Source organism: Podarcis gaigeae (genome assembly GCF_964106915.1).
Source record: "Podarcis gaigeae genome assembly, chromosome: 15".
Classification (NCBI taxonomy): domain Eukaryota; kingdom Metazoa; phylum Chordata; class Lepidosauria; order Squamata; family Lacertidae; genus Podarcis; species Podarcis gaigeae.
The window spans coordinates 22,470,570-22,581,786 of NC_139692.1; the positions used below are offsets into that span (position 1 = coordinate 22,470,570).

Genomic DNA, 111,217 nt, shown 5'->3' on the forward strand with positions numbered 1-111,217 from the left:
TTGGAAATGTACATTCAGGGTTTTTTTTCTTTAAATTTTTTTTTGGGGGGGGGGCCAAGAGAGTGGGGCCCTAAGCTATAGCTTGTTTAGCTTATATGTAAATCCGGCACTGACAGTATGACAAATAATTGTCCAGTATCTTTTTATCACATCAAACAATAATGTCTGTTTTAGAGTCTGTTTTCCCTGTTTCCTTTATTATGTAAAACACAAAATTAAGTGGTTTTTTGTTTTTTTTGTTTAGTATTTAGAAACACTTCATAATCAGAGGCCCTAAGCTGTAGCCTACTTTCTTTGTGTGTTAATCTGCCACTGAACCTGCACCCAACTCAGAGATTTAACTGTGAGGGAAATGAAACAGTACACAGGGCTGAACCCTGGTGAAGGAAAACTGGAGCAACTTACCTTAACGGCATTTTAATACGGCAAAAACTGGGACAAAATGGGGACAGAGATTGAACAAAGCTGGGTACCAGAAAATAGGGACACTTGTATACTATGATACCAATGATAAATGCAAAATAATTAGTATAGATCCCACAAGCCTGAAGACTGCCCACTCCTGCACAGGTAGCAGGTAGCTTTCTGCAAGATTGAGGCCACATTCAAAGCAGTATTGTACTGCTTTCAATAGTTATGGCTTCCCTTAAAGGATTCTGGGGAATGCCGTTTGTTAAAGGTGCTGAGAGTTGCTAAGAGACCCCCTATTGCCCTCCCAGAGTGGTTTAACAATCAATCTCTCTTCCCAGGGAATTCTGGGAATTGTAGTTCTGAGGGGAATAAGGGTGTCCTAACTACTCTCAGCACTCTTAACAAACTACAGCTCCCATAATTCTTTGGAGGAAGCCAAGACTGTTGAAAATGGTGCCGTGGTTCTTTGCAAACCATAGTGCAATGGTGTGACTGTGACCTGAATGGCAAAAAAATGGCTACCTGCTGGAATCAAGGGTGCCATAAGTGGCTTAGCAGGGTGGGAAAGGGACAACATGCACTTAATATTAACAGGGCTAGTTGAGTTGGTAGAGTATGAGGCTCTTAATCTCAGAGTAGATGATCCCCACGGTCCTTTCCAACTCTACAGTTCCATGACTCCATGGCAGAATCTAGATACATATAAAAAACTTTGTGAAAAATATGTTTTGAAAAATACATTGGATTTGCCATAGCTCACCATCGCCATCTAGTGCCACATTTGTATCATGCACTTTACAACACACTTAAAAGTTTTATTTGCAGCTGTATAGCTGATTCTATGAACTGGCTTTAGTCCATGGATGGGATAACCCTGAGCACTGTGCTTAGCCCAGGAATATTTTTTTTCATCGGTAGCATACCCTCCAACATTTCTCTGATGAAAATAGGGACGTCCAATTCCATAATAATAATAATTAACAATTTTACTATTTATACCCTGCCCATCTGACTGGGTTGTCCCAGCCAGTCCAGGTGGTTTCCAACATATATAAAAACACAACAAAACATTTAAAAAACTTCCCTATACAGGGCTGCCTTTAGAAGGCTCAGGGGACGGATAACTCCATACCCTCCTACAGTTCTCTTATGAAAATAGGGACATCCTAAGGAAAAGCGGGACATTCTAGGCTCAAATCAGAAACTGGGACTACTTCTATAAATATGGGGTGGTCCCTGAAAATAGGGACACTTGGAGGGTCTGCGGTAGCAAACTGAGCTCACAGTTGTTCCGCACAAAAATAGGACTACACTAAGCCTGGGGAATTAGTTTTCAGTGACTAAGTTTGGGCTGGTGCTGGAAGCTGGAGACACAGAAGCTTGCCTTGCTCTGTCCTGGCTATGAGCTTGGAGCTTCTCTGGAAACCTAATGGGGAAGAAATATCTGTTGGGGTGTTAGTGTTGCGAACCCCTCTATCTGTTCAAAATTAGCCAGGTACCAGGCACATTTTGCACCTGGCTATTGGCCACGTGACGCGGGTGGCGCTGTGGGTTAAACCACAGAGCCTAGGACTTGCTGATCAGAAGGTCGGCGGTTTGAATCCCCACGACGGGGTGAGCTCCCGTTCCTCAGTCCCTGCTCCTGTCAACCTAGCAGTTTGAAAGCACGTCAAAATGCCAGTAGATAAATAGGCAGGAAGGTAAACGGCGTTTCCGTGCACTGTTCTGTGTTCGCCAGAAGTGGCTTAGTCATGCTGGCCACATGACCCGGAAGCTGTACGCCGGCCAGTAAAGCGAGATGAGCGCCACAACCCCAGAGTCAGTCACGACTGGACCTAATGGTCAGGGGTCCCTTTACCTTTTATTGGCCACGTGTGACCAAGTGAAGATGCCCGGGCACCAGGATGGCGCCTGACATCTCCACCATCTGGTTAGCAGGCACACAGCATCATCATCATTATTTTTGCTGCCATGCTATGGCACGAGTCAGATTTTAACTGGAGCTGACAATATACACAATTCATCTTCAGCTTTGTAACCTTGTAAAAGGGGGGGGGGGGGGAGGTGCCTAAACATTCTGTTAGTGCACCTGTAACCTAGATGAAGAGGCCATATGGCAAATAGCTTTTATATATCAGTTTCTAACACTGTCAATTTGTATACATGTGTAATAAAACCAAATCTCTTAAAGACATCACAGTCTCCACTGGCCTTCATTCCAAGGGAAATGAACCCTGCATAAGCACTGCAGCCCATGCAGTCCCCTGCCACTTGGAGGTTGGCATGCATGCAACAACATTTTAATGCACGTAACAGCACAGTGCTACTCTAGAGTTCAGTGGGGCTTACTCCTAAGCAAGTTATGGTAAGCAAACCTATAAAGCTGTGTACGCACTATAGCCATTAAAGTTATGGTAATAAAAGCCATAATAAGGTTGTGTACACACTATACCTTTGAAGCACATCTGAAAGACATTATTTCCCACCCTGCTCAAAGAATTCTGGGAACTGTAGTTTGCTAAGAGTTGCTGGGAATTCTAACTCTGCCAGAAGCAAACTACAGTTCTCAGAATTCTTTGAGGGAAATAATGTCCTTCAGATGTGCTTCAAAGGTGCCCCAAAGCCCACCTAATTCAGCACCCTGTTCTCCCAGTGGCAAGCTTGCAAACAGGACTGGAGTGCAAGAGCCCTCTCCCCTCCTGTGGTTTCCAGCAACTGGTATTCAGAAGTATTATTGCCTCCAGTCATGGCAGACAGTAGCCACTGACAGGCAAATACCTGGAGAATAAGTCTTGTCTGAAAGCCATCCAAGCTGGCGACCATCAATGTCTCCTGTGGGAGTGAGTTCCATAGTTTAACCATGCACTGTGCGAAGAAGTACAGTGGTACCTCAGGTTACATACGCTTCAGGTTACAGACTCCGCTAACCCAGAAATAGTACCTTGGGTTAAGAACTTTACTTCAGGATGAGAACAGAAATCGTGTGGTGGTGGCACAGCAGGAGGCCCCATTAGCTACAGTGGTACCTCAGCTTAAGAACAGTTTCAGGTTAAGAATGGATCTCCAGAACGAATTAAGTTCTTAACCCGAGGTACCACTGTACTTTGTCTGCCCTCAATCCTCCAATATGCAGCTTCACTGGATGTCAAGGAGTGACAGAACAGCACCCAAACTTAGCATCAGGCAAAACAAAAGAACTTGGGAGTGAAGGGTCTCCTGGGACGCAAGACTGCGTTTTGCACAGTTCACACCACCCATTTCAAGCATCTTCAACTACACATTTAAAGCACATGACTTCTCCCTACGAATCCTGGGAATTGCAGTTTTGTTAGGGCTCTGAGAAGGGAAACTATGGTTCTCGGGATTCCTTGGGGGGAAAGTCATGTGCTTCAAATGGATACATATTGCTGCTGCTCTGCCCGAATAAGTCGCCTTCTCGTGACAAGAGGAACGTCAGCGACGGCAGCGGAAGGGTCAAAGGAAGACCTGCTAGGTGTGGCCTCGAACGGACTCCTTTCCTTCTCTCTCACTCCTCCCCCACCCCCACCCTCCCGCCACGGACTGCGGAGGCGGCGCGCTGTGTTCGGCCGAAGAGCCGCGACGACGGAGATTCCAAAACGACGTGTGACGCGTCCCGGCGGAAGGATTCGAGTAATGGAGCGCCGGGAGAAGGAGGAGGAGGAGGAGACGAAGAGCGAGGCGGCTCCCTGAAGTGAAGCGCTGTGTGTGTGTTGGTGGAGGGAAGAATGCATTAAAGAAGTGGCGAGGGGAGGGGGGGAAGAGGAGGGGGAACAAAATAGTCCCGGAACCGCCGGAAGAGGCCGAACGGAGCCGAGTGGAGTCGAACCTGGGCCTGCCCCAGCGAAGCCGGCGGGGAACGTCGGCCTGAGGAGAATCTACCCCGAGCGAGCGAGCGCCGGCGGGAGCGGCGAAGCCGAGTCGGGCCCTCAGACGACGGCGGCGGCGGCGAGAGGAGGAGGAGGAGACGCGGCCTGTGGAAAGGAGCCCACATTTCTTCCCCTCCCGCTCCGCTTTCTCCCCCTCACATTCCGGACTCGGCGGCGGGAAGGAGCCTCTCCGAGAACTGCAGCTGCCTTCGCTGTTGTTTTAATCTTCTTCTTCTTCCACTCCTCGTCCCAGCCGTCGACGGGAGAGGCTCGGGTGGGTTGCCTCCACCGGCGAAGCCTCGGCGGCCAAGCGGGCCCCCAAACCGGACTCGAACCGGAGTCGAGCCGGTTCGACGCGGAGGGGCGAAAAGAAGTCGTCTCATCTCTCCTCACACCCCCCCCCCCACCCCGCGGCTGCTGCAACTGCTGCTACGACCACTTCGGGGCGTCCGACCTCCTCACCCCCACCCCCACCCCGGACCCATCGACGAACTTAGTCCTGTCAGGAAGAAGATGATGCTCTTCGGGGCCTAGAAGAAGAGAGAGAGAGAGGCGGAGATAGAGGAAAAGGGCGGGGGGCGCGTCGAGAGAGGACCCCCCCCCTGGCCTGGCTCGTGTGTGTTTTCATACTCCCAACCCCCACCAAAGTAGGGAATATTATGCACCCTTCCCTGAGGGGAGGCTCCGAGGTGCAACCTCAGTTCATGCAAGACTGATTTTCTTTCTCCCTTTAATCAGCCCCAGAGCCTAATTTGGGGCTGGGGTGCGTGTAGATCTCATTTCCCCACCCCTTCTTAGAGGAGGGGGGCTGGTTTACTCTGCTGGGGTTTTTTTGCCCTCCTAAAAGGCAGAGTTTCTCTTTACCCAAGGGAGAAAGAGGAGGTTCTGCCCAGTTCTCCATAGAAGGGCTTAAGGGGGTTTCCTGTTTTCCTAACATCCCCCCACCCCTCCTTGGTGGAAACAGCTCAAAAGTGGGACACCCCTACTAGCTTTTCTTGACAATCCTACAGAGAAAGGTCAGCAGGGCCATAAGGGCTAGTGCTGCAAAAGGGGTTTCCCCACCCCGCTCAGAAAGGAAAAAGAAAATCAAGTGCAGGAGAGAAGTGCCACCCCACACAGTCCCATAGAAGGTCATCAAAAGGTTCTTCAGTTTAGAAAGTGGTGGAGCCCAGAGAAGCAACTTTCAGCAGTGGGGAATTGACCCCAAAGTGTATTAGATGAGGTGTTCCTGCCCTCCCATGGGGTAGTAAGGGTGGGAGGAGGCTAGTTGCTTCCCCACAAGGTTCCCTCACCCCTTTCTTTGGACAGGGATTGCTACGCTATTTGACTTCTTGTTGGTTTGCTGTGGCCTAATGACTTGAGAAGAGTTCTGGAACTGTGATGCCTGGACACGAGGCTTGGGAATAACTTGAAGCAGATGTGTCTGTGTCTGACAGTTACCATCTTGAGGTAACGGCAGGATTTTCAGAGGATTGAATCATGACTTTGAAGGCCTTCTCCCATACTACTTGGAGGATTTGGGGCAGAAAAGGTGCTTTGTGGCTTTTCCTGAGCGTACTCTGATATGGATCTTTTGGGCAATCGTGAAGAACTGCATTGCTGTTGTTTTTAACTGACTTCACTAGTACTTCTCTGGAGCAAAGCTGGTGTGTGTATGGGAAATTGACAGTAATGTACTTAAATTATAACTAGTACAATGCAGATTGGCTAAAAAGTCGTCTCCTTGCCAAGGGCTCCAATGAGTGGCACACAGTCTGCAATCACGGACAGGTCAGTATGAATAGTGTTTCTGTGCACCTTCTGCATTGACTGCTTGGAGTTTGGTCGGATTTTAAGTTTTAATATTGCAACAGTGGGAAAGGTGCAAAGGTTGACAGCCTTGAGTAAATGAGGTTGGAATTTACTTTTTGAGTTGGCAAGCCCAGCATTGATCTGATGATGATCAAATCATCTGGGTTAGGTTCTAAATGGATTCAGATAATAGGGTTTTCAAGGCTGCTAATCACTTGGTCCAGATGTGCGTTCTGGTATACTGTCGTAATAGGGTTACTTCTTGAAAGTATTTCCTAACTTCAGTGAAGGGGCTGTATAGAAGATTGATTCATCTTGGGGGTGCAGATGTTTAGTGGGCAGGTCGTTCTGAGTGGAGCTGGAACACATTACGTAATAACCTAACCTATTTCCCAGTTGGCATGGTGGCATTCTTCAGTCTCATAGTTCCTGGCACCCACGGTATTTATTTGGAGCATTGTATTGTGTTTGGACTTACATTTTGTTCTTCAAAATGGGATGCTGAAGTGTCTGTCTTTACAGTAGATCTGCTGTAGTTGGCACATGGAAGCCTGTGCTCTCCCCTCTTCCTCTCCTCCTTCCCCTCTGACTCATGTTACTTTCCCTCGCTTCTCTTTGCATCCTATTAAACTGCAACCCCACCCCATTTCCTCCCAGGCAATTGGTACTTAATGATACTGACAGTTCTGGAACCTAGGATATGCCCTCTTCATCTGGAGGGAAGTCCTGGTTATCTGGGACATGCAATATGTTGAGTTTAGATAAGAGGTTTCATATTGTGCTTTTATTATTAAAGTCTGCTTCCTCCTCATTAAGTACTAAATTAAAAAACGAAACCTTGGAAACAGCCATCCCTTCGTATTTTGGAGTTTGGATGCATAATCATAAAGAAAAGGATGCGGGGAATGAACTTGACAGCTGCTTTTTCTTTCGCAAGTATCTGTTACTCTTCTGGATAGGAATAGTGTTAGTTTGTACTTCATCACCCAATAACATAGGCATTACAAGAAGTGAAGTTTGGTCCAAATGTTTGGCCTTGTGACTGCTGCAGCAGTCCTGAAGAGTTTATTTTGTAGATGAGTCATGGAGTCAACAGGCACATAATCCAGCTCAGTTGATTATCTCAGACAATTTTCTGGGTTCCAGAGCTGGCTACAGAACTGCTAAACATGCTGCTTATTTATGCTTCTAAAATGCTGAACCTTTTCTTTAAAAGCAGCAGCAGACTCAGTTTAAATGCATAATTGGATTTTGAATGCATTTTCTTGTTTCAATCATTCTTCCAGAAAAATGGGAAGAATGCTTTGGATTTTCTTATACAGAGCATGTGCTTCAAGCTCTAATTATCTTCCTACAAATCTTTTTCGAGCTTAAAAAATAAGTGTAAGTGTTTTGTTTCGGTAGCTTACTGGAGGTTCTGTTAGGCCATTCATTTATTTCATGTTATCAAACAGGTTTTAGTCAGCTAGTAACTGATCTGAATAGCAGAAAAATAGGCTGCAGGTGAGCAGTTATAGTGGAGATGGTTGGTTGCTGAAACAAGGTATTCTTTTTATCATTGTACAGTGGTACCTTGGGTTACATACACTTCAGGTTACATACGCTTCAGGTTACAGACTCCGCTAACCCAGAAATAGTACATTGGGTTAAGAACTGTGCTGCAGGATGAGAACAGAAATTGCGCTCTGGCGGCGTGGCAGCAGTGGGAGGCCCATTAGCTAAAGTGGTGCTTCAGGTTAAGAACAGTTTCAGCTTAAGAACAGACCTCCGGAATGAATTAAGTACTTAACCCAAGGTACTACTGTATTAAAATAACCATGATAAAAATTGACACATTGTCTTTTTATATTCCTTGTCTTTTTAATGTACACATTCAACTTACAGTATTAGCAACTACTTGCTAATGGTGGTGAAAGCTAGCTTTCTGTCTTCAGCCTAGGTGTGCTTGTATGACAGGAATCTTGGACTTTTTATGCCACCCTGCTTGACCTCTGTTGTTGAGCAACTTCTTTTCTAATGGTGATAAGGTAATTGTTTTCACGTTCCCACATTCACTTTCCTAAGCTTTAACTCTGAACATGATGCTGCATGAATATATGTCTGCTCAGTAGTTTCCTCTGCTCAGAAAACACCAGATAAATAATGACTTGGTGACTGTCCTATGCTTTATTTTGGTAGGAGACAGATAAATGATTCTCTCCCCCCCCCCCAGCTTTTTTATTATTATTTAAGAAAAAGAAATGAACAGTTCTGTTATTCCTTAAAGTCAGCTTCAAGCATACTGCTTCACAATGTTGTTTACTTGCAATGTATCCAACCTGGCCTTGGTTTGTCATGGACATCAGTCTTCACTCATAGGCTGATTTTTTACCAATTACTCTTGAAGTTCTAGAGATGAACTGGCGAGAAAGGGCTAATTCCCCCATGTCTTGCTTGTGGACCTCCTATAAGAACCTGGTTGGCCACTGTGGAAAAAGGATCCTGGAATAGATGGACTTTTGGCCTGAACTAGGAGGACTCATTCTCTTTGAAATTTATTTCTTACATAGTGCTAATTTCTTCACTCTGTGTTGAATTAAGCAGGATATAGCTTTTCTCTCTGCTTTTTTTTTTTTAAAAAAAAACAGAGGTTATGCTTGCAGGACAGGTTGCAGATCAAGGTCTAGATCTGTATGTCAACAGTAACTTATTTCCTATTGGCTTCAGATCTGATTACCAGTGTTAATGCTCTTGTGTCCAGAACTGAACCTGCCCATTCTTCTACTTGCAGCTTTTCTAGTTGGTGGTGATTTTTGCCTTATAATGATCATGCTTCCTATATGCTAAGATCATCCAAAGAGACTTTGCTTAGGTCAGTTTTTTTTGGTGTGTGTATGTGAAGCTGGGTAATCAGGACTTTCATTGAAGTAACACTTTTCAGAATTCTGGCTCTAGGACTAGTTTTGTCATTATCTTCTGGAAAGTAGTTAAGAGTAAGACATTTTTATTTCAGCAATATATTGGAAGGTGAAACCAATGCAATTTAGTCAAGTTGGAAATTAAACTACCCACAGGTTGTTTTTTTAATATATAGCTTTATGGCTCTTTTTAAAAAATGTATACCTTTACAGGTTCTGTTTTGATTAACTGAATTATTGTTCTTAAATCTTTGTGTTAATATTTATATAATTTAGCTGCCTCAAGGGCCTTCTTAACACTGCAGTATTCCTTCATTGCTGAGCAATTTGAAAACATTTAAGATGATCATGATGACTCGAATGCATTGTGTTGCAACAACATAGAAACGTCTGGATGTGCCTGCTTCCCTTTTTGGTCAATCTAATTAACTGCATTTATTTTCATAAATAATAAATAATGTTTGAAGCTACGAACATGAGTTTGACCAAGCTGCGGGAGGCAGTGGAAGACAGGAGTGCCTGGCGTGCTCTGGTCCATGGGGTCACGAAGAGTCGGACACGACTAAATGACTAAACAACAACAATTTTCATATAGCAATGCCAATCATTGCCTCACACATTGTGTGCATTTTTTGTGTGTCCTTAGAAGGTAGTGTGTCCCATGTTTAGCAATTGATATCTTTTCTTCCAGCATGTTTTTGTTAAAGTGAATTCTTATAATAGCATCTAAAATCCCTGCTACCATGAGTGAAATAAGTGTTTGTGGAGAATTTACACAATTACTTAAACAAGATTTCTTAATTGTTGTTTTCCTTCATCACTAGATGCTAAAATTGACTCTTTCTAATTTGCCTCGTATTTCAGCGTATGCCTGCATAATAATAGTGACATCTAAATGGGTGGAAAATAAGAATTGTTCTGCTAAGCACAACCATTTTCTATGAAATTCTTATCCTTTGTTGCAGTTGCTTAACTGAAAAGTTGTAGGTATATAAAAGTTGTGCATACTTCTCATTTTGCTAATTTGTAGTGCTCAGACATTTAAACTATATTTGTAGCAGTCTTTTTAGCCAAACATTTCCAGTCATCAGGTTATCTTTCTTTTTTAAAAAAACTTGTGTTGCCTATCACTGTAAAGTACCTATTCCCAGGTTATCTGGAAACACATTAAATGATGGTGTATACATCAGAATATAAAGAAAGATATTCTGTTTCAGTGTGCAGTGATAATTCAGACTGTTAGTGGCACTGATTTTCTCTGAGAAGAGACAAGCTATGCCTTTTTGTCCTCCCACCTAGAACATTCTTATGCTGCTTTTTTAAGCACCACAGCCCACTGTGTGAAACGGCAAGCTGGGTTTTTGATCCATTGTCAGAAAGGGGTCTAAATACTGACATTTCAAGAGGCAACCTCTCGCACTTCCCAGACAGAGGGTCTGGCCAGTTCTGTTCCAACATTTGTGTCAAACAGTACAGAATGTAAGTATTTCATTAATGAGATACTCCCTTTCCCTCAGCGGAAGCTGGAAGTGAAGCAACCAGTTGTTCCACCCATGAAATGATACAAATGATACAAACTGCACTAGCTGGTATGACCATATACTTAGTCTGAGCTTTCCTTTACTTATTATTTCCCCCCTTCAAGTTGGAAATTTTGATCATTGTTGTTGGTTAGAACTAGACAGTTTCTTCAGGCTTTTATTCTATCTCTAGCAAAAATTGGAGCTTGCTTTTCTGGTTTTGAAGAAAGCTGTGGGTGCCAAGGTAATTGCTTGGGTGGAGGCGGGATACTGCTGGCCAAATGCATGTAATCCTTTGGTTGCACTGAACTTACTATGACATAAATTAGTAATGCTGAAAGGTTCAAGGCGGTAATGGATACCAAGTTATTTTCATTCCATCCAGTACATCATATTTAAATCTTGCCAAAGTCTGAAAGAAGCCAATTAGGAGTACCTTATATTTCAAATTGGATAACAGTCGGAATGGGGATAAATGAGAACTTCACAATGACGGCCAATACACTGGAGGGACAAATATTTCTACCATTTCTTGTACGTTAGAGCTGCTTCATTTCATCAGAATTCAGTTAAAGCCTGTGGTGTTGCATGCAGGATTCTCTTAAGTGTGACTTGATTCATATTGATTTATACACCAACTAACAACCTTGCATAGACAGTCAAACTTAGTCAAACTTCAATTCCTTTCTATATTTTGATCATCAAAATTTGTTGTGGATCTGATGTTAAAACCAACTAGATGGGCAGTGGTGATTCCTTTGTTTAAACTGTGAGACACACTTTTTGTATAATCAAAACCTATAGCTGGTACTGCATGGGTATATATATGTGAATGCTGCACTAAAAAGTATTGATGCTTTATATGCGCCATATTTTAACAGTACAACCTGAAGCATATGTAACCCGAGGTACCACTGTACTAGAAGAACTCAATGAGATACCATTTTCTAATGCAACCAAGGTGCTGGTTTTAACCTTCAAAGCAGTGCAGTGGGGCAGCCAGTTGGTGCCTTCCAGATACAGTATTGTGGACTCCAGCTTCCATTATTCTTGGCGATTAACTGCATAGCCATAGACTAAGACTGATGGAAGTTGGAATCTACAGCATCTGCAGAGCACCACACAAAGGAAACATTCTCTCTTGCTTTGTGAGGAATTTCCCATCACCTCCTGGCAAATAGAAGGGGAAGAAATGGAGGCAGTGAGAGATTTTACTTTTTTGGGCTCCATGATAACTGCAGATGGAGGCAGCAGTCACGAAATTAAAAGACACCTGCTCCTTGGGAGAAAGGCGATGGCAAACCTAGACAGCATCTTAAAAAGCAGAGACATCACGTTGCCAACAAAGGTCCGTATAGTTAAAGCCATGCTTTTCCCAGTAGTGATGTATGGAAGTGAGAGCTGGACCATCAAGGCTGATCGCCAAAGAATTGATGCTTTTGAATTATGGTGCTGGAGGAGACTCTTGAGAGTCCCATGGATTGCAAGAAGATCAAACCTATCCATTCTTAAGGAAATCAGCCCTGAGTGCTCACTGGAAGGACAGATCGTGAAGTTGAGGCTCCAGTACTTTGGCCACCTCATGAGAAGAGAGAAGACTCCCTGGAAAAGACTTTGCTGTTGGGAAAGATGGAGGGCACAAGGAGAAGGGGACGGCAGAGGACGAGATGGACAGTGTTCTCGAAGTTACAAACATGAGCCTGACGAAACTGCGGGAGGCAGTGGAAGACAGGAGTGCCTGGCGTGCTCTGGTCCATGGGGTCACGAAGAGTCGGACACGACTAAACGACTAAACAACAACAACAAACAGACAAGCAATTACGCATTTGTCACTTGTTTTGGAATAATGAGCTCTGGTTAAGGAAGGTGGAGATGCAAAGTTAAAAACAAAGCCCCACAACAAAATCTTTAATATATTGCTTAATGTTATAAAAGAAGAAATGAAATTTATATGATGGCACCCTTTTTAGAATTCAACATTTACTTAGTGTATGTTATGAATCCAAAGGTATAACAAATGAAGATGGGAAATGGAAGTCTGTCTGATCTTAAGACATGCTTATTTTATTTTGCTTCCTTAGGGGGAACATCTAGTAAGTTTCTGGCACCATGTAAATAAATGAAATTTGTTCCAAAACATTTTAACTCTTGAGCCACATGCATCTACTCTTTACTTGGTGCCATTTTCAGAGACACTTCATTTATATATTGTTAGTGAACTCAGTTCTAGAGATGTGTGTGTGTTTTAATTAATTTGTAGCCTACCTGATCTCAGAGGTTCTGGGGGAAAAATGGTCCACTTTACAATCCTGATTTCTGGTCAGCAGAAACATGTATTGCATATGTTTAGAAATTAGAAAGGTAAGCAGCTACCATTTCTTGGCAAACACTTGCATATTTCCTATCCCAATGCTTGATTGGACTTTCCACTCCCCCAATCTGTAGCTTTGTGTTCTGTAGAGCAACAAGAACTTCTACAATTAACTCAAAGCAGTAAATAAGCATAGAAATGCTTCCCAATGGATGGAATAGTTGTGTAAACTATTCCCAATCTGTGCAGTTCATTCAAGTTCATACCTTGTTTCTGTGTATTTAATTTGCGTAAATCATCACCATGTTTGTCAGGTGCCCTTCAGCTACTGATGGCCAAAGTATTGCTGTCTCTGTTAGAAACACATTGTCCTCTTTAGGATTGCAACAGGATATACTTACTGACTCGGGAGATGCACTTTAAGCTTCTAAACTTGTTTAAACAGCTCAGTGAAATTATGGCTTCTCTGTTAATGATCTCATTGGGGGATGTAGCATGAAGTGCAAGGTGTGAATTAACCAGAAGGGCCTCTCAGTGTGGATAAAGAAATGGCATGCATAAACTGCCAAAGGGAGAACTGCCTATCTTTCTGCCTGTACTCACATGAATGAGGTGTGGCTTTACAAGGGCAGCACACTTGGAACAGTTTATTGCACTCCTGAACTAAATGTGTGATGCAAATAAATTTGACTTATTCAAGCAGTTTTTATTGTAGCGATGTGTCCTGGTCTGGCCAAATAGTTCCTGTTTGTGTAGGAAACTGATCTCAGACCCTCTCTATTCATAGTCTTGGTTTATCATGTCACATGGCATAGTGTTTGGATAGCTTCCAATGTTGAAAAATTAAAGCTGATGGTAATCTGTGAGCAGTCTAGGCATGTTTTTTGTGGAATTTCGAATGAGCCAGTATTCGAAGGTGCCTGGAGGAAGTGTTATTGGAATCTGGAGGCATGAAGAAGGGTCATTTGATTTTTGGCACCAGATGCAGGCAAAGGAGGGGGGATACAAGTTTGGAGAGACTATATATAAGAATTGAAAGAAATTGCAGGATTGCAAATTCATTCATGTTTGGCTGTCAAAATTAAAACAAGCAGTAGATCTTGGGAGCGTACAGTTTTCTTTATAATCTGGTTGTGGTGCTAGGGACCAATTTATGCTCCCTGCATGTAGAAAAATAATGCCAGAGAGAAGGATTTGACATATCTTTTTCACTGGTACATATTCATTTTCTGTACATGAGTATACAATATACAAGCGCTGAAGTGGTACTTTACCACTTGATGCTACTGATTCTATAAATTGCCACTCCATTTATTATAGCTATTATTCACATTTTATTCTATTCAAGACTCTTTGTATATGAGAGGGAGAGGAAGACTGAGGATGGGTATCATAAGCTTATTCCAAGTATTTATTTGCTGCTGTTTAGATATTTATCAACTCATTTACGCTCTGTTTTTGCAAGGTAGGATACTGATGCTACCAGAAATTGGAAAGGGTGATATTAGCCATTAACAATCCAACTGCATACAAGAAGTGATGAATAAGATACAGAAGGCAACAGAACTTGTAAATAGTCAGAAATAAGGATTATTATTATTATTGATTAAATTTGTATACTTTCCTATACCTGCAGAATGGCTTTAGCTGCAGAATTTTTATGGCTTTTCTGTCTGGGTAATGTTATTGATCACTACAGAACAGCTGAATAGGAACAGAATAGTAAATCTCAAGTTTGTATTACAGGACAGTGGGTGGAAGAGAGATGGAGTTATCTTCATATTGAAAATGCTATATAACATTTTGAGTCAGTTTGATTTGTCGCATAAAATGAACAATAATAGATCCATAAAACGAAGTGTAAAGGGAATTGATCTGCCTACTTCCTGGAAATAAGCATGAATTCTGGGATAGAGGACAAAGGAATCTCCTTGGATCTTATCACAGATAGCTGCACATTTCAAACTGGGAACCCACTGTAAGCTTCTGGGGGAAAAAAAGCTGTGGTTTGCCTTCTGCTGTGGTTTTTTGTGGTTTCAAAAGCGGAAGTGGCTCTTGTGGGTAATGATCTTATCGCATTTTGTACCACATGTTTTATTTCTGTTTCTATTGACTGGTTGAGTAACCATTACCCCAGGGTGGCTTTTATAGACTTGAGATGTTTTTCAGTCCATGTAGAATTGAGGCATTAAAGTATCCAGAGTTTTGTCAGTGAAGCTGAATTTGTTGCTGAAGTCATACACTCTACAATTAAATGTCACAGTCCTGAGTAGACATGAGAGTGCTTGGATGAGATACAGAAAGTTGTGTAGGGTTCTGGCATAAAAGGAAAATGTTTTATTGTTGCCTTGTTGTAACAGCAGCAAAGGGTAAGTTAACAAAATATTGAGATTGCAACCTTTACATCTTTACAATATAACATGGAGGTAAAAATGCCTCTGTATACACATAAAATTACTTTAGTGTGGAAGCCAATGCTCTAGTGTGAACACTGATTTTTAGGAACATATTATAAGAGCTGTTCTTGAAGCTACAAACATGAGCCGGACCAAACTGCGGGAGGCAGTGGAAGACAGGAGTGCCTGGCGTGCTCTAGTCCATGGGGTCACGAAGAGTCGGACACGACTAAACAACTAAACGACAAATAAGAGCTGTCCCCTCCCTCACCCCTACGTGGTGTAAGCCTTATTTGCCATAAGAAAATTTTGTCCTGGTTTACCTGTTTCAGGGGCTACCATATCCCTTGCAAGTTACTCTCCTGCACTCCATTCCCTGCTTTTATTGTTGGGAATAACAAGCATTTTATAGTGGTACCTCGGGTTAAGAACTTAATTCGTTCCGAGGTCCGTTCTTAACATGAAACTGTTCTTAACCTGAAGCACCACTTTAGCTAATGGGGCCTCCCGCTACCGCCGCGCCACCGGAGCACGATTTCTGTTCTCATCCTGAAGCAAAGTTCTTAACCCGAGGTACTATTTCTCGGTTAGTGGAGTCTGTAACCTGTAACCTGAGGTACCACTGTACTTGTAGCAAGATTTTATTCCCATGGAACTCTCAGAAAATATTGTGCAGTAGAGGAGTAATAACAGTTTTTGCCTGGCTTTGAAAATAAGTTCACAAAAGTTATTAGCCCATTTTAAATTTGTTTTTATTAGGTGGCCCATACTCTTTGTGACACTGAGTAGCCTGCTGTAAACATCAAGAAAAATATTTCCCAAGTTTTAGCTACAGATAATAAGTTCTAAGTATTTTCCTTTCTCTCATACTTGAGGGTTATCAGTTAATAAGGAAACATACCTACTTGATGATTTCACTGTATGGTCTTTCACATCCCCTGAAATTCTATGTGCTTTTTGGGAAAATCAGAAAATAATATCTCAACTTTTGGGGATAGGAAGCTGGCAAAATATAGAGGAGCTTCCAGCTGTGGTGACTCAGCTCTGCCATTGAGTGTGGAAAGCTTTTTGGAGCTCTTTGGCCTTTCTGCAGGCTGACATCCTTTAGCAGTTGTGCTTAGTGGGTAGGTGTTGAACAAAGGTGCAGAAATAGATATGATGTGAAAATGTCCTTCTAGAAGTGTTCCTTATTCACTAATAAAATAGTAGATGATTAAGCTTTGAGGATGAAAACTAACCTTGCAACAAGTTGCTGTGAGTCACAAGCAGTTTGATGTTCTCTGCTGTATTCTGGAATGCAGCCAGTTGACAAGAATCCCATTTTTTACATCAGTTGTTCCATAGCTGCTGGAAGTTCTTTGTTTATTTACTCCTTTGACAAGAACATCAGGATGACTGAGACATACTTCTAAAATCTTCCCTCTCCCTATCATTTGTTTGCATTGCAGGGAAATGGTTCCTTCTGATCTGCACTGTGTTTCCTGAGATACTGAAACAGTGCTTAGTCTCCAGGCCAGCTGCTGATTGAATTGTACTGGAAGTTCGTAGAAGCTTACATCAATGTAAAAACATGCCTTTTGCCTGCCTGTCCTGGCAGTGTAGAGCAGGCAGCTTTTGTAGAAACCCTTCTTGCTTCATCTTAGTATTGAGGATTTATTCTGAATTCCATTACTGAACGAGGTAGATTTCTTATTTAAATCACCACTTAGATCAGATTAATCAGAAATAAGCAAGCAAGAAAAACAGCAAAGCTAGCTGTTAGTGAGGTAAAATGACCGCAGAGATGACTGGGCTTCTGGTGTTTGTCGTCAAAGGAGGACTGTTCTTTTCAGGGATTTTCCTAGGTAGAAGTCTGCTCCCAATTTGTTGTAAAGGCCACTAATGGGACCAATAATGGGACCATTTTGCTGGGAGATGCATAGTGTCAGAATCTATGTATAGTAATACCATTGGGAGCTGGAATTTCCCAGAGTTGGTTGTATGTCTGTATCAATCCATATACAGTGGTGCCTCGCAAGACGAAATTAATTCGTTCTGCGAGTTGTTTCGTCTTGCGATTTTTTCGTCTTGCGGAGCGTGGATTCCCTGGGTATTAACGGCTTTAAGAAAAAGGAAGCAAACTCGCAAGACGTTTTCGTCTTGCGAAGCAAGCGCAACTCAAAAAACGAAAAACCCTTTCGTCTTGCGTGTTTTTCGTCTTACGAGGCATTCGTCTTGCGAGGTACCACTGTACTGGATTGTGTGTGCCTGAGTGCACATTGGGATGGTGGCGGTATTGTTGTAACTGTTAAGCAGATTGGTAGGGAAAGGTGGAGATAATGGTAATGTACAGTTTCTTTGTCTTGTTGAGCTCTCCCAGGGATGTTGCACTGACTTGGTCTTTTGAAGAGAATTGTGTTGCATTAGTAGTCTCCTTACATTTTTTTCTTTGCCAAACATTGATTGTGTGCAAAAAGCATAATAGACCAAAAGACCCCTCGGTTACCATCTCATGGGTGAAGAAAAGCTTTCATCAGTATGTGAACAATTATTTATGTTGAACTAAATTGGCACGTTAGTAATAATCATTCTTCTCTCCTTTTGAAATAATTTAATGTTTGGTATTTTTATTAAAATTAATTAAAAATTCAAATCTGTGCTGAACAGATCTTACCTACAAAATATTTCTCCAGATCTGAATTAACTGGTTCTGAATACTTACTGGTATGGATTTTGGTGACAGTTCATTTAAGATTAACAGTGTGGATTGCACTCACAATTAAAAAATGCTTTGGATTTTCCCCATTAATACTGGGTATTTTTTTAAAAAAAATTATATCTATATAGAGATATATATGTCTCCTGTTTTTCAAGATGCAAATCCTTCCAAGGTCCCTGAAATGGTAACCTCAAATAACACTTTTAGAAAACACAATAAACAGTATTAACAGTACTGTATAAAGTAATGAGAATCCTTCACACAGGACAGGTGGTGGTTGGAAGGCCCAGAGAGATAGTCCTGCTAGAGCAGGTTCTTAGGTGGTCTTGTCCTCCCTCTCCTGTAGAACAGTATATTCATATATTTATAACATACATACAGGTATGTTATAGGAAAGTGGAAATTTATAATTGATCAGTACATGTTCAAGATGAGAACACTGCAGAAATTGGGGATAGTGAGGAGATGACTGTGTAAATGACTATTTATTCAGGTACTCTTTGGTCTAAATCAGCAGTATGTCAGGCTGATTTGGTTATTGGTAGAAATTCATGACTTTTCTCCCCAGGTTCACATGGGAGTGACGTGGAAACTAAGCCAAGCGAGTTTCACTCCATTTTCTTTATGGAAGTGTTACACTGTGGAGGAGAGCTTCAACTATGGGAAAAATAAGAAGAGGGCGATGTGTTCTTTTTATCTTCCTCCCTTTTCTTTCTTTCTTCCTCTCCAGTAAGTGGAGGAAGGCAGACCCTGGTGGACCTTGCAAAACCTATTGCAGAGGTGGATTTAGGGCAGTGCGACTGGTTCCCCTGTACAGGGTGCCGAGCTGAGAGAGTACCTTCCTGCCTCCTTCCCAAAGTCTAGTAAGTGCTGGGCTTTGGGAAGGAGATGTGAGGACTCTGCATTGTCCTAGAATCTTCCTTACTCCTTCGTAAAGCTTAGTTAGCACTTGCCCAGCTTTTGGAAGGAGATGGGAGGGCTCTAGGACCCTGTCAGAGCCTCATGCCTCCTTCCCAAAGCCTGGTGCCTTGCTTAGCCAGCTTTGGGAAGGGGGTGTGTTGGCTGAGGGTGGGGAGCAAATGTTGGCCTAGCACAGGACACCATATTACCAATGTCGGTGCCTGGCAGTGGGTGCCAGGGCCTGTCTTCCTGTTGTGTTCCAGCTGTACTAGAAAAGGGTACAAGAGCACAGGGATTGATTCTCCCTATTTTCACAGCTTTTTGTCCTTGCTACTGTTGCCAGATGCCTTTTTTTAAGGGGTGGGAGGGGCTCTAGGCTGAACTAGAGAAGGACTAGAATAGTCCATAGATAGAATTTTAAAGAATATTTTTGATTTTCCTTTCTGTAAACTGCTTAGAGGTTGTTGTTTTAATTGAGTAAGTGTTATGCACAATGTGAAGTAGGGTACTGCAGATGCACAGCCCATCTTTGACTGCAACAGTATAATCTGTTTTAGAAATCTCCAGGAGAGGGGAAACATTCACAGATTCATAAACTGGTTGCTGATTTGAAGATCAACATGGTGGCTTAAAAAAAAGTTTCGCAATTTTTCTACACATGGCCTCATTTAGTAAGGTAAATGTTCACATGGTGATCTACGGTGTGTAGTTAACACTTTTCAGCTCTTCACATCAAAGGAATTCCAAGAATTAATTTTTAAATTATAACCAGCCGATCAGAGTTCAGTGGCAGAGAATTGCTGAATTTTCATTGTTTATCCTCTGGACTATGCAGGTTCTTAGTTCCATTATTAGGCAAGCAATCAGACAAAATTCAAGAGTCTCTGTGAAAACACATTTAAAAGAAAAAATGGAGTAATGACAAAAAGTTAACCACTATGATTGTTCAAACTCCCCCCCCCCCGCCCTTTTTCAAAGCATTGTTTTGAGTAGCAGTGCATGTTACTGTTAAACATAAATTTGGGAAGCGACACCAGAAGGCCTGGAAAAAAAGACTATTGATCATTTATTGGCTTGGAGGGGAAGGGAGTGAAATTATCAGTGTGGAAAAAAGTCAATAGCTTTATCAGTGACAAAAAAAAATGATTAATGTGTGACGAGTGGGAATCAGAAGGTCTGTTGTGAGCCTCATACATTTTCTGGGCTTAAATTTGCTCATTGGTCTCCAACATTGATATTTGAGCATCTGAAGCTGTTTTAGGCAATGGATCTCTGTGTTTTCAGAGGCTGGGAGAATGAAAATAGGTACTGTTGTTTTTTATTCTGTATCCATGCTATTGCTTTCTGATATTGGGTGTGTGCAGTTCTAGACTTATAAGTACCCAGGTGTATAGATTTCAAATAGATTTAGGCATGTTAGTCCATATAGTAGTGACCTGCAGTGTTCTGGGCTGGTGCTGAAGATAGCATGGGATTGCCTGTGGGACTTCTAAAATGTTTTTTGCCAGTGCAGATATCCCCTGCCAATTGTTCCAGAACTATTGGTAAGTACTGAATGAATAAATACTTTACAAGTACCTTGATCTAGGTAGGTGCAATAGATGATTTAATTCCTGCCATTATAATCATCTTGCAACTTGTTCTTTTGTTGTTGCCTTAATAGTTAGCTCTTTTGTTGTTGCCTTAATAGTTAGCTCTTTTTTTTGTAGTTTTTAAGTGGTACTCACAAAAAGCCTGTACTGGAGTTGCCTCTAGGATTCATCACGTTATTCGAGTTGCTGCCTTTTTTCTTTCTTTCTTTCTTATATCTACAGTTTCTCTCTATTAATACTATACAGAGATCATGAACAACATATGATGTGTACATTCTCAGGTGGTTTAATAAATGAAAAAGAAAACCATAGCACTGTATGATAGCTTAAAGTGAATGTTAGAATGCTTCAAGTAGCAAGCACAGCATGGTTTTATAATGTGCAACAGTCTAGACTGGATTAATATCACTTAGTTCAATATTCAAACTTGAAAATTGCTGAGAGTCTAAGTGGGCCGCTTAATAAACTTTCCCTCACTTTTACTAATCGAAGCATATACATCGTGTATATAATAATAGAAAAAAATTTGAACACTGGCTTCTTCCAGCACAACTGGTGTTTTAATTGTAAAATTAGTAGATTTTAATATGAAAATCAAAGGCTCTAAGCCAGGGCCTTAGCAGCCTGTTTGATACTTTGGCCTTGTGGCATTGTGTGGAAACAACTTGACATGAAGGACTGAAACAACTGTAGCACCATGCTTCTCAGCCCCGTTCTAACCTACTGATTCAGGAAGATACTATGGTCAATGGTATTGATTTCCCAAGCATATCTTGATGGTGTTCAGCAGGGTCACATTCATTTCATTACCAGACACAAACAGAAGGAAGTTTGGAATTGTTCTAAATCAGGGGTAGCTTACGTTGTACCTTCCAGATTTTTTGGACTACAACTCTACTGGCTTGGGTTGATGGAAATTATAGTCCAAAATATTTGGTAGCCATCCAGTTGGCTACCCCAGTTCTAAATAATCCGCTCCAAACATGAATACTAAGGTGATTCATGTTTATTGCTCTCATCAATGTCAAAAGACCCATAGATTCAAATTCTGAACTTTTTTTACATTGAGCATTATGGGTTTTGAAAGCTTGCATGAATTAAAAGAAACTGTTCAACTTTTTCACATGTTCATTTATTCTGTGACAGATGTTTCTTTTTTTTTAATGCAGAAGATGGAGGAATCTGAGGCTAGTGAGAAGCAAGAGAAGTTGGAGGCTGTGTTGTATAAAATAGCTTGCCATTGCTTGGTAGACACCTAGCTTGGCCAAAATATATCTTAAGATGCTCTGCATTCTACAACATTTGAAATTACTCTTCTCAAATGAAATGTGAGAGCTTCTAGTTTAGCAATCTAGACTGATGTAGTAGCAGTTCTCTTGTGAGTTTTGCAGATTCTCTCCCCTCCTCCAATTTTCTTTTAAAAAACTGGAGAAAATTGAGAGGCAGAGGAACCCCCCCCAACACACCCACCCCAAACACACACACACAGACGACCTTCTTGCCTCTACTCTTAAGATGCAGGAAGTGGCTGATATGAACATCTGTACCTTTTCCCTTCTTGCTAGCCCTTTCCACCTCAGTCTGTTGGACTGATTGCTGATGTTTAGACTCTTATTCTTAAACTTTTATTCAAGTGTTACTGCTGACATATTGTCTTGGTCTGATGTGTTGAGAGGCTGAACTTATCCAAGACCGCTTGACAGTCTGTGGCTGTGCATACTGTTGAACTGATACAAATCTTTCCAGAAGGGAAACCAGAGACTTTTTAGTATGACCCAGGACTGTAGTCACTGCACTTCATCTTCCATTGGTGATAAAGCTTCCGTTCCTCGGGGACTCCTCCATATCCGCTGTGTACAGCTCTGGGAAGCTGCTCATTTCCCATGCCTGGCTCCTTATTTGGGGTAAAGGTCTGTGAATTCTGCGTAAATATTTACCATATCTTGTTCTGAGCAGCAGGAGAGCTTCTTGTGTTTTTTTTCTTCCCAAAAAGCTCCAATTTGCTTGGTTTGTTCTTGCACGGAATCATGCCTCTAGTAATCTAAAACAGGAAGGAGTTCCTTTATTAGCAAACAGGGTGTGAAGAAAAGCAAAGGCCAAATTGAAAATGAAAAGACCTTATAACAGAAATAGCAGAAAGATAAGCAAGGTATAAGTATGATTTTTAATGATATTTCCCAAGATGAGAAGTTGATTTAACTTATGTCCCCTAAGACCAATGCTTTTAGTATAGTGGAACCTTTTCTTTGGAATGCATTCCCAATTCAGTGTTTGTCAGACAGACACCTACAGTATAGCACTTAAATACCTGTGTAGAACTAATCTTTTCACCCTTGCTTTCCCTGAGGGCATGATTCAGTTATGTTTTAACCTTATCTACTGATCAGGGACACGGGTTGCACTGTAGGTTAAACCACAGAGCCTAGGGCTTGCCAATCAGAAGGACGGCAGTTTGAATCCTTGCTCCCGTTCCTTGGTCCCTGCTCCTGCCAATCTAGCAGTTCGAAAGCACATAAAAGTGCAAGTAGATAAATAGGTACCGCTCCGGCGGAAAGGTAAATGGCATTTCCGTGCGCTGCTCTGGTTCGCCAGAAGCGGCTTAGTCATGCCGGCTCCCTTGGCCAATAAAGTGAGATGAGCGCCGCAACCCCAGAGTCATCTGCGGCTGGACCAAATGGTCAGGGGTCCCTTTACCTTTACCTTTACCTTTACTGATTAGTTATGTATTTTGTAGTAGTTTTATAAATGTAATTTTATTGTTTATTTTATCCTGTTTGCCATGATAATTATTTCTTAATGTTGGTGATATATAAATATTTGCTGAATAAATATTCCAGGAAAGCAGTCTTATTTTAAGGCAACTTATGCTGCATGAAAGAAGAGGCATTTAAAGAATTTAAGCCACTTACACACTTCTTTTGATCTGACAATCCATATGTAATCTATCTTTAACTTGCTAAATTGCAAATGTATACCAAATAAAATACAGCCTTTTCCATCTGAGTAAAGTATCATAAAACACAAAACAATGCTATCTTTGTCATGTATGTTTTCCCTGTCAGTATTTCCTCTTAATAGGCCTACCTTTCCTCTCTCTTAGCTTTGTGAACAATTTTTTTTTTGAATGATCATATATCTGCAGTGTTTCTCCTTACAGTGTGGTAAATTTCTTTGTTCTTTTACTTGTGCTGAAAATCACATTCTCACAATGCCTTACAGAGCTGTTGCAACCTTCATGTACCCCCCCCCCCCTCGGTGAAATGGCTGTATTCATTCATGCAGTTTTTTCTGTTTGTTCGGTTTTTAGTCACTGCGGCTATTATGTATGCTCATAAGTATTTATTATTCATAATGTATGGAGGTGCCAGGGATTGAGCATGGGGCCCTGTGAATGCAGCACATGTACTGTACCACTGAATTACAGCCCTTCTGATATATGTTGATAGCAGATATAGTAGGGTCAGCATTTCATAGGATCTGAAACTGCAGTAATGAATCTGTAAAATCTTTTAAAATAACTTGTCACTGGGATTGTTTATTCCCAGCTAATGATGATTTGATGGTTAAGTTAGTAAATGGGAGTGGTGTTTTGAGAGCTTTTCACTTTGCTGAAGGATATTTTTAAAAGCACTGCTTGCTTTACACCTTTCTGCATTATAACCTTGAACAAATCATGATAATTGGAACATTAACCTAAAATAACAATAATTGTAAAAAAAACCAACAACAACAAATCAGTTAATACCAATGGTTTAACAGAGAGCTTGATGATATATGAGTGTCTAGGTGGGCTTTTTATTTGATTTGTCCTTTAATGCTGACTTTGATGTTTTAATTACTTGCCATACTGCCTCTTTCTCTGGCTTTAAATTGTTTTAGTTGCTTGGTGGTGCATTTTTGAGGATGTTAGCTACCTTGGACATTATTAAGGCAAGATATCATTTATCTTAATACATAATAAATATGGATTTTTTTACATCCCCAAAAATCAAGACACACTAATACTGGCAAGAGTTCCATTTAATCCTCAGATTGAACAAAAGTAAGTAACATTATACCTGTTTACAGCTAAGGGTACTGGAGCGATCTAGTTACTCAGTACATGAGAGTAAAAGAATGAGGAACAGAATTGGTTTAATTTTTTGTTCCTCATCAAAGTATCTGTGTCATATATGGGAAAATGCATGAAGTATGGACAGTTGAAAGTTCTAGGAATGAGGAAGTTTCAACCTCCTGTCAGCCTTGTGCTGAGGATACCATTTAATGAAGTCCTCAAAGGCAGGCTGATAGAGGCTTAGTGAGAGAGGCTATCGCCCAGGGCATCTGGCTTCCAACTGAACTGTCATTTAAACCCAAGTTTCCTAGATCAGATTTCCAGCACTATATAAAAAAGTCATATTGGTTATAGAGAGAGATGTCTGCATTTTCAGTGTATCCAGGGCAGTGTTGGAGCAGCAGCTGAGCAAGTCAGTTGGACATTTAAGAGCCCGGTATAGAGCTTTTAATCCAGTAAGGGTCCAGAGGAGACAGAGACATATTAAGACTGTTAGCCTCTCCTCTTCCTGGTCATCTGCTTGGTGTTTGAGGCTGGTTCTTCTCTCTCCTCTGAAGTAAACCGTTTTTCCTGAGGAGTCCCCTGGTGACAGAGCATTTGAGGCCCAAGGGGCAAAAGGGGAGAATCAGGGATCAAGGCAGGGCTTGCGATGTTGCCATTGGTGTAGTGGGGGCAGTAGAGCCACCAATGAAGTGGGGGAGCTTCAGGCTGTCTTCTGACATCAGGTTCCTCTGTGTTCTCAGTTGCACTGTGGTTCTCTATGAGGTCTCAAGACAATCTCAGAAAAAAATATCCCCGGGGTCTGGGCAGTGTCAGGTCTTGACACCATGGTAACTGGACAAAATTTGGACTCTTTGGCTTAGCACCTACTTTTTTGACCAAATCCTAGGAGTCTGCATCAAACTCCTATGTAGCATAGTAAATGTTTCTAATTTTGCATGTGAGGGGTTTTTTTTTGGAGGAATTTTTGCTAAACTCTTCAGTCTTTTATCTTGGTTGGGACTCGTGTGTTGTCTGTAATGTGGAAATCAATGGCTTTGCTGTATTTCATCACAACAGTTGTTTTGTTTTTTTAAATCTTATATTGATCCAGACTGCAGATGATGTGATGCCTGTCTTGTAAGCTACAGGAAAAATGTAAAGAAATGCTACAGCTTCCTTTTTAGATTTGTTATTCCATGCAGTTCTCTGGTTTCCTACCCTGGTAATGTGAGAATGAAGTGATATCACAGACAGTAGATTATTTTAGGGGAAATTCTTGAGGATTCTCCCCTACTACTACCACCTTTGTGTTTTCTATCTGTTGTATTCAGCTGCATGGATGCTTGTTAACAGAGCTTCAGCCATCATGTTGCCTGAGGCATGGTTAGTGCCTTGGGAAGATTTACATTAATCAAACACAAACAGACAGTGTAGCGTGAAGAAATTTCTCTCCCGCCAGCACTGCTCACAATCCTAATTATGTTTATTGGGGCAGAAAAAGAAAACAGCCCTTCCATCCTTGCCCTCCTTCCCCTGGGCTGAATTGGTTATGTCTCCGGAAGAGCAGTGAGCTGACTGCTCTCTGCACTGACCTGCTGACCTCCATTCTCCCTTGTGGGAGGAAGGGATAGGATTCCTGAATGTTGGTGCTATTTTTATAGTTGCCAGGTGTAAACTTCTGGAAGTCCTTGCAGGATTAGAACTCTATTGAGCAAATGAATTCTGCATATAGAAGTGTTCTGGACTGGCACACCACATAAAAGTTGCCAACATATCTATATGAGAGAGAAGTGCCAAAGAAAGACAGGATTTAGAACTAATAAAACCATCTAGTTGAACACAAAGTAGATTTGGAAGTGTGGCCAAAATTGACCAGGCAGTAAAGGGCAGGGATTGGACAGTGAGCTGGACTGGTAGGCAAGCTGGGAGATTTATTGTTTTAGTTACGTGGGGCAGTCATAAAAAGAGTGGGCCAGAGGTCTTCTTGCAAACAGAATAAACCCCTTGATTGGTGGAAAATCTGCACATTTAGGGTTTTTTTGGGAAGGTATATCTTCTTGGAACCGAGGATGCGAATTCAAGGCATTTTTTCTCCCTTGCCCTCATTCCTCCAAGGTGCACTTCTCTGCTTAAAGCAGTGAGAGTCAAGATTGCCTTGGGTGGGGGATCTCTAGTACTTGGCTTTGTCTTCTAGTTGCTGTTCTTATTCCTACACAGTTACAAGCTCACCAGGCATCATTTTTAACTAGATGCACCCTTTTTTGAGCTCAACAGCTGCTGTATACATAAGATCTCAAATTCAATCCCCAGCATATCCAGCTATGGATGAAAATGCTCTGTCTGTAAATGTGGAGAGCCACTGCCAGTTAGTGTAGGTAAGAAGTACAAGCTAGCTCAGGGGTTGTCAACCTGGTCGCTACCGCCCACTAGTGGGCTTTTCAGGATTCTAGATGGGCGGTAGGGGGTTCTATGGCACAAGCTGAATCCTCCTTACATCAAGCACTGGTGGGCAGTAAGGAAATTTTACCTTCAAGAAACATGCATTAGTGGGTGGTAGGTATAAAAAGGTTGACTATCCCTGAGCTAGATGGACCAGTGGTCTGACTTTGCACAGGACAGCCTATGTGTTCCTATGTTTATATTGGGAAGCAAAGTAATTTGCTGGCAGACCTAAAGAAATGATGGCAGTTAGATATTAAATTGTAATATATAGATACAATTTATTCTATGAAGAGATTAGAATAAACCTATATATTGAGATGTGAACACCACAAAAAAGAACACTGACCCAATTTGTGGCTGTAGTATCAGTGATTTTTTTTACTCCCCTCACACTGCTATTGTAATTATATTTTTAAATATATATTTTTATGGTCTCTAAGATAGCTAAACACTCAGACCTAAGCTGTCCTTCCTCCTACTGGCTGAAGTCCTTTCCCGAAGATGTACGTAGATGCTGTTTTCTTCCTTTCCATTAGCAGTCTTCACTGAGATAATAGCTAGGAGGGAGGTATGAAGAAACTCCACCTCTTTTTGCCTATCCCAAGTGGACTGACCAAATGCATTTTCAAGAATATCAGATGAGCATTTTTAAGGAGCCACCAAAATCAGATGGGGTGGCTGGGTTTCTTAAGCAATTTGACCTTCATCAGAAATAGTATTGCTGGCTAATTTCTCTGGTCCCTTTCAATCCAGGTAATCTCTGTAAGTCTTTGTTTCCTTGTTCTGATGTGTGATGTGGGAAGAGGGATAGAAAACAGCTTTTCTTGGTGCAGAATAATAAAAGGTGAAACCTTCTTCTTTATGGAAAACAATGTTTTAACAGAGAAGAGAATGTTGTACACAACTGTGTTGTGTTTTGTGGTCTAGCTCCTACTTTTAAAAAAGCATATTTCAAAAAATCTGAGCTCAGCCTCGGTTTGAGAACAAAGGTTTGACAGCCAGGAAAAATGTCTCACACAGAAGAGGCAGACAGCAACACTGTCTCCGCTATGCAGAATCCTCAGCTGAATCCTTATGCTACTTTGCTGGAACCACTCAACCTGCTTTTGTGATTTACCTATAGGTTAATCTGTTTCATATTCATTTAGTAGTTACTGTTAGGTGTATGCTAGATCATCTCTTATCTCTGTAGTAGTCCTGAATATAGCATATCTCATTCTTATTCTTACCAGAAAAAAGCAAAAAGACTGCTTTTTAACCAAGGGATGTAAATTGACAGGAGTAAATGCTAAGGAGCTGTATTTATTTCCCCTCAATTTTTATGGTCTATGGTTCATTTAATAAATTTGACATATGCTTCTAAAGCAGACCAATAGATTTTTGTCATAAGACACTCAAAAGCACAACTGCTGACAGGATCTCTGTGCTGAATTACTATTGCTTTTTAAAAAATAGGATGAGGGAGTTAAATTGGTAGTTTGTTTTCTGCAGAACATTGCTGAATAACAAACAGAAAGCATTCTGGCGATTCGGTTGTATTATCAGCAATACGCCATGTGTGGTGAAGCGGCTGTGTGGGTTTCTGACAGCACGGAGAGTGTTATGGTATCCATCATGCCTATTAATGCATGGATGTTAGATTAGATGTGATGGGTGGAGGATGTTGTGAAACCATTTCCTTGAGGGGAAACTGCTTCAAAGGAAGCAGCATTTTTTCATAGGAGGCAGTGTTCCAGTTACTCCTGTTCTAGGGCACAGCTGTGTAAAAAGGGATGTGCTTGACTAGACAAGGCATTGTGAGCTTTCACCTTTCTCTGAACTTAGTGAGAATTGACAACTCTTTGTGCTGAATAGAATTGGACATTTTAGTTTTCAGAGCTGGTTTTGTCAGCGACGGTTCAGCAGAAATATATGGAAGGGAAGGCTTTTGATTACAGTATTTGCATATCTTTCGTCTAACCCTTGTGATCTCTCTGTCTCTCAGTCTCAGTCTCTTCTTTAAATGGGCAAGTTTTGTGAAGATGATCCAGGACAGATGGAGAAGGGTTGAAACCTAGTGGTAGGGCACATGTTTTCCATGCAGTTCAGTCCTTGGCATCTTGAGGTAGGAGTGGGTGCGACTCTTGACTGAAAATCTGAATAGCCATTGCCACTTAGTGTAGACAACACTGAGATTTGATGTTTTGCATGTTCCTAGATAATATGCAAATGTAGAATAGTGTTCCTGTTCATACTGTACTTCTATTAAATATCTTGCAGTATCGTTCTGCTTTTATTTTTGAAACAGGTGTGCCTCATCTATTCTCTATAAAAAAATCTTCCTTTTAAATATTATTTGCGTACACAATAGCCAATTCAATATATGTGATAAAATATAACAGTAAAGTGAGAGGATAACAGGATAAATCCATTTACATACAACTTACTTCCCAGGCAGTTTGCAAGGCTATCTTTTTTTAAAAAAAGTTATTGTTTGGGGTAGCCAAAGCAACATTTTAATCAAATGGGATTCAACTTCCCCTTAAATTGTCACTTTTGATGATGCAGCTAAATAATAGACTAGACAGAATTTCTTTACCTAAAAATACATACATACTCCAGGTAGAAGAAAAGAACTTGCATAACTTATAATTTTAATTATTTATTTCATAAGATGTATATATCACTTGATTGTAAAATCCTCAAAGCGGTTTACAAAAAGATAAAACAAGAAACTAAAAAAAAATTCACAACCATACTTTAAAACATACAGCAGTTAAAATACTGAAATAGATTAAAATTACCTCACTGCTAAGCATCAAGCAACATATATATACCCTTTGGCTCACAGGTATTTTGGGACAATGGCCAGATGATTTCTAGGGAAGCATAGTTTGGAATCTCAGTAATGTATAGGTTCTGTCTGGTGAGAAGAATACCAGAATGCTCAGATTTATGAGATCTTAATAAAACTGCTGTGTTATGGGCAGTCCATGAAATCTAAGATGTGGAAACATTGTAGTTTACTAACTAGCATTCCTGTTTAGGCACTTACGTTGTGTAACTTACTGGGGAAGAATGATTTCACTTTCTCCTCAGATTCCCCCCCCCCCCCATTTTGGAGATCTGGTAGCTTTTCCCAACATGCCTGTTGGAATCATCACTATGCTAGATCCCAGAGGTGCGCAGGATGTGGCATTAATGCACTTCACTAGGACTGCTGAGCATGTATATGGAAAGAGTTGCTACTTAAACCTCAAAACCGAATGCTTTGTGTAAGTGTGGAATATGCATGATGAGTTGTGTAGGGTGGAATTTATACCAGGTTTGGAGTATCCTGATTCCAAACGTCTCCCAATATGCTTAAATTAAGGGATGACTTCATTCATTTTAATTCCCATTGGTAGTGTCAGACGATGGCTGTATTTCTGTGCAGTGAAAATATGGTCTTTAGAAACCTTTGAGATGGGAAAATTTGGTGTCATGGCACTTAACAATACTGTCTTGTGAGTACCTTGCCAAATGTAAACTAGTTTTGTTCCACAGGTTCAGTGGGCCTAAAACACTTATAGTGTCTTAGATGTAGAATGAACTGCCCCGTGGGAAGTACAGTATTCAGGGCTGGAAATGTTTGATTGTAAAACACCCTTCTTTCTAAACAGGCGTAATTTCTGCAGCAGCTAAAACCAATCTGCAAGGCTCTGCTCTGGCTGCAGCTACAGAGCAGCACAATGACCACATTGAGAGTAGCTGGGGAAGCCCTCCTTCCTTGCTGGCTCTGTAAATGCAGCTCTTTCTCTGTGAAAAGCCCTGACATCAGCTACTGGAAAAAATCAGAGGACTTGTGTCATGGAACAGTGCTGAGGAACTTGCTTGAGCAGGGTCTGAATGGCTGGACTGTGGCTGAAACTTAAGTAGCAAGACTTTTACACTTCCACCCCCTCTATCTTCAGCCTTTCTCTAACCCTCTTGCTGAGACAGATATTAATCTATATGCTTGAAGCCTGGCTTGGAACAAGAGCAGCACTGTACTTTGTTTCTGGCAATATATGTAAAATAAAAATGCACCTTGCTGTTTGAGGCTGATGAGAAGCTCTTTGGAATCTCTTAAGTGTTTGAGTGGGTTGCAGAGGAATTGGGTGGGAATGTGAGAAGCAGACTTTGAACACAGCATCCAGGGTTGCACCATGGTGGCTCTGGCTTTTAGTTTTTCCTGCAGTGGCACAGTCTCATCATGGGATGCACATATAGGGCAGAAACAGTAGCCTGATGCATTGATTTCCCAATCAAGCTTAAAGCCCATACTTAGATTTAGTGGGCACAGCAATCTCTTAAAACAATGGCTACTCTTAACTGCCACAGGGCAGTTGCATCAACAAATTAAAATACAATGAAAACAATTTCATTAAATTATTTTTCACTTCCATATGAATCCCAACTGTGTGAGATCAGCTATCAAATCTTTACCCCACCCCTCCTCTGAAAGCCTGCAAAAAGCAATGTTTATTAATCTGTTTTCTGAAAAATATATATAATGAAGAGGCTGGGTACATCTAAGTGGGGAGGAAGTTGCACAGATGTGGAACCACCACAAAAAATGTCTTTTTCTAGGGGCCTGTACTATATACATTGTACTGTGCAGGGACCACTAGGTCAGTCTCTTCTGCAGATCCAAAGGCACAGGCAGGTTATATGGAAACAGGTATTCTCTTAGATATTTGGGCCCAGGCTTTTAAGGGATTTATGCAAGTGTAAGCACCTTGAATTGGACTCAGAACACAATTGGCAACCAACAGAGCTGCTGCAAAATGTGGTTTATGTGTGTTTGACCTGCTGTCACCATCATGATCCTAGCTGCCGCATATTGGCATCCTTGCATTTTCGGGATTGTTTCAATGGGCAACCCCATGTACAGTGGTACCTTGGGTTAAGTAGTTAATTTGTTCTGGAGGTTCATTCTTAACCTGAAACTGTTCTTAACCTGAAGCACCACTTTAGCTAATGGGGCCTCCTGCCGCCGCCGCTGGAGCATGATTTCTGTTCTCATCCTGAGGCAAAGTTCTTAACCCGAGGTACTATTTCTGGTTACAGATAGGTAGCCGTGTTGGTCTGCCATAGTCAAAACAAAAAAAATTCCTTCCAGTAGCACCTTAAAGACCAACTAAGTCAGTTCTTGGTATGAGCTTTTGTGTGCATGCACACTTCTTCAGATACACTGAAACAGAAGTTTCCAGACCCTTCTATATAGTGAGAAGGTGGGGAGGGGTATTACTCAGAAGGGTGGTGGGAATGGGTGATTGGCAGATAGCTGTGATGAGCCTGTTGACGACTCTTAACGACTGCAATAGGTCTTACAGGAAGAAGCAAGGGGTGAAAAGGTGAAAAATGGCTTTGTCAGCACCTTAAAGACCAACTAAGTCAGTTCACCTTTCACCTTTTCACCCCTTGCTTCTTCCTGTAAGACCTATTGCAGTCGTTAAGGGTCGACAACAGGCTCATCACAGCTATCTGCCAATCACCCATTCCCACCACCCTTCTGAGTAATACCCCTCCCCACCTTCTCACTATATAGAAGGGTCTGGAAACTTCTGTTTCAGTGTATCTGAAGAAGTGTGCATGCACACGAAAGCTCATACCAAGAACTGACTTAGTTACTATTTCTGGGTTAGCAGAATCTGTAACCTGAAGCATATGTAACCCGAGGTACCACTGTACTGCATATTACAGCAGTTCAACCTGGAGTTTACCAGAGCATGGTGACTAGCCAGGCTGTCCTGTGCAGAAATTTTCACTGTAGCATATAGTTGGAAAAAATATTATGAACTGGTTGGTTGTCTGCCTGTTGCCAATAGTATCTAGTTGTTTATTTTAAAAACTAAGTCACATTGGCCACATGTCTCTTGGTATTCAAATTAAAAATGAATAGTACATACAAAAAAATTCTTAACACATTTACTGTATTTATATTTAGACATGCCTACCACTGAATTTGATAACACTGTGAAATGTGAAATTGGATGTTATAACTTGCCTCAAGTTCTGAGTTCCTTAAATCATGAAGCTTTAATGTTATTGCATTGAAGGTGGAGACTAGAAGTGTTTGTAGAACAGCCAGAAATCTAAAGCAAATAATACCATGCATCATTTTCTCATGAGTCACTTTTTGGCTGTGTCTGCTGTCCTATTCTTCTACTAAAAATGTTTTTGTTGGTTTATGTACATGAAATTTGGGAGCAACTCTGGCAGTGTATATCAGCTGGTCATTCTCCTTGGCCAGAGCCTTTCAAACTTGTCATGTTGGTGACACAATTTTTTAACATGCATCATTTTGTGACACATTAAATCAGTTTTACTAGCAAACCAGAGGTTGAACTAACCCATTTCCAGCCCTGGGAGGAGAGCAGGGAGCGTTCACTTGACACACCTACACACTGCAGCCGACACACTAATGTGTCGCGACATAATTTGGAAAGCTCTGTCCTACACTGACAGGTTTTCTCCAGTCTGTGTCATATAAATCCTGTTGTCGTCATTGGAACTGTAGTATAGCGGTTTCTTTAAGAACTGTGTTTCTCTCACCTAAAACCAAAGCAATGCTTTAGTGAGAGCAAGAAGTATGAAACGGACTAGCTGCTTTATATGTAGTATCTGGAGAAACAGCAGAGGTGTAATCACTGGATGTGAATGTAAATCTAAAAAACCTCAAACCTAAATTGAGACTCATCGCTGTAGTTTGCACCAGTACTATACACAGTTCTGCCTGAATCATCCATATGGGGTCGATATATTAGTAAAAATGATTGTCTTCAGCAGACTTGCATGTGCTGTGAATGTTATATAAGTGGACTGTGAAGAAGAAACTCTTTGCATAACTAAATCTTTCTGTTTTGTTTAATGGACATATTAAAATCATATTTGATTTAATATGCGTTGTTCTATGGTTTGTGGAATATCTCAGAGATTACTGAATTATCCTTTTTAAGGAAGGTGGTCAGAGTCTAGCTTGACTATTTTCATTAAGTGACCACTAAATAAAAGAATTTTATACTGGAAGGAATAAATGAGACATTATTAGATTCTACTTTTCAGTGAATGAGCCGGATATGTGAAGGATTGTGTGAGGTTACTCTGTGATCATGACTTGCTGGCTGCCCTGCCTCCATATCCCCTCTCTCTCTCTCTCTCTCTCTCTCTCTCTCTCTCTCTCTCTCTGTGTGTGTGTGTGTGTGTAGAACGAGAGACTGGGAAAGCTGGCCTGCAGCCCAGGAGCTTCCGGGAATCTATCACAGAATCCCTTTGGAACAGTTCTCCCCTTGACATATGCAACATTGTTTGGTGACTGGCATTCTCATGTAAGAAAGACTGAGGCTAAGGGAGATAAGCTTGGAGTTTATTCTCCCAGAACTGCATTTTGGAGTGTTTACGTCCTCAGGCTTCTGAACAAATCTGCCCTGGTTAACGGCAGATGCTTTGCTGCAGCATGGGGGTGGGGATATTATAGAGAAATGTCAACTGTTTAAAACAGCTGCTTCGCTGTGCAGTAATGTTGTATAGCTTGAGCCACCTTTATGAAGGTAGATGTATATAGAATGAAGTGAGTTGCCCTACAGATTTACTTGGTGTGCAACAAGTACTTACACACCTTTCTAACTGGTGTTTTTAATAGTAGCAGTCAAAATATGTAGTTGCTAAAAGTAATTAGGCCAAACTCTGTGAGGTTACTTTGAGGTTTGTGTGTGGAGAGAAGCAACAAAGGAATGATAGAGCTATGCTAGAATTCTTATTCGTGTGATTCTTAAATGTTTTAACTATTCTAAACTAATTTTTATTTTGTTTTTTTATATTTCAGGTTTCCCCTCAAAAAACCTACAAGGTGAGTGTTTGATAATTTGACTACCTACATACTGCCTACAATATTCTCTTCATAATCAAGATAATATTGGCAGACTACCATACTTGCGCAGACAAGTGAGCTCTTGGATCCAGCTCGGTGCTAGTGTGTGCTTAAGAGTTCCAAGGGTTATTTACGTATCAAAGATGGATCTGCAACTGCATGAAGTTGGCTTTTCTTAGGCACACATTGCCTCCCTACATACAGGCAACTCCCCATTTTTGTGCAATCTACTTGCACGTGACTGTGCACACACATGATGTTGGGGACCTGGAAATGGGGAGCTTCCTAGAGAGTCCTAGTGACTTGCAAGAAGACCCTCACCAGAACCCGAAGAGGAAGTTCTATTTGGTTTCCTTGTGAGCTGGAAGCACAGCAGGGATTTATTGAGGTTGCTAAACCTTCCCACCTAACAGCTGATATGTAGGGTAGCGCAGTGGCCACTACTGTTTCCCTGCACATTAGCTGAGAAAGCCCCGCTGCCCCTCTGGTTTGTGCAGGGGTGTGTGTCTCTGCATGAGCTGGAGGGGCAGCAGCGCTTTGTTGAGCTGTTAGGTGGAAATGTTGAATAGCCTCAACAGATCCCCACTGCCCCTCCAGCTTGCCAGGAGACCTTCCCTGGAGCCCAGAGAGGACATCCTCTTTGGGCTCGTGGGGGGGGGGGTCTCCTCACAAGCTACTAGGATTCTCCAGGGTGTTCCCCATTTATGCACATTTCACCGTTCTATGTGGAAGCATGGAACGTACCCCCAGCATAAATGGAGAGTTGGTTGTAAAAATAATGTGGGAAGCCCAGCACTTGTTAGTGTAGGGCTAGGAATCAATCAGAGTTTTTCCATGCAGAAAACTTGGGCACAAAATTGACACCCTCCACCACCCCGCCCCAGTTTATCTTCAGGTTTGTGTCTCCTGTAACTTCTTGCACTGGAAGGCAGGAATTAGGCACGTCTTCCCTGTCTCTTCAGGTGCTATAGAACAAAATGGCTGAGATTACCATAGCTGTGACCATTTACAGAAGACAAACTTGAAGGTAAATAGAGTATGGTCAACTTCATACCCTCAGTTGGGTATTGCAACTTCACAGCCTGCAAAGTTAGGATAGCTTCAGCTCAGCTTTATATAAAACCTTTAATTTTTTAAAATGATATTCTCTGCAGATTTAGACAGCAGAATAGAAGTAGCAGCAACATTTTACTCCCTTACTAGATACATGTGAGGAGCTGTACAGATTTCTTAAATTCTGCAGGGTCATTTGTGTTTATGATTTTATAGTATCTGTTGTCTTGGTTGATCCTCCATCTTTGCTTCTTTTTGTTTTGCTTCAGACATGGCAGCATTCTGAGCAGAGAGTCTCCAGCAGACAAGAAGCAGAAGGTTGAACGCTGCGTCAGTGCCCAGGACTTCGACCCTACAGGTAGATTCCTCATAGCCTCCCACACAACTCATTGCTTCACAACAAAGTGCTTTTAGAGTGAAAAAGTGACCTTTTTCCCTAGTGTAACATTAAGAAGCTATTGCCGCCTTTCTTTTTCACAGTGATTGCATAATTTTAGATATCCCCTTTTCACAAGTTGAATTCCCCAATGTTATTAACTGTTGTGTTCTTCAGTTATGTAGATAATGACTCCAGTAGTGATAGCTGGGGTGAGTTGGTGGTGGCAGAATCTTTGGCCAAAGCAAATATGATGGACTTCTGTTGTTACCTGTTCTGTTTGATTTGATTTATTTTATTTTAAGCCTATTTGGAGAGAAAGGGCTATTGGTGGAGCACACATATTCTGGTGGAAGAGGTGTTTTGAAACCTTGGAACCAAGCTATTTGAACTATGTGTTGGATCTCCAAACATTTCTGTTTTTGAATAAGTCTTCTGTGGCTGCATTTTTTTAATTGGACCAGTGGTCTCCTCCAGCACTCCTTCTATACTCAAAATTGTGGTTGCATTTTGGAAACACTAGAAGATCCAGTTGCACATCCTATGTCATTTATCCCTAAGGCTTTAGGAAACAATTATTTAAAGCAGCTGCAGCCCGTAACTATGCAGGTGCCAGTCTTGCTGATTTGGCACAACTGCAAGCTGCATGGGGATTATGCTGATCTGCGTGCATATTTCTGCAATGCAAAGGAGCAGACCATATGACTAGCAGTCATCGCCAAAATGGGTATTACTGAGGGTTTTGTTGTACAAAATCCTGCACAACTTTGCATTTCTTTCCCCACTTCACCTATTTTTAGGACAACATTATTAAACCACCAGTATCTGGGGACCTCCCTTTGGTAGGTTTTATAGCTATTTTTTAATAATCTAAAGCTGACTGTAGCACATTACTGGTCTAGATAAATTATTGATTACACTTAAGGCTATTCTTTATCTGTGGAGCGAATTTTAAACATCACATGGCTTTGTGACCTGAAGAACTTCTTTTCAGTCTCCTGAGTGAAGTTGTACTTTCTCATTTTGTATTTTTATAAACCTTTAACTGGACATGGCTATTCAACTTTCTTTCTTTTTCCCTATACTTGTAGACCATCTATGTTGCATTCAGAGTCTATTGCTGTCTTGGAAATTAGTCTGCATGTGGAGGTTCCACCCACCCCAACCTACTAACCCAGTGACTGCTGTGTGCTCCTAACTGTATGACTGGCTTGCGGGTGAGCCTCTTGGCCCCATGTGTTGTGTTGCTTCTTGTCTGTGCACCATACTGTTTAGCCTGTTATTTCCCCAAATCATGCAGCAGGTAAGAGGTGACTCTGAAGGTTGCAGAATGTGATATGCAAAGATAGGTCAATCAGGTATTTATACTACATCTTCATGCTGGCTGGGTTCAAGCATGTTGGGCTTGAATTTTGGAGAGCAGGATTCATTGTCTAGTTAAGTTGTGGTATATGCTGGGTTGCTATAATTGTAAATATAATCATTATTTATTTATTTATTTATTTATTTATTTATTTATTTATATAATAACTTATTTCCCCTTTTGTAAAATTGAAACAGTTGTAACCTATTTCACTGTTTGTTTACGAGGGTGAGTGAAAACAGAAATATCTATCCATTACTTCATTTGCCCTGCTTAAAACTACTTATTTGTCACAGGAAGGACATACTGCCCATTTTTATGTTACAAGCTCGTCCCATTTCTAAGAGTGAGGCTGGTACCAGTTCTTTTTTGTGAAAGTATAACATGTAAATTTGCATCCACAACATTCTGATCGTAGGTGTTCAGGATTCTTTCACCTTTGTATCCTAAGTTGTAGCGATGATCTGTTCCGACTGCCATGAAACATTATGTGATTCTAGCTTAAATAGGGAACTTGGGTAGCAGAGCTGGAACAAAAATATTTCACAGACAGATTCAAAACTTGATTTCATTCCCCAGAGTGGTGGGAGCAGCCCGTTTATTATATGGTGTTGTTATAGAGTAAGGCCTGGATGTTGATCATATTAAATACAATTCAGTAGTTGATATAGAAAAGAGAGAGCTGGATTGTGTTAACATTTTCTTCCTTATAAGAACCTTACAGTGTGATGTTACCTGTATTGTTCAAACCTCTGGTATTCACATTCTGATTTCAAAATGTTATCACCTCTGTGTTGCTCATACCTTGTTTGTGTTTTGCATGCATTAACCCAATTATACAAATCATTCTGACTTTTATGAATTTTTTTTCATGTTGGTCTCCATATTTCCTATATCTTTTTCTCCTGCTTTCGTGCAGATAGCTCCTCCAGGAAGACAAAGTGTAGCTCGGAGGAGAGTAGATCCGAGACGTATGGTAAGCTGAAGCAGCCACTGCAGCCTTGTGCCTTTGTTCAGTGTGCTCTGTGCTGTTGTTCTGTGTGCCCAAGGCCTCTGCCCTTTACCTGCCATGCATGGCTTATTCTGCAGCAGGGAAAAGGACTGAGCTTTTTAATGTGGCTGCTGTGTGCAAGCTTTTGGCAGATGGACACTAACTCACGTAGCAAAAGCCAGGTGTCTTTTTATTTTGTCTTCCATTTCCTAATAGGAATCCTTTTTAGGGGTTGGAATATTTAGGAATCAGTGTCAGCTAATAGCAGCTTAGGGGCACGGGCGGCGCTGTGGTCTAAACCACTGAGGCTTGGGCTTGCCGATCAAAAGGTCGATGGTTTGAATCCCTGCAACGGGGTGAGCTGTTGCTCGGCCCCAGCTCCTGCCAACCTAGCAGTTTGAAAGCACCCCAAAAAGTGCAAGTAGATTAATAGGTACCGCTCCAGCGGGAAGGTAAACTGCATCTCTGTGCGCTGCTCTGGTGTTGGTGTTCCGTTGCACCAGAAGCGGCTTAGTCATGCTGGCCACATGACCCGGAAAAACTGTCTGCGGAGCGGAAAAACACTGGCTCCCTCGGCCTGTAAAGCGAGATGAGCACTACAATCCCAAAGTCATTCGTGACAGGACTTAACTGTCAGGGGTCCCTTTACCTTTACCTAATAGCAGCTTAAAGGCTTGTGAATAGGTTGAGTTACAGACCATACAGGCTATGGTACTGATATGGATGTATTTGCATTTTGTTTGAAGGAAATTACAGTCATTTCACTTTTCAACTGTTTGGGCATCTCTTGCTGAGTTTTCCTTACCATACCTAAGATTGGCAGCTAATTGCATAGAACCATTAGAACAGCATGGGTAGTTTTGTAACTGAAAATATTAAAACTTCAGTTAACCTTATAATAGGCATGCTCCACATCAGGTATAATTTCTACCCCTTAATTTCTGTTCTGCTACTTGTCTTGTGAATGATCAGACCTTTTAAAAATGGGTAAATCCAAAACTGTTAAGATTCTTTAATATCAGTGTTCCTACCGCTTTCCTTGCCTAGATTCCACCACCTCCTTACATGTATGTTGGCACAAAACCTTCTGATAATGATCTCAACTTGAACTCTGTATAATCACTTGTTACTCTGTGTCACTGTTGTTGTTGTTTTTTAGCACTTGAATTCTTTTCAAAACCATTTCTTTCTAGATAAGTTGTTTCAGTTTCTAGCTTTAATGCACTTTGGAAGAAATCCCATGCTTTCTCTAGAAAAATAAAAAAATAAAGGGTCCAGTCTTGTTACGATTTATGTACTGGTTTGCTGAACTAATTGTTCCCTGCTGCAGAATCCTCCTCATCAGTTTTGCTATGCTGAACTGCTCTGTGGGATGGAATGGACAGTGAGGCATGGTTTTTGCTATTCGTTCCAAACAATGCATATGCAAACTCTCCACAGCTAATTCATTCTTGTGTGGTTCCTTAAAAATGAGTTTAAGTAGCAGCCATAGTGGTAGCTGCTGAACCCTCTAAAGCAGTGATTCCCAGTTTGCTATGTACTGTGGACCCCGTTTTTCAAAATCCAAACCAAGGACCCCGTACTTTTGAAAATTATGATATCTCTATGGTAGTTTTTGTTATGTGAATGATGCCACAGATCCCTTGGGTAGATTGTGCAGACCCCCTGGGTTCACAGACCCCCATTTGGAAACTACTGCTCTAAAGCAACCTTGGCCAACCTGGTGCCCTCCAGAGATTTGGACTGCAATTTGCGTTGGCCTTATCTAACATGGCCCTAACAAATAGCTTGAACTTCTCTTTGAAGTACTGTAGAAGAGCTGACTATATTGATGTACTCCCCTTTGGGAGAGGGGTTCCCCCTCCCCTGCAGCTATTTGCATATCCTTCTGCTATGTACAAAAAGGAGGAATAACAATTTGCTACCTTAGCGGTCAGAAGAAATCCCAGTGCTAGTTGTATTGAATATTGGTCTAAATATCATTCAAAACTTCAGTAGTGGAAACTTTCCACTGCCATCAGTTTTTCTGTGAAGTAACCAATTAATCTGTCTTGATTACAGGAAATGTGTTTTGTGCCTTTTGGGATCCATCTTAAATTTTGTTTCCCCTGCCTTTACTGTGTGCCTTGGCTTTTCATGAATGTGTAGTGAAACATGATTTCCTAACCCAAGCCTTTCTGCTTCCTCTCATACTTCCTGCAGAAACTCTGTCTTTGGTTAGGATTTATCTGTGTGGTTCCCATTCCTTTCCTCCCCCCCCCCCCCTGTGCTGGCTCTCTTCCTCCCCTCCCCCCTCTTCCTACTGGTGGTGTAATTTGTGTGGAAAAGTTTGCAATATTTGTTTTGGATGGGGTCAAGCTATTTAAGAGCCTGCAAGTGGAGAATGCTATGCTTTATATGACTGCAGCCTCTTTTGCTTGTCTTTCGATATTACTGAGGAAATGTCTTGAACAGGTAAAATTGATTAGAGGTGTTGCAGTTACCCCTTTAAGGTGAGAGCTGTTGAGATGCCTGTTTTGAATGAGAGATAAGTTCACAATACTTGATTGCGTATGAATTGAGATGTAATATAAAACATAAACAGGGACTGTGGTTTTAAACTCCTGGATAATACAATATATGTTTTGCATTCTACTTTTTAAGTATCACCAGTTTCTCATATATTCAGCTGATAAAGACTAAACATCCCCCCCCCCCCTGTTTTGGAGAAATAGCTCCATAGCAGAGTTTGGTACCTTCACATTGAATCTCTGTGTTGTGGTGACTATTGCTGTGGGCTGTTTCTCAATACCTGTAATTTCAGACATTTAAGAGGTTCAAGGAATGAGTATTGATATCAGGTTCTTTGCATAAATTGTCGTTTTTGTTCCAGGAAAGCTTAGCCACCTCATGTTCATGGCAGATAATTTGGGGGTTGAGAATGACTCAATTAGACGTTGTTGACCCTCCCCTCAACAATTTTCTTTATTCAACTTTATGAATTTTTGCAAAACATTTGTGTTACATAAAACTAAATCTGAGATTCTTAGTCCTAAAGTCTTTTTCTATATTTTTTGGGGGGATGGGGAGCTTACATGTCTGTATTTTATAATGCCAATATTTTCTGTGGCCTAAATGGATGCTAAAGGAGTCTATATATATTGTACTGCTCCTTTCCCTCATTTTACGCCTTCTACGTCCCTGCAGTTGTAGCAAGAACAAGGAGCAAAAATGATCATGGATGCTGCCAGCTGTGTTACATCCATAACAATAACTTGAGCATAATAACAGCAGGGCTGACTGCTCAATGCCCACGAACTGATGATAGCTGTGGCTAAAGTGGGGGATGGAGTGGCAGAATAGGTGAATTTTGTACCAGATACCATAAGTAAAGGAGCACTATGTTGTTTTTTAAAAAATTACTGTCATCATTGGAAGAGAAGTTTAAGTGAATGCGCACAGGGTATGGATCTGTCTGACCTCTGCAATGGAATGTTAAGACTTGTAATTGGGAAGAGTTTTACTAGGAAAGTAAAAACCAAAAATCTTTCATGCAATTTTTGAAGTGGCATGTCCTATAAATCCTGCTCTTTCCTTCCCTTTGGCATTGTATTTTGAAATGAGACTTAGAGATACTTAAACATATTAAAGAATTGGAGATGAGGAGAAGAAAGTGGTGTCTTGTGCCACAAATGCAGGATACCACCTCTCTTCCAGTTCTGTCCTGGGAAGCTTCATATATTACCTTGGCAGTGTGGTTGGACCAATAACTCAAACCACATCAGCATGCCTCCAGGCAATTGCCTCCTAGGTAAAACAATGCATAAGTTTGAACCTTTTTTATGGTTCAAACTTCAAAATTTTTGTGGGAGGCTTTTTTGCATTATCAAAATGGGACCAAACCTCATGGATGCCACTTCGCCAACCTATACGGTGAGGTCCCTGTACTGTTTGCTGACCATAGCTTAATAGATATTTGAAACAAGTCCTATACCTATTGTATATATGTATGTATGTATGAATGTATGAATGAATGAATAAATAAGTTGAGCACTGGAAAAATGGAATTGATTGAGTTCTACAAGTAGTGTGTGAGCTATTGCTACTGTAATGATAAGCTCAGAATGCTTGACACATTTCTACTGAAATAATTAGTTCAGAATGCTGTAATACTGTTGAGTTGTTGCTTCTATACAGGGCTATGATTTTGGTTTTGCTTCTTCTCACCTACCCCATGTGTCATTGTCCAAATAGCTCGTTGTACTGATAGAAATGCTGGTATTCTTTTACTGAACGCTTGAATTTTGATATATTGTTACATGATTCTTATGTCAAGCCAGTTGGCCAATTACCTGAAACAGAATTTTACCTTAGGATTTTTATTCCCCCAACCCCTGCTGCAAGGAAATAGCTGGACTAATGGCCTGACTTGGTTATACGACTGCTTCCTACATGTACTGCATCATTTAAAAGACAAGCAACAAATATCCAAGGAAAAAGCAATCTGTAAAAACAATACTTAAAAAAAAATATCATTTTCATTTATATACATTACAATTATTCAACAAACATTCTATCATTTCAAACTTTGACTCCCTTCCCCCTCTTTTTGTGGTTCTTTGCATTTATTTTCATCATTTCCTGCAAATCTTAACTTACTCTTTTATTCATCTATCCTCATAAATATCTCATATACATTTTTGAAACTGCAGGTTGTAAAAACAATATTTAAGAGAAGTTGGGAAGATGAATAAAAGATGTTCTACGAGGCAAAGCTTTAATGTTGCTTGCTACTTGCTTGTGCAATCTACTTTTAATTGAAAAGCAATGGCAAACTCTCAGCTGATTCTGATAAATCTGGATTGCATCCAGTATGATTAAAGTTTTATACTGAACTTCAGATGTATAACCAGAAAGATAAAAATCTGTGTGTCTAGAGAATGTGTTGCTAACCCATTCATTTACTTGCATGGAATTCCTAGTCACCTATGGAGATCAGGTGAATCGTGAAATAAAATACTATATTCAGTGCCACCACTTGACAGACATTCATTCTGGCCTTCATTTGTCAAACTGTTGGGCAGAAGGCGGTTTTTAAAACTGGTTTGCTTTGAGGCCAGTAGCCTGTGTTTCCTATTGGCTAGAGAAGAGGGGAACCTCTCCCCACCCTCTGCAGTCAGCCTAGAAATGGAGACTAATTACAGATAGGCAAGTCAGTGAGTTCTGTGGCTTTATTTAAAAGGTTAATTTTACATTATAGCTTTTAATACTTTACCAGGCTATTTGTGTTTTAAAAAGGTACACTTTTAGTGTGTGGTTTGTTCAGCCCATCTGAATATCTGGAGTGGGGTTATCCATTCTGCTTTTCTCCAGATGTTGTGAATTGCAGATCCCATCAGCCTAAACCAGCATGGCCAATGGTCAAGATTGTTGAGAGTCATACCTTCCATATGTTTTGGACTACCATTCCCACTGCATATCAAATTTGGTAGCTTATTGGTGGCCATTTCCCTGATATTGGGATGCTCTCCTTGAAATGTACAAAGGATGGTGAGCCTGTGCATAGCTTTAGCAAGGGAAGCAGTTTTTATGGCAACTGTAGGTGCTGTATAGAAAACATTGGGAAGAGAACAAGTGTGCAGAGTCATTAAGTAGCCTGTTAACTTGGAAATGCAGGAAAAAACAGTATAAATGTAAGAAACTGCAGAAAGAGGGGAGGGGAGTCAAAATATGATGTGGAATAATTCAAATTTATGTTTTGTGTTTGTTGTTAAATGAAAAGTATAATTTATTTGTTTTCATAAAAAGAATCATTAAGTAGCCCTGTTCTCTAAAGGTTATTGTTAGTTGACGATGTCGCTGATGTGCCAGTGTACTTTACCTTTCTTTACTATACCTCTGTGCCATGCAATCAGTGTTGTAACCATGGCCAACTTGCTGTAGTAATTACCTTGCTTATGACCTGCTCTCCCATTGTTGGTTCTTTCCTCCTTCCATGTCCACCCTGCAGCTTCCCTTTTGCACACATTCTGTAGGTTGCAATTATCGCTTACCAAAATGAGGTTCTGGCTTGATGCCTATATTGTGTCTCTTTAATTTTTTTCTTAATGCAGGTCTTGTCCAGCGTTGTGTTATTATCCAGCGGGATGAAAATGGATTTGGGCTGACCGTCAGTGGAGACAATCCTGTCTTTGTGCAGTCCGTCAAAGAAGGTGACGATGCTTGTTCAGGGCAATTCCATGTATTGCAGTTGTAGTGAACACAGGTGTGTCTGTTTGTACCAGGCATAGGCAAACTCCGGCCCTCCAGATGTTTGGGACTACAATTCCTATCATCCCTGACCACTGGTCCTGTTAGCTAGGGATGATGGGAATTGTAGTCTCAAACATCTGGAGGGCCGGAGTTTGCCTATGCCTGGCTTTTACCTTGTAGTATGAAACATGAATATGCATGTTTCACATTACAATGCATTCAGAAACATGGCAAAGAGAGCTTCCATTGACCCTTGTTATTAGCAGTTTATTTTTGTAGTGTACAGGTAAAATGAACATGATTATTTTGTTTCACATTACAGATATGCAAATAGGTCAAATATTGTAATGTGTATCCACTAAAATTCTAGCATGCAAAAGGGCACTAAGTTTTCATATTAATTTTTGTGTTTGAGGAACAATACTCATGTAGAAAATAGCATTCTGTGTATTTCGGTTGTGAATTCTCTCTCTCTCTGTGTGTGTATATAAAAAGGGCAAGCATAGAAAAGAGGATGTTCCACATTCAACATGCAGTATATAGAATTTGTATTCGGGTATTCTGCCAAGTATATAAATCTCTTATGAAGTGATCATAAGTATGCTAGAGACAAAAATACAGTCCAGTAGTTAGTCTGTAGTCGATAGAGGCCTACATGAGGATAAAGTCTTGCTTTATTGCATATTGGGAGACTAGTGCAACTCTAGAGACTGAATTGAAAGAAGTGCTTTATTGTCTTTGCTATGAAGGAAACTAATTAGTAATAGCTATGCTTGCAACCAATCACATCAGTTTCCTAGAATATATAGGCTCTTGGAATGGTAGGTTGCAAAGGTCTTCCTTCTGCAAGGCAGAATAAAGACTTGGATGCAGCTGCATGGTAACCTCCCACATTGTATATTTTGGCCCCAAACAGAAGCAGGTAGGGAGGTAGGTAGACAAGTGGACTGTCCTTTTCCTCCTTATGAAATCCAGCAAAGCAGGTTTTGTGGCTCATGCTGGTGATGGTCTGGCATGGTCTGCAGTAGGGGACAACATGTGCCATTGGAACAGCATACATCAGGCATGTCCAAAGTCCATTTTGGGGGCCTAATCCATCCCTCCAGTCGTTTAAATCCAGCCCCTGCGGCAGTTTATTTCCTGGGGTAAAATCCTAAAAAAACCTCAACAACTCCAACCCTTAAAAAAGCTCAATAACTTTGGTTGGCCCTTTCGTCGGCCCTCATGGCCCTTCACTTCATCAAATCTGGCCCTCTTTGAAAACAGTTTCGACACCACTGGCATACATAGTCTTTACAGAAAGGGAAAGGTGTGTTTGGCTTGGACACTAGAGTAGAAGAACACTGGGAACAAAAATGTGTTGAGTTCTAAATGGCTGATTTTTCCCTTTAGATGGAGCAGCCATGCGGGCTGGGGTTCAAACTGGTGACCGAATTATTAAGGTGAGAACATTTAGTGTCATTAGAATAGTAAATTGCTGCTGGAGAGTGACAAGAATGCTTCCGTGGTCGTCATCACAGTGTTTTGCCAAAATCTACCTCCCAGGAACATTTGAGACACTGTGTGTTTTTCTATATTTAGAATTGGCAATGAGCAAGAGGTATTTTTTTGCCAGATGCTTTTTTTTGTACAGCACTCTAGTTTCATAACCTTGCTTTATAAGCTGATGTACATTGCACAAGGCTTCAATTTCATGTCTACAAAAAGGTCTTTAAGCATAGAGTTGGTGTTTGTATGTGTGTGTAGAGGAGGGCAGAGCCAGAATTCACTTCAGTTTCTCATACAGTCCTCCATCAAAATCACAAGCAAGTTTGGATTTGGATTTGATATCCCACTTTATCACTACCCAAAGGAGTCTCAAAGCGGCCAGCAATCTCCTTTCCCTTCCTCCCCCACAACAAACACTCTGTGAGGTGAGTGGGGCTGAGATACTTCAAAGAAGTGTAACTAGCCCAAGGTCACTCAGCAGCTGCATGTGGAGGAGCGGAGACGCGAACCCAGTTCCCCAGATTATGAGTCTACCGCTCTTAACCACTTCACCACACTGGCTAAGTGAATATTTGGCTCTAAAACAATCTAAGAGTATGACTCCAAAGGTTTTATTTGTTGTTAAATTGTATGTCTGATGCCTGTGATGAAAATCTTCTACTGTTTTAGTTCGATATTTCAGGGCATTCTTGCCTATCATGCTGTTGGAGCATAGTTCCTGTTAAAAGGCATGAAGGAAGTGAAATCAGTTTAGCTTTGTAGCATGGAAGACCCATGTCATGTACAATTGAAAATGCAAATTCACACAGCTATTACCTCTTCCTAGGTGAATGGGACTCTGGTAACTCACTCAAACCATTTGGAGGTGGTGAAGCTGATAAAGTGTGAGTAGACTAAGGACAAACTGCTATTGTTCTCCCTGGGCTGAATCATGGAGGTTGAGCTGAGCCAGGGGACAGTTTGTAATGGGATTTTAGCCACGATACTGCTCTATTACTGTCTGAAGGCATTGGGGTGCATTTCAGGATCATAGTATTGAATGGAATCTGGCATAATTTGGAAAACTATGAACCTGTGGGTATAAACCTTGAGACCTGCGGGTATAGGGCGGTATAAAATTTTAAATATATAATAATAAATATTTTTTTTAAAACTCTCACGGTCTATGAGACAGTTAAACCTATTTGACTAGCAGGTGACTTCCACTGCTTGTTTTGTTAAAAGCTAGGGGGAAATTGCTTACCTGACAGTCCTTCACATTTAATTCTTCATCTTGTCAACATTATTCAGTTGATATTAAACCTGTGCTTGACATGCTTAGTTGTCCTGATTCTCTGCACTATAGCTGAAGCCTGGGTTCATACTTAATGGATAAAGTGGGTTTTGCTTGCTTGCATGTGTTCTCTCAGTAGTCTTGGCAGGTATCTTAGCGTGAGAAGTTGGTTTTCTGAATGGATAGACTTTTTCCTCTCTGGTCACAAGACCAAAAATAAATGGGATTTTGTCCTTTCTCTGCAGCGGGCTCCTATGTAGCACTCACTGTGCAAGGGCGCCCACCTGGGTCGCCCCAGATTCCACTGGCTGATTCTGAGATGGATCCAGTAGCATTTGGACATATGTCTCCCATCATGACATCTCCACACTCGCCTGGAACATCTGGAAACACAGAGAGAATTACCAGCCCGGTGTTGATGGGGGTAAGATCTAGCAGGTTTGGGGAGAAGTGGGTTAGACTATGTGGTATGAAAATGTCCTTTGTCCTGCCCCAACCACTCTAATGGTAATAAAGTCTTAAGTCCTGAGATGCATCTGATTAGTCTGCACAATATATATTTCTCTGCCTAGCCATATTGCCACAGAACTCAAATTGTTGTATTTATATGGAGGCATGAGAAAGAGGGAGAATTGGGATAGCAGTGGATGGCACTTCTGTTGATCTGTTATGCTGCTGCTTGAAATAGTATTTTATCCAGCCCATCTGTCATCCATAAATTTGATTCTCTGCTGAAGGCAAGGAGAGAGGATCACATGATAATGAAAATGCAACAAACATGTCCCTGCTAAGAAATAAAATTAGCCCAGTGATTGTGTTGTCTTAAATACAAAAATAATGTGTTTTAATATACTGTGAGCAATTTAGAATACTTTGTAGAAGATCTATTTGAGAACAGTGGAACTTGCCTTGTAATTATGTTTTGCCTTCTCTTCTTATCAGGAGGAAAATAATATTGTTCATAGCCAGAAGGTGGAGATTTTGAGGAAGATGCTTCAGAAGGAGCAGGAGAGGCTACAGGTACCAAAGAGGAATCTTTTGGAGAGAAAAAAGAATGCTGCTTCCTAAATTGGCCATTTAACCTGGTTTAACACCTGAATCCCAAGCACAATGCATGAATGATTGTACATTTGAAAGCTCTAAGATTAAGTCTGCACTGAATGTTTCTCAGGCAGGCATCTTCATGTTACCTTAGAGCAGGGGTCAGCAACCTAAGGCCCATGGGCCAAAAGCGGCCCACAGGGTCGTTTAACGGGCCCATGAGCCGCCTCCGAACCAAGCTGCCTGCTTGGCGAGTCCCTGCACGCTGTGTTAACCTGGCACAGCGCGGCTTGAGGACTCGCTTCCGCGGTGCCGAAAATCACATCGACGCAGACACCGGAAATTGCGGGGGCATGCGTGCACACGATCTGGCCCACAGAGGGATGTCCACTGGAGTGAACCACTCCAGGCAAGGTAAACCTTGCCGACCCCTGCCTTAGAGAAACAAAAAGTCACAGAAAGTGAATATTAGTGCAGTTTACTATTCTTAGGCAATGTTTCAAGTTAATTTATTTTCAGATTTGGGAGGCACATTGCCTCCTTATCCCAGCCATTACATTAACTTGAATCATTGGTTGCTAATATGGAGGGAAAAGGGACAAATGGCTATAGAAACCTGTATAGAGTTGTTTTTAGTCTTCAGTGTAATTGCAGAATTATGTGTGTGTGTGTATACAATTTTTAGTAATTTTATATCTGGCACATTTTTGTAGACTACAGAGCACTTCACCAATTCAAACTAATTTATCTTTACAAGGCTGAGGAGTCCTTGTCTGTGGCCTCCCAGTGACCTTCAGCCCTTTTTGTCTCCGACATTCTCTCACTGAACTGACTGCATTAGTAGGAATAGTATTTATTTATTTTTATTTCTTACAATTTAACATTCAATATTAAAAAACAGTGTAAAACAAATTACAGTCACAAGAATAAGGTGGGTGCTGAAAACATGGCTTAATTAGTATTTGAAACTTTCCCTGTAAATAAAACCAGGGGATCATAATGATGGAATGATTCTCCAAATCTTTAAATTGTTTTAGTCCTTGCAAGAAGATTACAGCCGCACTCCCACTCCAAAACTGCTCAAGGAGATCCAGGAAGCCAAGAAGCACATCCCTCAGCTGCAGGAACAGTTGTCCAAGGCAACAGGCTCTATTCAGGTAATGGGAATTCTTGCAGTCTTGATCAGACTATCCTAGAAGGGAATGTTGTGTGGGAGGAGGAAACTGTTCCCAGCTCTGTCTGTGCCGGTTTGCACAAGCTTGCAGTGTTCTCTGAGTGCAGTAAATTAAAGTACACACAAGTTAAAGCTTGGTCTCATTTCTGATTGAGCTCATAGAAACTGATGATTGATGAGGAGATCATTATGCAGAGGATTTAAAGCCTTTTTATGAGTAATTACACATATACTTTGTTCAAATGGTTTAGTAGGGTTAAATATAGCTGTATGCAGATGCCTGGCCCTTTTGTAAAATTTTGGGGAGCCCTTAAATTAGAGGCCAATATGTGTTTTGCATAGTTCTCATCAGGAACCTGCAAAATTTTACATGTCCCTCTTCTGATATAGCTCACTCTTTTAAAATTTTTGTTAAAACATCACTATATGGGGTGCTTGGTGTTTCTTACCCCTGTCTGTTTATTTACAGGATGGAGTTTTATCTTCCAAGTCTGTGGCAGAGTCATTGCAGATCAGCGAGGTAGAGACTGAGAGTGGGGATGGGCTGAACAAAGGAGACTGCAGTTTTGGTGATGGCTCCCAGTTAAATAGTGACACAGCTGAGGTGAGCACTTTCCTTGAAGCAACATGTGATTTGATTAGTGAGTTTTGTCTTGGCCAGTATCTTGTGTTTGGAAGGCAACCAATCCTCTTCTGATAGAAGCAAGTGAGACCAGTTTGAAAGAGTTGTGGTGGTTTTAGTGTCCATGTCACTTGACATCCCCCTTAAAAATTGCTGTTTCTATCCTGTTTCTCCTGCCTTCCTCCAAAGAGTGCCAGGTGACTTTATGTGCAAAAAAAAAATATTATGAGGTGGGTTTAAATGAGTGAGTGACTTGACCAAGATGAGCCTCCTGGCCTAGCAGGAATTTGAACCCACCTTTTCAAGCCCAGTTTTGATCCCACAAATAATTCCTGCTTCTGTATTCTTCCTGTTGCCTCTCCTACCCTTCAGATGTTTAAGCTGTTAGTCTGCATACTTAGAAAGAAAGGTGTGAGGACAGAATCCAATGTTGTGTGGAAGCCTGCTGTGTGAGTCTTCATTGGCAGCCTGGAGAAGGAGTGCCATATTTTTCAAGCCCGGGGTTTCCTGGCATGCACCCAGTTGCTGTGCAGAGAACAGCAGTGCTGGCCTCTCCTAGAGAACCAAGGGGAATAACAGTACCTTTCAGAACATGTTAGAAGCCATTTTGTGGTTAGAATGACTCAAACTTTTAGGGGCAATTTGCCATTAAAGGGAAGGGGCAGGAGCTTGATTCCTACCACAGACATCTCAGTCCCTTTCCAACTGTTTTTTTATGAATTGAAATATTTGGGTAGGGCTCAGGGCAACCTAAACCATTGCATACTAGCCTAGGTTAATATATCTCCAGCAAGAGAACTTAATGATACTTTTTTTTTTTTTTTGGGTAGTGACTGTCTTACGTCACCTCACTCCCCTCCCCTCCATCACCTAATTTTTTAAATAGTGACTTTTTAAAATCTGTGACACTATTGTAAACTTGATAGTTTTAATTACTGGCATATGTTTATGAAAGGTGCCACACAGATGTGAACACTAGATTCCTAACCTTTGAAGCTGTATACTTGGAGTGCTTTCAGACAGGAGTTTTTTGTGGAGTTGCTGCTGAATTGCTGCTGTTTGTACACCCAGTCCCAGCCCCAGCCTTCTTACAATGCCATCATCACAGTACAACCCCCTTTCAGCTTCAATTCAGATTTCCCTTTTCTGCAGAGAATCTGATAAGCAAAAATAGCCCTAATCATCTGCAGTCATTGCTGCTGTGGAAGTTCATTAGTGCATTGCGGGGGCAGTGGATGGCTTGCCATGTTTGTGGAATTTCAGAGGGTGGTCTCTTACCACCACACCTCTCTTTCATTTTTTTCCTCACCTGAGCAGAACAGAGTGATTTTTTTCCTGACACCCCACTGCCAAGCAAAATACACTTATTACGATTGATTGCTGCATGCTGTGAAGGCACACAGCAACCCATTTTGAATGAGCTATTCCCTCAAGATCTCCATACTGTAAATGTAGAGGGTTGTACATACACCAGACTTTAACAAATGCAGAGGTTTTTAAATTATTTTTGTAAATGCATTATTATACATTTATACAAATAGGACAATACTTGATATACACACAAATACACTTTTCATGTTAGGCTACACGTACATTATTCTGCCATGATTTTCTGTATTAAAACAAGTTGTACATGTTACAAATAGGAAATGCTATTTATATGACTTCTACAAAGTTCATAAGCAGTGAGTAATTGATGGGGGGGGGGGAGTCTAAAGCTTATAATTCTGCACCGGTCTTTTTGGGGAGGAGGCTGATGTTCCCTTTCCATTTACTTTTGAAACATGATTGCTATTAAGTGACGTTTTAGTAGCCGTTGGTATCACTGGGCATTTTCAGGTTGAATGAATGAATGAAGACTCTCAATTTAGGACCATAATCCAGCTTTAAAAATGAATGCAATTTGGAATTTACCAGAAATGGAGGCTCTTCTCTTTATTCTAAGAAAGTAGTTGAACAGTTATTTACCTAAACTTTCAAGTAAGTGTGTGTACATGTGCATGCACACCATTTTAGTAAATATAATTTTGAGAGAAAAATGAGGATTTAATAAAAAGTTAAATCTAGGCATAAAAACCCCCCAAACCACAGCATAGCTTGCCTCCAAAGGAAGCAAAATTCTTAGAGAGATTTGCATAAAATTTCTTGTAGGCTTCTCATGGTTAAGATGAAGTATTAGCGTTGTATAAACAATTACAGTTAAATAGCGGGTCATTTGGCCACTTTGATTATCTTTTTAATACTGAGGTGCATTTTCGGCCACAATCCTATACTTGCTGGGAATAATTCCAGCAAAACTAGGTGGATCTTACATCTTGGTAGACTTGTGCAAGATTGTGTTGCCAGCTGTGTTTTTTTTGAAAGCAGTGTTTAGAAAGAGGAGCAAGCCAGAAATCATGAAGGCTCTATGTCAAAAATTAAGTTTGTTTCTCTTTCATTTCCCAATGAGATTTTAAGGCCAAATGATTTTGAGATAACAGTATCTCGGGGAGGATACTATACTATTCTTTAACATCCTCAGTATGCTGCCTTAACAAGTTCTGCTTTATTGCAGAAGAATATAGAACTTGGTTACTCATATACACTATATGATGCTGGTGGTGCCCATTAATGTTGTTTTAGCTCTAATGTATACTTTACAAGTGTATGATTGCAGGAGTCATGGGATCATCCTTTTTTGTTTGTTCTCATTTTGTGATTCTGCAAGCACTGAGAATAAAACTTTCTCTTTGTTCTTCCCAGAGTCCCCGGGGTGGCCTGAAGGAACGAATCTATCTGGATGAGAGCCCAGAGAAGAGTGAGACACAAGATACTGTGAGTGTATGATAAAGATTTTGGGTGTATGAGGTGTTAGGGGAGGGGGTAGTATCTCTAGTGTGGGACATGTATGGCTCCTTCTGGGGTTGTTTGTCCATCTTTGGTTCCCACCCTGCAGTCAGCTTTCACCAGTGGCTCCTAGAAACTGTCATCATGTGACAGTGGCCACACCCTGGGAAACTGCTATGACTGGCTGGCTAAATCAGGTGAGGGTAGCTGATGGGTCTCAAACTCTCAGTGAGTTAGGAACTTCTGTTACATGCAAAGACAGGCAATGGTGGATTGAGTGGATGAGACCAGTTGTGGGTCCAACAGTCAAGAAGGTTTTTGCATGTGCTGTAGAAGGAAGTGAGGGGCAGGTGGGGCTCATCAACTTGGGAAAGTAGCCTATCTAGGAGAAGGAAAAGTCTTATCCTAAACCTCTGCTGCCTTGTGGGATATATTCAAGAGAAGAAAAGGCTGAGGAGTAAACCCTACGCAAATCTGGAGCAGAGTCCCTAAGCCGCTTGGATGGCACCTTGGTTGCCTCCTTCTGGCAGCTCCTACAACAGGACTGGTGCCAGATGTATTGCTCTGCTTTCCTTTGGACCACATTAGTGATGACAGGAGAGAGGTCTTGTCATCTGGGCAGTCCAGGACTTCCATACACACTACTGAAGCTTGGCCCCAAGGAGATCCCTTTGGTGTAGCTAATGCAGCGGTTTGACTTCACCCCTGGAGGTGCACTGCATTGTCTCTCAAGACAGAGGAATGGCAACAACAACCACAGCAACCATGAAGATTTAGATAGCAACTTCTGGTATAGCCTCAGTGTCAAGAGTCCCTGTTATTCTTCTATTTTCCTTATTCTTTAGATGTGAATTGGTTCCAGTCTTTTCAGATGACACTTTAAGCTTGAATTCATTTTTTGTGGAAATTCATCTTTATAGAAATCAAGGCTGTTGAGAAATTTGTGTTAAGAAACAAGAGATTTCATTCATTTATTTTATTGTCTTTTGTTGAATGCTTCCTAATGTGCCAGCCAGGATTTTGTACTTATCAGAGAGCAACTCCCTTGTTGTAATCAATTGAGAATTGCCACTCAACGCAGGGCTGAAGGGAGGGGCTAATAGGTCTGTGCCAGAGCACAGGCAGACATTCCTAGGTTCAGACCTCAGCATTTTCAGTTAAAAGGATATGAGAAAGTAGGGCTTCCTCATGAGAGCAGTTGCCAGTTCATTGATAGTGCTGGGTTAGATAGATTAATGGTCTGACTCAGCTATTGGTTTGTGTATTGAACAGCAGCTATGGGCCCATGTGGATGTCTTCTGTGTACTTAGTTAGAAGGATTATATAACTTAATGAGCAAGGATTGCAGCATGTGGGTTTGAAGTGTTTTGTCCTTTTCTTTGAGTGCCCTTGAACTTGAGGGGCAAACTCTAGCAGTGCTTGGGTTAGTTCTGCCTTGCTATTAAGGAAGATAATTTGTCTTTTCCCTCTATGTTTATACCCCACTTTTTTTACTGCAATCCGCAGAGTGGTTGACAATATTTTAAAAACATACTACTCATTCATTTATATCGCAACCATTTATATAGTGCTTAACAACATAGTATCTAAGCAATGGTATAAGGCTACAAAAGAGATACTATATAGCTGAAACCAGTTAAAAGTAGACAGACTTGGATTACTTGAAATACTCACTGAAATAAAAATAAACAATAACAAAAGTTCTTCATCAAACACCAGAAGTTCAGCAGTGAGGGGGTCTGATCTGAGCCAGGATGGAGTTATTGAGCTGGTAGATAGATGTTGGCTAGTAGCACCATGCATTGAAGTCATAGGCCACTAACAGTGACTTCTCCAAAGACTTTTGTGATTGGGCAAGGATGTAAGGCATATCATTGCATCAAGAACAGCTCACTTAAAATGAAAACAAATCCTGCAAACAACCAGCTCTGCTGAAGCAAGAATTAGCATGTTCTGTTCTGATCTGTTGGGCAGTTGATGTAAGATACCCTATTAGTTTGAGAGGAGTCAGTCCAGGTGGAACAGAAGCAGGATCCTGATGATGTCTTGATCTCTCACACATATTTCCCGTATATTCCACTGTAGTTCTTTACAATGGTCTATAATTCTCCGTGTACCACATATACAGTATAAATATGGGTAATGGCTCAAATACCTTTTTTTGAGGATAAATTATACAGAACGTCATTTTCCATAACTGTGCTACATAATTCTGACTGCTGAATTTCAGTGCGGTGTAATTTTAGAAAGACCCTTGCAGCATACATGATGTGGATAAATTAAGTAGTGTTATTATAACAAACAAACATCACCGGTTCTTGTTTTTATCCTAAACTAATCAGCTGAATAAAAATACTAAACAGAACGCCCTTGTTTTATCCACATTCGTCAAAAGAGCAGTTACTTGGATTATTATTTGTTTCTTTCTTTGTCAATGCTAGGACTCTCAATCCAGTATTGGAAGTCCCTCCAGTCGTATTGCACCTCCAATCATAGGAGCAGAAGATGACGACTTTGATGGTGAACAGGAGCAGGTGAATTTTTAACTGTTCTCTTGTTATTGTAAAAGACTGGTTGTGGTGTAATTGCTTCCCTATGGCTAAGTGACAGGTTTGTTCATGCAGGATTTTGTTGTGGTGGTGGTAGGAGCCCCTCTTGGGAAAATTCTATTAAAATTGTTAGAAGATTCATTGAAAGGCTGACCTCAGCCAGCAGTAATTGATTGGGATTTTTTTGTTTTAAAAGATATAGGGTGGGAACCATTTTTTCTATCCTAATTTGTAAATATGCTTAACTTAGTGGCTTTACTGAATTTTCTAGTCCTGGTACAGAAGAGGGGTGGGACTTGGGGTCGCCATTTCTAACCCTGGTTCCCTTCTGTAGGATAGTGGCTTTTGATTTTACCGGTCATCAGGACCTTGATAATAATAATAATAATAATAATAATAATAATAATAATAATAATAATGTAATAATTGCTTTGCAGAACCTACCAGTTATAATGGTCTACACCTTTAGAATGAAACGGGCAGTAAAGCAAAATAATCCTTTGCCCTGTTGGAGAATGCCTTAGATGGAGGAGGATATCCCCCCCCTTTTTTTTGTCCTGGCTGCTTTAGTTCCTGAAATTATATATTTGGATGTTTCCACTGTTGATATTTATTGATTTCAACTGTTTTATGTATAATGTGAACCACATTAATATTTGTAATCATATGAATGAAAATTAGCATTTACATTAAAATAAATAAATAAGTCCATCTCTTCCAAAGTATTTTGACTGACTGGAGATTTATAAGGAGATTAAATGTGTGTGTTTAGAAACTGTGTTAAAATGCAGGGTGGTGTGGAAGGAAAAGGAAGCAAGCTTATGCCAAGTTTTTCTGAATCAACAAAATGAGGGAGGGAGGGAGGGAGGAGGCAGATATCTTGGAGATGCTGGTTCTGATATTGTCTCATCTGTATGTACAGATCAATGGGCAGTGCAGCTGTTTCCAGAATATAGAGCTGTTGAAATCTCGCCCTGCTCACCTGTCTGTCTTCCTGCATCATGTCGTGTCCCAGTTTGACCCTGCTTCATTGGTAAGATGCCATTCTAGATGTTGTTTGAATCTAATGGATTTTGATTTTCTATTTAACCTATTTCCATGCAGTCATAGCCTTTTGGGTTCAGGAAGAAAAACCCTTATTTATTTTCAGATTTTAAATTTAGTTCAGAAATGAAGTTAATGCTCAAAGCAACTCGGCTGCTGGTGTTGGTCTTGTGTTTCTCGAAGGAAATTGTAACTCCTTTAGACTATCCTTTTAAAAAATCATTTTCTTTCCTCATAGCTTTGCTATCTTTTTGCGGACCTGTACAAACAAACAAACTCCAAAGAGACTCGGCGTGTCTTTAGTGAGTTTAACCAGTTCTTCTTGGATCGAGCTGCAGTAAGTTCCAAAGCATGCATACCATTCTTCCTGTATGTATTACTAATTGCAACTAATTTTGCTTTACTGATCTTTGATTTGATGGTCTCAGGGAGCAAGTTTTAACTTTAAATCATCATAATTGCTCTGTAACCAAATGTTCACATTGAGGCAGAATAGGCAGAGTCCCTTACATTTCCAAGGCAGATTAATTTTTAGATGTAGTTCTTAGACCAACTAATTAATTTTTAGATGTGGATCTTTGCTCAGCTTACATTTCACATTATACCAAAGTTTAAAACACACTATGGTTTACTGTAAACAAGTTTCCACGGTGCTCCCCCTCTTCTCCTGCAGCTGCCATGCCACAGATGAAATGTGTCGGAATCTGGCTTGTTGTTTATTTGGAAAATGCAGACCTTGGTTTGTTTGGTCTGCAGCCCAGCAGCAGTAGAAGGGAAGGCACATCACAATAACAGCTTATTCACATTAAACCATAGTTTAATGTGAATTTAAAACTAATGTGACACATGAACCAGTTCATAACAGTCTTGATCAAGGGACCCAACACAGTAAAAGGTTGTATGCCTCATGCTTTGTGTGTGTGTATGTGTGCGTGCGTGCGTGTGTGTGTGTGTGCATGCATGCATGCATGTACACACCCTGAGATGATGTGCAGTCGGAGGACATCTCTGAGGATGTGAAGGTGCCTAGACTGATTGATTGATTTTACTTGTACCTTTTTATTGTTGCAGAATCTGAAAGTCCCAGTCCCAGAAGAAATTTCTGCAGATCTAGGTAAGATTATTTTAAATCTTGCATTGAGAATGCTTTCTGATAAGCACCTATACTGAAGGGGTTTTGTGTCCTCACAAGACACCCTGTGATATCACAGAGCTGAATTTGGTAGACAGAAAGAAATTGCATTGGTGTTTATGTAATGCAGACCTGCTGTGGGCTGCTAAATCCTTTGGTAACTGGGCAGGAAGATAATCCATGCTGCAGAACCCAAGAAAAAAAAAATCACAGAGAAGTCTTTCATTCTGAGTGAAACAGATTGACATTTCTTCCTTTTACCTGCAGAAAAGAGAAGGCTAGACTTGATTCCTGAAGAATTGCACCGCCACTATATTCAAACTATGCAAGATAAGGTTTTTCCTGAAGTTCAGAGGCACCTTGAAGATTTTAGGTATATATTGATTGTGTGTGGCTTTCTGCTGGCTTCAAAGAGTAATTTTGCATCTTCTTTCTGACCTTCTGGCATGGTCCCAGTATGGGATGACTAGAGCATAGGCCAAAGCATTGAAGCCTTTTGGAGAGGGTTTGGCTTCTGCCCTTTCACAGCAGCAGAAGTAGCAGGAGGAAGGGTTGCGGCCTCAGCCTTTCCTGTTTAGCTCTTCTCAGCTGCCCTGCCAAGCAGCTGATCTCCATAGAGTCAGTCCTTCCTGGGAAGAGAAAATCTCTGCTTTTCAGTGAAATGGATCACTGTAAAATTATTATTATTATTTTTAAAATAGTCCTCTTCAAAATTCAGAACTTCTTTTTGCCGAGATAAATTCTCTGTGTGGGATACTTCCAGAGTCCAAGAAACTCATTTCCGTGACATTAAAGAAAGATAGGCAGTTATTGTTGCTGTTTCATGAGCAAGTCTTCTAGCCTGGTATTAATATTGTGTGCATGCCTGATAGGGAAACCAACTGGCTGACACAGGCATAGCAACTGACTTCACAGTGACCCAGCAGTTCCTGTGCTCAGCATAGATTGTTTACACCAGTACTTGCTGGTCACTGTGTGTAAAAATCAGTGGTTTGTGTTAATGTTGCTGCACTGCAAGCTTACAACTTTGAAGTACTTGTTAGCTTCACCTTCTGCAGTGTGAAGTACAGTCTGTTGGAAGCAGATTGCTCAAGGGTACAAGCTTGATAGTGGCATGACTGGCTACGATGCCCCGAGGGCACATGTTAGCTGCCCTGAGTGATGGGTGTACATTTCTTCAGTTCTGCTTCCCAGTAATTTCATTCAGGCTGCTGTTCCCCTTTGTATTCAGACAGAAACGCAGCATGGGGCTGACCATGGCAGAAGGAGAGCTAGCCAAGCTGGATGCAGAACGTTTTCGTGACCGGAGCACATTGGAGAAGGAGAGAGCATGTGCAGAGCAGATCATTACCAAAATTGAAGAAGTGCTGTAAGTGTGCGTGTGTTGGATGTGGTATCTCTGGCTCCCATAAGCAGAGAAGGGAATTTGATGATGATGTCTGTCACAGCTGCATTTCGTTGTAATAAGGCTCATCTCTAGTCCTAAAGGTAAAGGTAAAGGTAAAGGTACCCCTGCCCGTACGGGCCAGTCTTGACAGACTCTGGGGTTGTGCGCCCATCTCACTCAAGAGGCCAGGGGCCAGCGCTGTCCGGAGACACTTCCGGGTCACGTGGCCAGCGTGACATCGCTGCTCTGGCGAGCCAGAGCCGCACACGGAAACGCCGTTTACCTTCCCGCTGGTAAGCGGTCCCTATTTATCTACTTGCACCCGGAGGTGCTTTCGAACTGCTAGGTTGGCAGGCGCTGGGACCGAGCAGCGGGAGCGCACCCCGCCGCAGGGATTCGAACCGCCGACCTTTCGATCGGCAAGTCCTAGGCGCTGAGGCTTTAACCCACAGCGCCACCTGCGTCCTCTCTAGTCCTAACCAGGACTCAATTTTTCAAAGGACCTACAGAACCTCAAAAAGAATTCCATTCTGTAAAAGTTTGGTCTGATAGGTCATTCAGAACTTGTCAGGCAGAATTAGAGAGAACAGGATTATGATGCAACTGCTAATTGGCTTCTTCTGTCACTTTCCTTTGCAGGATGACGTCTCAACCCATTGAAGAAGAGAAGAGGTAAGCAAATAGTTTCGTAGCTGTTGTTTTTAGTAGTGCCTTTGTCCCAATTCTGCTCAGTGTTGTCTGTGTCGTGACCAGGTGGAGAGAGCCCTCTGCTGGCTGTGTGGGCATATTTAACTTCTAAGTTCTAAGCAGTACACAGTAAACTCAATACTGTAAGTGCTATGACTCCTATCTTTCTGTAGCATGAAAAGCTCCCCACTACTTTGTTTCTTTTTACTTTCTGGCAGCATTCAGTAAATTTGCAAATCAGGTATATTTTGCTTTCAATAACTTCTAGTTCACTTTCTACATGATTATTCAAACTTCTCCATAGCTCAGCAGTAGAGTACATGCTTTGCATGCAAAAGGTCCTAGGTTCAGTTCCCAGCATTTTCATGTAGGGCTTGGAATGTCCCCTCTCTGCAACTCCAGTGAGCTGCCGCCAGTCAGTGTGGGCAATACTGATTTAGCTGGACCAATGGTCTTACTCAGTGTATGGCAGCTTCCTGTGTTCTTTAAATTTCCAGCTTTTAATTCTGTATTGGCCCGAATATACCGTAAATTTCGCTCCATAACACGCAGATTTTTCCTCCTAGAAAGTAAGGGGAAATGTCTGTGCGTGTTATGGAGCGAATGCCTACAGATGGCGGGGGAATCTGCTGCAGTTGTGAGCAGTCCGTGGCTTGCTTTGAAACAGCAAAGCAGGTGTAAGCGGCTCCTGTCAGCGAGCCGAGCTGGGGAGGAGGGAGAGAAGCAGAGCGGGCTTGGCTGCTTTAAAAAAACCCCGTCCTCTATGTTCCTCTCTCCTCCCCACTGATCTGCTAAGTAGCAGCGAAGCTTTTCAGCCAGCCTAGCCGGGAGGAGGGAGAGAAGCAGAGCGGGGTTGGCTGCTTTAAAACAACCCCGTACTCTCTGTCCCTGCCTGCAGTTTTTTGCTGTCCGATTTTGGATTAGCCACTGTAGGGGCTGTGTGTGTGTGTGCTTGAGCTATCGTTCTCCTCCTCCTGCTTCCCCTTCGCTCTCCCTGCGCCCCTGCGCTCTCCCTCCAACTTTAGAATTGACACTCTGTGTGTGTGTGTGTGTGAGAGAGAGAGAGAGAGAGAGAGAGAGAGGGCTCCTTCTCCTCCTCCTGCTTCCCGTTCACTCTCCCTGCGCTGTCCCTCCGACTTTAGAATTGACACTCTGTGTGTCTCTCTGTGTGTGAGGACTCCTTCTCCTTCTCTTGCTTCCCGTTCACTCCCCCAGCGCCCTGCGACTTTAGGGCCAGTTCCCTCTCTGCGTGTGTGTGTGTGTTTTGACCTCACTGCGCTTGTTGGGGGAGAGTGTTGGTTGCAATTTTTCTTGATTTGTCTCAGAGTGGTTACTATCATGGTTTCCTTGCCGGGGAGGAGGGAGAGACGCAGAGCCTGCTTGTTCTAAAGGAGCAAAGCCGGAGAGGAGCCTCTCCTGCATTATCAGCAGCATCCTTCTCCATACCCCCCACGCGTGCTCCTTGTCCCTTGAGTTCTTTTCCTTCCCTCCCCACTTAAAACGTGGTTACAAAGCACGGATCCACATGGATCCTCAGGATTTTTGCACTAGGTCACCCCAAATTCACCATCAGATCACATAGCATATCCATGGCTACAGCCTGCACCAAAAAACACACGCACCCACTGTTTCATGGGGCCGCAATAGTGCAAAAACGTGGTTACAAAGCATGGATCCACATGGATCCTCAGGATTTTTGCATTGGGCTACCCCAAACTCACCGTCAGATCACATGTCTGTGGCCACAGCATGAACCACAAAAATCATATATCCACTGTTTCGTTTAGAATATTTTTTTCTTGTTTTCCTCCTCTAAAAACTATGTGCGTGTTATGGTCAGGTGCGTGTTATAGAGCGAAAAATACGGTAATCCACACCTGCATATGAACTGAACCCTTAAAAGTCAAGGCTTATTTGTGGGTGCGGCCACCAAGCCGGTGCTGACACTTGGCGCCCCGCTCCTCAAGCTGGCACCAGCTTGAGGAGCTGGGTGCCTGCCTCTCAGCTGGTTGGCGATGCGCACACTCCCTAGCTGCTTGGTGGTGGGGGGGGGAGCATGCACAGGCCAACCAGCTAGGGAGCGTGCGCACCGCCAACCAACTGGCAGGCTGCATGCACTCCCTAGCTGCTTGGCAGTGTGTGTGGGTGGAACGGTGTGCCTGCCTCCTAGCTGGTTGGCGGTGCGCACACTCCATGGTGCTTGGTGATGGGGGAGAGTGGTGTGCCCGTCTCCCAGCTATTTGGTGGTGTGCACGCTGCCTAGCTGGTTGGCCTGTGCATGCTTCCCCCCCCCACCGCCAACCAGCTGGGAGGTGGGCACGACACTCCCCTCAACCAGTGTGGTGTAGTGGTTAAGAGCGGTAGTCTCGTAATGTGGTGAACCGGGTTCACTTCCCTGCTCCTCCACATGCAGCTGCTGGGTGACCTTGGGCTAGTCACACTTCTCTGAAGTCTCTCAGCCCCACTCACCTCACAGAGTGTTTGTTGTGGGGAAGGAAGGGAAAGGAGAATTTTAGCCGCTTTGAGATTCCTGAAGGGGAGTGAAAGGCGGGATATAAAATCCAAACTACTTCTTCTTCTTCTTCTTCTTCTTCTTTTTCTTCAACCGCCAAGTAGTTAGAGAGCACTCGCCACCAACCTGCTGGGAGGCAGGCGTGCTGCTCCCCCCCCCCCCACCGCCAAGCAGCTTTCAGCAGCATATGGTAAAAAGTCACGAATATAAGCCACACCTTAACTTTTCAGAGCTTTAAATTGGAAAAAAGTGTGGCTTATATTTGGGGCAATACGGTAGTAGTCATCAGGCTTGTTATTTCTTTACAAGCAGAATAGATATGCTGGCCATTAATAAGGGTATCAATGTGTTGTGCAGAAGCAGTACAAACTGATTCTCCAATGCCAGGCAAGTCGTTAAGTAAAGAGAAAACAATTTGCTACTTTCTCATTTCCCCATTGCTTAATTCTAGCAACCTGATACTACTTTTTATGTGGCTTAAATATATTTTATATTTGTGTTTGACCTTACCTACAGTTCAAGCATACAATATGTGGTTCTCACCTACATGAAACATCTTGGTGTGAGAGTCAAAGAGCCCCGGGGGCTAGATCAGAAGCGACGGATTGGGTTCCTGCCAAAAATAAAGGTAATAGTGGCACATCTTTGGTTAGAATTTCTATCCAACTAAGTTTGGCGGGCAGACAGACTAATGAAAAACAGTAGTTGACCTTAATAGAACCTTGGTCTTAACTGTTACTAAATACTTCAGCTATCTCCTAGAGATAGAAGCTACTTGCACTTCTTGATTGGCAATATAGGATCTAATTGAGAACACAGAAATCCTCTTTAGCCTGCAAAGGCATTTTGCCTCACTGGAAATCAGTTGCACAGTGGAAAATAATTCTGAACTAACAAGGATGTTGCAAGACAATTCAGCTGTGTCCATGGTTCCGAACATCTAATGATTTTTTTAAAAAACTGGGTTCATGTGGGAAGGCTGCCTCAATGAATGCTCTCTTTGACTTCCTTTCAACAACAGCAGAGTATAAAGAAAGAGAAGGAAGGGGATGAAAAGAAGAGGAGAGTCTTCCCCAATATCCTGGGACCCCCAAGGAGGCCAAGCCGCCATGACAGCTATGCAAGTATGTTAGATGAAGAAATATATTAATTTTCCAGCATCCTGACTGGATTGTCCCAAAGCTGAGCATTGCTAGTGTGGGGTGGATGATTTGAGTGAAAACACAATCTCTCTGCAGCTGATTGCCTCTTGTCTATCCAGTAGGCAGAGCCATGGAGATGCAAAAGCAGCGCCATCCAAAGCACTTATCCACACCTTCCTCCGTCAGTCCAGAGCCACAAGACTCAGTCAAGATGCGCCAGAGTGGGTCCAGCGATGGCACAGATGCAGCCTACCCACCTGCTAACCTCATGTCTCCACAAGCTGCTGGAACTTTTCCTTCCCAGGAAGGGAGCAAGGATAGCGAAACAGGTGAAAAGAAAATAAGATTAAAAACTATGTGCTTTATGCGCTCTTCCCAGATTCAAGAAAATGAATGTTAAACTGCCACCAGAATTTCACCAACATGTAAGCTGCAGTCCTTTTGGGGTGGCTGTAGGTCCCTAAATGCTGAAGACTCAGTTACTTCTTGCTTGGTGATGGCGGTGCAGAGAAATGAGGTGGAGACACAAAGTAATTTTTGAAATGGATGTGATTGATTAAAGTTTGAGAGCGAAAACCCTTCTTTTATTTTTTTAGGGTCGAAGCAAGTTGGAGAAACTCCATCGTCTAGTGACTCTCTGGATGGTACACCTCGTACACCTAATACCGTCTTTGATTTCCCATCTCCACCACTTGACCATTTGCAGGAAGAGGAAGGAGAGTTTGACAGGCAAGTCTTAGCTTTGAGGATAAGTCATCATTGCCCAGCCTTTGTTCTGGGTGTGGGTGAGAGGAAAGTGGGGCACCAATCTACGTAGAAACCTAGAAAGGCAATGGTGTTCTAAATTTCTAACCTGTTCTCTCTACATGTAGCATAGCACACTCCTAGATGGTATGGAACCTTTATGCACAACCTAGAACTTTTGTTTTAAACCATGCTATAAGATTTGTGACTGGCTGCCTTGCTCCATCAATCAGTGTTTGATAAATAATTATTTCCCTTCTAGGTTAGCAGAATCAGGAACACCAAAATCTTTCCGCAAGTGAGTACAAATGTGAAAGCAGATTTTGTCAGTGACACCTGAATTGGGCAGAGATCGCTAGAATAAATATCTGCTTGTGCTGCCTTCAGGTTAGGGAGGGCTTCAGGTGTTTAGAGGTGTTTTTAATATTATTTTGGGAGCTGCCCAGAGTGGCTGGAGAAACCCAGCCAGATGGGTGGGATATAATTTTATTTTATTTTATTTTATATATTTATTATTATTATTTTTCAGATTCAAATACATTAATATAAAGTTCTGTTTGGATACCTAGGCACAATGCAGGACTGCTTGGTATAAGGATAAGGTGTCAATAAAAAATGCAGATTTTAATACAGTACCGGAATGTTTTTAGGAGAGATTTCCACCCCTTTGCATTGATCTACAATGTTACTTTAGTTAAATCACTTAGTTTCTGGCTACAGCTTTTATCTGCAGAGGGCATCTACACATTCCATTTCTCTAACCACAAGGCAGGCTTTTTGATCAAGTCTCTGGGGTGTTTTATTATTAGCTTACATTTCTTATTCTTCCCATCCCACAAAGTCAGTTTCTAAAATTAAAATATTTCACTGGAACTTCCCTTCTCACAGGATGGACAGTGTGGGTGCTGTGGATAATCAGAGTGAAGATGAGCTCTTTGATTTTGACATGGAGACAGACCCTCCCAACTGGCAGCAGCTTGTGAGCCGTGAGGTGCTGCTTGGCTTGAAACCCTCTGAGATTAAACGGCAGGAAGTGATTAATGGTAAGTTTTTGTTTTGCATTGATCAGATTTACTTTAGATTGTCCAACCCCCCACATGCCAGTACCACCTCTGTCTTCATCAGATTGCTCTGAGTAGGAATTGATCTTTTTCACAAACTTCAGCTTTAGAAATCCAGGTACACAGATGTTGAAGGTCGGGTGGAGGCTATCCTGGTTCAGCTTCTAAGGTCAGGATCTAGCCGAGATAGATTGAAAGGTGGTGGAACAGCTCAAAGGGAAGCCTGAAGGCTTTTCAGACTTCTACAAAAGGCAGTCTAATATTTTTGAAAGGCACGATCTGAACATAAATCCAGAGCTTTCTGGAATATTTCTTAATCTCAGTGCATGCAAATCTATAGTCTTTTTGTCCAGAAGGAGCTAATACACTACTTGGGACCAAATGCAATCATTAACACATCTTCTTTTTTGCATAGTCAGTTTTACCTCTAGGGAGCCCTCAAAAACAAGCAGAGTTTCCCCACAGATTTAAGCTGCTGACTATGCAAGATGATCTGTTCCCTGAAATTGCCTAAATCTGATTCTCCAGCTCCAGATTTTAAACAGTTTAATTTCTTCCCATCCTTTTCGGTTTTTCCATTCAAAGGCCATTTCACCTCTCTTGTCTCTTTTATTTCTAGAGTTATTTTACACTGAGCGTGCTCATGTCCGAACACTGAAGGTTCTTGATCAGGTCTTCTATCAGCGTGTGTCCCGTGAAGGGATCTTGCCTCACTCTGACTTGCGGAAAATATTTTCAAATGTGGAAGATATCCTCCAGCTCCATGGTGAGTGAGGGCATCTAACTGCTTTCAACCCTGCTTTAAAACAGTAGTGGCAATATGCACAGGCTCCTAATGTGGCTGTGTTGAAGTAAGAGCAACCCTGAGGTAACAGACGACTGTGTGCAACTTACCCAACAGGGAGACCTTACAGAACAGTAATTGGATATGCAATATTTACAAAATACTGTTCTTGGGTTTCCAATGATCTATAATATCTGTATCCTTTCTTTCTTGATACGAAACTCCATAAGTTTCTGGTGTGCATTTGGCTTTCTGACACAAGCAAGGACTTTTGACTCACCTCACATTGAAGGGGCAGCACAGTGAGGGTTAACTCTGAACTGATTGGCCAATGTTTGCCTAAACATGGAAGATCTTTATTGCTCTCAAGCACATCAGGAGCAATTGCATGAATAGTTTGAAATTGGTTGGTAATTTCCTCTTTCTTATTTTTCTTGGTTATTTAGCTGGATTGAATGAGCAGATGAAAGCAGTGAGGAAAAGGAACGAAACGTCAGTTATTGATCAAATTGGAGAGGACTTGTTAACTTGGGTAAACTGAATTCTGTTTGCTTCCCCCCTCCCCCCCTTTCCTTCTGAAAACTGAAATGTTTTGAGAAACCAAAGATTGAAGTAGCAAATAGAGCCACAGGTCAACATTGGCAATTTGTCTAGTCTGAGAACCCATTATCAGGAATTCTTCATTTCTAAAAGAATAGCATTGACCTGGGGGAGTCAAGTTGTGCAAGATGAAGGGAGTTCAGTATAGTGTACGTGTTTCATTTCTCTTACAGTGTATCCATCTATCTGAGCACTTCTTTTATTCAATTAACAATAAATGAATGAGTCATTTAGCTTAAAGGTGACCTACAAAACGGGGGAGGACTTGTTTATCTCTCTAAAAGTTGTCTGTGAAGTTCAGATAGCATAAAACTTGGATGTGATACTGGAAATGAACCACTGTAGAAATGTTCAAGTTATAAATTACTTCATCAGTTTTGTGGATTAACCCCCCTTTTATTCCAAGAAGAATCAAGATCTTATATGGCTTATTAAAACTATTGTCAGACTACATTCCTGAAACAAGACTTTTATCATAGAAATCCTAGGTAGACATGTACTAGTAATGGCATTCAGCAAGCTCTAGTTACCCTAACCCCACCATGATAACCACCCAAAAATAAGTGGCACCCATATCTACTTGGCATTAATTTACTTTCTATATCACTATTTATTGAGTTTTACATGGGCCATTCTTCACAGGAATCCAAAACTTAAACCATAACATGAATTCCTTCTTCCAATTTTCTATTTGAAAAGACGGGCCAATGGTGAGAACTGGGAATAGGGGCCATAGGAGGCTGTACTTCTGAGGTACTACTGAGCCCTATTTTGGATACATTTTTGACAACATCTCCTTTGTTAACAGAATAACAGGGCATGCCAGTCTTTATGTCATTATATGACCTTTCTTGCTTTGTGCTTTGCTACATTTGGTTCCCTTGGTTTCTTGTCTCAGTTCAGTGGAGCAGGGGAGGAGAAAATGAAACAAGCCACTGGCACTTTCTGTAGCAACCAGCCCTTTGCTCTGGAGGTGATCAAGTCACGGCAGAAAAAGGACTCTCGCTTCCAGACTTTTGTCCAGGTAATTTTGATTTGTATAAATCTAGCTTATACCTGCTAGAGGACCGGTACGCATTGTAGATTAGGAAAAACCAATGTGGATTGTTGTTGTTTTTTTACTACCATCTTTGGTAGAAGAATCTTAATCCTAAATGCTGTGTGGAATATGTCAATCTCCGATTTCAGACCAAATGGGAGTTGGTCTATATAGTACAGTGAACTAGAAGATATTCAAGACATTCCTTTGGTGAGCTCAGCAAGTCAGAGGATGTGTTTAGGGAAGCTTTTAATGTTTAATAGGTTATTGTATTTTAGTGTTTTGTTGGAAGCCACCCAGAGTGGCTGGGGGGACCCAGCCAGATGGGCGGGGTATAAATAATAAATTATTATTACCCAGCTTGCACTGCTCCACGTCAAGTGCATGAGATGGCAGGACCCCTTTAGATGGACTTGAAGACTGTCCAACACATCTAGTCTGCAGGCACTTAAGTTCTCAGTTCCCAAAGTAGGACTTCACAAGAAGCTCTTAGAAGTGTGAAATGTTAGTTATCTTAAACTAGAGTAAGCGCAGCACTCCTTGTTGAGCAATGAGGGGAGATGTGGTGGGGTTTATGCCATCCATTACTGAGGAAAAGCCTTTTCACATTGGTTGGAATGTCTGGCAATTTGGAAGCAGTGGGAATTCTGAAAAATGTGTAGTGCATTTTCTCCATGGCACTAAAGACTAAGACGGCTCCTCTTTAAGTAGGTGACTGAGATTGATTGCTGATGATATCAGGTCCATATGAAGTAATGAGGGAAGGAAGCCACCGCCAGTTTTTGTGATGAGCCTTTCCTCTATATAATTGCCCAGTACAACAGGGCTGTGTTGTCTGTCTGATTAATCTTAGCGTTCCTTGACTTGTATTTAATTGCCAAAAATGTGAGCCAGCAAGACATTTATATGATGAATAGACAGTACACATTCAGGTAATTATGGCCTTAATAAAAATGACAAATGCTGTTATTATGCTGTTTAAATTTAGGATGCTGAGAGCAATCCACTCTGTCGCCGACTGCAGCTGAAAGATATAATTCCCACTGAGATGCAGAGGCTGACCAAATATCCCCTTCTGCTGGATAACATTGCAAAGTACACAGGTACCATATAGCTCTTTCAATTAGTGAGTGGTTGGGACTTCAGCAGTTGCAAAAGAACAATTTGGGTTTCAAAAGGAATCTGACATCCATGACTCACTCTATTGAGTACCGTCAGTCCCTGCCCCTAATGTATTGCCACGTTTCCTCTTTCAAGTGCCAAATGTCTTTCTCTGAATTGGTGAGGTAAACTACTTTCCCTTGGTCAACAAAAATGTAATGCAAAAATTATTAAATTCTGCTGAAATAATTGTAAAGCATCCCCTTGAGTTTACTCTGGATGGAAGAACCCTGAGTGCTTTGTTTTGTCATTGCTGTTGCTGCCTTTCTATATTCGTAATTGCTGTAGCATGCATGCAACAGAACCTTGCTAAATTTTGGTTAAAAGTGCATCTGTGTAATACTATGTAATACTTTTATGGGGGCTCATCAACCTGTAAAGGTAGCCCATCTTAGGAAAAGGAAAATTGATCCTAAACCTCTGCTACCTTGCAGCTATACTCATTCATGAGAGAGGCTTCAGAACTTAACATTTGACTTCACCCCCAGAGACGCAATCCTTTTCTCATGCCAACAACAGATGATGTGTGTTGTTCACAGCTTGTCCTAATAGCAGGGTTGAGATTCTTGAGAGTGAGCTATACAGTATACAGCTCTCATTTGACGCCAACAATGTACATGACGTGTGCTAATGATATGTTAGGAAACACAGCAGTGACTTTTTGTCACACTTCTAGATCTTTTAAGTTGTAACATGAGAAGGAGACATAGTAACCAGAGAATATTATATACACACTCGGCATAATGCTCTCTTTTTTGTATTGCTAATTGAGTCAAGTAGAATGTGACAACTTCTACAAGTACATTTGTGGGCTATTCTCTGGAGACAACTGTCTTGATCACTGTTTCATTTCTAGAACAACCTGGGGAGAAAGAGAAAGTGAAGAAAGCAGCAGATCACTGTCGGCAGATCCTCAATTATGTGAACCAAGCTGTCAAAGAAGCAGAAAATAAGCAGGTGAGAGGAAGGAGGAGGTCCATGGGTCTGGGTCTGGAGAAGATAAGAGTGAGAGGTGCCGCTGTGGTGTGTAACATCCATAGCAAGAGGATGGAGATAACATATGTGCAACTGTCCTCCTAAAGGGATCCCAAATTGAGATCAAGTGCTGTTGCCTGAATGCAGCCATTTAGTCACGCCAATGTAATTGGCTTAATTTTCTCTTTCATGTATAGCATTTGGAAGACTACCAGCGCCGTCTTGATTTGTCCTACTTGAAGCAGTTGGAGGGCCCTATGCTGGATGAATTCAGGGTGAGTGGAAACATTGTGAGACGAGCCCTGTCAATTCCATCAGCTTTTAATATATTCTTAGATCCTTTTGCCACCAGCTCCACCTCCAGTGTCACCACATAGAATATTTGTAACCTATGGAATGTACTGGTGGTGGTGCTCGCATCTTGCATGAAGCTGCATATTCCCTGGAGTTATTACTTACTATTGTTTTTCTCCTTAAAATCTTTAGACTTTCAGCTTCTTGCTGCTCCTCATTTTGTAAGCTCTATTAGACTTCCATATTTTATTTCATTATGTTATTTATTTATTATTAAATTTCTAACCCACCGTTCTTTCCAAATGAGCATAGAGTTTTCGTGTTAGCTGACAATAGTTGGTTTTTGACATTTATTACCTGATTTATTGATTTAATATTGTCAATGCTACAAGGCCCACCAGTTAAAACACAGAGATCTGTTGGGTTTTGCTATGCATTGTATTGACAAAAATAAAGGCATGAAGTTTCATTTGATCAAGTGCCTTTTTCTAACCCATAAAAACACTTTAATGAATTAAATAACTTTTAAGCCAGTCAGCTGACTTGCACTATGGGATATTCATGTGCAGGCATGTTATAAAAATTCCTAGAAGTACTCTCCTGGAATATGTTTCTTTAATTGTGCATTTCTAAGAATCTCAGAATTACTAAGGTTCATGCATGTCATGAAATTCAGAGTCTATCATTCAGTAGCTTTGTAATACCACGAAGTTTAAAATTCTACCAGAAAAGTACTACAAACTGTAAACTGTGATATAAAGAATTCAAGGTGATCATGAAATGTTAAGTTTGTGATGGCAGTGCTTGAAAGGTCAGAAAGGAAGGGCTCATAAAAATTCTATTTTACATGCATAACGTCTCAGTATTGGAAACTTTCAGGTGCGTGACAGACATTGAGAACATACATGACCTTGCAAGTACCCATATATTTGTAACCCCTGTTGGTTCATTTTCATGCTTTTGATTTATAGTCTGTCATATTGATAGGACCAAAGGTGGGCTATGGATGTTTGGTGAATCAGCAGTTTAATTTGCAGATTTGTGATATGAGGAAAGATGATAGGGCCCCGAAATAGATGGTTCTACTGACTGTCCTTTGTTTGTTATGAAAATGACTAGAGTAGAGCCTTGGGTTCATGTCCTACCCTCCCCTCTTCGGGCATAAAGGGAGAAGATTAGAAACTTATACAATACTTCTAGTTTATGACAAACCATAGTTTGCTGCATGTGGCCAAAAGAACAAATTATGGTTTTCCATAAGCTAGAAGCAAAAGCTCCCTTCATGTAATGTAGTGGAAGGAGGAAATGTGGAAGCCCAGTGGTTGCAACTGCTTCTGTAACTGAAAGTCATGGTTTGTCATTTTGGTGAATGGAGCCTTTGTACAGACTAAGGAAATCTTTCCACTCCAGTCGTTATACTAGAATTTGATAGGTAGGCATAGGAATTCTAAATGTTAACTATCTGATATCAAAATATTCAAGAAGTCCTGCATCTGGCAAAGTGAACTCTAGCTCATGAAGGCTCTTGTTACAATTTATCTGAATAGTCTTTGAGGTGCCCTGGGTTTTGAGTTGCTTGGGGCTATACTTAAGGTGAAATTGGCCCCTCCAGCCTTTTAATTAGGTACTGCTTTTCGTTTTCACACTATTAATGTTCAACTGTCATAGTCTGAAGGATTTCCACTATGGAGTCCTCCAGTCAGTATTGGTGAACCTCCTGTGAATGGTGCTTTTTTGCTCTGTATTATGTTGACAGAATTTGGATTTAACCAAGAAGAAGATGATCCATGAAGGGCCTCTGACGTGGAAGGTGAATCGGGACAAGACAATTGGTAATCATGTATATCATGTTGACAGGCTTTTTGTGAGATTTTTAAGTAGAAGGGGGAAATTAGGAGGTGCACCTGCACAAGTTAGCTACTAACAATAATGTATGTAGGTTTCTTGAAGCTGATTAAGCTATTTCTGGGCATTTTGGAATGGGTTGGAGGATCATTAAGATTATGCAAGGACACAGCAGTGATATGCAAGATGATTCAATCCCCTCTGTAGTTCCAAGGTGAATTATTTGCATGCCTTGCTGAGAGAGCACACTGCTGATTATTGTCTTTGCGTGAGTTTGCCATCTATGTGCCACAGAGAGTGATCAGTAACCCATTCCTGACTGCCCTTATAACCCACTGCAGATCTCTACACGCTGCTGTTGGAGGATATTCTGGTGCTTTTACAGAAGCAAGATGATAGACTGGTGCTGAGATGTCACAGCAAGATCCTGGCTTCTGCTGCAGAGTGCAAGCATATATTCAGCCCTGTCATCAAACTGAATACGGTGCTGGTTCGCCAGGTGGCCACAGGTTAGTGCAGCTCCAAGGGCCAGATGGTGGTAGAAGAAAGATGGTTTCAGGAAGATCGTTTTGTCTAACAGAGCCATTGCTCAGGTGGAAAAAATGAGTCTACACTGAACTAGAGCTGCAGATCTGATTACAGTCTGCTTATGCATCCTTGTAACTGGATCAAGCCTGAATGGCACAGGGAAATTGTATGAGAATGTTTCCCCCCTCCCCATGTTCCCCACAATCAGTGTCTTGAAGCAAGGTTGTGTCTGTTGGGATGAGCCTAATGTTATCTCATTCTGTTTTTGAAACTTTGGCAAGTATGCCTGCCTAAGCTTGGAACAGCTTTGCTGTTAGCTACATCTACTGTGCTGTATCATTTAGGTAGCTCTGACATTTACTTCCCAAAGTACTCCTTTAGTTTTCTGTCCTCACAGTAATGATGTGAGTAGGTCACTGGTATTTCCTGTTTATTATTTTCCAAGGCCACCTAATGAATCCATGGTAAATATCAGACTTGAAGCTCATTCTTCCAGGTGCAAGCCCAACTTTCTGCCCAGTTTACCATACTTTCTAGAAACTTGACACCCCTGGGTCCTAGATTTGCTTGTTAATTGCATTAATTTACGGTGCATGACTGCAACTTATATGTGCTTATTGTTGTTCATCAGTTGGTTTAGAGTGTGTCTGCTTTGTTCATACCAGGAGGAACAGTCTCTGTTCAAATGTATTGTTTCGGACAGTATGGCCAGACAACACTTTGGTCTTATTGTTTTTGTTGGAAATAACATAGCTGGATTAAACACCAGTGTGCACTCAGTGTATAACCACCCTGCAGATTTGAACAGAGCAGACACTCCAGCAATATTTCTTCTTGGGAATTCAAGAAGTCAATATAGGGAGCAGTAACATTGCTCTGCCATCAATTTTTGAGCTCTAGAAATGAAATCCCATCCTGTATTCATGCAGTTCTTTGTGTGAGTTCTCCTCCCCAGCCCTAGCTACATTACATGCCTCCTGATTTCTAGGTAAAACAAAACAATACAAGATGCCATCAGATTTAACTTGTTCTGTATTTCCCCCCAGATAACAAAGCCTTCTTTGTCATCTCCATGTCAGAGAATGGAGCCCAGATATATGAATTGGTGGCACAGACGGTTTCTGAAAAGACTGTGTAAGTGAGCTTGGCAGTCATCACCAATGCAGTGTGCTTATCATTTTCTAAGGAGGAGATAAATCTTGTGTTCCAGATCTATGAAGCAGCTTCCCACTCAAAGTAGTATAGTTGTTTTTAGAATTCCTCATTTCCCCCTCTTTACAGCCTCTGGGTTAATGCTCTAAACTCCTCTCCAGCTAGGAAGAATGGGGCATATACTTAGAGGGATTCAACTGGTCTACAGCATTGGAGCCTACATAGCTTACCCATCTGTAGAGCTGGCCTTGGTTGTAAGCTTAAGTCAGCAACACCTCCAAACTTAAATACATTGTATCTGGTTACATTTAGTAATGATTCAAATAGGGAGATGTGATGCTTGCTTTCAGTGAGATATAATGTTGGACAACCTGTTTCTTTTTTCCTAAAATAAATGAGCTAGTATAAATGCCATCTTCTTGCTTTGTGGTCTTCTAGGACTTCTGTCTCAATTGACTCAAAAGCAGGGTGCAGGGTACAATCTTCAAGCTAGAAGTCTTGATGAAACTGCCCATTTGCTGTTTCTGGCCCATTTTGTGCCCTGCAGTAAATTATGCAAGGTTAAAAGGAACAGCTTTTTTTCTGGGCAAAAGTGGTGTAGGCTGCTTATAGAAATTTTGAAGTCTTGGCATGTCCCCACTTTTCTTTAAAACTGCTACAGCTAAGAGAGAGAAGGGAGACTCTTAGAAAATTTGTCAGCTTCAGGGACTTGGCAGTGATCCAAACCTCTTGCTGTTTGTTTTAATAGTCCTCAAGTCTTGTATAGCAGAAAATTGTCATTTCCTCTTTCTGCATGGTGTTTTAATTAAGAGTTTGTTTAGAAGGTCAGGGATTCCAGAAGTGACTATGTCATACTGATTTAAATACATACATACATACATACATACATGCATACAATCTTAAGAAAGGGGGAAATTGAGGGCATCTCATAAATTTTGCTCCTCGTCTTTGGTAATTCCCTCGTCATTGTTGGCTTTGTTGTTTCATTGTTTCAGTGAATTATATACTCTGCTTATTTTACTGTAATCTTCTCAGAAGAATCCATTATATTACAGTACAATTTTACAAGATCATATTTATATGCATTTAAAAAGCCTAACTCTGTTATTATCAAATATATTTCCTGAAGCAAATTTAAGTAGCTGAAATCACCACCGTGTGTTGAATGCTATGTCAATTATGTTCCATCCGCCTAACAGTACCATACAATGCAGCCTATAATGTGGTTGGGGTGGGTGAGTGGGAGGTTGCTGCCAGTTTCTCTAATTGAATACTTTCTCATACTTTCTGTTTCTGAACTCACCTCTATGTAGCATGAGAGATGATAGCTCGGCTGTTATTTACAAGGCTCCTTTCTCCTGACTCAAATCCTGTTTTCACAGAGGACTGCTCTTTCAGCCACTAATTAACACCTTTGAAGCAAATCCCAAAGGTGGAGGGGGAACTAACATTGCAGAACAGTTATGTCAACAGGCCACAGCTTTGCTTTCAGAATTTCCTTTCCCATGTTACTTGTTTTATTATTTCTTTGATTTTTATCCTGCCCTTCCTCCTGGGCAAGCCCAGGGCAGCAGAAGCAGCAATGGCAGAACATTACAAAAAACAAAACCCTACTACTAAACACAATTTAAAAACATTCGTAAAAACATTCTTAACCAGTGATCTCATGGGTGCCAAGGACAGTGTGTTTCAGCTGCCAAAAGTTTGGGCAAAGAGGAATATTTTAAATTTTCTCCTGAAAGTCAGTAATGAAGGAAACAGACACATCTCACTAGGGAGGGCATTCTACAAGTGGGGAACTGCTGCTAATAAGTTCCTCTCAGGGGTCACTGCCAACTGAGTAACCCACCAACAAAGCCTCGCATGCTGATCATTTGGTCCAAGATGATGGTTAGTACTTTCCCCAATATTTTAGGTATTTTGCAGTGTTCAAAACTCCCATTGTTCTAGGCACGTTTTGCGACGGAATTTCATTAATGCAAGTAGTTTCTGTGCTCTGGGTGCAGTACTGCGCCTAAGATTTCAAATTAAAACTGCCGCTGCTGGAAGAAAAGGAGGACCTTTTTCAGCCTCCTGGCTTCCAGCCACTCTCTGAAGACTGGGGAAGGGACCCTCATAAGAATATTAGGGGGGCGGGCAGGAGAAGTATGTTTTGGGGTTTTTTGCCGTCTTCAGATGAGGACTAGACCATGTGAAAAATGAACATAAGATTTTAGCTGCAGCTCATTCATTTTCAGCTTTGTATTCTTGTTATAAAAAAAGTGTGCCTAGATACTCTGTTGCAGTGGCCAGAATCTAAGTTTAAGGTGCCATTTAGCTCCTAGCTTTCATATCTCAGTTTCTAACATTGGTACTTTGGTCCCCAGCCATTTAGGGATTTATATGCTAGGAATAACATATTGAATTTGGCCCAGAAGCTCAGTGCAGAACTTTCAGAACTGGTGACACATCATCCATCAGGCTACCCACTTACCAGCCTAATAGCTGCATTCTAAACTTGCTGCTCCCATTGGATTGTCTTCAAGGGCAGCCCCCCCCAGCTGTTTACTGTAGTCCAAGTGGGAAGGCACCAGAGAATGGACAAGGGAGTGGAAGTTATCCAGATCTAGGGAAAGCTGCAGCTGGCAAATACGTCAGCTTTCCTAGCCACAGAAGGCACTTGAGTGACAAGTGAAAAGTTGGAATCCAGGGCTACTGCCAGGCTATGAAGCTCTTCCTTCAGGGGGAGTACATCTTCTCTCAGGACAGGTTGTACACCTAATTCCCAGACACAGGAACCACCCACCTATATCACATCCATCTTACCAGAATTCAGCCTCAGTTTATAAGCTTCCATCCAACCATTCACTACCTTCAGACCTTGGTCCAACACCCTTTCCTGATTCAGATGGGATGGAGAGATAGAGCTGTGTGTCATCTGCATACCAATCGCATTGTGCTCCAAATCCCCAGATGACAACTTTCAGTGGTTTCATATAGATGCTAAATAGCATAGGACACAGAATGGACCCATGTGGATTCCCATAGCCCAAAAGCCATGAAGCCAAGCAACAATCTCCTAGTACCACTTTCTCATAGTGACCCTGCATGAAGGAGTGGTAGAACCACTATAATTAAGTACCTCCAACTCCTGCCTCCCTGAGTCATTCCAGACGAATACAATGAGCAGTGGCGTCAAAAACTGTCGAGCTGCCAAGGAGACTAGCAGGGTTGCACTCCCCCATCTCGCCTGATAGAGGTCATATAGGTTATGCCAGAGATTAAAATTATTCATGCAAAGGCCCAAATAGGCCTTTTGTGTTGTGTGTCTTGGGATGTGCCTTGAATTTCTTTCCCTAATTGATAATGTTTCTTCCCACTCAATAGTTAATCCTGAATTGCATATTTAGCAGTTGCTCTTGCACACTAGACATATTTGGTGACTGTAACAGAGGATTTAGAGTTTAAAAGGCATCTTTTGCATCATCTTCCTGTGCACACTGCAAATGTTTTGAAAAGGCCTGAGGAGCATTAATTATAAATTTGAAAAGTTTGCTGCAGAAAGAGAAATCTGCAAGTCTGTCTTTCCTACAGGCAATGTCCAATTAAAATGACTTCTTCTGTGTACCTAAAGATCTCAGCAGCCTGACAAGTTTTGTCTGTGTGTTTTTGTTCACCTACTTGGAATCTCAAATGGGCTATTAAGTTCTAAGTGCAGGAGTTAGAGGTGTATGTTTGGGGATAGTTTCTGCAGTGATTCTCTGCATATTTAATAGGTTGCAGTGTTTTCTGGTGTTCAGCATAAACTCTTTACTCATCAGTTGCCAAATAATCTGACTAGTTTTTTCAGTAAAATGTTACATTGCTGGAAGTAGTTTGCATTTTCCAAGCAGACTGCACATTGTGGAGCTTTTCTTTAGCCAGCATGGAAGCAGTGGTTGTTAGTTTCTTAGCAGATTATTTTTTAAAAAAATGTAAATGGGATGCTGAAGGCGGGACAGAACAACTTATTTCTCCTTTGCCAGGGGTTGCCTTTCCTGACTTCTCTTAACCTTTTTCTTTCTCTCTCTCTCTCTCTCTCTCTCTCTCTCTCTCTCTTTTTCTTTCTTTCTCCCATTGCTGCATTTGTACATTTCTTAGGGCTTTGGTGTTTGGTTTCTGGGTGTCCACTGATAGATGTGGCAGGATCAGTTAGTTTTTATGCATTTTTTGTCATTGTGCGTACCTTAAACATTTAAGGAAACCAGAATAGCAACATGCTGTGCTTTGTCACCAATTTCCCCCTTTTCAGTGCTCTGCTGCTGGGATTTTCCCCATCAGCTTCCCTCCCTGCTCTGGGTCCCTTCAGCCCTCATCCAGTAGCCACTTTTTTCTTTTTGACGACTGAGTGTGTGTACAGCAAAGCAGCATGTGCTCCAGCAATAAAGAATTTCCTTTCGTGGCTTTGTGTGAATGTGATGGAGACCCTGTGCAGTCTTAGCTACTTGGCCATCGCAGAGACAAGGCTTCTTGTTTCTAAGCTGTTTTTCCGTCTCTCCATACTGAACAGTCATTTATTGCTTCTGTTCACACAGCAACCCTAAGAGAAGGAAATAAATGTATGCAAGGAACTGGCAACGGTAAATTTAAGCCGACGGGGGCAAACTGAAATGATAGGTTGAAAGAGTTGTGAGCAGCACTGAAACCTCTTGTCCCTGTGTATTAGAAAGATGTGAGGAAGAAGTGCAGGAAGAATCAGTTAGCAGTTTTGCTAAAACTCTGCACACTTCTTTTTCTTGGGCATCATGTTTTACACTAGTTCTTTTTTTACTTATCTACAGGTGGCAGGACCTCATAGCACGGATGGCAGGAACAGTGAAAGTTGGACGAGGTAGAAGCGTAATTCCATTTCCGCCGTCTGGGCCATGCGAGTAAGTTGTGTGTTTGCTTGTGTCCATACATTATAACCGGGTAGGTTCTAAACGAAAGAAAGAAAGAAAGAAAGAAAGAAAGAAAGAAAGAGAAATTGTGGATGGTGATACCACTTTTTATGTGGTTGATTTGTTTTCTCTCTTTGGTTTGCAGGGAAGATCATGAGGAGGAAGACCAGCAGAAATTAAAGGAAGAACAAGCTACTCCTGATAGCAGCATGCAGAGTCCAGGTAAAAGTTACATGCTTGGTATTGGGTCCCACCACTGTGGCGTGAGTTACCTTTATACCTTTAATGGTTTATGGCAAATCCAAGGTTTTCTTTATTGTGAATTGTGTTTCAAGTGTTAGATGTGCATATGGCACAAAAGTCACTTTTGAGCCATAGTCGATTTATTCCTTCCAGGTTTGTGTCTCTTAATAGCCCAATGTACTGTATCTATTTATACTTTACTGTCTTCTGTCCCCATCTCCAGGACTAGAAGCATGCATGCATTTAGCATGTTTAATAGCAATGTTTGTATTTTGTTATAGCCTTCCTAAAACTATAGGCTAAGAGAGATAGAAATTTAAATAAGGTATTTTAAGCAGTTTTGAGTTTGCATTGATTTTGGTGGTTTGTTTGTTAGATAAAGATATGGGACTGGAGTCTCCTCTGATGGCGAAGGTTCAGTCTCCTTCAGCAGCAATGTCTGAGAAGCTGGAAGAGGAGGAGCTCCTGGAGGCAGACAGGCAGTTTGGAGAAAAACCAGCAGCAGAGTTGCTGATTAAAGAGTCCTCTGAGCACTACAGCCACACAAGTCCAGAGCACTTGTTCCAAAGTTCAGAAGAGCGATGGGCATTGGATGCACTAAGAAATTGTAAGTAGATGAGGATGTGTGGGGCCCAAGAGTAAGTGAATGGTGGATTTGATGGTACTCAACTGCTGTCCATTGCCTCTTGAGCTAAATGAGCATCACCTACCCTTTTTGGGAGAGAGAGAGAGAGAGAGAGAGCCAAGTATGACATAAAAGAGCTAGGTGCTGGCTGGTTGTGTGTTTTGGTAAAATACCTTTTAAAATGAAATGGTTCTTTGGTACCATCATTAGGTTGGTGAATTGGTGGTATAATATAATATACTATAATATAATATAATATAATATAATAATATAATATAATATAATATAATTAATATAATATAATAACAAATATTCTATTCTATTCTATTCTATTCTATTCTATTCTATTCTATTCTATTCTATTCTATTCTATTCTATTAATACAGTTTGTCTTACAGCATGTCTAAAAACATAATGAAAACATCAAGCGTTAAAAACCCGATACTGGGCTGCCTTCAGATCTCTTCTAAAAGTTGTGTAATTCTTCATCTCCTTGACATCTGAAGGGAGGGCATTCCACAGGGAGCGTGCTCCCTGTTAAAAAAACTTTGTATTCTTTAAAAAATCTCTTGCCTACTCAACCATGCCTTATGTCTTTGAGAGGTGTCAGGAAGGTGAGGCTCAACCACCAAAATGTGCTTTCTGATTAAACCAGGCCTAGAGCATGAGAACAAATGAAAGGCAAGGGATATGGCTGCTATGCTCCAGGTGTCTCAGAAAAGTACTGCTCTACCTAGGCTGGGAAATGGGATGAGATTTGTGGAGGAGCTGGCAGCTCTTGCCTTGACATAGAGATGTACATGGCTGCATTCAGATAACATGCCAGTCTTTAGATTATTGTCTCCTGACATGTCTTATATCTTTCACCTTCTCTAAAAAGAGAAAAGGAGCTGGCTGCTGAGTTTGTGCCTTCTTCGAGCACCAGTCTTTAACATATAATTTATGTGCACAGGTTAATTTCAGTCGCAGGAGATGACTTGCAAGATCTGTGATGATTTTATGTTCCCTTTCAGTGGGCTTATTGAAGAAATTGCTAATGGAGCAGCTGGGCATGTCTGAAAAGGAGTCTCCTGAAGGCTGGCAGCGTATTGCCAGGCATAGGACAATTTGTCAGAGGACCCAAGTGGAGAGTTGTGTCCAGAGAGGACTACAGTACTCGGACAATGACAAGACATCCATTTCTGGGGCCAGTAGGACACCCTCTGTCATGGGAACAAATAATTTTGGACCTTGTTGCAGTCATCGGACTTCAAGTGAATTAATGCAACCAGGGGACACTGTGTCAAACAGCAGTCAGTTAATGGACCCCTTGAGCACAAACCCAGATACCCCAACCACCGAGCCTGAAGTGATAGGTTCTGAGGATGGTGGAGAGCACTTTTTTGATGCTCGGGAAGCCCACAGCGATGAGAACCAATCAGAGGGTGAAGTGGCGGAAAGGAAGGAGGAAGAAGAGGTGCAGTTGCGGATCTCAGGTGAATAAATCCCACAAATGTGTTAGGCTGAAATGAAATATTGCTGTAATTTGGGCAGAGCTCTTAGAACGTCAGTTCTGATGGCACATATCATTGTGAAGGAAGATGTGTGCATCCACTGTATCTCACTAGTTGTGAGAATGCATATTTAACCTAAAAACCCTGTGGGAAGATACCTCCCAGTACATCAATTCTTTTTTGGGGGAGGTGGCAGGGGGCCCACATCATCAACCATTCAAGGGCAGTGTTCCATGGAAGAAATTTGTAAGGTGGCAAGTGTGTGAGCACCTCTACCTACCTTCACAAAACTTAAAATGATGTGTTCTTGGCTGCAAATACTGACTTTGGCAGAAGAATTATGCAGAGGGTTCATATTCACAAATCCAGGTTCGTGTCAGGAGCCACAGGAGAGATGGGGTAGCTTTCTTACCATGAATTCCTGTTTCACCACAGTTTAACCCAAAGCACTGAGATTTTAGGGAGAAGAACCTCCAGAGAGGTTTGAGTCCAGTCACGTACTGAATGCAACTTAACATTTTTTGCTAAGGTTACACCAATTTCATACTTGCATGGCATGCACAGGTGTTAGGGGCAGGCACATACAGTATTGTTGCTGCCATCTTAGATGAGCTGCTCTTATCTGGAAGCGTTAGTGTTAAGATATTGTCTTCACAGGAAATTATTTGATCCTTGACGGATATGGCACAGTACAGGAGAGCTCCACAGATGAGGAGGTAACTTCGCTGGTTCTACAGTGCACTGCAGGCAACAGCACAATGGACTCTGCCCACCAACCACCACCATCTCTGCAAGACACCCGGACAGACGAAGGAAGCTTGGCATTTGCAGAGGAATTAATGGCCTCCCACTGGGAAGCTGCTAAGGAATCCTGCTCAGGTGTACTAAGGCCTCCCTTCTCTGTGGAGTCTTGTGCCCTGATAATGCATTACATACAGAAGATAGAAGCCAACCTTGAACACTTAAAGGTACGGTGTGTTCTTGTGTAAATTTGGCTGCATTTCTTTTTTCTAAAAAAACATGTAGAAAGTGGGAAATTGGGAACAAAAAGGCTTCCTGGGGAACAAGGCATGCTGAGGATTTGTATGTGTTTTATTTTCTTCACTGATTTCACTGTAGCTTTTCAAATTGAGATTGGTGGTGAATTTTGTTCCACGACCAGGAGAGTTCAGTTCAGTTGAGTTTTTCAAAGGGAAAGAAATGAAAACCTTAAGGTAATCCTGGAGAAAGAGAAGGCTTCATGTGGGGAATGTGAATGAAGGGAAAGAGTGATTTTAGGATCCAGTATTGTGAGGTATCATTCAAAATCTCAGGCAGCAAGGAGGCGAGGGGTGGAGCAGAAAGTCTAGAGGCTAAGATCAGTTTCCATTTACTGAAACGAGTGTGTCAAAAGCCACAGTTTCAGTTGAGAACTTCTCTGTATCTTAGAGGCTCAAAGAGAGACAGGGACACTTTAGATCTAAAGTTGGCAAGCTAGGGATTTGGCCACAGTGAAATGAAAGTACAGGAATCAAAGTAGGGGAAAAGATGTGAAGACAATGCAGCACCTTGGGAAGAAGGGCTGGTTGTTACATGATGGAACCAGGACTAGGGCAATGCTGTCAGAGGCAGGCAGTTCCTTACAGCCAACTGGATGGCTCTTGCAACTTTTTAACAGTCCCAAGAAACCAAAGAGTATTGTGCATCCTGTGCGAGTCCAATATGAAGCACATTTTTCTTTGTAAATTGCATTGACTTTTTAAAATAATCAAGCGGTGTACACATATTATGAAAGAAATAAAATAAGGGTTTAAGGGCTTATTCTCTACTATCTGTTTTTTATCCTGGCACCAACCTGAATAAAGATAAAACATTGCAAGATAGAGTCCAGTGATGAGAGAATTCAGCCTTTGCTTCATCAGACTTAGGCTTGGCTTCCTGCTGCACCACAGATTGATAAGGTGCAGCAATTAATATGTTTCATTTTTCCAGGCACATGATTGCTCCTGTGAGCGATGCCATGGGCATAGGCATAGGATGTACACATGTATTTATAAGTTAGACTTCCTTCCTTGTCAGCTTTGCACTGTGGCTCAAGAGATTACTAGGAATGTGGTCCTTCTGAATAAGACAGAAATTTTCATGGAGCGTGAGGTTGACATGTGAAAATGCAACATGGGATTTGACTGGAGAGTCTTCCTGTGTCTCTTCTCCATCTGGGAAATGTGCTCAGTGACTTTTCACCTTCAAGATGCTAGAAAGTGCAGAGTTTTGCTATCCCAGTAATGATTGTGTGAGAGTTGCTTCAGGAAGATAAACAGAAGGCAGACAGGCCAATGCCAAAGAGATGCTAAATTGGGATGAGTGGTGTTCCTGTGGTGTAAAAATGGCATTGCTCGTTTCTGAGGCAATGCCCTTCTGTCCTTGATGGGCTGCTGTTTTCAGCTGCTGCCAAACCTGCAAGACCTTTTCCATATCTGGAGAGAAAACAAGTAATAGCTTGAAAGAATAGGAGAGGTTCTCTCATTACTGGAGTTCTCAGTGATAGAAGACTGAATCTGTTCCAGAACTTGGCATAGACACAGTTTCAGTGAGTCTGATCTGATTGCCTGTCTGCAAGTGAGCCACAGATCAAATGTGTGTTGGCTTGTATCTTCCAGGAAGTGGAGGAGAACTATGCTACTCTTCTTCAACAAAGGCTGGCTGGAACAGCCCCCACAGATGAGCACTCAGGTATGCCTTCCCCATTCCCTGGGCAGCTTCTAAACAGAAATACAAGGGGAAACAGTTGTTAATCTTTCTTGCAAAAGTTTTTAGAGATTTCACTGCAGCTCCTGAATTTTCAGGAAAAGATGCTGGCTATAAAACATTCTAATTCAATACCTGGGTTTGCTGACATTGTGCACCTTTCTCTTAGTGGATTGTATGGTATAAGAGGTGCGCCCTTCCTTGCTGCTCAGCACTCAGTCCACTGATAACGTGATAGTTCTAAGGGCCCAACAGAAGATCAGCTGATAGCTTATTTCAGAGTTATTTTTCTATGTTCCAATGGTCATAATTTACAAGATGACCTGCCCCACCCATTCTTATGACCTTTTTGTAGCCTCCTATTTGTAGATATGAGATCTCTTAAGAAGCATACAATTCTATAGGCACTTTTACTCCTCTCCTGTATTAGCGTTAGTTAATACAGTGGATGTATCTTCCAGCTCAACACCTCATGTTCTTTTTGCAGCCTCAGGGAGCAGACAAATGGAAATAATTGTGTTTTGTTTTTGGCTCACATCTAACTGTTTAGTGCAGAGATACATCTCTGTAAAGCACCAGAGCATGGATTGTGCACCTGCGATAGAAACACCTGTGCATAAGATCCATAGTGCTCAGCTGCTGCTTTATAATACTGTGTTCTACTTCTTTCTTTCTCTTTAGATAAAAGTTAGTCAAGCTTCTCGGAGGTTGGATGGAAGCATCAGCCTCGCATTGGCACCTGTTGGCTTCTGCCTGGACTCTTGCAGCATGAGGGCTCTTTCCGTGGACCATCCAAGTGCAGCAGTGGGAACTGGGGGGGTTGGGGTGGAGTATGGTTTCCTTTTAGGCCTCTGCACTAGCTTGTCAGGGAGAGGTGGTGATTTTTTTTCTCCTCCTTTGCTACCAGTAATTCTTTTTGATTCCAAACAAAAGGAAAGAGAGGAACAAAAAGAAGAAACCAAATGTATAAAGCTTTGGGTGTAGGATATATAAAAATGTATTTAGACATATACAAAAAAAAAAAATCAATGTATTTATTTGACTTCATTCCATGTACTGAAAGCACACTTTAATTTGTATTTTATTAGGCCCCAACATCCCTATGCTCCTGGACCCACATTCAGGGCTACTTGTGTGTGAGAGCGTGTCTTGACTTTTCACTGGATTGGATTCTGCCAGCAACCAGTCCACTGCTCAAAAGAGCTTCTCCTGCAATGGTCCCCCGCCCCCTTTGCAGTGACGGTATGCCATGCTGTACACAACCAGGCACTTGAAAGGTTGGCAGTCTTTGGGCTCTCCTTGCAATGGCACCTGGTGCTTTGACAAGGAGATGAAAGGCTTGGGATTTTTACCTTGGCTTTGAATTCTCTTTGAAAGCAGTGAGGTGGGGCAAAGAATGTGCCTGCTAAGTCACTCCTGGTTTGCGCATCTTCTACTACTGGAGTTAGCCACAGGTACTTCTCAGTAAAATCCCAGGTATGTTCAACACCCAGAGGTGTGCTTTGTTGGCCATTGCATGTGCAGGGAGAATGGGATTGGTTTGGGGTGGTGGGGTTTTGTTTTGTTTTTTGCACTGTTTGTGCCAAAGTGCTCTGAAATCACACTGGTTAGCTCAGAAGCCTCCATGGGAGCAGCTCTGCAGTATTTTTCCTAATAGGAATTCTGACATCCTTGTGTTTTGAAACTGAACCCTGTCTAAGAATGGAAATTGAAGGCTCACAGCACATATGTAAAAACACTGGACATTCCAGACTGGTTACCGGAAGTGGTACAAGGCTGGGTGCTACCTCCATGAGACAGACCGTTCAGGATGCAGCTTCTTCCTTTCATTGCAAGTGGCTGGTCTTTTTTTTTTTTTTTCCCTGCACCAGGTTCCCAAATCCTGGCCTTTTTTTTTTTTTTTTTTGACAACTCAGATCTAAATGTGCCGAACTCTAGAAATCCCCGTAACTTGTGTTCCTCATGTTGAATGTGCTGCGAAGTGTGGAGAATTTTTCTTTTTCTTTTGTTTTCTTCCCCTCCTTCCAGCGTGAAGGTCATACTGCCTGCTCCATTAACACAGAGACACATTTCCCCTGTAGCTATAATGGCAGAGAATCAAAACGCTTGTTGTTTCCCAGTCATGCGAAACACAAACCTCTTCTTCCCTTAGCAGGCCGAATAGTAGTACTAAGAATGGGCAGGCTGTGCAAGGACAAATTTTAAAAACCTCCCCTTCCCTCCAACCGCCAACGTTTTGAAACCATGAACTGATGTCTGTCAAGATGGGGAGATAAGATTTTCCAGAAGCAAGTTGTACGGATTGCCATCCCTCTTCAGTGGCAGAAAGTGCCCCAAAACCAAAGGGTCTCCTTCCATATCTGCACGAGCTTCCTTTTATCAGTGCCGTTCTGAGCGCCTCGTGGATCTGCTTGTTCCCATTTCATAACTGCTTGATTCTATAATTTCACGTTGTTTTCCATGTAAAACTTTTGCCACCTCTTGGCATTAGGAAAACTAGGTGTGCCTGAGTATAGAAGATAAACATGGACCTTTTCAGATTTTAAATAGCCCCTCTTTTTTTACCTCTTAGCTATGTAACATCATGCTAGCAACACTTTTACATTCCCTTTCCACAGCCCATGTCTAGGACGATCAAGAAATCACACTCACAACATGGACCTCTCCCTAGCATGAGTAGCTTTTGAGCAGTGGGGAGTTCAGATTTCCACTGCAGATTGTTGTTGCCTGTCTCTTCCCTGCATTCTGTGGCAGGAGTCCCAAGATCATTGTCTGCTGTAGCACTTCCACTATAGATTTGACCTGCAGAGGTGTCTGGCAAGATAATTCTTCAGCATCTTTACAATATGCCTCTGGGTCAGGTTGCCAAAATCTCCTGAGGATCAACCTGAGAAAGGAGGTCATGCAAGGCGAATGCAGGTTTTGTGGCAAAGCCTGAAGAGTTCTTAGCCATCCTTAGAGGATGTGACCATCTCATTCCCCCCCACCCTCGGAAGTGAAACAGTACTGTGCTCCTGTCCTTTTGGTGGTGTTTGGTTTTGTGTGTTTTTCAGGCTTGTTCTTATGCCATGTTATGCAATCTCCTGTTAAGGGCATTATTCAGCTTATAAGAAAGAGAAGGTGGTGAGAAATGGGGATTGTCCATTGCTCCCAACACAGTATCCTAAAATCACTGGGGATGTCTTAACTCCCTAGCGTGTCTACTGTACAACAGACCCCAGGCACAGATCCATTTTTGTGAAGAGGGTCAAAACTAAAATGCACTTTGCGGGGATTCCCATTGGTTTTGGGTTTGTGTGGTCCCCCCCCCCTTTTTAAAATATATTAGAATAGCCTTGAAAAATTCCAACCAAAGAATCCTTTCCTGTCCTTCATGTCTGGCTGTGAACATTCCCTTCTTTAGACTGGACAATAGTATGGAACAGCCTTTTCTCTCTCCTTTCCTCCTCCCTTGCAAAATGAAAAACAAAACAAAACCACAGGCTGAAAAAAAGAAGTAATGGAATATTTCATGGACAAGATAACATTATGTTGGCTCCACTGTCCTTTTTTGTGTTTAACCTGGATTTATAGAAGAAGATTATTGCAGGGGGTGGGGGATTCAAAAGGCAAAGGCCTCGATCCAGATGTCAACAGCTTGCTTTTGCATCATTTGGACCTGGTCTACACATGAAGCAGAATGAATTGGTAGAATGCCAAGAGTGGTAGACTGGACTGTTTGTTCGTTTCTTTGGGTTTATTTTCTTCTTTCTGGGCTGTCTGAGAGCACAAGCAGTGCAAAGCTTTAGATGAAAGTTGGGATTTCTTTATATAGCACTCAAATTTTCCAGTAAAAACAGAAGGGCCAAAGCAGTCGTCTCTGTTTGCAGTGCTTTTGCTTTTATCTGCTTTTAGTAACATTAACTCCAATTCTTGTGATAAATCAACTCTTAACTGCCACATCTGAGGGCCTGGTAGACAGTTTCTCTCCCCCACCCCCGTGTGTTGATATTTTTAATGTTTTCTCCGAGGCTCTACCTATGCCTGTACCTTGTTGAGTTTATTTTTTAAAACTTGCATACCATTCTTTCTTTGCACTGTAGGTGGGTGGAATATTGTAAAATATGGTCCCCAGTCCAGTTTGGCACTTTGTCTTCAGCAATACAGATGATGATGATGATGAAGAAGAAGAGTTTGGATTTGATATCTTGCTTTATCACTACCGAAAGGAGCGGCTAACATTCTCCTTTCCCTTCCTCCCCCACAACAAACACTCTGTGAGGTGAGCGGGGCTGAGAGACTTCAAAGAAGTGTGACTATCCCCAAGGTCACCCAGCAGCTGCATGTGGAGGAGCGGAGACATGAACCTGGTTCTCCAGATTACGAGTCTACCGCTCTTATCCACTTTGATTACAGTGCAGTTAATTTGGCTTTTAATAATTTGCAGTTAATAATTTGTAAAGATATAAACTGAAACTGTGTCTTTTCGCTCATTGTGACAAGCAAGATGGTATTCTTGCCTTGGACTTCAGCAAAAAGATATATCACATACTCATTTTTTAAAAACACTTTCTGCCAGAGTTGAGAAAGATTTGTGAGCGGTGGAATAGATAAATAATCCTGGGAAGGAGCAGGAGGGCTGCTCACATCCCAGGGCTCTGCTTCCTCATCCTCCCCTCATTCTGCTTGGTGTGTAGATCAAACCTCACTGTGTAAACACTGTAGTAAGGGAGGAGGAAACAGTACTGAGTCTTCTGTGCAGAGTTTTTAGCACAGCGGTCCTGGGCCCAGTCGCGTGGTTTGACGCTGCCACCTACTGTTAACCTACCATTTAAACATGCAAGGAATGGGGTTGCTAGGTGGCACTTGCGGACATCGGGCATACAGTACTTGTGTGACCAATTCCTGGAGTGGGAGTGGGCGGAGGTAATTCCTGGGCAATAGGGACCCTTGATTCTTGACAACCAAAGCTTAAGAACAGCTGTGGCCCTGGCTTCTTGGACTCTTCCATGGTTGTCTAAGCATAAATGTTCCAACTTGATAGAAAGCTCCTTTTGAGGTAGAGGAAGTTGTTGGTGTTTGCTCCTTGTGTTGTTCTCATGTGGAATATTGGTGCATCTTGCATCTGATGGATGGATTTGACCCCTTGCTGTCCCCATTTCAAAGAGATCCTTCAGTCCTCCTCCTCCCTCCGTCCCCAGATGCCAGCTGATAAGCCAATGGTCTCCAAAAGGGATACTGCAGCCAGAACACTACACTGCTCTTTAAGAATTAAAAAAACAAAAAAAGAGTTGTTTTGAAACTTCCTTCCTACTAAAAATGTATTTTATTTGTTCACTATACAATCATATACTCCTTTTAACCGGTTTTACTTTTAAGGAACACAGGAACAATCTGGAATTTGAAAAGCAAAATGCAAAAAAAAAAAGAAAAGAAAGAAAAAGAAATCCTCTTAATACCTTGTATTTTTAACTGATCATGTTTGAATGTTTAAGAAAAAAAGAATTTATTGTTCTAATTATCCAGATGTATTGTATGTTTGTAAAATAGCTCTTATTAATTAGCTGATAAGGTGGTATGTTTCTGGAACAAAATATTGCTCATTTTAAAAAAGAGGTTTTGTTGGGTTTGTTTGGTTTTTTTGGAATCTGGGAAATAGAAAATTAAAGCATTCAAATGCCAGTAAATAAGCTTAAAGGAACCCAAACATTTGACTATGGTATTTTGTTGAATCCAGCAGATTCAAGTTCACACTCCTGGAGTAGACCAATAGCCTAGTGGACCAGTGATCCTGTCTGCACTGATTTGGCAATTCCATGATAAAGAACCTCCCTTTCTGACATCTGAGGCTATCAGATCTATTCTCAGCTTATAGAGAGCATGCAACAGTCACAAAAGAATGCAACATTTCTGACTTGTCTTTTGCTTCTCAGGCACAGAACACTCCGCCCCTGCAAACAGAGGACTCTTCTGCCAGTTTCATGAGATTCAGTGTAATCCTTCAAACTAGGAGAGTTTCAGCACAAAACTGTTCATGCTGAACTGTAAAAGTGAACTGTAAAATTCGTTCAGTTTATATATCATCCTTTTTCTAAAGAAAAAGGCAGTGTACGACATTAAAAATGTAGTTTACTACTGCTACTGCTAATAGTAGTAGTAGTAGTAATAATAATAATTGATAATAATAATAACAATAATAATAATAATAATAAACATTCACAGAAAAATAATCACAATTATCTCTTGCTTTGAGAAGGGAGCATGAAAACCCTAGTTGAAATGTCAGAGGAGAAAGCTGGATAGGGTCTTTATTGGCTCTGAATTTTTCACTTCTGGCTATTGTTGCATATTTAATTGTTTTCTCCCCATCTTCCCCTTCCATGACTTGAGTTCAAATGTGACTGAATAAAGTGCCACATGTTTCATGGCCAGCATCTGTGCCAGGCATTGTACCTGTCCCCCCTGACAAAGGGTAGTTTAAAGTTCTTGTGCCCAGTTTATCCTCTTCACTCCAACTATGGATTTATATATTTCTGTTTTGTGGATTGCTTGCCTCTACATCCAAATCTCTGGGACCATTGAAGGAATTGAAACCTTCCTGCATTTCCCAGCCGCCACACAACATCCATAAAAAACTCTGCTATTTACTTGCATTGTAATTGCTAATTGGAGCTCAGTTATGCTTTTCTAGCGATGCGTTTTTCTGGATTCTGTTGTCTTGGGAAATTGTGCACTGCATTTTTCTCCTGACTACACACTTGTAATGACATTTTACTTAAGATAAACTGATGCAGATGCTGCCATCTGGGTCTTCCTGAAGCCGAGCTTCCTAAACTAAGACAGGATTGCTTTGAAGAAAAGCTTAACTCGTTAATTTGGAGGTTATCTTGTCACAGGGTGACCTTGCTTCCTATGGCCCTTCATTCAGGGCCCCTCCCTGGATGCTCAGGAAAGAGGTCATGTGGTGGGGAGTCCATGGATTATCTAGTGTCGAATACTCCAAATAGATTTGTATTTTTTCTCCATTAAGACTCAACTTGGCTGGTGCTCAGACCATGGGGCGTTGGCTAGCGAAGAGTCTGTGCACTGCAGATACACTTTGGGTGGTGCAGCTTCCATAAGAAGAAGCAAACACTTGAGAAGTTTGGACAAGGACTAAAGAGCAGAGGGGTAGGAGGGAATGGGGAAGATAGCTTGGTTCTGAAAATCATGCCTGTGTTAGGAAGCTGGATGGGTAAAGCTGGGAGATAGAAGAAGTGAAAGATGACAGACTCAAAAGGCAGTGAACTGAGAAGCGAGACCCGCAGGGGAAAATTGCATTTGGACAGCTGGAATAATACTTGGGATTCTAAACAGTTTATGCTCAGTACCTTTTAAAGGGCAACTTGTATTCTCAAAGCTATGCAAAAGCTATCCTTTGTAACATTCTCCGACCCAGCTATATCAGTTTCAAAACTGGTAATTTGCAATGCAGTTAAAGAGCACAGGTGAGGAGCTATATTTCTCTGTTTTCCCATGTTCCCAGCATTATTTTGTGTTATGCAGGATACAGATATCTGTATCTTCTCATGCTTGAGGTTCTGAAAAATGAATTGCTTTATTGGATTTTGTCCTTAGTATAAGGGGACATTGGGAAGGTCCAGTAACTTTTACATTGCCTTAGAAGCAGATAATTTCAAGATAGCTGTCATTCATGGCGGCTAGTGAGTTTTCTGGGCCAGTCTTGCTGCCGGTGAAACCATGTGCTTCCAACTTTATAAAGAAATTGACAGCATTTTTTAAAATGTTGAGGGCCTGTCTGCAGTTTCCCAGAATGACAAATGACTTTCCTTAAATATTAATGATAGTTACTCAGCAGTAAATGCAGGCTGGTGCTTGATAGGGGATAGAGCAAGCTGCTCTGAGTTGATTTTTCTTTTCTCTTTTTATTACGTTTTCATTTTTCAGTTATTTGTTTATTTGTTTAGGTAAGTGGATGCCTCATTGAAGAAACAGATCCAGCTTTGAGTGTCCTAAATTTTTAAAATGCTAATAAATAGTTATACAAGCTGTCCAAATGAATAAAGAATAGAGGGAGGGGAGGCATCCACAACTTCATTTTTATGTTGGCAGACTTGAGGCTTCAGCAGTGGATGGAAAACAGAGGAGACTGGTAAATACTTATTGAGTTACTCAGTTATTATTAATTTATTAATTTATTTGGTTTCTTACCCTGCCCTTCACCGTAAGGTCCCAGGGTGATTTACAGAGACTTAAAATTCAATATTAGAAGCAGTGTAAACAAATTGCCTTTTCAGGGATATGGTAGATCTTGAAAACATAGAATCATAGAGTTGGAAGAGACCACAAGGGCCATTGAGTCCAACCCCCTGCCAAGCAGGAAACACCATCAGAACACTCCCGACATGGTTGTCAAGCCTCTGCTTAAAGACCTCCAAAGAAGGACACTCCACCATACTCCTTGGCAGCAAATTCCACTGTCGAACAGCTCTTACTGTCAGGAAGTTCTTCCTAATGTTTAGGTGGAATCTTCTTTCTTGTAGTTTGGATCCATTGCTCCGTGTGTTTCCATTACAGATGGCCAGGGTACAGAGGTGTGTCTTCAGAATACAATGAAAAGTATGGGTTGTATCTAACATCTGCTCAAAGTTGAGCCGTTGAAACTGGTGGACCTAGATTAGGCGTGCCTGATTTCAGTGGGCCTATTTTGAGTAGGACCAGGAGACGATTCGATATAATCAAGGTGTCAGGCACACCTGTGAAAAGGGAATTCCACATCGCAGGAACTGCCACAGGGAATGCAGTCTCCTGGATCACCACCGCCCCAAACTCCTGAGGGTGGTGGACCTACCAAGAAGCTTTTCCTGTTGGCAAGCTTCTCTGGTCCTTCAGACTCACTGGTCCAGACCCATTTTTGCTCTGGAACCAGCAACCTCCAACAGCATGGTTGCACTGTCCGTGAAGTTCCATTGTACGTAACAAAACTTGCACACCATTCTCTTGAAACTGAAGGTCCTTGTGTTTTCAGTGTTCCTAAATGCTTGGTTTTGGAGCACACAGAACAACTCCATCTCAGTGTTCTTTTTGTACGCTTTCGGCAGAGTGATCCTAAGTGCCAATCCTCAGTGGCTGACTAACTTCCTTTCACTCTGACTGGCTCCAATCCACACAAAAGGTGAGAAGACTTCCCAGTGGCTCAAAAGTGTCTCTTTTGTGCTGACTGGGCAGCTCTTAAGATACTGGAGACAAGGACCCTGCTGCAGAAATAGTAATAGGCCTTTGACCCACCCAGTGTGAGATATTTTAAATGCAGTCAAACCAACAATGCATGTTTGCTAGATAAGCACATGATAGGAGCTGAAGCCCAAAGAGTTTTCTTGTTAAATTTGCTTGAGAGAACTCTTGAGAGCCATTCCCACTGTGTCCTGTATCCAGACATATAATCTCAAAACCTGGCTGAGCACTTCCTCTTTGACATTTGACCTCATTCCAGCAATGTGAGAACACCTGCATGTCTGAGCTCCAAACTGCGGCTACATTTTAAGCCAGACTTGAGTATGCCTTTGTAACTGGATTGCCGTTTTAAGGCTGCCGGAACAAAGTTGCTGCATCTGTTACTTTTCAACAAGTATTCTGTGTGAGTAAATGTTATTTTTACCTTTTACAAGATTGCGTGGAGGAAAGGGGGGAAATGCCAGAAGCCACTCTGCCTTAATGCTTTGGATTACTTACACTAAAAGGCTAAAACTAGCTTGCCTTTTAAGCTGCAAAGGGATAGCACTCTGCTGAACTCACAAACATGGTGAAGGAAGGGTAATATCTAATATATCCTCTCCTAGCATCTATACACATCCCTACACCCACTGCCCCCACACCTGAACTACTACACAATTACCATTGTAGCATTTCTGGGCCATGGAGAAATCAAGTGTTAAAATAAGCCAGCAAATGGGCACAAGGCCAGTTTTGAAGTTCTCACCTCTTCCATTTCCAAATGATCTTGAAATGCCCAGAGAGTCCCTTTTTGGAGACCTGTGAAATACCACGCCTGCTCCTGGTCCTACTCCTGACCTGTACCTAATGGAGCCAGGCTTTGTCGTTGGCCTCTTGTACTGCATCATTAAAACGAAGCAATAAACAGTCTGTCTCCCTCTCTCCCAGCCCAAGAGCTTCTGTTTAGCTCTCCCCTCCAGCCCCAAGCAGCTGGGATTTTTACAGCTGCAAATCATCAGCCATGCTTTCGGATATATAAAACACTCCTAAAACCTCTCCAATGGTTTCTCTTTTTTTGCTAGTTTGTTTGTTTCCAGATGCCTGCAGTTTATTCAGTATAAAGTATTTCTCCTCTCCACCACCTCATCAATGTTTTAAGCAAATATCAACAAGGAAGTTAAGCAGGTCTCCCTGGAGCAAGGTGCAAATCTACATTTCTGTCAGCTGCTGGGATGGCTATCAGATAATTCATATCTGAGGGTGTTTCTCAGGTCAGTGCTAAGAAAGATGGGCAGTATCTTTCCTTTCACTAGCATATATTTTGCTTGCCAAAAGCGTTGTCTATTTGTCAAAACTACATGCATACAAAAATGTCTTTACATTATGAGTAATTAGCACTAAAAAAGTTGATGAATTTTCATGAGGATTTATTATTATTATTAATTGCACAGTGCTTCAGAAATGTGAACAACTTAATTTAAGTTTGGAAAAATGAGAAACTGGGAGAACCAGAACTGTCAGATTCATTCATCCCTGCCTATAACTCAAATGGAGCACATGCAGCCCAAACAGCTGCACATTCTTTCCCTGTTTGCCCCTTCATCTCTTGTTCCCCCTGTGCCAAATTTTAGATTGGAGGCTCCTCTGGGCAGGGACCTGTGCTCTTGTACTTTTGTGATAGGAATTTTGAGGTCTTAGATATATGGTAATGTTCATAACTGCACGTACATAGATCAGCACAGGAAGACCAACCTGAAGCCATTTTGATTACTAAACTGAGCAAATGTTTTCTCTGCAAGGTCAAAGTGGAAAAGCCTCCCCATTGTCTTTTCCTTCACAAATCCTGTCTGTGTTTGAATAGGGTGTGAGCCTGTGACCTGGCCCAGGAACTAAGTATTTATCATTACAAAAGATTGGCCAGGCTCCCCAGGCAATCCAATCAAGTAACCTGCCAGACAGGAGATAAACAAGGACAGGAGAAAAACAACATTCAAAAACAACATTCAGACCACCTTTTTTGTGATGAAGGTATGATGTATCTGAGGGGTGGTCTTAGGTTACACCCCTTCTGTGATGTATGTATGATGTTTCTAGGGGTGGTCTTGATCTACAGGGTGGCAATTTCAAAAGTCTTTATAAGGCCTTGCACACCATTTTTCTGGGTCCCTCCTCTCTACTGCGGGTGAGGGGAGCACCCTGTTGCAACAGATCAGTAAAGATCAAGCCTACAGGCTGCTGTTTTGCTCCAAGTTATCCTGGTTGGTGTCTTTGTTTTTGTCCAAGGGAGCCCTCGGATTTTTCCGTTAACACTTTGAAAAGTGCTAAGCACACTGATGCCACTATCTAAATAAAATTGTAGTAATCCTAAATTGTATGCTGCACATGAAAATGCTCCAGTTTTCAAGAACAGCTGAATAGCTCAGCTGGTTGAGCATGAGACTCATAATCTCAGGATTGTGGGTTCAAGCCCCAGGTTGGGTGAAAGATTCCTGCATTGCAGGGGGTTGGACTAGATGATCCTTGGGGTCCCTTCTAATTCTACAATTCTATGGAAAGGTTAAGGTCCTCCTCTGCACTTCAACAAGTTGGTTTGTGTGTGAAAACTGTATCAGGCTAACTAACTCAAGGCTGCATTGTGCAAGCAGTATAAATTATACTAATTCATGCCTACTGCATAATTTAGTTCCTGCTGAACATGAGGAATGGTCAAAGAGTTATAGGCACCAAATAATGCTTGTCTCCAGCACAACGGAAATATTCATAAACCATCTTGGACAAAATCCTATTGCAAGTGAACTTTTCATAGCACAATTTACACAGAAGTAGACACGGGTGGTGCTGTGGGTTAAACCACAGAGCCTAGGACTTGCCAATCAGAAGGACGGCGGTTCAAATCCCTGCAATGGGGTGAGCTCCCATCGCTCGGTCCCTGCTCCTGCCAACCTAGCAGTTCGAAAGCACGTCAAAGTGCAAGTAGATAAATAGGTACCGTTGTGGCGCGAAGGTAATCGGCGTTTCCGTGTGCTGCTCTGGTTCGCCAGAAGTGGCTTAGTCATGCTGGCCACATGCCCCGGAAGCTGTACGCCGGCTCCCTCGGCCAATAAAGCGAGATGAATGCCACAACCCAAGAGTCGGTCACGACTGGACCTAATGGTCAGGGATCCATTTAGCTTTACCTTTTAAACTGATAGCATTGCCTAGGGGTCGGCAAGGTTTACCTCGTCTGGGCTGGTTCACTCCAGCAGAGATCCCTCTGTGGGCTGGATTGTGCAGTTGCGATTTCCGGCATCTGCACATGCGCAGACTTGATTTCTGGCGCTGCAGAAGCGAGTCCCGACACAGTGTGCTGGGACTCGCAAAGCATTTGGCTCGGTTCAGGGGTGGCTCGTGGACCGGTCAAACAACCCCGGGGGCCGCTTGTGGCCCATGGGCCTTACGTTGCTGACCCCAGGCATAGTCCATCTATTCTAGAGCATCATTAACTGCACAATGGACCCCAGTTTCAGCCAGCTACTGTTTACAGCTTTCTTCCTACAAACAAAAAGCACCCAGGACACCCACTATCCCAATAAATTTAGTGGTTCTTCCATTTTAGGTTGTTTTTTTGTGCCAACCAGGTAGCATCTTAAGGTAAACAAACAAACAAACAAAAAAATCCCAACTGAAGCTTGTCTAGGGAAGCAGATGGAAGGACCTGAATAGAGTTTTCTTTCTAAAAATGAATAAGAGCTCTGGACTTAAAATATCAGAAGAGAAATCTCTTGATTTCTGCCATTTGGGGGTGATTTTTTGTTCCAGTCAAATGAAAATGTTTTTAGAAGGGGGCGTCGCACATTCTCCCCCCCCCCCCAAAAAAAACCTGATATGAGAAGGCAGACTTAAAAGACATCAAATGCATAGATTTGTTTGGGGAGGTTTCACTTTAAATCAGATTTTGGTTTAGGGCAGTAAACCCCCCCCCCAAAAAAAAACACATTTGTGCAAGTTTTTCTTTCTGCCTGTTAAATTCTCCAGCTTCTGATATTTTACTTCAGGTTTCACACCCCCCCCCCTTCAAAACCCTTTTTCGCACTTAATACACTGAAAGCTGATGCCGAACTCTGCATCCCACCCAAATTTTGTGCTTCCACAGAGCTGTAAAATGCCTTTTTGTAAACTGTTTTTGCTTTGTTTCTCTGTACATTTGTTCGCGCACACACACACTTCCAATTTCTTGTGTGCATTTCAAAGAGGCTTTTAAAAATGACAGTTTTTATTTCTTCTCATTACATAAACGAGGCAGACAGAAGTAAACATCTTTTGATGAGAGTAATTACAAGGCCGCCAGCACCAAAATCAGAAAGATTTGTACAGATGTCAGCTGGAGGGGAGGGGAGAGATACATTGCAGCCAGCCATCTGAACAAAGTAAGTTGTGTGTGTGTGTGTGTGTGTGTGTGTGTGTGTGTGTGTGTGAGAGAGAGAGAGAGAGAGAGAGAGAGAGAGAGAGAGAGAGAGAGACTTTGCTTGGACTCTTATGGATCTTCAAACTGTGTTGAAAGCCTGGAGCCTAGACAGCTGATTTCCTCTGTGATTTTAGGTAGTCCCTTAATAGCTCTGTATCAATTTCTAGGCTGTAGGTGGGAGATGGTAAAAGTTTTAATCACCTTGTTTTCTCCCTCCCCACCCCCCTGTGCAGAGGTGGTAAATTGTTCCTAGACTGTACAACTTCAGGTTGTAGGCATGAGAGTCCCACAGTCGCACAAATCTAAAAGCACTCCCCATACATAGGAAAGGAGCCTCTTGCACTGATAGGAAAATAGGGTTGTCACCTTTGGTTGGGCAAAATACGGGACAGGTCGGGGTGGGTGGGGATTGGGCACACACACTCTCATGACACCAAATCCTCTCCCACTTTGTGGAGGGGGCGTTCCTTGCATTTGGCTTCCCGCCTCCCTCACCATCCTGTTCCCACTCTTCCCCTCAACTCAAGTTGACGGAAGAGGGGCCAGGGATAGATGGTCAGTTCTCATGGGCAGCTTGAGCCACAACGCCAGCCTCTTGACCAGGGGTCAGCAAACTTTTTCAGCAGGGGGCCAGTCCACTATCCCTCAGACCTTGTAGGGGGCCAGACTATATTTTTTTGGGGGGGAGATGAACAAATTCCTGTGCCCCATAAATAACCCAGAGATGCATTTTAAATAAAAGCACACATTCTACTTATGTAAAAACACCAGGCAGGCTCCACAAATAACCCAGAGGGCCAGAATGAGAAGGTGATTGGGCCGGATCCGGCCCCCGGGCCTTAGTTTGCCTACCCATGCTCTTGCCCATGCTGGTGCTGGAAAAGACTTGAGGAAAGAGGATGAGGAGGGAGGAGGCCTCCAGCAAGGGAGAATCTGACATCCCTCTACTTAGTTAATTTCATTGTCCCAATTATTTATATTGCTACGTTTCTGAAATTTACCCTTCTATAACTTAAGACTGTTAGACCTAGTCTTCCTTTCTGGAGTAGCAAACAACAACTCTTTGCTCTCTTCTCGGCGATAGCCCTGCAGGCAGAAAGCTAGCATGTAAGGATGGGAAACTGTATTCTGCTGTTTTCATTGTGAAATGAGCTTTTAATATCTTTGTACAACGAAATAGGGAGCAACGTTAGAGTAGGGGAAGAGGCTGTTCAGAAAGCTGGAGGTGTCCCACTTTATCTGTCTTAACCAGAACACAGACCCTTCCAAGCAAGCTGAGTTGCCCCTCAACTTCCCAAAACCCTTTCGGATTTGTTTTCTTGTTATTTGATTTGATTGGCTATATTTCTGCAACCCTCAGGGTTTTTCAGAGCATGCTGATACTATGGCTAAATATTCAATGACACTCACCTCTGAACTTTAGAAATAGAGGGAACAATTTTAAAAATAAAAATCTGTCTGATTTCTTTAGGTGTACTTTTTAAAGTAACTTTTAAAAAAAGTCCAATTGATTAATCTGTTAAATATCACAACACTAGAAATAATGAGTTATGTTAACATCCAGATTAGCTAGCGAGGGCCCCAAAGAGAGCTGAGTTCTAGTGGTGGTTTGGGAGATTAAAAGCCCGCCCCTCCCCCCCAACACCTCTCCTTTGATAACCATGAAAAAGAAAAGTGTACAAGCTCACAGTGCTTTGTACCATCCCAGACTTGCCTATTTTTGCCATGGTTTACGACTCTGTCTTCTGTAAAAGAGGGACAGTCAACACGGTGCTCATCAGACATTAAGGTAAAGATAAAGGGCCATTAGGTCCAGTCACGGATGACTCTGGGGTTGCGGTGCTCATCTTGCTTTATTGGCTGAGGGAGCTGGCACACAGCTTCCGGGTCATGTGGCCAGCATGACTAAGCCGCTTCTGGCAAACCAGAGCAGCGCACGGAAATGCCGTTTACCTTCCCGCCGGAGCGGTACCTATTTATCTACTTGCACTTTGACATGCTTTCGAACTGCTAGGTTGGCAGGAGCAGGGACCGAGCAACGGGAGCTCACCCCGTCACGGGGATTCGAACCACCGACCTTCTGATCGGCAAGCCCTAGGCTCTGTGGTTTAACCCACAGAGCTACAATTTAAATCATCCCTGACATTGGCTAGGGTAAGCAAAGCTGATTGGAGTCACAGAATCATAGAATCTTAGAGTTGGAAGGGACCCCGAGGGACATCTAGTCCAAACCCCCTGCAATGCAAGAATCTCAGCTAAAGCATCCATGACAGATGGCCATCCAACCTCTGCTTAAAAATCTCCAAGGACAGAGAGTCTTGGTCTAACAAAATCTGGAGTCCACCACATTGGCTTTTCTTGCTGCAAAACTTGAATGATCTTTCCTTTTTGCTTCCTGCCCTGCAGTGGAAATCACGAAGGCATTTCCCTAAAAAAGTGTGTGTGTGTGTTTGGTCCTTCTAATTCATCCAAGCTTGCTAGCGCCACTCCAAGAAATACACATAATTAGGCAGTAGGAGGTGGGCGGGGGAATGAGAGAGAATGGTTTACAATGCCTATTATGTACTTCACTGCACCACAATTGTTCCCTCAAATCTGTTCCTGCCTATAAAAGCATGCCATTTGGATATGCTAGCAAGAAATCGCCGTGAACATTGGTGGGCAGGCAGGGAAGAAAGATTCCAAAAGGCCATTGCTGCAGCTTGACTATCCCTGCCTCCAGGTCTGGTCCTGACCGAAAGGATACAGTAATCAGCAAGGGAAACCCACATGACCTGAAAGTGTTGCTGTGCAATGCCAGGTCAATGATTAATAAAACCACTGCCATCCACGACCTGATTGTGGATGGAGGATTTGATCTGGCATGTGTGACAGAGACCTGGTTGGATGAAGCAGATGGGCCTGTCCTTGCCGCTGCTTGCCCACCAGGTTTCTCTTACGCACAGCAACCCAGGTCATGTGGGCGGGGAGGGGGGGTTGCAGTGATTTTTAGGAAGTCATTAGTCTGCACCAGGCGTCCTATTGGGAAGACCCAGTTTTCTGAGTGCATGTTCTGGAAGTTGGGCAATAGGGGCAGTATAGGGTTCCTACTGGTGTACCGACCTCCCCGCTGCACCAAGGATTCCCTGCCCGAGCTGCTTCAGGTCGTGGCGGATATGCTCCTGGAGACACCTAGCTTGGTTGTCCTGGGGGATTTTAACATCCATGCCGACACGACCTTACAAGGGGCCGCTCGGGACTTCGTGGAAAGCATGGCCTCCATGGGGCTGTCCCTGAATAAGTCTGGCCCAACTCATAGCCACGGACATGCCTTAGACTTGGTGTTTACCTCTACGGATGTTGGTGATCTGACATTAACTAAAAGCGAAACAAAAGAAGTGCCATGGTCAGATCACTTCCTGGTGCAACTGGACTTCTCCGCAACCCTTCCCCTTCGCAGGGAGGTGGGACCGATTCGGATGGTCCGCCCCCGCCACTTAATGGATCCAATTGGCTTCCAGAGAGTGGTAGGGGATGCTTTATCCCAAGTTGATGGCCTTTCAGCTGATTCCCTGGTGGCCCGCTGGAATGCAGAGTTAACCAGGGCTATTGACTGTCTGGCTCCGAAGCGCCCTCTCCGATTGCATGGAGCCCGGACAGCCCCGTGGTTTTCCCCGGAGCTGAGGGTGATGAAACAATCGTTGAGACGGCTAGAGCGCCGGTGGCGGAAAACTCATTCTGAATCAGACCGGACACAGGTTAGAGCTCAACGTCGAGCCTACCAAGTGGCAATGGCGACGGCGAAGAGGGCCTTCTTCGCCGCCTCCATTGCATCTGCAGAAAACAGCAGCAGGAGACTTTTTCAGGTGGTTCGCAATCTATCAGAACCACCTGTACCACCGGGGCCTGGTAGGGACCCCAAGATCTCCTGCAATGCTTTTGCAAAGTTTTTTGCAGATAAAATCGCTCAGATTCAGAAGGAGGTAGACTCCACTGTGGGAGCAGGGCCAGGGCGGGAGAGTGCTAGAGTTCTGTCTGGTCCTGTTACATGGGATCAATTCCAATCTGTTACCTCCGAGGATGTGGACAGGCTGCTTGGACGAGTGAAACCGACCACCTGTCTCCTTGATCCTTGCCCATCCTGGCTAATAAAAGCGAGCCGGGAAGGGCTGTGCGATGGGCTCTGCGGGGTGGTGAATGCTTCCCTCTGTGAGGGAGCCTTCCCAGACCCGCTGAAAGAGGCGGTCATGAAACCGCTTCTTAAAAAAACATCTTTAGACCTGGCCAATTTGGCCAACTATCGCCCAGTCTCAAATCTGCCATTCTTGGGCAAGGTGATTGAGCGGGTGGTTGCTGAACAACTCCAAGCACGCCTGGAGGAAACGGACCATTTGGATCCCTTCCAATCGGGATTCAGGCCTCACCATGGGACTGAAACTGCCTTGGTCGCGCTGGTTGATGATCTCCGGCGGGCTAGGGACAAAGGTGAGAGCTGTTTCCTAGTTCTGCTGGATCTCTCAGCGGCCTTTGACACCATCGACCATAACATCCTTCTGGACCGTCTAGAGGGGCTGGGAGCTGGGGGCACTGTCATACAGTGGTTCCGCTCCTTCCTCCTGGGCCGTGTCCAGAAAGTGGTGGTGGGGGGTGAGTGTTCAGACCCCTGGGCTCTCACTTGTGGGGTGCCTCAGGGTTCTGTCCTCTCCCCCATGCTTTTTAATATCTATATGAAGCCGCTGGGAGAGATCATCAGGGGGTTTGGACTGGGTGTTCATCAGTATGCAGATGACACCCAGCTCTACCTCTCCTTTAAATCAGAACCAGTGAAGGCGGTGAAGGTCCTGTGTGAGTGCCTGGAGGCGGTTGGAGGTTGGATGGTGGCTAACAGATTGAGGTTGAATCCTGACAAGACAGAAGTACTGTTTTTGGGGGACAGGAGGCGGGCAGGTGTGGAGGATTCCCTGGTCCTGAATGGGGTAACTGTGCCCCTGAAGGACCAGGTGCGCAGCCTGGGAGTCATTTTGGACTCACAGCTGTCCATGGAGGCGCAGATTAACTCTGTGTCCAGGGCAGCTGTCTACCAGCTCCACCTGGTACGCAGGCTAAGACCCTACCTCCCCGCGGACTGTCTCGCCAGAGTGGTGCATGCTCTAGTTATCTCACGCTTGGACTACTGCAACGCGCTCTACGTGGGGCTACCTTTGAAGGTGACCCGGAAACTGCAATTAATCCAGAATGCGGCAGCGAGACTGGTGACTGGGAGTGGCCGCCGGGACCATATAACACCAGTTCTGAGAGATCTGCATTGGCTCCCAGTACGTTTCCGAGCACGATTCAAAGTGTTGGTGCTGACCTTTAAAGCCCTAAACGGCCTCGGTCCTGTATACCTGAAGGAGCGTCTCCACCCCCATCGTTCAGCCCGGACTCTGAGATCCAGCGCCGAGGGCCTTCTGGCGGTTCCCTCATTGCGAGAAGTGAGGCTACAGGGAACCAGACAGAGGGCCTTCTCGGTAGCGGCGCCCGCCCTGTGGAACGCCCTCCCATCAGATGTCAAAGAGATAAAGAATTACCTGACCTTCAGAAGACATCTTAAGGCAGCCCTGTTCAGGGAAGTTTTTAATATGTAATGCTGTACGGTTTTTAACACTGATTGGGAGCCGCCCAGAGTGGCTGGGGAAAACTCAGCCAGATGGGCGGGGTATAAATAATAAATTATTATTATTATCATAGTATACAGTTAGGTATCAATTCACATGGATGCATTATCCTGGCCCATGTTTCTCCATTTGCCTTCTCTACCGAAGCCTCACTGAAGTAAGAGAGGGCAATTTGCCGGCACTGTGTTTTTAAATAGGTGTGCAGATTACCAAAATAGGTGCCTTTCCATTTCCTTTTGAGACATGGGAGGGAGTGGGAAAACTTGCATGCTGTCTGGGCTCCCACTCTCAGACACAGTACTCAGATTCCCACCTTGATTATTCCCAAAGGCTTTATTCCAAAAATTCAGGTCTCTATGGGTCTCATGAGATATATCAAATGTTAGGCAGGGGGAGTAGATGGAAAGGAGAGGCCATCTTGAATGTTTTCTCCTTTTTTTCATCTCAGTAGCATGCTGTGAGTTCTACACTGCATTTGTTTGTTTTTGAAATAAAAATAGAAATAATACTTTAAAACATTTCTACCCCTTTTTTTCATCTCAGTAGCATGCTGTAAGTTCTACACTGCATTTGTTTGTTTTCGAAATTAAATTAAATTAAAATAATTTAAAACGTTCCTTCCCCGCTGTTCATAGCAATTCCAAGAGGGACTTACTCCAAGCCAGGTAAGCAGAGCCAGCCCTGCCATTAGCCATAGTTAGGCAGCCACCTTGGATGGCAGATGCTAAGGTGACTTGCAGGGGGAGGACCATAGCATGTTGGTAGACCATCTGTGTTGCATGCTTAAGGTTCCACATGCAAGCCCCGGTATTTCCAAGCAGAGCTAGGTTCATACCTGGTTCAAAATCCTGGAGAGCTGCTGCCAGCCAGTGGAGACAGTACCAAGCTTAATGGAGCAGTGGTCTGACTTAACATGATGAGACACCTTCCTAGGACCCTCATCTCCTTGCTTGCCTGCTGCTTGAGGGTACCGTGGAGGATACTGTCCCATCGCCACCCCCATTATCCAGCCCGGACACTGAGGTCCAGGATCGAGGGCCTTCTGGTGGTTCCCTCGCTGCAAGAAGTGAGCTTACAGGGAACCAGGCGCCTGCCCTGTGGAACGCCCTCCCAGCAGATGTCAAGGCAATAAACAACTATTTTACTTTTTAGGACAACTGAAGGCGGCCCTGTTTAGGGAAGTTTTTAATATCTGATGCTGTATTGTTTATAATATTCAGTTGGAAGCCGCCCAGAGTGGCTGGGGAAACCCAGCCAGATGGACGGGGTATAAATAAATCATCATCACCACCACCACCACCAGTATTGAAGAAATGCAGAATTTATTTTATTACCCTTCATCTGAGGATCACAGCACATCCAGATTGCCTTGGTGCAGCATGATAATTCCACATATCTATAGCTACAGACTAAAACACCTTAACTGTAAGGAGATTATTAGTGTGCCTGGAAGTTAATAGCTGCATACCAATACATTGTTGGGTGCAAATATAAGAAGTGTGTTTTGAAAGAAGCCATTCACTGGAGCTGTTGCTACAAGGACAGAACTGGGGCAAGGACAGATGCTCTGAAGCTGCTCCTATCCCTGTTTCCCGTGGATCTTCTGAAAAGCATTTGTGTTTCTGCAGCAGAAGCAAGAGTCCTTCTCGCACCTCCCTTTTTCCTCTTGTGTCTCTGGAGGCTGTTGCCACGTCTTCCTGGCAGGAGGGAGCTCACGTAGTAACACAGCTCATTTCTGTTAATGCAGGAGTCCGGTTAATTGAAGGTTTAAAAGCTTTACTTTTCTCGCTGTTAAAATTGAGAGAGACTACAATAGCCTGTGGCAGTGCTCCAAAGCACTATATCTTTCAGAGGCGTACAGAAAGCTGGACTTAACCAAAGGGAGGGGAAAGCCTCCGTTGGAAAGGCCCACATCATCGCCACATCTTCTGACAAGTAAATCACAGGTTGCTGGGATCTGGCAAGTAACAGCTACAGTCAATGAATTAGCTAGTCACTTCTAATGAGTTGACCCTTTTCTTGTAAACCTCCATTGCCTTTAATAGCAACAACCTGACTAGCATCAATTCAACAGATGAAGCTCTGCCTATCTCTGCATCTTCAGGTCAGGGGAAAGATGCACTAGAACCCGCCCACCTGATTGTAAATCAATGTGAGCAAGCTCAGCCTGGATAGCTCAGTTGGTTAAAGCACAGTGCTGATATTGCCAAGGTTCCAGGTTCGATCCCTGTATGAGACAGCTGCATTTTGGAGATCTAGAGCAGGGGCCCCATACAACATCCCCCAGCAGTGGCTTCAAGAAACATGGAAGAAGTCCCTGGAACAGAATTCGGATCAGTGGCCCCGTTTTTTGCTTGCTTGTTTATTTCAGGTTTGTGAGCAAAGAGGAAGGGGTTACAATGTGAGGAGCAAGAATGCAATATACATACCAGCAATTATTCCGTGGACTCTTTGATAACCAAAAATATGCTGATTTGAAATATTGAGGTTCTTTATTAGATTACAAATGGCTGTTTTCAAAATGTGCTGGGTACAGCTGGGCAGCTTGCAGATTTGTATATGAAGCTTTAATCGAACGACAGGGCTTGCTGATTCCATAAATTGGTTTTACGCACGTTATGTAACCTATTATTATTTTAATGAACAACAGCATAATTCTATATATTCAGTGGAGCTTACTCGCAGGTAGGTGGGTATCAAACTGAGTCTGCAATCCATGTATATGAGTACAATTAAAAATATAAGTTTTTATTGTCTTCTTCCTTTGATTTTCTATTATTTTGGCCTGCTTTAACTGCTGCACTTTTATTGACTGAGCTGGAATGTGTTATTACTATGTCATGTTGAATTTTGTAGACCACACTTGTGTGAGCACACACTGTTCTCCCCGCCTCCAAGTTGGTGAATATATTCTACTTCTCAGATCTATCTATCTATCTATCTATCTATCTATCTATCTCTCCAGATCTGGACCTTCTGTGTTTTGCTGCTTTGTTTTTATGAATGGGGAAAAAATACAAATATTCAAAACTGAGAGAGATTTAGAAAGAAAGAATAAACATCATGATTGAAAACTCTCAAGGAACCGCTTTTGAATTGTGTTAAAATACTGCACTTATAGCATTGATAAATGTTTTATATATCATCTCACCCCACCCTGGCACTTACTGCTCCCAAATAATCAATGTACCAAACGTCTCATGTGTTCTGAAAAAGCCACCACATTCTTGCAGCCTTTTCCAATCTCCAGATGTTGCTGAGCCACAGCTCCCAACATCCCTGACCATTGGCCATGCCAGCAAAAGCTGATGGGAGCCCAGCCACATCTGGCGTAAACCGAGCTGGTGAAGGCTGCATTGTTGTGACCTGCCAGTCCTTTTAAGACTGTGGATGCTTTTGATACCACCCTTCGTACATTGGATTTTCCTGCCATGGTATAAAATTGGTGGCAGCATTGGGAGTGGGTGTCTCATTTCCTGGTGACTCAAACCTGTACTCATAATAGCAGTGAGATCTATGGTCACATGAAGCCTTTCGTGCCACTCAGGAGAAGCATCTTCCTGGAAGCTAAATTTCTTGGGGTTAGAGTACTGAGCATGGCTGGTACAGAAAGTGGCAAGAGGAAGGGGGCCCACCATGAATCCCACAAGCATCACTTTTATTTCCCCTTTCACTGCTGTGTATTTGGGGCAGGAAAAGCTCCCTGGCTATTGTACACAGGTGCCTAACCTGTGACCCCCCAGCTGTTGCCAGAATGCTGGACTCCTAACAGCTCAGGCCAGTACAGCTAATGACCAGATGTGATGGGAGTTGTAGTTCAAAACAGCAGAGTTGGGCACCAACTTGGGGAAAGCTGATCAACACTCTCTAGGGCAGGCATAGGCAAACTCAGCCTACAACTCCCATCATCCCTGACCACTGGTTCTGTTAGCTAGGAATGATGGCAGTTGTAGTCCCAAAACATCTGGAGGGCCGAGTTTGCCTATGCCTGCTCTAGGGTATCAATCCTGGGTGTCTCACATCCCTCTGTGGATATCTTGCATGCTGTGGCAGGTTCACAGTCGTCTTTATATTTTATATGTGGAGAACTGACTTTGATTTGCCACAGCTGATGCCCTTTCTGGCTGCTGGCACAAAACATCTGTACTGTAGTTGCTCACCAACATCTTTAACTACAACCCAGCAGCTGTGGTATTTTAGATGGGGCACAAAGCCAGATAGACGCACTTTCCCCATTAAAGTAGCAAGATATTCTTTCAGTATTATAAGTATAAGAAAGGTAAAAAAAAAACTTGACTTGCTGACTAAGGTTTTACTTACGTTTGCTGTAATAAGGTTATTGCATCTTTAAGTGACAGTGACAAAGACTTACAAACGGCTAAAGTCAAGTTCCTAACCCTATTTAACTCCTATGCCAATTACCCTTTAGTCCCTCTTCCCTGGACAAATCTCACCACCAGGTACAGTGGTACCTCGGGTTAAGTACTTAATTTGTTCCAGAGGTTTGTTCTTAACCTGAAACTGTTCTTAACCTGAAGCACCACTTTAGCTAATGGGGCCTCCGGCTGCCACCGCGCTGCCAGAGCACAATTTCTGTTCTCACCCTGAAGCAAAGTTCTTAACCTGAAGCACTATTTCTGGGTTAGCGGAGTCTGTAACCTGAAGCATATGTAACCTGAGGTACCACTGTACTGCCATTTTCAACTGGTTTCCTTTGAGCCAGGGTTGCAGACAGTTTTCACTGTGGTTAGCTCTGTAAGCTGCTTGCTGAATTATCATCACTGCTCAATACCTTTATTTGGCCTCACTGCTAATCCTTGGCTTAAGCCTGTGGTTTGGGTGTTTTGGAGCAAACTACACAACCAGGTTTCCCCTAGCCTCAAATAGCCTCTTGCTCATCTTCTGCCAGCCTCTGTCTTCCTCTTCTTCGTCCTTGTCTTCCCCTCCAAATTGTAGAATAGGCCTATTCATGTTTCAGGCAGACTACCCTTCAGCCAATCAGATTTGAGTGGAATAGGAGTCTCCCCCTCTGCAGACCACTTTCCCCACTCAATGTATGACCAAGATTTTGTACCTAGTCAGCCAATCAGAAGTGTAATTTTACAATCCTCTCTCATTATCTAAAAGAACCCAGTTCCCCACCATTAGAGGGTATACACATTTAACCCCTTACATGACTCCACATACATTGCCTCTAAACAAAATCCTGTTCCATTAAACACCTTTTCTTAATGCATGCAAACAGGTGATCTCTTTACATTTGCACATAGTTTTTGCATGCACAACACCTGCATTTCCAATGAGTTTAAAACAAGTTGTGCTATCTTAACCATCTGCTCTTTTTTTATAGAAGTCGTTTTCTAAATGAATATAGGTCTCCAAGGCTTTAGCAGGTCACAGGGGGATAGGGGCGGTAAGCATGCTAAATTACACTCTTTGGGGTGTTTAGATGCAGAGATATCCATGGCACACAAACTGGCCAGAATTGCAGTCTTTAATTGGCTTTATGCAGAGCCTGACATCACTAACTGCTGTACATCATCAGCTAGAAAGTGTACAGATTTGCAGTAGAAGTAATGGCCTATGTGCACACATTTCCTAATTGGGTAGATGGAGTAATGTTGGTATGTCGTTAGGGTGACAGAGAAATTCCCTCTCCTAGACAACTAGGGATGAGCAGGAACACTGTCCTCCTGTAAGACTTTGTAAAGAGTGGAAATCAATGTGCAAAACCCTAGTACCACTCAACCACTTTGGTCTGCAGAATGGGCACCGTGCAGGTGCCACACAATACCTATTTTGCATCTCTAATAAATCAGTCTTTTAGTGTGCAACACTTTAGAACTCTTTGCCTAGTACCCATCTTCACTGAACAGTGGTACCTCGGGTTACGTACGCTTCAGGTTACATACGCTTCAGGTTACATACGCTTCAGGTTACAGACTCCACTAACTCAGAAATCGTACCTTGGGTTAAGAACTTTGCTTCAGGATGAGAACAGAAATCGCGTAGCAGCAGCTGGAGGCTCCATTAGCTAAAGTGGTGCTTCAGGTTAAGAACAGTTTCAGGTTAAGAACGGACCTCCGGAACGAATTAAGTACGTAACCAGAGGTACCACTGTACCCCTGCCAAGAATTGTTTTTGTTTTTTCAAGCCTACCCAGATATGTAGAATGTTGAGCTGTGTTTTGATCTCCTTTTAGCTCATTGTTGATTTTAATTATTATTTTTTGAACATTTAAAATAGTTTTTAGCTGCTTTTATTAACAGTGTTGTTGTTTTAGTCTTTCTGTACATGGCTTTGAGGTTTTGCTTTGTTGTTGTTTTTACAATCAAGTTGCATATACATTTTATAAATAAATAAATAAATAAATAAATAAAAGAATACCTGGACTTTCTAAGCCAGGGCTAAGCAACCTGCGGCCCTCCAGATATTGCTGCACAACAACTCCCATCATCCCTGACTTTTGGCCATGCTGGATGTAGCAGATGAAAGTTGGAATCCAGGAACATTTGTTGGGGCCACAAGTCCCCCATTCCGCTCAAGGTGTTTTCCTATCTTCATCCAGGGCCGGCCTACTCATGAGGTGACCACCTCAGGCGGCAGGATCCACAGGGGCAGCAGATTCCCATGTAGATATTTTTTCCCATCCTTGTATATCTTCATCCATTCTTCCCTGCTGGTGAGGAGAGGTGCCCTTTTGTGATTCACCTTGGGTACCAAATTGTCTTGGGCTGGCCCTGCCTGCATCCCATTCCATCCTTCAGCATCCTTAGAAGAACTTTCTTTCTGACCAGCAGGGGGCACCCGCAGGCTGCTCATCTTCCCCATATTTCCTGGAGGGGTGACCGAACGCTGGATGAAATCGAAAGGGGCAGCTGGAGGTTCGGATGCCTCTCTTACTGGTTTCCCTCCCAAGGTGCTGCTATGTCCACAATGGGGGTTCACGAGGTAGAATCTCCTCACCTTCACAATGATGGTGAAATAGCTCGTTTTCCCCATTTCATAACTGACCTCTTCAAATTTCAATTCCTTCTCTCTCCCTGTCGCTTTCCCTGGCAGCAGTGGCGTAGCGTGGGGGGGGGGGGGTGCAGGGGGGGCTGGCCGCTCCGGGTGCAACATCTGGGGCTTAGGGTTAGGGGGCAAATCCACGGGTTAGGGGGCGCAAATTACTTGCCTTGCCCCGGGTGCTGACAACCCACGCTACGCCACTGCCTGGCAGAACCTTACTTCCCACCCCCAACCATAGCACTTTTAAGAGCAGCACACCAGGCAGAAATTCGGCAGGACATTTTCTCCACCACTCCATCATGCTGTATGAAAGCTACACTGGCTGCACTTTCGCCCCGCGTGCCATCTTCCCCTGTAAAGACACAGAATACCTTTAAAAAGCGTGGCAGTCCTATAGAAACTCAGGCATCTGCGTTATATTGTGTTAGGTGCTCTTACTATGTCGTTTCCCACTTTCCTCCCTCTGCTGAATCCCCATAACATTTCTGGGAAGAGGCCTTCGGATTAATCCCTCTCTTTTACCGTATAGCTTTTCAAGGCAGAGACACCAACGCTCTCGAATCTCAACGCCCCCGCTTTGCTCCTTTTCTGTCCATTAGTGCTTCCACACTGCCCACTTTCCTCTCAACACGATTGCCACATTTCCTCGCCGCTCGGGCTCCTCTGCTTATCACAACAGCCAGAAGCTTAGCAGGAGGATGCTCCTCTCTCCTTTTATCTCCCTCGTTCTCTCTGTGTGAGGCTGCAGGGCAAATCCCAGAAGCCAGGGACACTGAACAAAGGTGTGGGCTTCATCCTGCATTGGGTGCCTCCGCCTTCCCCAAATATATTTCCCATCTTCTGCTAGCAACCATATTGGCGGCTGACTTGTTTCACCCCAGTAATAGTCCCATGACATGCCTAATAAAACACACACACATTATTTCGATTCGCAAATCTCTTTATCCACCCCAGCCCATCGCCCCCTATCTCTCACCCTCTTGTTCCCCATATTCAGGGTTCGCCCCCTATCTCTCACCCTCTTGTTCCCCATATATCTCACCCCAATTGGTATCTCTCTGCAGAAAGATCCCCTTATCTCTCTGCATTACACCCCAATAATATTACTGTGCTCCAGAAG

At 42.4% G+C, this 111,217-nt stretch overlaps 1 protein-coding gene and 1 long non-coding RNA gene across 8 annotated transcripts; one reads left to right on the forward strand and one right to left on the reverse strand.

Moving 5' to 3' along the window:
• Positions 1-3,968: 3,968 nt before the first annotated feature.
• ARHGEF12 (Rho guanine nucleotide exchange factor 12) lies at positions 3,969-89,500 on the forward strand. Of its 7 annotated transcripts, XM_083713929.1 has the most exons (42): positions 3,975-6,068; positions 34,710-34,733; positions 36,077-36,165; positions 37,275-37,400; positions 38,466-38,522; positions 44,630-44,728; positions 46,161-46,210; positions 47,083-47,140; positions 47,775-47,953; positions 48,472-48,549; positions 49,608-49,727; positions 50,214-50,348; positions 53,109-53,180; positions 55,634-55,726; positions 56,664-56,774; positions 57,024-57,122; positions 57,857-57,899; positions 58,185-58,290; positions 59,149-59,286; positions 59,944-59,976; positions 63,020-63,131; positions 63,525-63,627; positions 63,765-63,974; positions 64,242-64,374; positions 64,652-64,687; positions 65,278-65,432; positions 66,070-66,216; positions 66,681-66,766; positions 67,733-67,858; positions 68,862-68,976; positions 69,891-69,991; positions 70,207-70,284; positions 72,060-72,135; positions 72,490-72,657; positions 73,723-73,810; positions 78,628-78,717; positions 78,872-78,948; positions 79,346-79,576; positions 80,608-81,069; positions 81,745-82,055; positions 83,727-83,799; positions 84,496-89,500. In XM_083713929.1, exons 7-42 carry the CDS (start codon positions 46,172-46,174, stop codon positions 84,504-84,506), a joined length of 4,293 nt encoding a protein of 1,430 aa, XP_083570055.1. In that variant the 5' UTR covers positions 3,975-6,068; positions 34,710-34,733; positions 36,077-36,165; positions 37,275-37,400; positions 38,466-38,522; positions 44,630-44,728; positions 46,161-46,171; the 3' UTR covers positions 84,507-89,500. The 7 variants fall into 7 exon arrangements, with proteins under 7 accessions (XP_083570050.1, XP_083570052.1, XP_083570049.1 ...); XM_083713924.1 differs by lacking the exon at positions 37,275-37,400 and having other exon boundaries at positions 3,969-6,068; positions 63,768-63,974; XM_083713923.1 differs by lacking the exon at positions 37,275-37,400 and having other exon boundaries at positions 3,971-6,068.
• LOC310832425 lies at positions 48,476-55,314 on the reverse strand. Its single transcript, XR_014558290.1, has 3 exons — positions 54,867-55,314; positions 50,732-50,921; positions 48,476-48,564 (listed from the first exon to the last, which is right to left on the reverse strand). It is a non-coding gene; the product is annotated as an uncharacterized lncRNA (long non-coding RNA).
• Positions 89,501-111,217: the final 21,717 nt, after the last annotated feature.

Excerpts from the sequence above, each read along its gene's own strand:
- ARHGEF12 (XM_083713923.1), top strand. The coding sequence starts at position 6,037 with ATGAGTGGCACACAGTCTGCAATCACGGACAG. Across the intron at positions 56,775-57,023 it reads AGTTTGACCCTGCTTCATTG|CTTTGCTATCTTTTTGCGGA; the intron begins GTAAGATGCCAT and ends CTTTCCTCATAG. Across the intron at positions 64,375-64,651 it reads GAGGAAGGAGAGTTTGACAG|GTTAGCAGAATCAGGAACAC; the intron begins GCAAGTCTTAGC and ends TTTCCCTTCTAG.